The sequence below is a fragment of the Falco biarmicus genome, chromosome 6 (assembly GCF_023638135.1).
Source record: "Falco biarmicus isolate bFalBia1 chromosome 6, bFalBia1.pri, whole genome shotgun sequence".
Classification (NCBI taxonomy): domain Eukaryota; kingdom Metazoa; phylum Chordata; class Aves; order Falconiformes; family Falconidae; genus Falco; species Falco biarmicus.
This window is the reverse complement of record NC_079293.1, coordinates 45,180,614-45,289,255: the sequence shown is the minus strand read 5'-3', so window position 1 is coordinate 45,289,255 and position 108,642 is coordinate 45,180,614. Positions and strand designations below refer to the sequence as shown.

The window sequence follows — 108,642 nt, the reverse complement described above, 5'->3', positions numbered from 1 at the left end:
AAGCGGCCTCTCGGAGATGGCTGGTTTTCTGCAAGGCACCGCCGGGCCTTAGTGTTTTCAGCACCTCCGTGTCCTCGCGTGGCACCGGCAGCGGTCCGTCACACGCACCGAAACGTGCCTGTGCCAGCAGGCCAACTGCGACACAGCGCAGGGGCTGCTGAGGGCCCCGGGACCGTCCCCGTTAGCAAACAGGTTTGCCGGTGACGAGGGGCAGAGGCCAACCTCCTGCACGCGCAGACCTGGCACTGGAAGCGCCTGGTGTCCCAAAGCTCGGGCTCGGCTGTGGGGACCGTCCTCTAACACACTGCTCTGGGGGGGGGATGCCTTAAGTCAGCCGGGGGCGGGGGGGCATGGATGGCCAGCCCTGGTTAGCCGGGCACATCTGCTGCGGTCAGGTCCTTGCTGCTGTTTGCCACGGCAGCGGTGGCATCCCAGCCTCGTCCGCTACCTGCGTTGGACCTACCGCTGAACACAGAGGCTGGCAGGAGGCTTCTGAGCCTCATCAAGCTATTTAGGTAAAACTCAGCTTGTGCCCCCGAAGAGATCATAATCTAATATAATCGAGATAAAATCTTATTGTTGGCCTTAAATGCTATGATAGCTTTTAGATTTTCATCTTAAAAAGTGCCAGTTCTTCAAAGCAAAGCATATAAGGTTAAGCTCCTCATCAGCGTGTAGCGACCACATGACTCTCAGAGATCCTGAGCAACTGCATGTAGCATCAGTGTCGATCACAGTTGAAGTCTGGGCTGCAGGCAGGGCTTGAGAGAAAGTCACATCCCACAAGTCTGAGTTTATGCGAGGAGCCTGTGCTACCCACCGGGCAGCCTTCCCTGCCATCAACCCAGCAAATCCTGACTTCCAGCTGCAGCTGGGTAGTGCTGCCCGCCTGGCTTTTATAAATCCGGCCTTGTGTAAACACAGTAGGAAAACACCATCATACCATTGTCAACAACTTGTTCTTAGAGAAACCAAAAAGATGCAGAGGAGTTTTTGAAAGAGGGGAGCCACTCTCTTTTGAACTCATGTGTTTGGCGTGGCCTATAATTTGGGTCCTCAGCTCCACACGTCATGTTGGAAGTCTGGTGCTGACGTTCTTAACCACAAAACCTGAAACTTTCCTGTTTAGGGCAGGAACATTCTCATCTTTATAGGCTGGTTTTGTTTTCAGCGGCTGAGAAAAAAATGGATTAATGCAAAAGGTGGTAAATATTGCACGAGAGGCTTTTTAAAGCCATACTAAGCATCATACTTGCTGTTCCATGCGATATAAACCAGGAATACCCAAACTGTCACCATAACAGCATATTTTCTGGAGCCAAAAGAATGCTGAGTTGTTCCACGCTGCACCTAAGCTGGCTGGAAAATATTGAGATTTTTGTTCCCTGATGAGGTAAATATCAGGTGTACAGATGGCTAAAATATTCTCACTGACTTCGAGTGTGAGAACCCAAAAAGTCTCAGCTGAATGACTTTTTCAATAGTATTATTAATAGGATATTATAACCACTGCAGGCATTTAAAGCTGGCACCCGCTATTCAAATAGCAATTCCGCAACACTCTTGAAGTAGCAAATGAGGTGCTGGTGATTAAAAAGCATGTCCTCAGAGGTTATCATTTCAAAGTTACAACTCTAACATAATGCATAGTGGTTGGTAAACGTGGGTGGATGAGGAACTGCCAGCATTGTCATAAGGCAGTTTTGTATGCCACTGGGTTTTCATTCAGTTTTTAAAGCAAGTGCATTCCTCAGGAAGCCAGGGCAAAAAGTGCTGCCAAGAATCTTTCCTGCAATGATTTTGCTTCATTTGAAAGAAAGGTCTAGTTGTTTAAAAGTCAAAGTTGAGCAAAAACGTTTAGATCTGCTAACATCCTGAGAATGAGCAATGCAGCCCTGTGTGGGCACAATCTCTACTTTACTCCTACACGACTGGAGGCGTATGAGAGCATTTCTTGGAGTGAGAAGTTTCTCCACAAATACTTCTCCGTACCACAACAGAACCATTAATGGTTACACCCGTAACAAAGACAAGAGTTAAGGTGGCAGCAGAAGGAACAATCCTTCCCAACCCTTCAGCCCCAGTTTCAAACCTGCCTTGAGGAAGGAATTCAGGGAATAAGAGATCAGCCTTCATGGGCAAGGGTCTTCCAGCAGCTAAGTCAAAATTACAGTGCTGCATTTCATCTAAAGCTTAATGGTTGGTGAATAAAACCAAAGGGGAAATAAAATAGACCACCACTGAAATATTGTGCTCTCTCAGCATGATCACATCCAGGTCCCTCTCACACGAACATTGCATCGGGTGACAGGGTGAGTAAACAACAGACAAAGGCAGAGGAACACTTGGATCACCTGCACTTCCCTACATTTCTTGCTCAAACAGTGGATCTGGGAATCTCTTGTGAATGTGAGTGACAGGAAACTGTATCCACTTCCCATGCATGTATTGCATGGTCCTAACCTGTTTTTCAGTCAAAGAAAATATTAAAGGGCATCTGGACCAACTTTTCAGGAGGCTTTCACAGTCACCCTTGAGGGTTCAAGGCCCTGAGCATTAATCGCCTGTTCACCTTTGGTAAGCCCGTTTGCAGCAGTTATGTTCTCCTCTTAAACAGCTGACACTTCCATCAAGCTGGCCACAAATGTCAGTGTTGACTCATTTCTGTGGCTGAAAGGTTCTTCACTAGGCAAGCTTGCTATTTAGGAAACAAAGTTTAGGTGTGTCATCTTCAGTGATAGTCTAAATCCCCATTTTCCTATGCTGTCAAATACGACACTGGCCAAAACCAAGACCCCTTTTTATGCTGCTCTCCACAAGTTTTCCTTCCTTGGAGGCTGCTTGAAGGAAGGACCCCTTCAGCTTGCCTCTTCTCCATGGCTTTCCACTGTTTCATAGCAGCTTCTCCTAGAGGTTTCCATGCTCTTTTCTAAACAACTTTGGAAGTAAGAAGCTGCTGGACTCTGAAATGTGTCATGAAATTTCATTCAGTTTAGTATCTGTTATTTTCCCAAGGCATTTGCTGTTTAAAGGATTCACATGTATGTAATTTTGCTGGTTTCTTCTTCACATGACAATGTGTTCAGGAAGAAATCAGAGTCAAGTGAAAGACTCATAGCTGCAGATTTTCAGCAACCCAGAATTGTTTAAAACTGGAAAGTACACACCAGTTGGTGATTTAATTTCCTTGTTGAAACGCACGTTAGCCTTTACATGTTCACAGAATCATAGGAGTCGTTTCATGCTTGTATTCCTTGGCTTGCTAACAAAACACTTGAGTTAGGAGTTGCCAGGGAATCTTCTGCATGTATAATGATAGGCTCCATTATTTTTGCAATGCTAGACAGTCTTTGTCTACAGGCTACCCCGCCATTTAGGAGCTCCGCGTGGCATCTTGGTGGTGAGCTGTGAGACTTCACTCCGGGCACACTAGCGAAATTCACTGTCACAGGGCTTCTCTTTTGCACAATTATTGGAAACTTCCATCAACCAGATAGTCTGTCTTGTGCCTGGTGACTGCATCTGAGGAGTCTAAAGACACTGTCCTGAGTTATTTAATGTTGGTTTTGTGTGAGAAAAGTGTTTCATTGATGAAGAGCCTTGACATCCCATTCAGCTCCGAGGAGGTTTCACCCCTGTGGTGTGGGCACTGGGGTCACGCTTGTGCATTGCCTTGTCTGGATCAGTGTTGCCGTCCTCCCCATCAATAAGCAAAAGCAGGGGAATACTGCCATAGCTCATAAACCACTGCAGAACTAAGCTTTGCTTTCATCACAGCGGTAGCCTGTGTGTGTCAGACAGTGTGTAAGCTCCATTTGTGTGCCTCCTATTTGAATTTAGCTTGGGGCTATGAGCTGTTAATGGATTCTGTGTCTCTAAGTGATTTTCTACTTTGCATGTCCTAATTAATGCCCCTCCCTCTGACTGGTAACTTCCTTGTCTCCCCAGACGTATTACGAATTTGTTTTCATTTTCAATTGCTTTTCATCTGTTTGTGATATTGATGTTCCATACTCCAAAGACACTGTGTTTGCATCTATCTATCATTCTCAGCACTGCTGACTTTTTCTTCTTCCAGACATCCTTTTGATGCTCCAAACCCCTACCTTTTTTAGTTTGTTTTGCCTTTACTAAAAAGCTCCTCAGAGCCTGGCTCTTACACATGTTTGTTACCGAGGGCTGCCCTTTCCTTTTTGTCCTTTCTTGTAAAGGAGACGCTACTGGCTCGTTGCTCAACCCCCTGCTGCAATACCTGTGGTCAAAGCAGTAATTCTAATACTAGTTGTGCAAAACAATGACACAAAGCAATTATTTGTTACATTGGAGTGTTTTCTCTGGCCCCTCTTGCTTATGATATAGTCCATTTATAGCTTGAGATTCTCTAATAATGAAACTTTGGAAGGCTTGCATTTCAAGAGATCATTGGGTATTTGTGAGTTACACAGGCCAAGGTACATTCAAGTAGAAGGTAAACACTAGGTGAGAGGGAGGAAAAATGGAAGGAAAAATGAATTTGTATGCATAGATGTATTATTTCCTACAAAGTAAGTGTGCACAATGACAACCTTTTCCCATCTCAGAGCAGAGATCTAAACATGGGGTGTGACTGTAGGCTCGTTTCTCCCCTGCGCCAGTAGTGCCTGGAGACTGCGATGACCTGAAGTCTGCCAGCGGTGACCATTCCTCTGCAGTGGAATTCCTCCAGACTCTCACCTTACACACAGAGTGTATGACCCACGCAGTGCATATGTGTAGCCTCTCCCAGACAAGAAGGCTAATTTGGACCCCTGTATGCTAGTTGCCCATAGGAACCTCCTCTCCTTACCCCAGTCCTGCCTATGGCTACCCAGCTGGTGTCCTCAGGGAGAAATCTGCCCTTCGGGGTCCTCCTGAGTGGACGTCTTGGCAGTGTGCATGGGACCCAGGTGCCGTTTGTCTCAGGCTCTCCCAGCTGCTCTTGCAGCAGCGGTGGTGTGAAAGGATGACAGGTCCACTAGAGCACAAGATCTCTCTGGAAGAGCTTCAGTTTGCAAAAGTGGGCAGTCTGGGTGTCCACTACCAGATCTCAGAAAGGAGCCAGAAATTCTCAGGGCTCCCAAGTATCAAGTACAACATCTCTGATCATCCCTGGTGCATGCTGTTAGGATATACAGGCTGTGCTGTCATGGTACTTTGTGTTGAGGGCAGGTAGCAACTAAAGAAGAAGTAGGTAACCTCTGTTTGCTTGCACTTACCCTCAATAACATCAGCAATTCCTGGTACAAATAACCTATGATTGTTCATCTGAGCACCACCACCGAAGCTGTCACTTTTATTTAGAAAGACGTGGGCAGCCTTCCTTTTTTTCTGGAAGGGATTAGCAGGGAGGTAGAGAATCAATAAAGGAAAAGATTTGGAAAAAAAAAAAACAACAGCAAAACAAACCATGAAGCAGAGATGGACAATTAACATCCCACAGCCTCTAGTAATATTGATTGTTGTTTTGCCCTTGAATCCCACTCTGCTTAGATGGAAGTATTAACCCTTTGATAAAATACAAAGTGAGAAAATGAGTGAACAGATACGGTATTTGTATTAGTCCATAAAAAGAGACAAACAAAAGCATTAAAAGAAAGTGGGGATTAGAGATTAAGGCACTCATAATATGTAGATTAATAATATCCTGGATCACTCATCTCCCAGACCGGTACCTGTCACCTCTGCTACACACTCCATTTCACTTGCACTCAAGAAACAATGAAGAATGGTAATAAGTTAGTCTGCATAGCTTGGCCAGCCCGTAGAGGAGGGACGTAATTGGTTTTGCCCATTTTGCTTGGCAATTAGCGGTGAGTGATGGCACTCAGGTGCTTGAATCTGGAAAAAAGAAAAAAAAACTGAAAAAACTGAAAGCTAGACAGAAAGCACTTGTTTAGCAATTCGGGTGCCAGCAGTCCTGCTTTGCCTCACATCCTCTCATCCCTGCACCCATCTGAAAACTGTCATGGATGTGCAGCTAAAACCTAGCGCTGTTCTTGGTTGTTGTACAAGAAAGATATGCTAAACTTCCCAAGTCCGTAGTTACCTCCTTGGGAAAGCAGGAACGATACTGGGCTGTTTAGCATGGAAAGAGCCTGTGGTCTCTCTGGCTTTAACAAAAGAGCACAGAACTGTTAAAAGCATGATGCCATCCCAGTGCACGTTCTTTCAAGCTAAAAGCTATTTTGGTGGAGTAAGCATAAACAATCAAGAGGGCTAGCTAGTGAAAGCTATCAGCTATGGTTTGAACAGAGAACGAAATGAGGAGCAAAAGCAGAACAAACTCTACTGCTCAGGTGCCTTTCTGGAAGAGTTTTACTAGAGTGCTGAACACACATTTAAAACCTTAAGGATATTCCAAGCTGCCACTCAAAATCTAGTAAATTAAAAACATGGAGAATGCAGGCATTGAAGAAAGGAGATCAGCAAAATGTAGAGCAGCAACAGAACAAGTTCATCAGTTTTGTATGTTTATCACAGGATGCAATTCAATAAAAGAAATGCAAACTCTCCATATTCACCTGGAGTAGTCAGCTGCACAAATACATGGCTGGAGAACGTGAATTTCCCAGCAGTTCTACCAACAAGGACCAAGAGGATCTGAATCACAGACTAAGCATGAGTCAGAAACATGCTGTGGTGAAAAAAGCTACATCGCAGTGGGATGTATAAAGAAGGTCGTGCATATGAGACATGAAGTAACTTTACTGGGCGAGATTCTGTGGGTGAGGCCTCTGTTAAGAGTGTGAGACTTCAGAAGAGATTGGACCAATTTGGCAGAAATGAGAGAATCAACTGGTATGATTGGATGTCTAAAAGACATGCCCTTTCTCTAATAACCTACAGGGAAAGACTAAAGGAGCCAGAAATATTTCTTTTATAAAACACAGAAGTGTCGATAAAGCTGAGGGAAATAATGTGCTCTTGATCTCATGTGGTGAGCACAGGGAATAATGAGCTTAAACTGAAGCAAAGGAGATTTTGATTAAACGTGATGAAAAAAATTCTAACAGCAGGGATATAGAAGTGGCAAAATACACTGCCTAGGGAGGCTGTGGAATCCATATCTTCAGAGTGTTTTCAGAAGGGAAAAGGCCAATATTTGTTGTTTATTTATTCCTCTACAGGGAGAGTTTATCCAGCCCAAAGACAAGGAGATGAACCAGGAGCCTCTCAGGCTGCAACTATCCCCTAAACACTCCAGGGCCAGGAGCAGGCTCAAGCACTGCTACCCAACTACTCCCTAAGCTACCAGTGGCATCCCCATTGGAGTTCAGCCCTGCACTGGCCATTGTCCTGGGGACCTATTCTCCAGAAACTGTCCCCAGCAGCCACTCTGGACAAGGCTATCACATTCAGGAGGAAAAGCATTCAACTGCACCATGCTATTTGCCCTCAGGGTGAAAGAAGAGGTCATGGCCCTGTTTCTTGTAAAGGCATAGCCTAAAAGTGCCCTCCAGTCCTAACTTCTGTGGGTGTTTCTGTACCAAGCTATTTTTAACAAGAAGAATCCAAAAGCCCTCTCTAAATACGTGCAATTTAAATGAATAAGCTTCTATGTGTGCAACAACCATCCAGCTCTGGGGCATTCAGGCAATTTTGCTGCACTTAGCAGCTTTGTATAAATAACATAAAAAAAAATTCCATGTGCAAGCATAAGATGTTCATAAATACAAAATAGTTATAGTAATTCATTGTAATATTACAAAGATGAAAGTCCCATTATCCTAAGTACTTTTATGTATCTGTAGCAAGAGACACACTCCCTGTCCCAAACTTTGCATGGTATGGTTTTGAGACAGCACAGCAGAGGTTAAAGACACACGGTCATGTAAGGCATTTGGTTACATAAAGGATTTTATTATTTTTTTAAGTGAAAAAATAAGATTGCCCATAGTAATTTTTAGTATAAGGCACAATTTGGCATTTCATTCCCCCCTCGGGCTTAAGTCTTTTTCCAGGAGCTCAGTAAGGCTTATACAATGACCGCTTCAAAATTTAATTTTCTTGTACAAATATACATACTGGTTAATCTGTTAAATGTCTGTCTAGATTGCCTCCATTTAACAAGCTTCAAAGAAGTGGGCAGTACAGGGATGAATTCAGGAGCTTTTATCTACAGGTATTGTCCTATATTTAACTTTCTAATTATAATGGGAGGAGAGTGAAACACTGTCAGGTTCAATAAACACAAGTTACTCTTTTTAACTGTAGTCAACTTTAAAGCTATTCTGTCATTCTGGCCTTGCATGTTTCTAAGCACTACTGAGAGTCTGGGTATCAGCACTTCATAAAACTGCTTCCTAAAGTGAAATTCAGATAAATGTTGCAATAATGGGCCCATATATTTCTTGCAGGAGTGAAAATATCAACATCAGGTTATTTTCTTTTCCCTTCAAACCACCATAAGAAAAATACCGTAGGCATCAGCTAGTTAGTAACCTCTTAGTGCACTGACCTGTTTGATGTTCACAGGAGGGTTAGTCAATATATCAGCCTTAGATAGGGTACCATTAGTAATTTATGCATTAATTTTGTTACATAGCTCAATCTTCATCTGCCCCACAGCCAGCAAATGCCCCTCCACTACACACTACATAAAATGTGAGTTATGAAAAAATAGAGTTATTTATTCTATTTATATTTTGGTCCTATGCAATGTGAAAGGCATGCTATTGAGGTATACTTGCAATATTTTGTGCTTAAAAAGTGGTAGTATGTTACTACTTTAAATATGGCATCTTAGCTAATGTTAAATTAATCATTAATTATTTAGGGCCTTTCTAATGATTTTATTCCTAAGCCCCTCTGTACTGGTTTTCAAAAATTTACTAGGTTGACCTCAAAAAGAACCCTTGGCATTTGAAGAAATCACATGTAGATATATGCTAGCTTCTGTGGGTTAGTACATTAGTAATTCATCTCTAAAGAACAGACAATAAAATGTCCCTGGTATGTTGTAAATAGGAAAAGATTGCAATCTGCCATGGATCATCCTGAGAATGGGAGAAGCAGCTTGGTGAATCAAAGAAAAACCAGGCAGAAATTGAATTTGATAAGATACACCTGTTAAATTATGTGCTTTCTGATGATGAGGTTGGCTCTAAAGCAGCTGCTCTAGAAAATGTAAGGTGGCTAAAAAACTAGAGAGGCAGAGCATATGAAAAAGATTGAACTGATGTTTGGTGCTATGTGAAATGATCCTTCAGCTCAGGCATGCTGTTGTTGAATTATCTATCTATGCCTATTTTTTGATATATAAGTGCACTTCACACTCATATTTTTTTCTAGCAACAGTGCATTTATATTCATCCATCCAAATTATTCCTGGAACGATACTTAGTACAGCTCTGTAGCACTAGGAAATGAGGCAATTATAGGTAGAGTTAATAAATCCACTTTGACTGCCCTCCCCTTTCAGAGCTGAATCCCAAGCCCGTGGTTAGGTAGCTACAGTGCAGGAGGCACCTCAGAAGAGCAATCCAAACCACCTCCTGCTTTTGCAGAAGATGCCCAAATTGAGTCCGAAGTGGTGTGCCTCGTTCAGAATTCCCTTGGCCAATTCTGAACAAGAGCCAGCAGCAGCACAGCAGTATCATTGCAGCTTTTTATTTGGGTTTATATACCCCGCTTCTCACAGCGTGCCTTCAGCGGAGGCTGTGGGGGCTGCACTGGCGCTGGGGTGGCTCGGGCAGTCCATTGGTTGCTATTTAGATAGTGGGAAACAAACATTTACTCACTACATCTCCCTAGCAGCCGGTACCCACCATCACACCCTACTATATTTCTGCCACCCGTTGTCTTGAAAATGCTGTTTAAAAGCCTTTCTACAGATTTTTAAGTGAATAGAAGTATTGCAGTCTTTCCTGGCTGGAGCCAGTGTCTCCTGTTAGACTTTCTCAGTTTTCCTCACTAGGATTTTGGGCCATAGGATTTTGGCTGATGTTAGAGAAAAATAAAAGACCCTTACATGAAAAGACACATGCCTGGCTTCACCTCTAGTGTGATGTACCTGCTAGCAGAAGTACATCCCTGCATGACTGAAAAGAAGGCAACACAGTGCTTGTCTGAGTTATGTTTTTAGGAATGTCTTTTTAAAAAGATAAAAAGAAAAAACAGATGTTCCAGATTGGCTGAGGAGTGGTGGAGAAATTAATTCTGAATTTACTCTGAATTGATAGTACTCTATATTGTGCTATACCCGGATGAATATAATAGACTGTGCTGTATTATCATTATAAGAGATATGATATTAATGGCAGTAATAATTTTACCATTAAGTAATTCAGCAATAACCAGCTGTTTGCTTAACAGCATTTTTACCTGGCTGATCTTCGTCTTTCCTATATTAGCTATGGGATTTGTGAATCCTCCAGATTAATAAATTAACATGGCGTGACATGTTTCTTTTTATGTCAAAACGTTTGCAGTATATTTCTCAAAATTAATAGAAGGTTTTAAATAGGACCCTCTCCTCATAAACATGGCTAGGTTGTTTATTCCTGATTTTCTTATGAGTACTGTCATTAAATTTTGTTCTTCATAGCAGAGTCCTCTGTATTTTCAGTAAAGGCAGATGAAGTGTTCTCCTTTAGTGTTCGCATTAGCTACAACAAATCTCTTGCTGCCTGTGCATGCTCTGACTGCCATTTCAACACTGACTCATGACTGAGAAGAGATTAAGACTTTGACTCGACAGGTTGTAACCCTCTGCCTGCAACAGGAATGTCTGCTGCCTACTGAGCGAAGCAGTGCTCTGCTGTCTTACAACTGCCAGTCAGTGCCTAAGGAGGCATGATGGCCCCGTCTGATGTAATTCAGCTTGTCCTTATTAGATAGCAGGGGAAAAAATACACACATATCTAATTGAAGCATGAAATTTATTTTATTGGATTACTAATGCATTTGGAAAATCTATGATAACATTTATTAAGCATTTGTTCGTATGTGTACCCTGGCTCACTTCATTACACAGGATGAAGATTGGAAAGTGCATCCTGTGAAGTGCTTGGACCTATTCTTGATTGCTGAACAGGCAGCATTTTTCATGTTCTTTCCAAATCATCCTTATGATTCACAATGATCTTCTCTATCTTTTTGGGGCTTTTTATTATTGCACAAATGCTAAGAATGGGACCTGTTCTACAGAGCATTGCCAGCATTTTAAAATGTATTCCAGCATATTGCATGTATTAAAAAAAATTACCTTAAATAAAATGTAGCAATATTGTTGCACAAAACACACCTCATGTATTTTCTTATGTGCTTAGTTTCCTACCATCTGCTTTGTGTATAATACTCATGCTTGTGGAGCAGCTTCCAGGATTTTGGCATTTCTGTTGCAGATGCTTGCTTCTTCCCTGTTACAACGCCAAGCTTTTCTTTTGAAAAACAACATTCACAGGTTATACAGTAGCTGACAAAGCTGAAACAGTGTAATTGAAGAATAACGATTTCCGCAGCAAACAGCTTAAAAAGCCTGCTAGGCTACATCATATCAAGGTGGCAGATACTAATTCTCAATTTATATTTAACTGTCATTAATTGTGAAGTCACATACCTATCTAATTTAGAAAAATGCCAGGAACGTCCTGAGGATCATTATGAAAGCACAGTTTTCATTAACACACTTCAGAGTGTGGAACTGTACATTGTGTTTTGCTTCACAGAGGGCACAGCAGGGGGGAAGACAAAAGCAGATTTATGGCACTGATGCAATGGGGGGACCCTGCTGGCATCAGGGCACTCCCTGAAGCCACTCCATGACCCAGGCCACACTGGGTACAGGGCATAGGCCACGTCATCTCTCAGCACATCTACAGAGCTGCATCTCTGGTCCATGTTTGGGTCATTTCAGTAAATACAGCGAAGTATTATTACCATTATTACTATTGTTATTATTTCTAATATTACCTTCTCAGTGGGAAAAATACTGGTTTCATTATTTCCGTTATTATTCCTAGGACTTTTTCTCCCACGCTCCATTCCCCACACAGAGTTTTGTTTGTCTGTTTCTGAGCTTTTTACAGTGATAAGTTGCTTCAGAGAACTACAGAGCTATCTTTATTTAGCAGAGGACTTTGAATTAGGCAATTAAATTGGGCTGTTGTTTGCTTTGCAGACTGCCCATTTTCTCTTGCTTTTTTTTTTTTTTTTTTTTTTTTTTTTGGCAAGCTTCATGTTGATTTTGTGGCTGAAGTTCTGCAGTGTTCATCCATGTCTGTGCTTGTCACCTGCCTTTGCATCTAACAGTACAATTCTGTGTCCTGTGAAGTTTTTCCCTAGTCTTCCCCTCAGCCGAGGGGACCTTACACACAGAGGGGAACGGCTGCATCATCGCATGTTTGACCTGGAGGTTGCTCCAAGCTGGGCTTGGGGAGAACTGGGAGAAAAGTTGAGCTAAGAATAGGTGAAAGGAGAAAAAACCACAACCCAAAACTAGAAACAGGCCCTGAAATTTGGGAAATAATCCCAGGGCAGCTCTATTTATAACTCATTCCTGACTTGTTCCTGCACACACCCAGAAGGTCCTGCTCTCCCAGCGCAGATATGGGAAGGCTCACAGCAAAGCCATGCTGGGGCGCTGTTTAGGGCAGGTCATGTTGGTGCCATCTGCAGACACACGTGGCAGCTTCAGATGTGCAAAGCACTGCTGTTTCCCCACAATATTACACCTATGCCCAGTGCATGCTGGCATGCCTGGAGGCTGCAGGGATGGGCAAGCCACAGCATAGCTGGCAGAAGTCTTCCCACACTACCTGTTCTTCAGAGGTCCATCCTAACCTCACTCCTCTTCTCCATGCCTGGTGTAAAGCCTCAGGATGAAATCCAGCCCCATCGAAGCCCAAAGCAAAACTCTGCTTGAGCAAATGCAGTTCAGCCAGTGCCGGGAGCCACACAGTGGGTCTCCTCGTTCTTAAAGCAATGTCCCAGCCTTACCATCTGTGGAAAAAAGGCTGAGTAAATATGCAACTTTTGAGCAGTGTGAAGGCTTTGAAACAGAAGAAAACCACTTTTCCTTTTGATGTGATGCGTCTTAGGAGGAGGGGAAGCTGGCTTGCAATGTCCAGATACCTGGGCAGTACTTAAGGGCCACTTTCACAATAGGCTGGCAGTAATCCAAGTCCATGCCTCCACACCCGTGGCTGCATAGTCTTACTGCTGCTGGTGCCAACGTGAGCACTCCTGCAGCTGCAGAGTCATCCAGACCAGGGACCTGATCCACCAGAACACATCCCTGCCCTGGGTCAGGTAGGGAAGAAGGAAAGATTTGACCCCAGTGCAGATGATCTGGCATGAATACCCGGGTGGTAGCAAGCAGAGATATTTGGGCAGGGGCAGGACCAGGTGAGATAGACCATTTTGGAAGTATCTAGTGCTTCAGTCAACATAAAATGATGGTAAAATCATGTATTCAGGTAGCAAAATGTGTGCACCTGTCATGTTTTTAGAGCATAATGCTGGATCTCACCAAAATGAGGTTATAGAGCATACTGTAATGTATCATCAGTCAGCACAATATCAATTCCAGTACTCCTATACAAGATTCACTATGGAATTCATAAGGGTAATGAGTCACTCAAATTGATTGCTCTAAGGAAGCATCTCCCTTTGTGGCTATTTAAGAACAGGACAAACATGGATGAGGTGCCACCCTGCTTCCCAGATACCCTTTTCTGTGATTCCACAAAAACAAAAAAACAAACAAACAAAACAAAACAAAAAAACCCCAAAACCACCATCATCAAGGTATTCTAAAACAATTTCAACACCCGAATGCCTTCAAATATATCAACATTTGTCTCAGCCAAAAAAAAAGCATCAAAGCCATCAATATATTCTTCAATAGCTACAGCTTTGTCCCCATTCTTCACTGGGGACATCCTGCGTGTTCAAGGCCTGGCCAGCAGTAAGCACCACATAAAGTCAAAGCAGCTACCTGGTCCAAGCACCAGTAAAATCCTTGAAGTCATTTTTCTTCCTCTCCTAAACACTTAACATTTACTGAAATCTATACCTGAGACTGGAGTTCAAGGACAGCTTTGCAGTAAGTTCATCACAACTACTCCATTTGTGGCAGTATGGTCCCTCAGCGAGTCGATCACTCATGTCTTCCCTTGCACACCATGACCATGGGAAACAGATGTTTGGATTTCCATACCACTTGTTCACTTCCCAGGTCCACTTCATTTGCTCTCGCTAACAATGGAACAGGTTTGATTTGGAGCAAATTTAGCCTTTATAGCCAGCTAGATCAAGGAGGTATCAGGTCTTTATTGATTGTCCTTTTGAGGTTTTTTTCCCCATTTATTTAGCCGGGAACCATTTCACATATACAGGGCTTTTCTTACATTTAGTGGGCACTGGAAATCAATCAGAGTGCAGGAAACAAAAATCTTGATGGTTCATCAATATTTCAGGCCACATCAACAATGCATTCAATTTTATTCAGAAAGGGATTGGAAATTTTGCTCAGTTTGTGGCTTTGAGGCAGAGCCAGTCTGGTTCAGCGAAACCAAAGCCTTGAGTAGGTGACAGTGCCAGATGCTCCTGCTGCCCCTCACTGCCATCCAGCCCAGCAGCTCCATGTACAATGCCACCCCTGTGACCAGAGGGCTGTAGAGCAACAAGGGGTTTACATTATTTATTTCCTCCTCCTGCACTTAATGTAGCAAAGGGCACAGACAGTGTGGCAGGATGGAGGGAGCCGGCAATTTCAGCCTCTCTCAGAGACTTTGGGCCAAAGCTCTTGCCCTTCTGCCCTCACCCTGCTTACAGATGGCATTGACCACTGGGAAAGCAAAAATTTAGAGCCTTTACTGGGAAACTCTTACTCCTCTGAGCTGGATTTTATGTAGCTGATTTATTTTTTACCTCAAAGACAACAAAACACTATCCAGAAGAGCCTTCATCTTCAGAAAAGACAAAGGCAGCAGTAGGTCAGGCGTAACAGACTCAAAGGTGTTTAGAAAGATATGAAAACATTTCTTTGCAAGACTGCTACAGCTTTCAGTTCATTTTTTTTCTTTTTTTTCTTTTTTTTTTTTTTCTTCTTTGCAAGATTAATGCAGTTTTATCTTTGATGAATAAATGGTGCCATTTCTGTGTCTTGGTCTACAGTAGCATTTTGAGGGCCTCTAAGGCAGATCAACAGGATCATATCTTGTCTCATATTTTCTTCTCTGCAAACTTTAATTTTTTAAAACTAATCTCCCTGGTTTCTCTCTGTATTTTCTGTGTTAGTTTCATTTAATGCTCAACAGTCTTCAACCTGTTGAAAGGGCACCAGATTGACTAATGGAACAAGCATCATGATTCTGGAAAAGTATTTCCAAAGCATGTATATTCTTGTTAGGCTCACGGTGTTTCTCTCAGTGGGAGAGTTACTATGCTTAGACGAACATGTTATGTACGAGTTAGTCAGGTACCCTGCTGACTACACGTAGCTTTTTAAAGGAACATCACACCTTTTTGTGCAGTTTTGACTTGCTTTTATGTATTTTTTTAGTAGCTTGCTCCTTTTCCTTTCTGCCCCCCCCTCCCCCCAAACTGCACCATTGTTTTCAAAAGTCTTAGAAAATTAGATACGAATGTTTTGATTTTATTCTTCCCATTCAATAATTATGTACTTCCCTTTCTATTTTTGCTTTCCTCCCATTCCAATGTGATTAATGTACAGCAACACAAAAATAAATCTTGCAATTACTGAAAACGCAGTTCAGGGCTATATTTTACAGAGATCAAAAAAAGAATAACCCACAAAGAAATGGACACTTGATTTTTACTTTCTGGCAGGCAAGGCAACAATGCAGAATCAAACGTATACTTAGGATCTAGCTAAGATGGTAAGCCACAGCCTTCAAGAAGAGGCTGCGTGGAATTGTTCTTCCCTGCAACAGCCCAGGGAGGGATGCTTCTTGAGGCAACCGCAGGGAAACCCTGGACAGTGCTGTGCTGTTAAAGGCAGGACACAACACTTGTTTTTCCCACCATGGACATTTTACATGGTTGGACAGGGGTGCTCCCTCACTGGCTACACACCTGGTGTGATTTTCTCTGCCTGCAGCTGTACTGGGGACCCGCTCTGTCAGCTGTGGGAGGTGGGTTTGTCAGTGACCCTGTGCCATGGCTCCTACTGCCCTCCTTGGGATAAACAGGGATCCTGAACTGTGGGCAGGTTGCCCAGAGAGGCAGGCAGATTTGGGAAGAGAGACTAGGGCTTAGTCTTTAACCTTTCCCAAGAAAAAAAGGCTTTTCCTTTATTTGGAGGAAATAATGGGCATGTAATAAATTTGCAGGAGAGACTGGGCATGGCAGTTTTACTGCAAACAATACTCAGTGAGGTAAAGCACTGAACTCTGCCTCTCCCTCTTGTCTCTAAACACCCTTTCAGGTTAAACTCCTTTATTCTGTACTGAAGCTGCAGGATCTTATCCACACATTTTTTGGTGGATTTGGAAAGTCAACATTTGGGAAGAACTAGCAGTTAACCAGGAATATCACAGGACAGAGTAGCAGGAAGATGCTGAAGATGCTTCTCTGGGGCCAGAGAAAAGCCTGGGGCTGTGGAGAGGGCCTAAGCTTCTCCATTTGCAACAGCACTGTGGAGATCACTGGTGGATCAAGCCAATTTATAGGTGAGGACAAAGAGAAAGACTCACCAGGGAACACTGAATGTATTTACATGACATATATTATGGGATACATGCAGGTAGTTACACAGACTTTTAAGAGTTAACTCCACACCCTGAAATTCCCTTATAATAACAGTAAGTATCACACACAGATAAAATCTGCTGTGCCACATCATTCTTTCCATCCCCCTCGGGAAGAGAGCATGAAAGCTGTCAGGGCTGGCATCCATGCAGTCCAAAGGCTGGTTCCCTCTTCCGCATCCCCAGGCTCATTGTGCACACACCTTCCTAATAGACTAGAATTGGCTTAATTTGATCTTGACAAAATAAAATTAAGTAGGCACAAAACCACTGAAGTTATTAAAAAGAATGTCTTTCTGAATCATATTTATCTTCATGCCGTGCCAGGAGATAATCTCCAGCTAAATCCAGCCTCAACTGAAAAGAAACATGGAACTAATCCAGCTGAGTATACTTCAGATCTCAGCAGCACAGTAACTGCAACCACTAACCACTCTTCTCAAACCTACTCCTTTCCCAGGCTGTTTTAGGAAGCTAATCTGGATAATCACCCTTGAAATTTATTTCAAATTCCAGGTGTAGTTGACTTGTTAAATTCAAAAAAATATCTTTTTCAGAGCTCTCTCATCTACCATAGGTTTTGATTGTCTAAACATGGCTATCCTGCCGTGTTTAGACTGCCTGTTCAACTGCCTGTTCCACTGCTTTCCTAGTTTGTTCAAATCGATCATACAGAGATGGAAAACAGTTTTGTCTTTGTTGCAAGACAACGAGGTATAAGGGTATTCAACTGACAGCAGTTGTGATTAAATTGTGATTAAAATAAATTCACATTCAGATGTCACATCAAATCCTGAGTAAGTGTAAAATCATTATAATCCTGTTGAATTCATTGAATTTCTGCCCATTTTCATCAGCTGAGGCTCTGACTAGAGCTGGATTCTTCTGAGTAATCTTCAGATCTCTATTACTAACAAAACTAGTAATTTGCTTTTCCAAACATCTTGCAGTGTTTCTATCCATTCATTTAAGTAGAGTTCCTTTTCAATGTTTCTTGTAGCTTGAACATGAAGCAGGGATCCTGTACCAATTCTTGCTGAATCAGGGCTCAGTGCATATACTACCAATCACTTTTCCTACAAGGGTGCTTAAAATAGCAGCTTCAGCCCATCCTAGCTCACTGGGAAATCTGTCAGCAAATTTCATGCTTCTATTATTACAAGACCAATTTTAGAACCAGAAAAAAAAAAATCATAGCAGGGATAAAGCTTCAGAGGTTTTTAAAAGAGTCCAGGTGGAGATGGGTCAGCCCTGCAAATACTTTCACAACCAAGTGCTGAAATTTCAGGGTGAATTTACTTTCAACATGTTCATACCATCTTGAATTGGTTTTCCACAAACATTTGGGCAATTAAAATATTGATTGACAGCAGTGTTTACACTTCATTTCTTATGAAGCTGCTTATGCAAGTATTCATGGTTAATGAGCTTTGCATTATCATTAGCAATTACTCTTGACAGAAATGTTCTCTCATTTCTGAGTTTAGGAGAGCAGGTAGGTGTCCACCTAGGTCCATCCCTATTGTGGCAAGTATCAAAGTGTGTGCTTACATCCCAAAGACTTCCTCCAGGCACAGTTCTAAATGCATCTATTGACATGTGAGACCCCAGAATAGAAGCTGTAACGAGACTGGAGGAGGTGGATACCGGGTGCCATATGACTTACGGACTAGTAAGCTGAAATAGCTGACGCCTTGCTATTGTCCAGAAACTTGAAAAAAATATAAACACTAGTGGTTGAAAAATTACTAGTAATACATTTTGAGAGAAATCACAAGTGCTTGTACATGTCCTATAATTAAGGAGCATCCGTTATTTAGTCACTTCTGTCAAAAATCACTTTAAAATCAGACCAGTCTAGCACTTGGTGGGGTTTTTGTGTGATCAAGACCTTTAGGGTGAGTGTCAAGAGGATGGGGCCAGGCTCTTTTCAGTGGTGCCCAGTGACAGGACAGGGGGTAACAGGCACAAACTGCAACACAGGAAGTTCCATCTGAATCTGAGGGAAAAATCCTTTACTTTGAGGGTGACAGAGCACGTGAACAGGCTGCCCAGAGAGGTTGTTGGGTCTCCTCTGGAGACACTCAAAACCTGCCTGGACGTCATCCTGTGCAACCTGCTGTAGGTGACCCTGCTTTAGCAGGGGTTGGACTAGGTGATGTCCAGAGGTCCCTTCCAACCATGACCATTGTGTAATTCTGTGAAGCCTTTTTAGACCAGACTGCAGGCACACTGGTTAATAGCAGAAGATAAAGGAGTTCTGACACATTCCTAAAAGAGAAAAGTGGAGAAAATTCCTCAGCATCTATGAGCCCTATGTAGTAGTAAAATGTAAGGTAACTCCTAATGCCTTGGCTAGTTGTTGTGTGAAGGGAAAACCTGATTTAAATGTACACACCCACATCCCAGAATAGTTTTCTGGGCTCTGTAGTCCTATTTCAACCACAGTCTGAAGGGTGGTGTCTTAAAGTCCCTCCCAGTGCAGCACAACACTGAGATGGTCACAGCACTGCTGCTGAACTGACTCACTCTTGAGACCGCAGCGGGAAACCAGCCAATACTTGAAGAAATTTTAAATAATGTGGATAAGTGGATGATTTCAGTTGGAAACTGAAGTAAAAAACAGAATTAAATTCTAATAACTTGCCACACCTGTGAAACCTGAAGCTGAACCATGCATTGCAGATACGTCATTATGAAATATGACTTAATGGTTCTTCATGGATGTGGCCCTCAGGGACCAAACACAACTCTGCACAGATCGTTTCACATTTGGTTGACTTTGAGCAAACCTGTAAAATCTATTACTTTTACCACAGTCGGTGTGAGAAATACAGATCATGAAGAATGTATTTAAATATTAATTATTAGCTTTTTTTTTCCCAGGCTATTAAGGAGGAAGATGATAGAGAGCAGAGTGTTTTACATTTACAGGCAGATTTTTGGTGTAATTTTGTGTTCCAGTCCTAGGGATAGGCATCAGAACACAGATTTATGCATCAAAATTTTGAAGTACTACTAATAAACATGCATAAATTATTTTTTAAATGCAACAGTAATTAGGAACCTGAACAGTGCATGCTGTTATAAAACAAACAGCCTCTCCTAGGGCATAAAACCTTCCCTTACCCATATGCTTGTTCAAAGAAAATGGAATTTGTAGTCTCTAGGTATTGCTTTGCAAAACTGATGTCAATAGAGGAGCAAGACCTGAAGATAGAAGGAATTTACAAAGAAATGTTAAGAAAAAAACCAAAGCTAACAATTGTGGCTGGAATCTGAATGTTCTGCTAATAAGCAAAAGAATTGCTAACTGGTGCTGCTGACTTGTGCTGTTCCTGCTGCATCTGCCACCATATTATTATTATTATTTTGCCTCAAGCATTGATGTGGAGCTTACTTTAGCTAATGATCATGCAACTAACAGTCTGTCGGCCTTAGTATCTGTGGGAAACAAAATGGAGTTTGTCCCTACGCTATTAGCCATGCTTTCTAAACACACTTTCTTTGGCCATATGTATTGAACATTACATTTAATGGCTGCTTTACTATATGCCTACTGGATACGTGCAATAAAGACAAATATTATAGGGCAGTGGGTACAATGCTACATTAACTTCTTTGGGATAGCCTTGAAATACAAAACCACTTAGATCATTGCTCAGTTTTTGGAGTAAATGCAAGAAATGAGAAACAGTGGGTCAGTAGACCAGCAGCCAGAAACAATGCCAATTTATCATAAGACACAGTTTTTGCCTGAGGTCCTCTAATTACATGTATTGTAACCACAATGTGAAGTAACACAAGGACAATTAAAGCTTCCATTCTGAGGAGGTAAAAAAGTCTAAATCCAATGTGAATCAAAGGGGACTAGAGCTGCAGTAAAATCAGAAAGGGTTCCTGATCCATGAGACTTATAAAAACAGGGAGGGATTAACCTCTTTAGGGATAGCCACCCTAACCACCACTGCCCCTGAAGTGATGGGTACTGAGCTGTGTCAGGAGAAATGCTGGCTGCCCATTCATGCCTGGAGCCAGCTGGGAAGGCTCAGAAGCCCAAGTCCTCACTTTGTTCTGCTGCATTTGCTGCAGCGCTGCTGAGATGACCCATATGCTACGGTGCTGCTGAGATGACCCATTTCTTATGGCAGTGAACTAATTCGTGAACTGTCAGGAAAGCACAAGAGAAGAGAACTGGGGAAAGCAAGCAGTGGATTCCTTTCAGGCAAACTATTGCTGCGTCAGAGTCTGTCCCTCTAGACTGTTTCTCTGTTCCACAAATAGCTTTGCATTAAAGAAATCAGGAAAAGTGAAACGACTACATCTTGGGTTTACCACTGTTTCTCCCTTTCTGAATGCCATTAACATTTTCACTCTCTCTCCGGTCACTAGTTTAATTGCTCAAATTTCACCCCCTTGGCTAAGAAGAGGAGAAGTACTTGACATTTACTGGTTCTTTTCAAGTGTTCAGTGACAGAGACAGGAATCTGCCTGTTGACTTGGACTCAGGAAAGCTTGAGTTTAGGACCTCAACATACATCCAAATGAAGTGCAAGGAAGCATTTGAACGCATAGGGATCTCTAGTTATTCTAACCCATAAGGATCTCCAGTTATTCTAAAACATGGCTCAACGAGTAAACATAAGACAACGTAAGGCTTATTCTCTACACCTCGGCTCTACTATTTTCCAGCAATCAGGGTTGGGGTCCTGAGTACTTATTCCCATTTTGAAGAAAGTGAAAATACAGCCAATGCACTGATAGTTGTTTTAGTTAGGTTTAGGATAAGACTAAAGAATTTAATTTTTCATGCTGTAGGGTACAATCACCAGGAAAGCTCTGAAAGGACTGAGTACTAAACAGGTAGGCATATTAATTCTCCACGTCCTTTAATTAGCTTCATTTCCATTTTTACATCAGATTCTACTTCCTTACACCTGCCTCAGGGTCTGGTCTTACAAAATGCATTATAACTCTTCCCACATGCTGCCACATTTTTCTTTGTACCAGCTTTCTGCCAGAGCCAGTTTGTGCCTTTCACCTTTTCTATACCCATCATCCATTCCCATACATCTCACCAGTTACTGGCATTTTTGTTCAGCTGAAAGATTTCAGTTGTGCATCTACACTCCCTTAAAAAAATTACCTATAAAACCCCTACAAAGAAGATTCCTATGGAACCTTACTTTGCTGTCCTGTGTACATTTGGTTATGTATTCTATGTTATGCCATGTAGCTATGTATTTTACTGATGTAGCTTCAGAGATTAATATCTCAGGAATAAAGCAGTCTTGTGGAGGAAGAGGTGGTGTATGTAAGCACTCAACTGGAGTACTGTGTACAGCTGTGCATATCACATGCTTTAGGAAAGATGGAGATCACCTGGAGTAAGTCTAGGGAAGGCAACAGGAGGAGTTACGAGAAAAGTGGGAAAATGGGGTTTGTTAGTCTAGAAAATGGGCGATGTGAGAAGTCTTTCAATATTAAAAACGTTATTGCAAATTAACCTGAATGAATTAATTTCTGTGTGACCAAAGACAAGGGAAAAATGCAATGGGTTTACACTGCAGCATGAGAGATTTAAGATAACCTTTAGGAAAACCTTTCTAACCGTTAATGGTAGTTAAGCACTGGAGTATCCACTGGGGAGGGAGTGGAGTACTTAACTGAAGTAATAGGGGATAAATCCCCTGGTTTTACAGTGGTCTTGACATAAGATTATTATAAGTTTAAATGTGTTTCTCTAGAACATCCATCTCTTGCCACTCGGTAAGGCGATTGGCTGTAGATGGCAACTTCCTAGGGAGAAGCAGGAGCTATCTTCAGCACAGTGAAATATTGCTACTGTAGTCTGCTCTGCTGCAACATGCAGGGCTGTCTTTCTGTTTACTGGTTAATAAAAATTCTGTGGAACAAAACTATGGACCCTTCACTCTTTCTCTTAAGTGGAAAAAGTCATTCCAGTATTCAGGTAGCAAGTGACTTGTTCAGCTGGTTAGTAAACACTGCTAATTATGCTGTGGTTTTGAAGTCTTGAAACCATAAATTCGCACTACTATACTTGAGACACCACAACAGAGGCTTGAGGAAATTAAAACAAAAATGAAAAGCAAGTTTTTCCTTTATAAATCACATGCAAAATCATCAGAGTCTTCAGAAGTCCTTTTGGGTTTTCAGAGACGTTATCTCAAGGTAGATGTTTATCTTCAAGAGTTTCATAAAAATTGAAATAAGAAAAAAGTTTAATGTAATAAGCAGTCTAGCAGAGCACCCAGGAGTTATACCGCCTGAATGCTCTGCTTGGTCCCAAACCACCTATGTTAACCTCATGGAAGTCTGATACTATAGTCTTTTATTCATTGGAAAAGTCCCTTAGTTTAAGCAATGCATTAGGTTACAAGTGTCACCTGGAGGTAAAAATATTCAGCATCTCTACAGTAGAAATATCAGAATAGCAAAAGGCATAGGAGCCAATCATGCCACAGTTGAAACCAGGGTGGGGACATTTTGGTCCACGAATGAGGGTCCTGGAGAAAGTTTAATTGTGTACAAGCTTTATGAGACATGGAATGTATTCATTTTAAACAGTAAATGGCAAACTAAATGCAAGATTAAATATAGGGCCTCATAAATAACTACATTTGCAACTTTATATTTACATTATGAAAATAAAATTATTGCTAAATTGTGTCAATCTTTGTTACTATACAAATTTGAGTGAATAATTTAATATTCTCACTGGTGGTTAGGTTCTAAACACACACACTTTTATTGTAGCAAGAACTGCTGTTTTCATTTCCATTAATTGTTAGGATTATAAATGTTTGTACTTACTACATCCTTTTCTCTGGAAAATTCGTGGAAGTGGTAGACATACATTTTGACACTAAACAAAATCTGCTTAGGCTTAGCAAAGCATCTCCGTTGTACAGAAAAGAATATACATTTACACATTATGACAAAACTAATGCGGAAAAATCCATTTGCATTTTATAGGAATGGTGTGTACTGTTTAGGAAAAAGGGGAAATTTGAGTCTGCCCAGTACTTCTGTCTTTATAGTAACTCTGCTGTATGGGTACTTCTTCAAAACATAGAACAAATGGGGCTTACAGTGGAATAGGGCACTTAGAACATGAAAGAACACTAGAATCTTGATCTCTGTTTCAGTTTTTAAAAAATAAAGTTTACAAGCTCCTATTTGAAGTTCCAAATTTAAAGCAAAAAGCACTTACAAGTTAACTGTGGGTGCATATAGGAATATTGACTAATACTGTAAGTAAAATAATTAGTTTTTCCTCCTGCTCAGAAGTAGGTAGGTATATTCTTTCTGGCATTTTCTAACCATCTCACTGGTCCCTGCTATGCTCTGACTTACAATCAGTATAATTTACAGAGCAATCAATATCTCCATTTTTATAACAAAAGGACATCTTGTGTCCAAATGAAAGATCTCAAAGATCCGTATCAGCATGGCAGCAATCAAATTACTTCATTGCTCTGTATCACAAGTAGGGAACACATCACAGGAATAAGGAGGAGCAGTCACACACAGGTGTAATCTGCTAGTCAGGGAACAGCCATAGTAACAAGCCTATGTGAAATACACACTGCTCAGCTTTCTGCTTCCAAGGGCCCAGTTAGTTTCATACACTTCGATGCTCAACATCTCCACTTGTCAGTCAAGCTACCATCTGCTCCCACTTACTATAACCCCTTCCTATGTTGCCTACGTACTACCATGTATCTTCAAATCTCTTCTACTTCAAAGAGTTTGAGACAACCTCTGATCCTTTCCCTCCTGCTTTGAGCCTGTCCCAGCTCACATTATGCAGGTGGAGAAGTGCTGGCCTGTTACAAGGTTATGTCTACATCGTATTGTGAAGACAGATGCAAGTTTGCTTCAAGCTGGTAGGAAGCAAGCCAGTTTGGATGTAGAAGCCACGTGACTTCATTATCAGCACAATGCTGAGCTTGATGCAATAAGCCTGACAGAGAAACGGTATATATTAGCTGAGCTCTAGTCAGTGCAGAGCAAGGCAAAGCAAGCTTACATCTGTCTGCAATCTGTCAGGCAGTTCCATATTGTGCCTGATTCGCATAATTCCCCCTTCAGTCTTATTAGCCCACACACAAACTGAAGTAGGGACAGAAAGCTCTTCTGTTTGCTTTCTACAGATGAATTTGCGGATACGGGGCTTCTGTCAGAGACAGCACACCTGCGTGGTGGGGGTTCAGCTCTGCTCTGCTGTGCCGCCATTTCTATCACAGATACCAGGTCTACATTTGTCAGAAACCCTTTATACTCCACATCTACATTTACATTTTTTTCAGTTTACCAGCAAGAGATTATTTTCTGCACTGCTACCTGTTTCCACCCACTGAGAATCAGCTTACAGAGCCCTGAAACATTTATTACAAAAAAAAATTTGCAATTCTTTTTCCATTTTTGGTCTGTCCAAAAGCACAAGCGTGCTGATAATGTAAGACTTGCAAAAGCACTGCTTGCTTTCAGTGGTCTAGCATCACTTAGGATGAAACCCACAGCCATTTTGAAGCACATAAACATCGTTAGACAATAAAGAGACTTTACTAACCCTTAGAAACCATATACCCCTGGGAGATTTTACACACAAACTTTCCCAAGTCCCATTTTCAATGTTAGATCTATTATTATCTATTTATTACACATCTACATTAATTATACATCTATTATAAAGGCTGCACACACTTTTATGAGGCCAGCTGCCAGAAGCTCTGGCCATTGAGTTCCCTTCTTTTATAAAACCTTGAGGACCCCTGGTTTAGCGTTCTCTGTCCACAGGCATTTTCTCTTTTTTTTCCCCCAAAGAGTCCTTGATATATAAAAATGTCTTCCTCAAGGAGACACAATTCTGCTGCCTGCAGCATTGTGAATCGATCCCTGAAGTGGCCACTTAATGCTTAGGTTGCAGCACTGATTATAAGACAGCCTTGATCCCTTTTTACATGTTGTTCTCCAACATATCTGTAAATTCCTTTCTCAAATCACAGAATTCATGCTGGATCACCATCTGTGCTGCTTTATTCTATAGGAAGTGAGTGTGTTAGTCAATAAAAAGTGTCTAGCTTCTCAACAGGGCAACAGGGATTACTGTCTTAAGTGGCACCCAAATTCAACGAAAATAAGAAAATTAGAAGATGCCAATGGTTTTCCAAGAACAAGTACCCACTGCAAAATCTAGCATGCAGATTTGCCCCCCTCCCCATACTCCCAGAAAGATCCAGTGGCAGTTGGTCCAGGCTAGAGCAAACCATAGGACCAATTCCAGGCTAAAGGAGAGTGCAACGGTACCAGCATGTCCATGGCTTGGCATTATCCAGTTCTCTTTTGTGAATCCTGACCTCATTTATTCCTGCAACACAGGATTTATCACCTCTCTTGCAGGCATATGTATCTGGCTTGACTGAATTTCCACTGCATCAATCTGCTTCTCAAATTCTTTCAGCCAGTGAGGAACACTGGTGATACCTGAGCAGAAATAGACAAAGCTAACAAAAAATGCTCAGGACCATTTTGCAGTGGGAAGTTATTTCATACTGTTTTGCTCAGAAAGGTCTGAGAAAAAGTCTGCCCCTAGAAGCTTCTCTGCCTGCTGTCTTACACAGCTTGCTAGCTAACCAAAAGGGCACAAATACTTAAAGTGTGAAATAATTGCAAATATTTTTCTTCCAGAGATTTTATTCAACCTTATATGAAAGACTTAGATATCTGAACACCTATCTTTCTATTGAAAAAACAGTCTGTTCAGTCTAATATTTGGACTGGAGACAGACAGCTGTTAGTTTGCTCTTGAAGTATCATCCTGTGACTGTACTCTGGTGTCCTGCAGACAGCCCCTCAGGCTGGAGCACCGCTCCTGCACTGTTATCCCAGCTCCATAGGCTCCAGGAATGCTCTGTGGCCCTGTCTACACAACAAACAGATACCAGGGACGGCTGCTTGTCCTCGCAGCTCTTGGAGAGTGAGATGGAACCTCGTGTATCCCCATGACTCCCCACAGACACCTACCAGATTTCCCAAGCCTGGATTCATCAGCACTCACCAGACACAAGCCATGGTAGGGAAGGGATCAGGAAAGGTCCTCCTCAGGGGCAGCGGGAAGATGAGACACACAGGTGCGGCCATATGCATTAATGCTGGTAGGAATCCACCCAAGTTTGTTTCACCTAGCACAAAACTTCTATCTCCTGAGTAAGAAATGTGGTACAGGCAACATATCAGCATTGGTCGCAATGCCCAGGTGCTACAAAATCAGTTTCCCAGACCCAGCTGGAGCGTGCTGAGACAGTTGCTTGGCCAGAAGTGAATCCTGCTTCAGCAGAGCCCTGGCCAGGAGCTCTCCATGAGGGTCCATCAGGACAGGGCCTGGCAGCCAGGGCCCGTCCCAGCCCTGGCCAAGAGCAGGCAGATGGGGGCACTGGGACAGCCCCAGCCCGGGCATCGCCCTGGGGACGGGTTGAGGCCAGGCCAGGACGTGGGCCCGGCTCGGTGGGCGCCATGGCCGGGCAGAGCTGAGGGGAGCAGGAGACCGGCCCTGCTGCGGCGTCACTGGGGCAGGGGCTGAGGGCCCTGGGGCTGGCATGGGGCGCTGGGCTGAGGGGGAGCCCGGGAGGCCAGGCAGGGACAACCAAGGCTGGTGGTGCCCCAGGGGCCCTGGTATCAGGATTTTTGTATAAAATTGCTGTTCTCAGAGACCTTTCTCTCATTTGGACATGCTGATGGTCTTTTGTTGCATCTCCCTAAGCACTCCTTGACCAGGCTTGGTGGCACTTGCTCGCCAAGAATCACACTCGATCCCTAAAGCAGCCAGCCTCTCTGAGACACCCACATTGTGCTCCTTATTGCCCAGCCACGCAGCCCTGCCGTCGGCCGGAGGGATGGGTGCCGCAGTGCAGGGTGCGCCGCCTCACCCCCGCCTGCAGCTCCAGGGAGAGGAATTCCCCGCCTTTTCCCCCCCTCGGTTTCCAGCTTTCTTCTGACTACCTCCCCTGTCACTCGCAGACTCTCTGAATCAAAAAAAATTCCCATTGCCTGGGCTCAGAAGTAGTCACTGCTCTGCCTCCCTGGGCTGCACCTGAGGGACCATTTCTGTGTCTCCTCGTCCACCAGCCGCCATCTCGGCTACAGCTGCCCCTGCACTGCCATGCCCCAGCAGCATTTCACACCTGTACCGCAGCTCCCTGCCTCAGCACCGGCCGCGTCTCTGCTTTATAACCCATCTTTCAGCCATCGAGTTGTATCGGAAGCTTTCTGCTCCAGGTTACAACGGCTTCTTGCCAGACACCTACTCATTTACAAGCCATGGGTTAGCCTTCCCCTGCCTTACTCACTGTTAACCCTCTCTGACTCACACTCCAGTTCAGGGAGTTCAATCCTGTTGCGTTCTGGTGACATTTTATTTTAAATGCGTCAATATTTTGAGCGGAGTGACCTACTTTTAAGTTAGACAGAAAGAGAGGTGGAGCTAAGGTTCTTCCCAGCAAAAAGGCCAACCTTGATAAACCCAGGGAACTAGGAGATGAAGCCCATTCAGCTGAGGATCTCAAAGAACTGAATGCCCACAATACTCCACAGTTTTTAAAGTAAAAGATGAAAACTTATCTAGAGGTGGTTTTTTCTTAAGAAAAGGAAAAAAAGCCACTGGAAAGGGATGTGGTCTTCAGTGAATGAACAGGCATATCAGAAAGGATATTAGGACTAGGCAGGGAGACACAGGGTATGGATGGGAATGATCACTAGAGAAAGCTGTTTCACAACATCAGCAGCAGAGTTGAAAAGACAGACCGATAACCAGGCAAGCCAATTTAGCTTACACTAAACCTGAGTTCTGATGAAATGGTCATTTCAGTAATATTTTGTAACAACGAGTGCTATGTGACAGTTATGCATTTACCCTTTAGTTTCACGATTCAGTGTTTTTAAATATCTTTTGTTGCTCTTAGTTTGATCGCCCCTAACATTAAATCACCACTGCTCTGGCATTCAGTGCAGAACTGCCTTGTGACATGTCTCACTTGGTAATTGCCTCCACTGCCCTTTCTTCCCAAGGCCATCGTTACTCTTTTCCTCCCAGGTTTGTAAATCTGCCAGGGGCCCCCACAGTTGTCTCCCAACCGCACATTTCAGTGACCTCATCCCTGCAGGCCACAGTCTCCCTCATGCTTGACATCAATAAATCCACTCCCCAAAGCACAGCTAATTATATTCCTCTACTGCCAGGAAGCTCCAGCACATCACAGTGTATCCCAAATCAAACGTGGAGCAAACCTAGATCTTTGCAAACAGGTGGGCTCTGTAGGTGTCTGTGCATCTGCAGTTTGAATACAGACGTCCTTGGGGCGTGCTTGTGCAGCAGCAGTTTGTCTCAGGCATCCTTTCATGATTGTTGGGAGAGATGGCATTTTTTGAATTGTGACAAAAAAGAGTCAGTTTGGTCCTATATCCATAGTGTCACACTCAGTGGCTTTCAGATACAACCAATGTTCAAGTTCATCTCAAAGTCATTAAGCTGCATTTTCAGTGGGATAAAGCTAACCTGAAGCTAAAGGAGCTAAGCTGCAATGGGATAAAAAGAAAGTAGTCTCACAGAGAAATAAATGGTTAAAAGATAGGACACAAAGGATAAAAGTCCGTGGAGGAAGATTGCCAGTGGAGTCCCACAGGAATACACTGATTGATCTAGTCCTAAGTCACCTGGAAACTGGACTAGATGAAGTAATGGAGTTTGCTGACAACACTGAGTTATTCAAAGAAGCAAACTTAAAGCCAACTGCTAAGAGCTGCAGAGGGATGTCATAATACAGAATGACTTAGAAATAAAAAGGCAGCTGAATTCAATATTGATAAATATAAAGTAATGCACACGGGAGAAAAAAGCCCAACTATACATATGCAATGATAGGCTCCAAAATAGCTGTTACCACTGTGGAAAGCAATCTTGAGGTTATTATAGAGAGGTCTGTTAAAATGTCAGCTCAGTGCTCAGCAGCATTTGAAAAAGCAAATCAAATGTTAGGAAAGAAATGAAAACCAAACCAGAAAATATCATGAGGTCACTGTGCAGATTTACAGTGTGACTGCATTTAAATAGTGTGTGCTGTTCTGTCCCCATCCTCCCAGCTTAAAAAAGTGGGTGGGAAAAAACAAAGATGCTCCAAGGTCCGGAATGGTTTTGATGTGAGAAATCGTCAACAAGACCAGAAGCCTTTGTCTGGGAGAACAGAAAACCAGGCAGGGCACAAGATAAAACACTAAACAATCTTAAGTGGCTAGAAGGATGCAAATGGTGAATACTGTTTGCTGTCTTCCAATATAACATCAAATGAAATCAATAGTGATAGTTTCAAAGAAAGTAAAAGGAGGTAGTTCTTCAAACTACAGTTCAGCTGTGTGCCTCATTGCCACAGGAGGCTGCAAGCACAAAAATTCTCTGTGGGCTTAAGAGAGTTGTAGAAAGGGAATCCATTTGAGAGTTACTAGATACCAAGACTCAGTTTTTCCCAAAGATGCAGATCTTGGGAGTACAAGAGAGGGGTCTGGCAGCATGCCTGTGTCCTTGCTCTGTTTCTGCATCCTTTTTCTTGCTGGGCATCCATTATTGCCCAGTGCTGACAAGTTGTGATGGGAGCTGCTACAAAAGTTCTTGTGTTTTAAGGTTGTCCCCTTAGGGGATCAGAGTGAGCCCCAAAGCTCACCCTTTACTCCTCAGCAGTGAGGCAAACTTAGCTCTGATGTGTGTTTTATGCTGGAATAAAATATAGTTTGGTCTAAGTCAGAAGGGAGGTGTAAGCTGTGTGACTTGGATTAATTTGGCATTCAGTGGGTGTACAAATGATGACATACCCACCAATGGAACAGATGGTCTGGGCAGTAGAAAAAATAACTAGATAGCTATAAAATAAAGCAAGCTGCCTCCAAGCAAGTTCTGATCTGCATTTCACCAGATAAACCTGAAACAATTTCATTGAAGGGACAGAGCTGTTTAGCTTTTTCACTTGAGCTATATAGTAGGTCTTTGCCTAATTTGGCTCCTTGCTGGAATTTCATCTCTTTCCTCCAGGCTGAATTTGGGTCCTTATGTTATTAAGTGTCTTGTTGAATATTTTATACAGTGTCTGTGGAGCTATACCTCTCTTCAGCCCTGTGAATCCTGGGGGTGGCAGCTAGGGTGAAAAGGTCCTGAGGCCGACAGGGCAGGAGTCATACTTGTGTCTCTGCAGGCATTGCTCAGCACCATGGGCAAGCTAAAAACCCTGAAAGCTCTTTCACTTGATCTAAATCAATCTTGAAGCTGTTGAAAGCCAGCTAAGGTATCAGTCTTTAAATAAAATCACTACCCTAGACTGCAGTAAAAATATATCCCTAACAGATGCATGCACAGCCTCTCCTTTTCTTCTCTTGCCCTTTCAATGCACCTCACCATAGCTCTCGTGCTGTGGCTGCTTTTGTGTCAGAGGTGGTGACAGGGAATACACAGGTAGCACCCAGTATTGCACAAGGAATTTATCAGATGGGTCCCAATGCAAAGACACTTTTTATATGCCCTAAAGTGACAGCAAAATAAATAACAACAAGGTGATAAACAGAAGTATTCAAGTTTTAAACAAAATACTAAAATGGAGAGCTCAGTGACAGAGCTTTACCCTAGAATAATATTTTCCACACTGTAGAATGCTATTTTCTGGTTTCATGTAATCTGATAAACACAGTTTCTGTTATCATAAACATGAATGTTTGTCAATACCAACTTTAAATAATAACAGCTGATTTGGTTGCAGGAAAAGAAGAATGACTCATCCAGTTGCATGTAAAACGCTGCATTCTTGTAAATGTATCCTGTATATCTGTATACTTAAGCAAGCCTAAGATAAGATGATGCTATATTGTTTCCAAGTAGAAACAGTATCCAGATCTCTGTGTGGGTGGATATAATAAAAACCTCTATGATGTATTGTACATATCCCTCTGTTGTTTTCAAATATGGTTCTGAATTATTAATACCTAAAAATGGAATTGTCCAGTTCTGCCCTTGTGCATCATTGTTTACTTCAATAAACCTAAATTTAGTAGGAAATTCTGAATATTTAATTGTGCAGCATAAGCAAAGAAGATTCCCAACCATTCTGGAAAGTCCCTGTTTCAGAGATGGCAACAGTCTCGGAGTGAAGTGCCTAATTTTGGTTTTTATTGCTGTAATCTCCTGCTAAAGTCTTCTGATTCATGACTCAGCCACTTGATATGCTGTGATTAACCCCTCACTTTCACAAACCAGGGTGTAAAAAACAGAGGGGTCTCTGATCCAGAGCATCAGTTACCAAGCAGATGTGAAAAAATACCCATCAGACATCCAAATTTAATTTTGGCTTAAACTTTGGCTTACCTTTTCTTTTGGGACCCACTAGTGGGAGATGCTGAGTCTTCTGCTTATTGTTTCCTTGGTTGGTTTTTGCAAACCAGGCCTGGGTGCCTGCCCCATCCGTGTTTTTCTCTTTGGGTGCTTCCTGGAAGGAAAGCCATGTGCCTGTCCATGGGGGAGGCCCCGTGCATTTTTGCCTGGCACCCCAGACAGTGTGGGGACAGCTGCCTGTGCTGGGGAGGTACCCTCAGAGCCAGCCACGAAGTGCCTGAGGTCACTTGTAGACCAAGATCTGCCCAGCTTGTGAGAGCAGGTATTAGGAGGTGCGCTGACAGAGATGTTGATCTCCTTCAGGTTTTGTCTGTAATTCTTACGCAGGCTTTTTTCCCCTTTGTTTTAGCACTGGCACATGTCTCCGTCACTGCCTTTGATCTATACCTGAGTGTTCTGCAGTTATGAAAAGCGTGTGGTTAAGGCATAATTGGGCTCTTTCCTTACGCCAGATCTCCAGGAAGTCCATGGCCTCTTCAAAAATCCAAGTGGGATTCATAACACTAGATTACTCAAGAAAAACATACAAACGGGGTGCATCTTGTTGTGGGCCGCCATGCAAATGTACAGCTGTACACAGTAGGGCTGTGCTGGGGGCAATTAAATTTGTTAAAATCACAGAAGTATCCTGTAAGAGTTGCTAAGCACCTCCAGCAAGCTCTGCTCTCCCCTGCCCCATGGCAGCCCTGCCCATCCCTAATGCAAGGGTGTTCTGGATTAGTTGGAGGCTGCACAGCCCCTGTCTGTCCCCTAAAAACATCAGGATCCCCTGCCACAGGCTCATGCAGGAACCAGGGCTGTGCCTGCCCCTTGGGGGCCGCCTAACCCCCCCTCTGCAGCTCAGGGCCTCTCCCACTGCACACATACACATGCCTGGGGGGCACACGATCCCAGCCACCCATTTAAATAAAACGGAAAGCTGAAGTCAGCCTCAGATCCTAGTATGCCACTGCCCATCTGGAATACTAAATAAAATCTGCATTTTGGTGGTCTGGGTTGATTTATCCCTATATATGGAAGGGCTTCACCGCTCACCTGCTCCCTATTCTGTCTAAACCGTCATCTACCTCACTGACTTTATCCCTTCTTTACTCACCACCATACAGATTTTCTTCACTAGCTATGGATAGGTAGAACCAGAGAAAACTGCACATTTATTGCTTAAGAAATTTTAAAGAATTTTAAGAAATTTTCTTTTGAAGAGAAATTAAGAAATTTAAGAAAATTTCTCTTTAAGAAATTACCTATGTGCCACTGTATGAGTCAGCTGGCTGGCTGTAGATGCAACCTCCCCTTCCCAAAATCCATCAGCCACAGGGCAGCATGCAGCTTGGCAACACATTTGTGTTGGGATCATGAGCATGGCTTGGGTTGTCAGGGAGGTGATGTCAGGATAAGGATTCTACAGGATAGATAAGTAGATACAAGGGCACACTGACTGTTTCTTACACACCAGATCGTATCTTGAATCCTATCAAGATTGAGCATCTAAGCAATTGTGAAACTTCCCCAAGCTAGCAGAGCTTTCTGCATATCATTCTCTCCAGAACTTCAGAGATGTACAGATGCCACTTTTTGATTTTCATTCACTTGTCCAAAACACAGCATACAAAATGGCCTACCTAAAAGTAAAAGTATTTCTAAAACCTATTTCTTAAGCATAAAGGAAAAATCCCTATTGATTATTGCTCATTACACTCACACCCACTTTATATGTCCTTCCAGTGTAATGCAAATTATGAACCCTGTAATTTCACACTTCCATTTGTAGAAAATTATAAGCAATTTCAACATTATAGTTATAGATGCACACAGTCTGGGTCAGATCTGCAGCTTCATCTCCAGTAGAGATAAAAGTGTTACATGTGCATATTGTAGCACAGAATCATATGCATACTATATAACTTCCAGAGGGAGGGACTGAAAGCAGTGCTTAAGTCAGGAGTTATGAAAAGGTCTCCGAGTGTGATTGTAAAGCTAGAGATTGACAGAAAAAAAGATTGGAAATTAGTAGAGAACATTATTAATAGCAGAAGCTGCAGGGACTACTACATAATTTGGAAGGCACTTTCTAGGACCTGTTTAATCTTTGTCTATAAAAAGAAAGGGATCAAGAGCACCTGTTAACCTGGTAACAGGGCATATTACTGTGCTGAAGAGGTGTGAAGCAACAATAACTGAAATTTGTTTGAATTATTCTTTCAGAGCCCACTGAGGAATGAGCAGCCACAGAGGTAATACAGAGTATGGTAAAGGTAGTTTACAGCAGAATGTTGCAATTACAGGGCACACAATTATTGTTTAAAATGAAAGGCTTTAAAGTCTATACTTAGAGGTGCTGCACTACGTGCTGCATGACTGCTTGTAAAGTAGATAAGTTGCCTAGTCTACAAATAGCTTGGATGCTCTCCACTCATGTATAATACATAGTTCTGCCTTCATACAGGTTAATTACAATGTCTGAGGGCAGATAGGAAACACTTCTTCTGAAATACCACAGTCGTCTTTTCTCGCTGTCAGGTAGCTTACACCTCAAATACAAACCTGCCTTGTTTTTTAGGAACTCCTTCAGCCAATACTGAAGTCAAAAGTCAGCCTGCTGACAGAGCTGGCTGATAACTTTTTGACTACTGACAGCATCCCAGCTGATGATGGCTACCAAGGGCCTACACTTCTTAACAATAATTCCAGGGGTTTTGTTGTTCTTTAAAGGGACATGGGAGGGATAGCATAGTTTCTTGTGCATTTGTATCAGACTTAAAGACTGCAAGTTAACAGCTCCGATCCTGAGAAAGAGCGACAGTTTCCACTGTGAGGGTAAAGCCCACCTGTCAATATAATTTTCAGGACAGAGCCTGAGGCTAAAGAACGAACTCTTGCAGCCACCAAGAACCACCTGAAATATTACCATCCTCCACCCATCAAAATAACCCATTCTTCTTGAGCTTTGCCTTCTATGACAAAAAATATATACATATAAGTACATTTACATAGATTTATACATACAAGTATTCGTATTCTCCGTTTATATATATGTAAAACAAAAACAAGATCCTATTAAAGGAAAAACAACACCTTATTAAAACAAAGCATTACTCCAAATGTGCAATTTTCCCCAAGAGAGTGATAAGGCTGAGCTGTAGGAGGCAAATAGCAGATCCATCATTTCAGGCTTGTGCTTGAATATTACTGTGAAGAAAGTAAAACGAAAAGCCACCTCAAGCATAATGAAGCACTCACGCTCCACGTGCCAGAACCACCGACCGTGGAAAGAGGACACCCTCATAAGAATGAAAGGTTGGCACAGCTTTTAGCTAGACCTCCAGGCTGACTGCATGCTTCAGGTACCAATGTGCTGGGGTAAGGATTACGAGGTGCTTAACCCCATCCCAAACCTGCAGGTATTTTGCAGCTCCTGAACTGAGGACGAAGGGGACCACAAGATTTTACCCACCAATACAGAGTGCACTTGTTTCCCCATCTTCAGTGTACAGAAGGGCAGCTTCTCTGTGTCTGTAAGTAGGTCCTGTACCTGCTCTTCCCTCAGCAAGAACCTGATGGCTTTGTAAATGTCATGTTCACATCCAGCCTTCAAACCCAGCTTTGCTTCAACTCATGCCAACACAACTGCGCTGTGCAGGCAACTGTAATGCTGCCCCAGCTCTCGGAGTGTTTTGGCTGCCTGGCGGACAGGGTGGCTTTGTGTGGAAGTGGTGCTAGGTGGCATCTGGGGGACAACATGCAGGTTTACAGGTAAAAGTTCAGGGTGGGGCGGTGCACATTTGTAGGGGGTGGTTAGGTGCAGAACTGGGGCAACCTGTGTGGGGCAAATGGGTTGGTGCAAAAAAGTGAATTCAGGACACAAAGACTCAAGACCCTTCAAGGGGTCTTCAGCCGCTTTCTTTCAGCTTGACTGAGCTGAGGATGGTCAGGCTTAACTGAAGTCTTCTCAAGCACCTCAACGCACCATGGCAAGCCTGAGCCACATCCAGTTGAGGAGAAGGGATGCAGAAAGCTTTGGTCGCAATCTGTAATGTCTCCTAAACAGACTGGGAGTTCCTCTCTCTCTAGAGCAGACCAGGATAAAAGTGCTATGTTGTCCTTCCCCAAATGAATCACAAGATTTGTTTCAACAAAAGGTATGGCAGATTATCAAATGAAATTACTAAATCCTTATCCCGTTATTTTAATGTAATCAAAGTTCAGAAGGATGTAGGAACTTTGTCTTAGCTAAACAAGAAGTAGTACAACACCCCTGGAACCTTTGTGAGGAAGGAAGCAAAACACAGCTTTTTCATTACCTTGGTGAGTATGTTAATCTACTCCCTTACCTACCACTGCACTGTATATAACAACCCTGAAAGTCTCTCTCCTCTTTTTGCATAACCAGAATAAATCAAATAAGGTATTAAAAAAAAATCAGAATTAAACCCAGACCACATTTAGCTGGGAGAAAGATATGGGTTTGAAAAGGGGTGCAAAGGCGCACAAGCCTGGTGGTCTGGTTGCAAGAGCTGCTCCCAAAGCCCAGGGGAAGGCAGAGGAAAAGAGGCGCAAGGGTTCTGTCCTGTTTGAGAGAGGTGGCATGTGCTGTGGGAGGTGGTGGAAGGGAATGCAGGGTGAAAAGTGAATAAAATGGTGGTGTCCTGCTTGGGAGAGTTGAGGTGATACTGCCTGGGTTATGGAAGGAGACAACAGGCAGAAGGGTTTTGTCCTGTTTAAAAGGGACAGAGTGTGCAGCTAGGGAGTGGGGAAGAGCACAACAATTGTGCATTATGTGGATTTGGGGTGTGAGGAATGAAAATTTATTTCTAGTATAAATTACAGCTACATCTCGAAGTGCAGGGCCAGACTCTTTCAACTGATCAAGCTTACATAGTATCCTGATCTGGAACCGCGATATCCTGGGGGAATAATCGCAACAACTGCACTGAGGATTTCCTTCAAGATATGAAAGGTACCCAGGAATTCACTTAGAGGAAAAGTCATACCCTTAAACTGTTGAACATGGAAGTTGTTTAGGCAGATATTTTCTTCATGCTTATTGTCTAGTAAGTGCAATATCCTATAACTTGAGTAGGGGGGGGAGAAGAAAAAGATAAACAAAAACCCCAATGTGCTATTTCTTAAATTCTGAAGCTATAGGGTTGTGAGGTATGTTGTGTCTCTGGGTTTGGAAAGACAACCTGGATTAGCATGCCTGGATGGATGTCGAAAGGCCATGAGCTAGCTGGGGCACTGCAGGGTGACAGTTGGGCATCCATTGCAAGGATTTGGTGGGTTTGTTACAGAAGAAAATTATACTGGGTATTTATGCAGGCTACTGCTAAGCTGTTTAAAGCAATACACAGATTAATAAATAATTGAAATAGCTTAAAGGTATAGGAGGATAAATTTATTGTAATCCAGTAACAAATGATGCAAAATATGGCAGGATCCCAAATCCCATCAAGAAAAGGTGTGTGACTAAGTGGTATCTTAACCAAATGCATTGCCAGCCTATGGATAGGTGTGTTACATTCACTGAACAACCTACAGATGCTTAAGCAATACTTAAATGTATAATATGTCTGTCATTCCTTTCTGTGTCAGACCACTGAAGAGACAAAGGGCAAATATCCAGTCTCACAGGAGGCCACAGAAGACCCAGATATCATGGAGTAAAATACCAGATTTTAAAAAGTCTTTACCTTGAGAAGATATTCCATCTCAGGACATACTGAATAGTGAGAAACACTGGGGAAATGATCCTCAGACTTGAAATTTCAACAACAGCTCATGAAGAGTGAGCAAGCAAAGCTGAAATGCCCTATTAATAGCATAGCTGACAAAACAACAGTAAAGTCTTTCCCTCTGTGTCATGCACAGTGTAACTAAAACATGAACTGGCTAATGGCACCATTCTTGAAAAAATATTACATTAGTATTTTCCAGGAGGATGCTCACTTGTAAAAATGGTATTTCGATATTCAAACAAAGGAGAGTTTTTCTGCAGGAACTGAGAGAATTTTCTACAAAGTATAGCAATTACCTTAATATATGTCACCTATTTTCTTCCTGAAAATAGGAGCTGAGTAACGGTTGTAGAAATAAAATGTTATTATAATATAGTTAAAATACTAATTCATGTAAGCATTGTTACATGATTCTCCTCCCCCTCTTATTGGAAAAAGAGAGCATAAACACATTCTTGCCTCCTCTGGATTAAAAAAGTTGCTGGCAGAAATGAAAAAGCTAAGGAATGAGAGATTTTTTTTAACATCGTTAAACAAAGCACATAAGCTTTACTGAGAGCTGTTCAAAGATAGCAGAAAACCCTATAGCACATACCATTATCACTTTAATCTACCTCTCAAGTAAACTGTCAATCCCACACACTATCCAAACTTTCCATACCATCTGGCAGAAAGTTTATACAGAACCTGAGAAAATTCCTCTGATTCCAGTCCGGATGGACCTAACAGTGTGATTTGTGAGGTTGATCTAACTAAGCAATGCATTTGGATACTTGTCCCACACATAGCCCCATTTCTTGGCCCTTGGAGAATACATTCAGGTTTTATTGTGAGAATGGGGAATGGAAAACAAAAAGTATGCTTTCAGGAACCTGAACACTTGTAGACTGTATCAGCAGGGAGCGGGGAGCAAGAGGTTGACGTCTTGGCCCTGCTGGAAGAGATCCAGCAAGATCTCTTCTACAAGAATTACTTTGATTTGAAGAACAAATAAATTCAGTAGTTTTATCGAAATGAGCTATTGCACTGTATGCATACTTTATAATCCAGCAATAACAATAATAGTCTACAATCAAGCAGTTCTGCAATACCCTCAGTAACACTTCTGGATATCATCTGACTTCCAGTTAGGAGTATGAGTTACAAGCCACACAAATCTCACTCAGAGCTAATTTATTACACTGGTGATATGGTCTCAGGATTAGTCCTCTCCAGCTTTTCTGTAGCTGCTGGAGATGTAAAAATACGGGCAGGTTTTCACCTCCAACAGTGCCAAGCATATATGCACTACACAATAACCTGACTGTGCAGGGAAAGCCTTTTAAAATGGCTTCATGATACACATCAAATACACTCTTCTTGTGAATTGCACTGCTTCTAATCACAGTTTCCAAATTTCACATATAAATAACTTCTGTACAATATTAGCAACAAAAAACCCACCTGAGTGAAAAGTGTACTGCGTAATGCATAAAAACTGCATTCGTTCACAGCCCCTTATACCGACTGAAGCACTATCTGGTTCAGTAGAATACAGTATCTTGATCAAATGTATATACAAAAAGTCAGTATTGTTCAAGTCCAAGTATTTTCTTTTTCTCTCTCTAAAAGAAACACAAGAAAGGACAAACTGGTTTGGTCAAACCATGAATCTGTTGGAATCTTTACCTCCTGCCAGAACAGAGCTTCAGGGGGGTTGCTTCTGAGGGTCTGAAATAAACGTTTTTCCACTGCTAGTTTCCAGATTAGTCCAGATAAAAAGTGCAGAAACACAAAAAAAAATTAGTTATCACAATATTTCCAGGCCACATTTGAAGCAAGAAAAAAACCACCTCTCATTTAAGAAACATTTTTCAAGAATATTACCAGCCAGTTCTGGAAATTCATAATATGCAATAACTCAGATATGGGTTCAAGCTCTGGGGGCTAATTAAATTATAATGCAATCTGAAATGTTGGGGAAAACTGGAAACTTAGCTCCCTGAAAGAAAGTCTATGTCATATTTTGGACCTTTTTTCGTTAATGCAACCAGTATATCTTCATTGGATCGTTACCCTGGGTAATCTGTATCTGAGCATAACCAAAATCCAGACACTTTCCTATCACAATTTAAATACTATGATGGCATTTCTATTGAGGTGACCGAGACAAAATGACTAGGGTTTTTTTATGCTGATACTCTCTCTTATATTTGCTTAGCCAAGTTTGTCACCTGTGAGGAAACACATGCGTCCTCTGAGACACATATGGGAGAACACTGGGAATAACAGTGGAGGATTATCTGCATTCAAGTCATTTTGCGTTAAGCTTCACTACAAAATGTGTGATTTGCAGCCCAACTTAAAGAAAATCCCACTCTCTCATTTCTCTAAGTTAATTTAACAGCCCTCCTGCTTTGAAGTCTAGAAAGACTTTTTAAATAAGGATAGAAGTAAAATGCTTGGGATAAAATTCATAGAAGACCTAGAGTTAACAGGCCAGTTATGACACCCCACCATTAGCAAGCCAGGAACACTACTGAACCATACCACTGATTCCGGTTGAAGACACTGTGTGTGTGACCTACAATGCAACAGTGACAGCAGTTCTAACATGCCAGCAGCCAGAAATACAAGGGAACTGCTACAATTTACAGTCAGGGTGCTTCAAAAAACCCACACAAATGAAAAAATAGTAATCACAGGTAAACACAGTCCGCTTAACATGCAAAAGAGGAACTAGATTGTACTGTGAAAAAACCAGACAATAATATTTTTAATTGTATCCTTTAATTATTCAATGTAATGACCTCAGAGTGCTATTAACGTGAATTATTTTTTCTATTGCAGTTCTCCTTTTGTAAATATCTATTAGTATTTTCAATTTGCAAGTAAGAAATGCAGATTATGAATCTGACCCAAAGCCTACTAAAGCCAGAATAAGTCTTTTCTCAGAGCTGGTAGGGTAAGCTATGTGATCTGCTCTGCAAGACAGAGAGACAATCTACTGATCTTGTCTGTACAACTTCAGAATATGAAAAAATGTTGTGCTTCCAGCTATCATGGGTTCATTTTTTATGCCTGCAACAGAAAAATACATCAGGTCCTACTTCTGTGACAAAATAATAGCTAGGCAAACCATAAGCTATCACTTCTATTATTAAAAATTACATGAAGACCTAAGAACAATCTTCGGCTATTTTTGAACATCAAGGCATCAAGATTCCGAATTGCAACAATCCTTTACGTGAATTTTATTGTCTTTCCACCTGATCATGGCTGCATACACTTAAGACAGTAGAAGAATATGAAAGCAGCAATGCAGGCTGCTGACTGAACTGAACCAAACTGCACATTTTCCCCACATGAGCTGATTTATTACACTAGCCAATGCATTCTCAGCGTTAAGAGACAAAGCTTTATCCAAGAAACCGCTCTGGAAAAATCACGGGGAGATCTGTCAGTGTAACACAATGGGTTAAAATTATTCATAATGGTTGCTACTCTCATTTCTATTGTTTAACATCCCCAGGAAAAAATACAGAGAAGTGTCTGGGAAGCAAAAGGAAATAAATTTGAGTTTACAATGAGTTTCATATTTTGCAATGGAGGTTAAAAGGAAGCTTTAAAAAGAGTGGAATGAAGAAGTCTGATGTCTTCCACTGCAGATCAAGCTGTCCAGTCAGCTCATGATTTCTGCTGTTCCCAGTAAGTTAAACAGTATCATCATTATATTTCTGTTTTCCTGTAGAATCAGTAAAGATGCAAAGGGTCTGCTGCCCTTGTAAACATTCCCAAAGCCCTGCATTTTCTGAAGAGTTTGGAAACTGCCAGAAAGAAAGAAGTGCTGAGAAGTTTAGAACTGTTTATTTAAGAGCAACATACAAAATTCCAAGTGTCTAAATGAAGGATTCTGTAGAAAACTACTCCAAATGACCAACAAATTGGCTTCTCTTTACCCTTTCTGTGAAAACTCACAAGGGGTTGCTAACAGGAAAAGGAGTGTTGGTGGTCACGTCCACTTTATTCGCTAATTCAGCGACATCTGCAGAGCCTGCTATTATTTTGTAACCTGTTATAAAATCTTGAACATTATTGATCAACATCAAGGCTGCCACCAGCTTCCATTGGCTCACTGTTCATGAGCTTATTACCCAATTGATTTTTATCAACATACCATACAGCAGAAGAACACATGGCTGAGATAGCAATGAGTCATTTTTTCAGCTAGACGTTTTCCTTCTGGGAAGCAATGCTTTGTAGTTTTATGCATATCAAAGCTTCATGTATTTCAAAAAAAAACCAAGCAAAAAGGATTTAGGCTGTCAGTCATATACTTTCAGCCAGTACATGAAATAGTTTTCCACATTTTCAATATGCAGTAGGAAATTTTTTCATTGACTAGTGGACACAGATTATACAAATCTTTGCTTAGCTAACACCTTGGAGCACAAGTTGTTCTACTCCACTACAAATATAGGTAGAATCAGTGTCTTCAAAGGTTATAATATGCTGACTGTAAAAAAAAATGCATGGTATTGACGCATCTTCCTTCTCTCAACCATTCCCCTATTACTGGTGCTGTTTACAAGCAAAATTACTTTTTTCTACTCCTAGAAAACCTGGGCTCTGGCTGTTAAATTAGGTTTTTACTGTTTGTACATCAGTGGTAATTTACATCTACGGAACTGGCTGAAATTCCAGTTACGAATCTACTGCTCTCATATTGCCTTTCCCAGAGAAGTATTTTAATCTTCCTTTTTTTTTATAAAATCACAACTGTCCTTCACCTCTCAGACTGCAGTTTTACAGCCTTCATGCCCAAAGAAGCAGCTATTGCACTGACCAGAAGGATGCTGAAGGAGCATTTGGTGGATTCCAAGTCAAAAAGAAATGTGGATTTCCAAGATCCAGCTAAAAAATTGGTAACAGTGATACTACTCTGTCAGCAATACTAGGATTTCTTTGCTTAGCCTTATCCTACCTCTCTTTTTTCCGTGCTCAGATCCATGCATTATTTTGATTTTGATAAAAAATTCAGGTCACCCTAGTACTGCCTCTACCTTAGCATCAATGAGCATGATTATTGTGACCTCTCCTCTCACAATGAATTTCACCTTACACCAAGTAATAAACACAATTAATAAATCCACTTTACAGAAATGGCTCCCCCCTTCTAACCCCTACCTATCCTCATTCTTTACAAGGAGGGGTGGCTTTTAAAGATTTATTTCAGTACCAGAACCTTAGTGCTTTTTCCATCAGAGTATCTGTGCTCATACCATGTGGTGCCTGGCTAATGCTGTGCAGTCAATTATGCAGTATCTGGGCAGAGAAGCAATCACAGCACGTATGAATGTGATGTTAATCACCTGATGTCTCTTTCTTAGCCCAATCCTTACTACTGCTGGTAAGTCTCTACTACTGCTGGGAAATGGTCTCTAAAAAAACAATGTAATGCCTTTTTTTTGTTCTCTGTCTCCTTCCCTGTTTTAGGAATATACTTGTTTTGTCTTAGTCACAATTACAGTCAGGCATATTGAACGGAGGGGATTTTATTAATAATATTTCACTTCATCAGCTAGTAGAGCTCTCACTTTCTGTACGTTGATATTTAATAGAATAGTAGAAAGGCAAGCACAATTATACACACTCACACACATTGCGAAGACTGGGCTTGGCTATTTTTCTCTTCTTAAAGAGGGCAAGGAAAACTGTTTACCATAATTCAACTAAAACCATCTCAAGCTGTAACTGGTCATACCTTTTTAACTTGCATCACTGTGAGATATACATATAGTCAATATGATATGAAACATTTTCATGATTACATTACATTCTTCATTTAGGAGTTTGAAAAATGATTCCTCCTGTTGTTTTCATAACACTGGCACCATAGCATTACACAATTTTGCTTGGGAGGGATGGTAAATATTAAAAAATGGCAAAACACAAAAGCTCAGTTATATACCTGTAATTCCTTTGCTCCTGCTGCTAACATTTACCATCCTACCCTCTGCAATTTCTGCTGAACATCTTGGCTCTCAGTCTCATGGTCAGAAACCTGAATTTTCAAGCTGCAAAGAAAAGGTTATCACTTCAGCTCAGTTGTGGGCAAATTGCTCCAACTCAGCTGTCAATCAACGGTCCACTCCACCGTCCGAGCTGATTTGTATCTATCATAGGTGTTTACTTGACAGATACTCACAAGCAAGCTAGACGAGAGAAAATGTGTTTAATGACAGCATCATGCTGGTGACACGTTTTCTGCAGATAACATTTGCATTATGTGTTTACTGTTTGCAGAGCATCTGGAAGACATCAAACAAAAAGGAAGATATATTTCTTTCTCTGAGCACATATTCCAACAAAAAAGAAAACATGTGTCCGTAGCAAAGCACTTTAGATGGGGAAGCCTGGATGTAACTTTGCCTTTTCTTCCTGTTTCCTTTCTACTTTTTCCATTTCTTTCCATCCTACTCCATTACCTTTCTGTCCCCTGCTTTCTTTATTCCCATTCTTTTACTTTGGAAAAAAATATATCTAAAGGAAGAGAAAAACAGATGCACTTATATCTTACTCCCATAGTTGCCATGATTTATGAATTTTGAATATGAATAGAGATTGAAACTAATCAACAGATGGTTGGAAACATGAATATGCATGAATTTTGCATCCCTGTATTACTCCACCAGGTATTGTTTAGATGTAAAGAATATACATGTTGTCTAATCACCGCTTTTGGAACAGAAAGCTAGCAGCCTCTTTAACTGTCCTGTGTCTTATACATTTTGGACAACAAACTGTGGTAGATGTATATATCCTTTGAAAAGGGAAAAGGAACTAAAACCTGACAAATATCTTTATGAATCCCTAACGACCTTTGCTTGAAAATCAAACCATCACAAAATTTCTCTTCAATGATAGGCAGGAATAAAATATGTTAAGTATTACTAGAAAGTAATAATTTCTATTTGCAGCTCCACAACCTAAAGAAAATCTAAGGCACTCACAACAATAAATCAGTAAATAAATGAGAAAATAAGTAGAAGTATAAAGGCAGACCTTAACATCTAGCAGCAGTCTATTTTATATGAGTAATAAGATGCTGCCACCTTCTGAAAAAAGCTCAGCATGACTAGAAATGTTACCTTTCCCACAAGGCCAAAGTAACGTGAGATCCACATTCTGACCCAAGAAAATAAGGCAACAAAACAAGTTCTGCTCCAGCATTAATAAATTAAAAAAATAATCAGCTGTACTTACATGTTCTTGCTCAAGAAGCTAATCTGAGGGTGGCCTCAACAATTCCAAGCACAAATGCAAGCATCTCATCTTTATCCCAGCTGAGGAAAATGCTTTGACATCTACTAACCACCAAACAGGCAAAACTGCCACTGAAGCAAGCCACCAGGACAGTCACCTCTCTTTAGCCATACCCTTCTTCACCTCTTAAATGCCCATCTGTTTGAGGAAGAGTCTACTCTCCTTGAGGACAGATTCCAACCACAGCTTCCTTGCTATAAAGTGACAGTCAACATTTCTTTCAGTGGTTTCTTTGAGAACAATCTGCCCCTCCAGAGGTGCAGTCACCATCGCTGACAACCCGGGGCCACCTATCTGGTAGAAATGGATACACCAAGGGTGGTGGAATGAGCCACCCTCCATGCCCTGTAAACAGGCCCCTGTTATCAACACTGGCCTTGTGCTGATACAGAACTGGGAGCTTCTGCTCAAGCAGAGGATTCCAAATCTTGGGTAACTCTCAAGAAGCAATGATCTGACACGTTAGCTCCCTCTGCCAACTTTAACCTTTACAATGGTAGCATGAGCTTTATTTATGATTTATGGGTCCAGCCGCAAAACGGTAGCAAATCAGTGTCACTACTAGCAAATCAGTGCTTCACAGTCAGTACCTCTGTTGTGAATAGATTGATCACCTTCTCAAATTTTTTCCTGAAAAAATAAAGTTGTGGCATTTTACCCTGATTTTCAAAGCAAATGAGGATTGTATCATCTTACTGTCTAGCTGCTCCATCCTATAACTTTTGAATGCATTGACCAGTTTCAACTAAAATTAATAGGAAACCGAAAGTCTTAAAAATACTATTTCCAAAAGTTTAGAGAACCCCCAGGGGACATAGCCAGAGGAAAGCGATCTCCAACAGCTGCACTGTTAACAGGCCAACCTGCTTCAAAGAATCACTGAACTAGAGCCTCGTGATTTGGGGGAGGAGGAGAAAAAATCATAATCCAAACTAGAAGACACATGTGAATTTCCTGGGCAATACCTAAGGGCCCACAATGGCAGAATATTAAAGTAGATTTGTTTTGGAGGCAATTCTGAGTTCTGCTGGGAACACGGCCTAAAACAAGCAAGAAATATGAAGGAATCAAAAGATGTCTTGAAGTCATATCTAATACACTTTTTTTTCCCACCTATTCAAAACACCCTGCCATAACAATAATTTTTTGATGCAGCTATTAAGACGTTTCCAGTAATTCAAGAAACGTAATTCAAGAGTCTATGCTTCAGGATGCTTGCAGGCATAAAGCAAACAGATAGGGAAACACAGAGCTCCCTCTTGACCTCTTACGACACCCTTTGCAGGCAGTGCAGAGCCCATCACCCCTCTATACATTTACTGGCACGTCCATGTTTCCCGATGCTAGTGGGGAGCTCTGAACACGCCACTCCAGTGCTTTGAGGCTCCATCCATCTGCCAAAAAAATGACGAGGCAGCTGTTTTGGGGGTTGCTGGGGGGCAGCTGGGAGGTCGTACTGTTGTTGTGTCACAGAATCAACCTTGATTTCATGATAAACTTACAACAAAAGTTGTGACAGGTGTAAAGCTGATGAGTTTTCATTGGAAGCATTTCCCCAAAACTCATTCAGCCTTTACTTCCAAGCCTTGCACAAGGAGTTCACCGCCATCTCGGGTGGCCAGGATCCCATCTGGGACTTTTTGCTGAAAACTAAGGAAGTCACAGCTTTGCTCGCTCCAGTTTTGACTGTCGGGCCTTTTTCCTTAATTTCCGAGCAGAGCGCTAGGCTTGGCATGGAGCCCTCCACCACGCCGATTTTGTCCGTCGCCGTGTGCTCACACAGCCACCACCTCCCCCGGTTACCTGCCGGCGTTCCCCCGCCGCGCTTCCCAACAGCCATGCCCGGCGGCTCGCGCGAGCGGCGCGTGCAGGGGGTCCTCCGGCGCCTTTGCCGGGGCGACCCGCTCCGGGCACGTCTCTGGAGAGCCCGCGGGGCTACGGAACTGGAGAGCCCGCCGTGCTACGGAACCTGGAGAGCCCGCCGGGCTACGGAACCTGGAGAGCCCGCCGGGCTACGGAACCTGGAGAGCCCGCCGGGCTACGGAACTGGAGAGCCCGCGGGGCTACGGAACTGGAGAGCCCGCCGGGCTACGGAACTGGAGAGCCCGCCGGGCTACGGAACCTGGAGAGCCCGCCGGGCTACGGAACTGGAGAGCCCGCGGGGCTACGGAACTGGAGAGCCCGCCGGGCTACGGAACTGGAGAGCCCGCCGGGCTACGGAACCTGGAGAGCCCGCCGGGCTACGGAACCTGGAGAGCCCGCCGGGCTACGGAACTGGAGAGCCCGCCGGGCTACGGAACTGGAGAGCCCGCGGGGCTACGGAACCTGGAAGGGCCCGGGCGGAGGGGCCGAGGCGCGCCGGGGCCGGGCGGGGCGGGGCCGAGGGCGGGGCCGAGGGCGGGGTCGAGGGCGGCCCCGCCCGGCGGAGCTGTTCAGGGCAGAGGGTGCTGAGCGCCGCCGCGCCGCCTCGCGCAGCCGGGCGGGGCCGGCGCCTCCCCGCGCCGCGCTCGCGGGTGCCGGCGGGGGGAGCCGGTCCCGCCGCTCCCGCCGCCGCCGCGCCCGCCTGCGCGCCGCCGCCGCCTGGGGCTATGGCGGCGCTGGTGCTGGTGCTGCTGGCGGCGCTGGGCGGGCGGGCCGTGCTGCCGGGCGGGCGGTGCGCGGCGCCGCTGGCCGACCTGCGGTCGCAGATCTCGGGCGTGGAGTCGCTGCTGGAGGAGTTTCGCCGGCAGCTGCAGCAGGAGGAGCCGGGACCGCCGGCGGCGGCGGCGGGCGGCGACGGCGGGGAGCAGTGCGGCGGCGGCAGCAGCTTCTCCTCCAGGCCCGACTCCATCATCCGCACCAAGGACTCCATCGCGGCCGGCGCCACCTTCCTGCGGGCCCCCGCCGCCGTGGCGGGCTGGCGGCAGTGCCTGGACGCCTGCTGCGCCGAGCCGCGCTGCACGCTGGCCGTGGTGCAGGGGCCCGGCCGGCCGCGGGGCGCGGCGGCGGCGGAGCTGGGCTGCTACCTCTTCAACTGCACGCACCGCGGCCGCCCCGTCTGCCGCTTCGCCCCGCACCGCGGCTACAGCAGCTATAGCCGCCGGCCCGCCGGCTTCGCCCCGCCGCCGCCCGCCGCGCCGCCGGGTAAGGGCCGCCGCGGGCGTCGGGGCGCGGGGCCTGGCCCACGGCGGCTTCGCGCGGGACGGGCCGCGCCGCGCTCGGGGAGCGGCCGGACGGCGGGGGGGAAATGGCGGCAGCCGGCCCCGGGCGCGGGGGCGGGACGGGGACGGGGACGGGGCCGCTCTCCGCGACGCCGCCGCCGCTTGGCGGGGCCGCCAGCGAGGGGGGAACCTGCGCGCGGCTTCCCCGGCGCCGGGAACGGGCGCCCGGGTCAGGAGGCCTCGGCCGCGGCGGGGAGGGCGGGAGCGGACGGGGCGGCCCGTCCGTGCGGGGGGTACGCGGGGAGCGCCCCTTCGGGGCGGCCCGGCCCTCACCCCTCGGCCTGTGCGCAGCCTCGGGAGCCGGCGGGGCTGCCCTGGGCGGCGGGAGCGCGTCCGGGGGGGCAGGCGGGTCCCGGCCGCGGGCCAGGCTGCCCGGGGCGCCGCGGTGCTGGGCAGCCCGCACAGCCCGGACCGCTGCCGCCGGCGCTGCCAGCGCCGGGAGCGGTAGCTGGGGACAAGCACGTACCCTTCCGGGGCTGCTGTCCGGAACGGATCAGCGAGGCAGGGTTCCCGGCCGCTGAACGCGGAATTTTTCCCTCCTATGAAAGTTAGAGTGTGGCTGAAGAAGACCGGGATAGCTCACCGGCAGCCCGGAGACTCCGTACCCGCCGCCGGAGCCTGGGCCGTATCAGAAGCCGCAGTTTGTTCCAGCCTGAAACATATTTAAGAACAACATAATCCAGAGCCAGCAGCTGTAGATAAAAAAATGTCTGGGTTTCTCAATTTGGAGTCTGTTTCCTAGCAGCTGACCCAAAGAACTTGCTCGCACTCCCCCACCGCCTGTTGTTAAACCTCTTCCATCTTAACTAATGCTGTTAATTTCAGTACCTTCTGTTGACAATACTTACCTAAATTATCTTCAGCGATATTTCTCAACTGTAGTAAATTAGTCATGAAGAAAACCTAGCGGCGGTGTTAATGAAAACTGTGTGTGCAGGTGCCACCTGCTATTACTGCTCCCTTGGCAGGGGAGACCTCAGGCTTCAGGTCCACCCAGTCCTGCCTGTTTTACGAGAATGCCAACGCGAATTCCCTGGAAACAAGAGAGAGCAGCGGCTCAATTTTTGGAGAAGTTATGGTGCCTAAATATTGTTTTCCAAGTGCATGGGCAGGTAAACTAGACAGCTATAGGGAGGAATTTATGGCAGTAAAGATGAGACAAGCTCATCTTTACTAGGAGTCCCAGAAAAACCCAAGGAGTATTTTTGACATTTTCAATGGGAAAAGTATTAGTTCCACAGTATTATTTATGTAGCAACTTCTGGGTAATTGTAGTTTATAACCCTGTATGCACTTGCAAGATAGAAGGCTTAAAGCTTGATTTTAGGTCAAAGTCACAAACAATTAGGCTTCTTTGGAAACCTTTGAAAATATCCTTCATGAAAATGTCCTTCATCACTTTGAACTGCCTTAATTACATTAAAACCTGGCCCTAACTTAGAGTGCAGTTAATAATGGCACAATATAAATAATACTATTGCTCAAATGATACTCTACCTATTAGAAATCCTGAATTTCTTAAGTTCTTGAATTCTGGCATGCCTTGTCTTTTTGGAAGCTTTCATGGCTATCAGCACTGGGCTTGCAAGGCAATTTCAGTTTCTAATCTGCAAATTGCTCTGTGTCCTATTGGGTTTATTTAAAAGTCCGCCTTGTGGGTGATGGTGCTATCAGAAACAGGGGATTATGACTTAATGCAATTACACCAGAGCTGAAGCAGAGCCACGAAGGAGAATGAACTTTTATTCAAACATCTGTCAGCTGTGACATAGACCAGGAGAGATAAAATTAAGATTGAATTATTTTGCCATCTGATGGTATGTTACTACTCAATTCTTGAATTACATTGAAAAATTGATCTGGACAACTGTGCGTCATCACAGGACAATGAAAACACATCTCTTTTCCCTTATGTCACCCCATAACTGAATTTAGGAAATTTAGAAAAGAGCTTTTCATATCAAGATGTTCTTTCACCAGGGGATCACGTTTTACCTGTTCTTCCCCCACACACACCTCCAAGCACTGTGGTGTTGAGTCTTCTGCTGTTCTCTTTTTGATAAAACCAAACCAACATCTGTTCATAAACATTGTGTCCTCGTAATTCAAAATTTTTTCTGGGCATTAGTATACAGTGATCTCTAGGATGTTGTGGTTTCATTTATGTCAAGGATCATCAGTAAACCAAAACAAATTGCTTATTTAATTCTGGAAGCAACTGATGACAGATAGGTATCTCTCAGATCAGGCATATCTCTGTGTACTTCCAGAATGGTCAGCGGTGGGATGAGTTTTTGAGATTGAACATTTCAGTGTAAATCCAAGTCCTTCACTTTAAACCCCATTTGTGCTGGTTTGACTGTGGATTTACTTTGCACTTCCGGACAGTTTGTGCTGTGTTACCAATTGCCTGTACGGAAAGAAGTCATGGTTTTGCCTTTGTTAGGCAAATTTTTAAATTTTTGACATAGAAAGAAAGAGGACTTGAATGCCTCACCACAAATGCCTGACTTTCCTTCTGTGCTAGTCACTAGGGATGAGCAATGGGAGGATTCAGCATTAAGGTAAACTAATATCAAAGCCATTCAGGAATCGGCAGTGAAATAACCTTTCATAACAAAGCTTTCATTCAGACAACTAGCTGGCAGCTTCATTATTGCCAGGGTTTTGTTAGTCTAACCTGAAAAACTTGTGGTCTGATTGGCAAAAGTACTTAGTACTCACAATTTTAATCGGTAAGAACTGTACTTTGAATATAGTAAAATGCTACAAATCCTGAAGAGTCTGAAAATCAGGCTTTGAATGTCTTAAATTAGGCACTTAAAATTGGTGGTAATTTCTGATGATTTTTAATCATTATGTGCACTGCTTCACTAGGATGCCAGCTTATGTTAAATAAGTCTTTCACTCATATAATGATGCATTATAAAAGGAAACTAAAAGCTTGTTAGGTTATACAGAGTACTATAAAAGGTGTGCAGTACCTGCCATCTGAATATTTATGTAATTCATATTTAAATCCATTTTCCTTAGTTCAGATTAAAAAAACTACACTGATTATAACAATGCTGTTTGCTGTATTAGTGAGACATCCCTGTACGTAGAGAGGTGTTCTATGCCATGTGCTTTTAATGTCACAGTTATTTCCTGAAGACATCACTGAATATGGAAAAGTTAGCTAAAATTTAAGTAGATAATACCTTGCTTAATGAAATGTGTGCTAACGAACCTGTCCTGTCTTTCAGGAAGTTGCACAGTGTTAAATAAATACCTTAACCAAGATAAAATATGTTTTACATAAATAATCACTCAGCTTCCCCTCATAAATAACTGAGCTTCTGTTTTTTTATTGAAGGAGAATACGATGAGCCTCCACAGTGCAAGGCAGGACAAGATATTGTGCTGCAGTCACCTGTCGACTGGGTGCTTTTGGATGGCCGAGAAAGTTTAGATGACCATGGGATTGTGCAGTATGAGTGGACGCTGCTGCAAGGCGACTCATCGGTTGAAATGAAGGTACCCGTGCAATCTCGCGCATGGCCAGTTACTTGCAGATTGTTGTGTTCATACAGTTTTAAATGTTAAGTGTATTCAAATGGATATGGCTACCAGGCACCAAAACTAGGATGACCGTACAACTTGAGCGTTTATTTCATAGAAATACAGAGCAACCCAGTTTTGAAAGGACCTCAAAAGATCATCTGGTCCAACCTTTCATGAGATGAGGAACCTAGATGAGATTATTTCATCTGTCCAATCATATTTTGAAAACCTCCAATGATGGGGACTATACCATGTCCCTGGGAAGTTTACTCCAGTGATTATTTCTAGCGGTTTATACAGTTCACCTCTATCCAGGATGGCACAAGATGGCCAGCAGCAAACAAGTAGATGCTAATACTCTATTGTATTTCAGCTCTGCTGTCTTTCACCATTGTTTGTGCTCACTGCACTTGGTTTTCTGCCTCTGTGATCCAGGTTACATACACCTCAGTAATTGAGTTACTAAAAATAATAAGGTATTTAATAAGATCAACAGTCTTCTGTCGATGTTTATGGAGAAACTGCAAAGAAATGTGTGATGTAGACCTTGTGAGGTATCTTGGGATCCTATTTTATTACATCCATACAATTTCTGCTGCAGTTTGTTTTCAACTTAACCATCAAGAGATGGGTTCTCCATCCTACCATTCTTTGTGAATGCTCTAGGAGCAGCAGAAAAGGAAAGGAAAAATGTCTCAAACCTATAGACTCTACTCAGTCTGTTCACAGCCCACAATATTCAGGGTGCACCAGGAACTCCACCTATAGCAGGAGTGACTTGTAAAGGGGAGAGCGTGTAGACCATAGAACTTACTGTTGCTGAGATGCTGCCAATGGATAGGAAGAGTTTAAACATCAGCAAGATCAGCAAGAGGAACAGTCCAAAACCCGAGAGGCCACGTGTGCCAGTGCCACCACAATGAGCAGTACTTGACAGTTGCTGCTTATGTCTGTCCAGCTCAGTAATATGAAAGACAAATTACCAGTATCAACGAAGTTAACTCCAGATGTGTAATGATGGAACAAACCAGAGTTTCACCTAACACAAAGAGAAAGCTGAATGCATTGAAATCTAAAATTGTCACCCATGGAAAAACCCAACAGAGCAACTGGTTATTCCTTAGCCTCCTGGAGGACAGTGTATGTAATGTACATACCTACAGTATGTAGGTAATTGAAGATCACCATGTCACAGTTAAGTTATATGCTGCTGGCTGAACCCAAAGAAGACTATTGGGTTTCTCTGGTGAATAGTTACTAAAATTTATGCATAAGAAACTTTGTAAATGTACCCTCACAGAAAACACATCAGGGTTATTCAAAAGTGTTACTAAAGCCAGTTCTGCGTGCTTTTAAAAGTTCTGTCTTCTACTGCAAGATCCACATCTTTGGAAGGGTGACTGCAGTCAGCCAGTTCTGAATGACCTGAGGTTGTATTGCAATTTGAAACTGTCATTTCAAAGACCACCGGGATCTTGTCTATCTTCATTTATTATTTTATTGGCTTGAAAATTAAAAGGTTAAAAGGCTTTGATAAGGAGTGTGAACAGCATGATACATAGAAAAGACTTGCATGAAGCTTTAAGAATAGTTGCTAGATATCATTAATATTTTATTATCAAGAGTTGTTAATCTGACCCTCTGCAGCATTGTTTTATTTAAATAATAATTAAATACTCTTTAAATTAATCTTTTGTGTAGTAATGTATCTAGAGTAAGACAAAAAAAGTTAATTAAAAAATGTAAAGTTCGTGTTTTTACTTTTACTCCAAGTCATTTCATAAAATAGAGACAAGTCTTACATCCATTTTAACTTGCAAAATTCTCATTAATCTTGATGATTTCTTTATATTTGGTAATGGAAAAAAAATTGACACACATTCATGCTTGAATATATACTTTCCCATTGTGTTCAAATGAGCAGGGATTTCTCCAACAGATAAGTACCCTGATGATTATGCATGGTAATTAAATTTTTAGAGTTGAAAGAATAATAGTGATTTTTTTCATACAATCCTCAGTTGCTGTCTCTCTAGTACTTCAGTTGCTGTCCTGAAATTACTGGATTTCATGTCATTTATTCTCAGAAAACAATATATGAATCCATAGCTACAAGGGAGAATGGGACTGTGTTTAAATAAGATGCAGCTGTTGCATTGCATTTGTGTACCAAAGAATAAATAGAAGGCAGAGGAGGCAGGACTGCTATAAAGAGATCTTAGCATATTGTAGGAGGAATTTTTTTTTTCTATTGTGACTGATTATTGCTTCTTAGATAATTAGCTTCTCAGATTGCTACCACATACTGTAACTGTGCAGCTCCATGACACTTAGGGGCAATTATGGGTTGTTTTTTAAAAAATCCTGACTATCTGGAATGGTACTGTCAAGTTTGAGCCAAATTCTGTAAGAAAGCAGGTACAGTCACGCATTCTTCAGGGCAGGGTGGAGATAAAAAGGAAAGCACAGAGGTTTCCAGGAGGAGTGGCAGCATATTCAGAAGTCAGTGGCATTTCTTTGGCTTTGCACTGAGAACAGTTGGACTCCATGGCTCATGAGTTTTAAATACCATATTTTCTCTCCCAGCAGTCATGGTGAACAGCAGCAGGTGTTTTTAGAGCATATTTATTTCTGTAATACACTAAAGAATAAAATCTAAGGGGTCATATACTCCATCAGGAGGTAATCAACAGCATGATCAGATAACTGAGTGCATTTGTGTAAATAGAAAAAGAAAGACATTTCAGTTAGGAGATTCACTTACCAAAAGAGAAAAATGCATTTATCAATACACCCTACTATAAAGATAGGTCTAGGGCTCTATTATGATATTTATAAAAAAATCCCATTCTCTTTTAGGCATGAAAAGCAACTTTAAATAAGCAAACCAAAGAATTTCGGTTGTAATATTAACGATAATCACAGAGGATTTAATGTACCTTTCAGTTATTTATAAAAATATCCCTGTGTGCTTCATTTGTAAAAAACCGATACATATCCAATAAACATGGAGTGCTTTTTTGTAGTTACTGAAATATGTGTTACTGAATTCTCAGACAGCTGGAGTTACTCGTGACTGGTAATTGTCACAAGGTTAGAAAACATTCAACATTTTCAAGTATCACATTCATTTAATACAAACTTACTTCTAAATGGCTGTGGTACTAGTAATGCCAGTTTGTTACCGGTTTTAAATTAAAATTTTAAAATTTAAATTAATTTTTTTAAACATTAGATTTTAATTGAAGTACTTTCTGGATTTGTATCACATGACTTTCTGAAACCTATTGTTTAGGTCACTCACTATAGATGAACTTAGTTCTGGTTCAGAGCAAGGCATGGAAATGCAGTGTGTGGCATGGAAAAATCCAGTCCAGCAATTGTAAAAGTTGTACGTGACTACATCAATGTCATGCTGGACAGAAGTAGGCAATCTTATTAATAAAACAATGCTATCAGTTACCTTATCATAAATAAATATATAACAAAAGTAACTTCTGTGGATACATGTGTACTGTCCACTAACTCGATAGAGGGCAAAATACTCCAATATTTCACTGCCTGCCCTCTAAAATCACATTTCTAAGTACCAAAGAACTAGTCAAATGTACGTTTCCATTTATTCTCCAGTGCTAAGATCCACAGCTCCAGGTACCATGAAAAACAGTACAGTTAACAAAAGTTAAGTGTGTTTATTTTAACAAGAGGATGCAGAAAAAAGATCAAGCCGTTACATGTTGATGCATATGTTGGAGTGGGCTGGCTAGACTTAAAAGAAATATTTAATCTGTGTGAAAAGCATTGTACAGAAGTGAGCGCCCTATTCCTTGAAGTTTATGGACAGATCCTTTATACCAATATGGATTTTTTCGTTGTGTGTCTTTAATCAGGTACCGCAACCAGGAACACTGAAACTGTCTCACATTCAGGAAGGCGGGTATATTTTCCAGCTAACTGTGACAGACACTGCAGGTCAGCGGAGCTCTGACAACGTCTCTGTGACCATCCTGCCCATGGTTCATTCTGCAGTAGGTGAGAAAATGACTGGAGCTGTTGCCTGTGTGACACCCAGGGTATGGTATTCAGAGCAAGGGTCTTGATGGAGGCAGAAACCTTATTCTCCATATCTAGTGCTTTATTTTGCCCTTATTTATCACATAATGACACCTCTTTCAGCTTTGAATTGCTGTTTCAAAGTGAGAAAGTGAGCAAGTGTCACTTGTATGTTAGAGCAATATTTTCAAGCATTTCAGTGTTCATCCTTGTATTGCTAATAAGCGTGCAGGGTTGGAAAAATTAACATAACAACAAAAAGTATCATAACAATGACTATACATTTCATTGTATAGTCAGACGGTGTGTGTGACATGACAGGGCTTGTGCTATAGGGAAGACCCAGTTAAAATCAGTTAATAGTATGTGTGAGACACAAACTAGTAATAGTATTGACCTGCATCTGTAGTCCAATCATTTCTGATAGCTTTTTCTGGTTTTCACGCACGTAAGCTTTTCTGTGTAATGGTTGTTATCAAAGCTTTATGTTACTGGGGAAACAGACCCATCATTTTTAAACTCTGAGCTCAGGAAACATGTAAAAAGCATAAAAGGTACAAAACAAGTTAGATTTCAGTGGCTGTCAATTCTGAACTCTTTAATGTCATAACTTCTAATTACATTGTCATTGCCAAGTTGCTAATACGATCTGCTGCCCAGGCACAAAGTAAAAGTTAAATTGCATCATCACTATGTTCAGCTGAACCAGTGAAAATTTTGCTCTTCAAAGAGAGTATTCCCTCTGGTAATAAATTGGTATTACAAAAATCCAGTTATGAGTCTGCTTAATAATGCCTGTATTCCAGATAATGGATGACAAAGTTATTTTCATTAATGTTTAATTCAGCTAAAGCAGCCAGAGATGTTTGCTGGCTAATTTATTTACTGCTGTGGTATCTGTGGTATCTTTTGGATGGAGCACATAGAGGATTTGCTGCCTTTTTTCTTTTTCTAATTCCCTGAGTAGGTTTGCAATTCAAGTGCTACTGCTGTAGTTAAACCAGTGCCTGGTGCCTTAATGCATGCAAGACCTACGCTATTTTTAGTGCTGAGTTTAGGAGATGCATTTTCTAAGTATGATTTTAGGGGTTTTAAATAGGCGCCTGTGTTTCTGCCATACTTCCTTAGCGTTGTGCACCTTTTTGTACATAGCAGGGTAACATCCAAAGGCTTCCTTACGCAAATTGATTTGCTGTTACAACATTAACCAAACACTGAATTTGATAGCACTTTACAAAGCAATGAACTATGCTGCTGCTGGTAGGACAAAAGCATAGATGTAAACACTTGATAATTACAGGGTCAGAACAGGTTTCAGGAAAGCTTTGAGTATGCAAAATGAAACGTCCAGAGACAATCTCAATTTCCAGGGGAATCTAAATATTAAAGCAGGCAGCAATCAATTCATTCTGGTGAAGGTCACTTGTGAGACCTTGTACTTAGTCCTGCTTTGGCATGTGCTATATTGGAGTCAATGGATTGCTGGTGTAAATAAATTATGAGCATTCTTTTCGTCTTTAATTAGGTTGCAGAAAACGTGCCATAAAAGATCTCATATAGTCCATATGCATGTATGTAAAATAACATATTGTCAGAAATACAGAATGGGTATGTAGTAGAAGTTATGTGTTGGGGAGATGCAGTTACAGACATAGAGATTTCATTCATCTATTTTTAGGACTGTCCTGGGTCTTTTAAGCCTGGGAAGATCTCCTTTCAGCTTAGGCCAGCAGAGTAAAGTGCTGTAGGAGTGCTGCACAAGGTGTAAGGTGCAACAGCCTCCAGGTTGAGTATTCCTGTAGTAAAGAGATTGCCAGAATAGTGATGAGGGTGCCTGGAACAGCTATTAGCTATATTAGCTTTTGTGTCAATATAGCATCATATAGCTGAGCCTGGCCTTTCTTCAGCTTCCTGCCTTGTTCACAGTCCTTCTTGGCATAGCATGGCTTTGCTTTTTCCTTGATGCTGCAGATTTTAGTCACTGAATCAGTATTTACTGCTGGGATATCTCTTTTGGTAATTTGGGAATTGTTTCTTAACAGCCTGTGTTGGGGTCTGCTCTCGCTACCAGTTTATCTGCGATGATGGCTGCTGCATTGACATCACATTTGCTTGTGATGGTGTGAGGCAGTGCCCTGATGGATCGGATGAAACCTTCTGCCAGAACTGTAAGTGCGCCAGGCCACAGCGTAGATTGTGAAAGTAACCACAGCCTGAACGACCCAAGGGGAATGATGCCCCTTCTGTGGCCTCTTTCCCTGTGGGCCAGCAGCTTGCTCCGACCATAGAGCCTTTCATTGGAAATAGCACATGGGAAGGTTTAATGTCCACATACAGCAGATGCTCAGAAATTAACTCCCATTTTTTCAAAGCATATCAAAACTGTCCCCAAATGACAGATTTTGTGTTGAGTTCTTGACATTTAAAAGATCAATTCTATACTTGCATGGTGATTCTGGAAACAGAGACCCTGTTCCTGATCTGAAAAGGTGTCTCAGATGTACACTTCAGAGTGCACTTACACACCTTGCAAGAATCTAAACCCTGGAAATATGGGAACCAGTGGATTCACCATCTCTTTGTTTGCTTCCATTACTCATCTTCAATATAAGCCCATGCCCAGCCAAGTGAACAAAAATCATCAGAGGGTGAATTGGCACAACAGCTAACCACCTCTTCATTGATATTTCAGTTGCTGGATTTCACTGTAGAGTTCATGAGTATACTCTTGTTTAACAGCTGGCAGTGGGCAATTGGTAACTTGCTTTGTATCTGGAACTCACATTTTGTCGTATGTCTGAAACTGAGAAGTGGTTTAGCCTGCTTCAAGGCCCATATCAGAGGGCCTTCCATCAGAACACTGTCATTCCCTTCAATTCTGTACAAAAATGATTTTTGTTTCTGTTAACAGTCAGTCCAGGTCGGAAGACGGTAACACATGCAGCTCTTGGCACTACCCAGCAAAGGACTGTTGGACTGACCGAAAACACTGATGAAAACTCTGCAGAAAAGACCCTGAAAGCCACCGCCAGAAATCAATCACTTCTCTCCGTGGATGCAGACATGTCTAACCAGTCGCTTTCTCAGGGACCAAAGAAACAAACCAGTGGATTTGTGCCAGGTGAGAACTGAAACGAATCTGTTTCAATAAATCATTCTCTTTAAGGAAAGAAAATGTCATGCACCTTAAACTTACTTGAATTGTCTTTTGGTGCCTGGCTAACAGTAAAAATTTGCAAATGTGAAAAATACAAAAGAAGCTTGTAATAATGAAGTTACAAGTAGGTATTGCTTTATAATTGTCAAGTCTGGTTCTTACCAGGTGCAGGAAGTTAGTTAAAGTGTAGGAATGCTAGGAAAATAATACAGTCTAAGGAACAAAACCTGTGGTGAGCTAAACACAAATTCTGCCACAGGTTCAGCTGTATAAGCTGATATATAAGGCTCTTTAAATCTGTGGGGGAGTACCTTCAGGAGAACGTAACAAAGTACTGTTCAGCTTGGGTGACAGTAATTGCTTTTCTCCTGATGCCAACTGATTACCTTTTTTTCCCCCCAAAGTAATATCTTGATTATTATGGGCGCTTTTTTCTGAAGCGTGTCTCGAAGGCAGGAGAAATCTTTCATCACTGTAGAGAAGGCTCAGTCTGGTATCAAGCAACACCAGGTCCCCAGTAATATTCTCCATAGAGGCTGCAAGCCTGTTGTGAGTCAGCGTCTAGTGATGTTACAGGCAGAGTCCCCAACACTTGCCTTGGTAAAGCTCCAGAAGCTTCAATGAAATTGGTGTGTCTTTTAAGGTTCCTGCTGGTGAATTAAAATGATCTGAAATGGCGATTGAATGAAAGCAAAACTGTGTGCACAAAGCCTAAAATGGGTATGAGACCTCTCACTTTTATTTCTTCATGGTTTAGTCTGACTCTTGCCCCCAAGGTGCAACTGTTTATAAACAGCTTTATTTTCTTGTTACAACAAAGCAATGCTCAGTGCCCTCTGCTGCTGACTCTTGTAAAGGGCATTTCCCTGGTTGACACCAGTTTTCTTCAGGTGCTTGTACTCCATCTGTGGAGACTGCAAAGGGAGAGAAAACAACATTCTTCAAGAATTTACCTGTCTTAGTGAACAACAGCAAAATATGCTCTCAAATATTTCCCTCTTTTCTGGCAGTGTAGATGACCTCAGTGCTCCTTATTGGAATACAGTTCTGAAGACTGCCCCAAACCCTTCTCGCCCACATAGTCCCGAGTGACAGCTGATATGGGGCCACCCAAACTAACCATCAAATTGCCAAAGGGCATTGCAGGCTTCAGTGGAAAGTCAGCTGCTAAGTAGGTCACAAAAACCGTTGGGTTTGTGAATCCAGAAGTGAAACCAGAACTGAGGTCACCAACTTTGGCAACCTGTAATCAGAGGTTATTATTGGAAGTGCATGTAAACGCATGGCACTTTTGCATAGTCATTTTCTGTGTGTACCCGTTGCACAATGACTTACTTGCACCACTTTTGCTCTCAAGGTAGCCTTTTGCACAGCAGTAGACAGTAAAAGAAAAAATTTAGTATAAAACTAAAAAAATGTGATGGGGCTTCAGTGTACTACTAGAAGCTGTTATAATCTCTTTAATTTTAAGCAGGCAAGATTTCCAGCTGACTGTGTCTGGTTTTAATTCTTGAGATTTTAATATTGATCTTTTGACAAGACTCGGTCAGAATTTAATGTCAGTTAAATGATACTTAAGGATTTCCTTGCAGAATAGAAGGACCCAATCCTTACTGACCCAGGAGTCCAATGCTTTTAACCAAAAAAGCAGAAAACAGCTCAGTGAGTTTTTAAATCACCTATGGATCAGTTCCAAGCATGTGGTGGGACATAAAGAGGTGCTAGTTACCTGCCTCCAAAGGGAAACTGCCAAAATCTGTTCTGAGTTGCTGTCTGCCCGTGCAGATATTTAAACTCCATAGGAATTACATGCTGTATGTTAATGATTCCCAGAGGTCCAGAGAGGTTCAAGTCCTGACCCAGTGGCAAGCACCACAGTCTTCCAGGAGTTGAGGAGACAGGCATCTAACCTATTCCTAAAAATCCCTCCAGAAGCATTAATGAGATTTCTCTCATCACTGCCATCTCAGGGAGGTTACAGACCAAATCTAATAATTAAGTGCTACAAAAATGAGAGACACAGAAGCACTGGAGCAGCTCCATGAGGCCCATCTGGACAAGTGTTCAGGAGGGCAATAACTGCTAGATGCATTTTTCAGGAGAGGTAAGCAGCACTGAACAGAAATCATACCAGAAGCCTCAAAAGTTTAGCAATTTCACTGGCAGAAATCCTGTTCTGGGATGGACTTTCTGCTGAGACAGTACCAGGTTTGCTGCTGCTGCCAAGGCAGAACCTGTGCCTCCAAGTCACAGTGTAAAGGTAAAGACCTTGTTGGACCAAGGCAATAATGTTACTTGTTGGCCTAGAGTGGACTTTGCAAGCATCCAGGCTCCTGGTATACCATTATAAATAAATTTCAAAAATAAGCTTTAATGATTTCAGTGTCAACATGGTGAAAAGCTGCCTGCTTAAGATATATATTAAGGGGTATGGCTTTACAGCGGCAGGACAGGTTCCAGCTTTTCACTTGAGAGCACTCCATTCAGGGCTACATTTGTCTTGCTTCTTAGCGTTTGCAAATCATGATGGAAATACAAGCCAGGAAAGAAAACATGATGCTCTTGGATCCAGTGACTGCAAGGCAGAGCAAGAGGAGGTGTTAATATTAAGGGTAATGTCTACCACAGACAACACATGGCACGTTCTAGGTGGCTGCTAGACATGATTCTTGATACAGAAGCTCTCAGCTGACTTAACAGAAGTTTTTCACAAGAAGTTGCAGGACTGGGGAGTTGTTTTGTTTTCTTTTTAACATTTGTTTTTATTACAGTGATGGTTACAGTACCAATAAAGACAGGTCCCTTCTGCTACTTACCTCCCCATTAGCAGCTTTCACATCTGAGAATCCAATAAAGATGTTAAATAAAGGGACCTCCTTGTCAAGGACTACCATATTTATCTCTTCTCTATTTTGAAAGGAGCTGGGCTAAGCTGTAGTGTTTTGGACTGTGAGATAGTTCCTCGCAGCAGGAATATGAGCTTTCTGCCTATGAGGGTAATACTAGGGGAAATTTGTCCCAGCATGCATTTTCTCCTTACAGTTTCTCTGTTCCCAGTTCCCCTTAACCTGCTGTCTTTACTCCAGTAGCCCCTCATTTTTGTCTCTGACTTGATACGAGCTTTTTAAGGATGTACACTTAGGTATGAAAAGGCGAAAATACGCAAGTCCGAGGTAAGGACTGTTTAAAACTTCTACCTGACTTAGCAAGGGATCTATTCACAGTAAAAAGAAAAAAGAAAAAAAAAAAAAAGCAACAAAACCCAAAACCTAAAACAAAACCCAAAAGCCTTTCATTGTTGACAGCGAGTGAATATTATTCTGCACTCCTGCCTTTCCACTGTGTTTCCTCTGCAGTAGGGTGACTCCAGGGGAACACCGAGTCCAACTCAAGAGAGAACCTCATCAGGCACTCAGGGCATGGGGTCTTCTGCAAGAGGTTCATGGTTTACTTTTGCTCAAGTTGGCAGGCCAAACATTTTCTTCCATAGTTGGGAGTGGATGCAGGAAGAGGCCTCTGATGTCGATAAAGGAGTCTTTTCCTTTTGCAGACACACCTCCATAGTGAAGTAACCCAGACTGCATCTCCAGCGCAGCATTTCTGCATGGCTGCCTCCAAAGTGCCCCGGTCTCCTTCTCCAGGGAAGTTTTCAAGCCCAGCTGCATATTCTGGCACTGCTGCGCTTGCAAATGAATGTACCAAAAATACAGTTGCAGCAAAGCACACTGAAGTGAGCCATGCGCTGGTTTCTAAACAGCAATAGCCAGTCTAGCAGACGGATTGAATTCACAAGCAGCCTGAAGATCTGCACGCCGCAGCATAGCCAACTCAAGTGTATAAATCACCATAACAGCTTTGCATTCCCCTGGCACAGGGTCTCTGCCTCTCCCCAGGCTGCCTGCGCCAGCTGTTGTGCAGTACTGCTCAGGGCTGGGATTACAATGTTTGACTGAGTGCCCAAGCCTTGGTCATGTTTTTGCTGCGGAGGCATTGACAGCAGTAGCCATAACTGAGAACTCTAATTTAGGGTGACTGGAAAGGGCTACAAATTGCCGTGCCCTAGGCACGGACTAGAAAATGGAAGACAAAGTGAAAACAAAACAAAACCCACATAACATACTTTATGTCAGGCTTCTAAACTTGTTTAGGGAAATCTTTCTTTGTTGTAAGATATTGAGCAGTATTGACTCTGATAACCCCTCCAATCCTGTAAGAAGTCTTAACAAAACCCTACAAGCTTTATTGAAAGGATTCTGTGATTCTTCTACCCTCCCAAAGTTTTCCCACTAAATTTCTCTCCATATTCAGGTATAGCTGCCAAATGCCTTTACAAACAGTTGACTTAAATATTCCCTTTATTCAAATGACAGGAAAACAAATTTATGAAACGGGCATTCAGATTTATTTTATATATATATATATATATATATATATATATATAACCTTGTCATACAGGCTAGAGCAGCTCTAAGAAGAGCCGATGTCTTTTGGGTATTTCCAAAATAAAGACAAATACTCATTTCATTTACAGAAGACAGAAGCAGAAAAGAGCTGCTGGTTTTGGTCCCAATTACATTCAGGTTATTTTTCACAGCTCCAGTATCATACAGGTACCTTAAAGCCGGTACAGTTTACACTTAGAATTTCCTTAAGTCCTCTTTCCATGCCAGAGCAACTTGAAGAGCCTGAATGAAAACGAGGACTGCAGCTTCTTTCTAAGGCATTTCCTAGCAGGTGAAGATAGCATTTAAGCCCTCCTACCCATAACGGCATGGCAATAAAGCCAGAGCCTGGGAGGCTGTGCTGTGCCTTGGCTTGGGGACGTTAGCACTAACCTTATACCAGTATTGATGAGTCATAGAATCATAGAGTGGTTTGGGTTGAAAGAGACCTTAAAAATCATCTAATTTCAACCCCCCTGCCATGGGCTGTTCCAGTGTCTCACCACCCTCACAGTAAAGAATTTTTTCCTAATCAAAATCTACCCTCTTTTAGTTTAAAAGCATTACCCCTTGCCCAATTGCTACAGGCTCTGCTGAAAACTGTCCCCATCCTTCTTATAAGCCCCCTTTAGGTACTGAAAAGTTCCTATAGGTCTTGGAGCCTTCTCTCCTCCAGGCTGGACCCCAGCTCTCCCAGCCTGTCTTCGTAGGAGAGGTGCTCCAGCCCTCTGATCACCTTCGTGCCCCTCCTCTGGGCTCGCTCCAGTGGGTCCGTGTCCTTCTTATGCTGGGGACCCCAGAGCTGGATGCAGCGCTGCAGGTGGGGTCTCACAAGGAGGGAGTAGAGGGGGACAATCGCCTCCCTCACGCAGCTGGCCACGCTTCTTTTGATGCAGCCCAGGACACAGCTGGTTTCCTGGGCTGAGGGTGCACATCGCCAGGTCACACCGAGCTTTGCAGCCGCCAGCTCCCCCGAGCCCCACTCCCCAGGGCTGCTCCCGATCCATTCTCTGCCCAGCCTGTACTGATGCTGGAGTTGCCCCGACCCAGGTGCGGCACCTCGCACTTGGCCTTGTTGAACTTCATGAAACAATTTAAGCTTTAATGAACGGTTGTGGGTATTTGCTGCTGCCACTGACAGGGACGTGTTCTGCCACTCTCCCGAGCCGCTGGTGGTGGGTGGGAGTTACACGTGATGCATGTTCCGAGCTAATTGACTTAAACACTTCCTTAACACCCACCACTATAGGCAGTTCCAGCTACAATGTTTCACATTCATATTTTACAGATCTTGTAGCATAGTATGTTTCCACTGGCACTGGCACAGTTCTGAGGGCTGCCAGCAAATGTATCACAGTACGAAGTGCCCTTCAATATTTATGTTATCCATAAAAACCAAACATAGTCGTTACATTTAAAAACATAGGTGGATTTCTGATTTTTGTGAGGGTGTTGGTGGATTAAGCTGTCACTCTTGCACCAAGTGTCACCATAGCTACTGCTGTAGGAGTTCAGTGGGAGGGCTGGAGGGAGTCCCAGCCGAGATGCAGCAGAACTGCAGCCGCCTGCACTCCCAGGGTGAACACTTCTTAGCAGCAAAGAACACCTTGTCTCTTCTGGTGTAGTTACAATGCTCTGTAATAACTTCCATACCACACAAAGCTGAAGTGACTCCAAGTCATCCTCTTTGAAATGTTTTCTGCATGTGTTTTTATGTCTTCCAAGCGCGTAAGCTCTGCATCCGTGTGTCAGGTACCAGGCAAAACCAAGGTGATTTGTGCCGCCAGCCTCTGCATTTCCTGCTTTACAGGTTCCAAGGGTGAAGAGCAACACAACTTGAAATGGCCTCATTTTCAACTACATATAACTGTTTTAGTGATGTTTTAGCTCAGTTTGGTCTATACCCCATTAGAGATGTTTGTAAAAGATAGTTTGTATCCATCTTTTTTTTTTTCAATGTAAAATGACCCCACTTGGATTTGGTTGAGATGCATTGTGGTTTGCAGTGCAAAACTGAATTTACATTTTAGCTTTAGTTTCACATTATTTCAAAAATTCAAGTTACACAACTGGAGTCAGAAGTTCTTAATTATTTTTTTTCCTTCCTAAATCTAAGTGCTTTCACATTATTTAATTCTATTCTCCTGTGGATAAGACTTCTTGAGTCACTGAACTGCAATACTCATTTATCTTGCTTGACTTCATGCAGATAACAGTTCCTCAGGGAAAAGAACAGGTGATCAAAACGGGGATGGCATAATGGTGCCAAAGAGAGGTCAGCTTGGAGGTGGTCGTCCAGTCCCAGAAACAGGTAAGACCAACCACGTGAATTCATTTTTAATTAGGTTAGTTTTCCGGTGAGATGCTATAGATCCAGATACTATAGTCAAGAACTGAATAATGTACTTCCATTTTCTGAACTGTTCCTAACATGTATGATCATACAGTTTAATTTCACAGCATGAGTTGCTCCAGATATTAGCGCCCAAGTGACAGACTAGGTGTATTTTTAAAGAAAAGTTTAAAGGTTTTCCCTACTGATTTCTCAATATATTGAATAAAGTGTCATTTGTCTTAACCTTGTTGTAGGTGCTGTGTTACCCTTAGCCTTAGGCTTGGCCATCACTGCTTTACTGCTGCTTATGGTTGCTTGCAGACTGCGTTTAGTGAGACAGAAGCTTAAAAAAGCTCGACCCATTACATCCGAAGAGTCCGATTATCTCATCAATGGGATGTATCTATAAAAGCTGGATTTAGGTCAGTTGTTTTCTCCCCTTTCTCCTGTGTCCATGAACCTCTGCCTCTATAAAAAGACCAAAACCTTTAGTTAAGTGTCAAGTGTAGAAGAAGCCTACAAGATGAGGAACATGTTCTTCCCCTTCAGTGATAAACAAGCGGGTAGATGCCCGTGCTCAGAAAAATAGATGTGTTCACACTCCAGAGAGTAGCTCCAGTCGGCTATTGCACAGAAGACACTGCAAGATGGGGAAACCCCAACCTGGCTGTGGGGTGCCCTTGTCCTCCCCACAGCAGTCAGGGCCCCAGCCGCAGCAGAGTGCGCCCCAGGGCCAGGCACTAAAGCAGCCAAGGCCCAGCAGCCCCGGCTGGCCGTGCTGGCCAAGGCGCAGAGGGAAGCCTGTGCCACCCTGCTCTTAGTGCTGCCACCGCTGTGCTCCACTCTGGGGACCAGGACGCTCCAGACCAATGCGTTACTTCACTGTCCAGCAGAGACTGATTTGTGTACTTTCCACCTGATGCACTGGGAGTATTTCCATTAAAGAATTTGTCTTGCTTTGTTAATTAAAAGCGATTGCTATCTAAGCACCAGCTTTTGTAATGAAATTTGGGATTTAAGGGACAAAGCATCTTTTTTTTTTCATTCGTAGTTTAAACCTCTGTGCAGCTAACACAGAGTCATGCTTACTAAATGCTAAAATGAAAAAATACAAGCCCTCAGCAGACAAGTTTGGACATACCAGTGTTTGACAGCAGTCATGTGCGATCCCAGAGCTATGTCTCTCCCTGGAGCTCAGGGCTTGTTCAGCCTTTTCCACCCCAGCTCAACATGCTGCATGGTGTGAGAGAGCAGCACGCAGTGGCTTTTACCTGAGATGCCGGAGTGCAGGATTCCTGCTGGTTATCCCTTAGCTCCCTGCAAAGCTTGAAAGCTTCGGCGACCTGCCCTCACCCCAGCAAAATTCTCATAGAATTAAAGCAAGTAATTTATATGTGTGAGTGAACTTCAGATGTGTTAATAGTAAAATGTGTACAGTACCTGTTATATGTACATATATATACACACCCCGTGCTGTCTATCTTGTTTGACTGTCCAAGGGCATCACGTTCATCACAGGTCCCAATAAAAACAGTCAAATGAGGCATGCATCTTTTTGTATGTCGTCTTTTGTACTTCAGTAACATCAACTTCAGCAAGAATATTGCTGTGGTATACAAATAGTTTTTCAAGTTGCTCAGTCTTCATTACTGTATGTAAAAATAGCTCTAATAAACCTATTTTATTCTTATATTTCTTGCATTGCCTTTATTCCCAGCTACCAGCTAAATTCTGTGCTATGGACCACAGCATGAGAACAGACAGAAGTACGTTTCTCCTTTCTGTGAAACAACCTTAAAAGAAGCTGGAACGTTTGCACTGGAGGGCGTTGAGATATTTTGGGTTAGGTGAGACTGAGAAAAACAGGGCGTCCACCTCCATAACCTGTCTCTTGAGCAGACCCTGGGCTGAGCAGGAAGCAGCCGCAGAGCTGGCTGTGCCAGCCGCTCAGGGGACCCAGCTGCCAGCGCTCCCTGCTCATAGCCCTCCTGCCACATTAGGCAAGGTCTGGTTGGTTGTAGGCCAGTGTTACATTGGGTCTGGGAGACCTTCTGCTGGTGCTGCCCATTTCTAACCTGGGAGCGTGGCCCTTCTTGCATCCTAGCCTACAGCAGGCACAGCAAATAGTGCAAAACTCAAAAGATCACATTTTAAATACAGCCTTCTAGGAAAGCCACGCTGCCCCTCTGGTTGGGGTGTTATTTCCCATCATGGAAATCTGTTTCGGGTTTTAATTTAATATCTAATTCTCCTTCACCATCTCACCGCAGCAGCAAGAAAAGTAGCCTTGTCTCACTGCGTCTATAGTGCTCCTATTACCAAAACCCATCACTCTGGCACGCAGCTGGCAGGAGAACAAAAGGTTTGTTCTTGTTCTTCCGGGCAGGACAACAGTGAGATCCTGCATGGAGCACAAGCCAGGCAGTACAGCCGTGGTGCAAGAAGCCGCTCAGCTTCCCAGTCACTTCACCCAACAGCAGGTTTTGTTGCTGTGCTGCTGCGAGTGGAATCAGCCTTCATGGATTTTACATATGACAGCCAAGAATCAACACCTCCAGGCAGAGCTCAAGCGAGAGTGGCAGGCAGCAAGCTAGCACAGGAGTCTGGCTATGGCTGTGCTACAGCTGCCACAGTCTTCCTAGGGACTCTTCTTTCTAGGAGGGGAGATGGTGACAGTTGTTGCTGTGCAGACCACCAGCCTGAGGCCTCTTACTTCCTATGTAATTGCAAACTCCACAGCCAGAGACTGAAATAAATAGATAAATAAGTTTGCCCACCTCACCAGAAAGCCTGGGCATCATCAGCTATATGAAGAATAAGACAAAGTTAGCAAAGTAACAGATTGGGTTGGCAGCTCCTGTAATTAGTACACACTCATTTCAGTAACACGTGCCTTCACTTAATAGCTTTCATGCTATTTGACTTCAAAGAAGAAGATACTCAACCACTGAGCCAGAGCACATCTGAGCACTAGCAGAAAAAGCCGTGGCAAGACACCCCTGTCAGCACACTGGGGGTGCTGCCTCCTCCTCCCCAGGCTGCCTCCAGCCCTCACCTCCCACTGGCACCGCTCCTGTCTCCCCTGCCCAGCTGCTCCCGAGGCTGGGGATCGCTCTCTCCTGTCGCAGAGGAGTGTCAGAGCAGATGCTGCTTCTACCCCATCTTCACGGTTGCATTGCTCGCTGCTGCTGTCATGGACCTTCCTGCAAACCCCAGGAGCTGGGGAGTTCTCTACAGTCTTTACAGTGCAGCAGCAGTCAGATATTCCGTGTGACAATCATCATTCTCTGAGATCTGCCAGATGTGGTTTCCCTGTCCTAAACCCTGACCTGTGTCTATCCACACATCTGGGTATATGCTCACACCACCTATTTTTACTACCAGCGTGCTTTCATGGATTGCTCTGATAGCCTATACCTGTGGATATTACACCTCTGTGTATTAAGAGAGGTCATTACAATGTTTTTTTATTAGTGTATTTTAATGTTGATCAAGATACATATTTTGGTTAGATGGCTTTTGTATTTTCAATTGTTTTGCCCTTCAGGCCAACTTCCATACACTTAAAGGTACAAATTATTTCAAAGTAACAAGCAATACTTACCCGAGTTTTGTCTATGATTAGAAGCCAGCTTTTTCTGTGATGTGGGTTGCTTGCTGCCCACTTTTGCAGCAGATCCAAGCCTGAACATCCCTACCGTAGTCTTTCCATAGCACTGCAGGATTATACCAGGGGCAGTTCCAAAAGCACATTTGCAAAACAAAAAGGCTGAAATAGGTCAGTGTGATGCTCCATTTGCTTTTTAAATCCTAGATAAAGCATAAGAGTTTCAATCCCAAACTCTGCAGAGGGAGCCAGAGGCACGAACCAATAGCAACACAAACACGCCACCCCAAAACAAAGGGTGAGCCTTTCTAGTAAGCCCCACAGTCATGCATCGCTGAGGTCTGTGCTTGCTGTTTTCATAAGCATCGGGAATTGGGGTTTTTTTTTATTTCTAACGGCAAAAGCTAAGGGTAAAAGCAAAGGAAAAAGCTAGAAAAGATTCAGAGCACACTGATGGATGTAAAGACCAGGCAGAGGCAATAAACGTGTAGTAATTAGTCCGAAAGAAAAGATCCCGTGAAACAATCAGCTTGACCAGAGGGGTAACATGCTGTGAACAGGGAATATTTAGAGGAGAAATAAATGCGTAGAAATAACTTATATTTTTCAACCAATAGTTACTTCAGTCAGAAATGCTTGAATCTGTTCTATACCACCACATTGAAACTCTAATTTACATTTCCTGATTACGTGTAAAGTCTGGGCATTCCAAAATGCAGAACAGTTTCAGACCTCCTCTGCTGTATCTCCCTGCACACATGCTGCCTTTTGGTGGGTATTTTTTTGTTTTGTTTGGTGGGTTTTGCCGTGTTCTGCACAATGTGCTTGTGTGACATCATCATCTGTCATTCTTCTGAGCCAGGACAGCCCCTCATTCACTTCAGCAGAATACCTCTCCCACATCGTTTGAGCAAAGAACGAGGGTTCCACAAAGGTCATTATGGATCTAACAGCATTATAGTATGCCCAAAACCAGCTAAATGGAACCAGAGATATAAATCACTAGCTTAGTTTGCGTCACTCGTTCTTCACATCATGTCAAAATCAAGAAGGAATTGCAATCATATCCTCTCCAAACAGCACTTAAATCAAATGCAGCATGCCCTAGGGCAAATTAACAAGTAAAAGGAAGAAATGGCAGCTGTTGCAAGTACAGGTTATCACCCTTCTTCCCGGCAGAACAACAGTATTAGTTCAGTCTCCCCCTGGGCCTTTTAGTTTACCTCTTTGTGCTGACTGTTAATTCCACCGTCCATCCACACTCAAAAACCCTGGAGCCTGTCACCCTGTCACAAAAACACTGCACACGCAGAGAGAACTGCTGCCAGCTGGATGCTCCAGAGCTTACCACATAAAGCCCCCCCAGCCCAAGCATTAATACCCGTTTCAAACTCACCAACTACAAAACATTCCAGGAATCATCCAGGTGGCCTCAACGAGCAGTGTTAGTGCCCACCCTCTGCATGCTAGTTCCCCTCCAAAATTAAAAATAACAATCATGTAATGGCCCCTGTGCCCTCAAGTTAGCTGGCCAGTTTAAATAGAAATAGTAAACAAACGAGTAAATCCTGCTACGTGAACAGAAGGCGCCCATACAGCACACCGAACTGCTCTGTGGAGCACCCACAACTGTTTGTGGGTTTTCAAGATAGAGGTATGGGCTCCTGGTTCCTCTGCTCAAACTCTGGAAGCCTTCTACTGTCTGACCCCTGGAAAGCACCAGACGAGTAACTCGCTCTTCAGTCAATCTGTTCTCCCAAGTTGTTCTGGCTTGGAGGTGATCCTAACAATCCAGTAAAACATCACTCAGGTAAACTTTAATCCTTGCAAGTGGCAGATCACGCACCCCTAGTTAGCTGGATTCAACCACAGATAGCAGGCAGAATTCATGCACTGCATGCACAGACTGTTCCCCAAAACACTGAGATGTGAACTAAAATTCCAAACAGCCAAGTAAAACTCCAGTTATATTCCGTATGGTATTACCAGGGTTGCTAACTGCTGCAATACATTAACTGAAAACCGACACGCAGCTGTTTAGTAAAACAGTATTTTTATACGTGCTTTTTCTACATGTGGAGTACTGTGAAGGTTAAAAAAAACAAACACCGAAAACCAATCACAAAACTAGACAGACATCTAGATACAGCTTCCTCTCAATTTGTTTTATTTGGCAAAGTAGCAATTCAGACAGTTCACACAGCATTTATTCAAGCTCTTCAAATCTTCTGCCTTTCAACTTGTCCTCTTCTCCAAGTTTTTACTTCAGAACCATTGCTCCATCACAGAGGGGTTTTCATTTTCCAATTCCTAAATGCTACTCCTGGATACTCCTTTCTGGCCAAGTACCTTGACTATCACCAACCCACTCAGTGGAATGGGTGCACTAATCCCAGCAGCCTTGGTCCCTGAAGTCATAACACCTCCTGAAGTGGTTCTCCCCAAAAAAGTTGTCGCCGGGTCTCAGCTTTGTCACCTCTTCCAAGTTAGGCTAGCTTATTACACTGTCCAGAGACAAGAATTTGGATACAGTTGAGCTCATACCTTTCATTTAACTGTTTAGATTAGTGAGAAGATGTAAAAAAAGCTGAACTCAAATTGAATGATACAGTGACCAAAAGGTTGAAACATCAGCATGCATCGTTTAAGATATTTCACTTCAACACCAAGGACTAGATTCACAGTTGATTGTGGGTTAGTACAAATTTGTCAGATGCAAGTGGGTTTTTCTGAATTGTATTTTCTAGAATACATGCTATATTAATTCCTTTAAAAGATTAATCTTGTGTATGTGCTCCCAGGCTGCAGTCAGATCAGGAGGTGGTACGTTAACTTCCAAATATCTAAATAAAGTGATACATATCTTTTACATAGGAATAGGATGAGGCTGACCTTCAAAAGAAAAGTTATTTAAAATGTTTCTCTTCCATATTCAGGGGCCTTTGAATTCTAAACTTCAGCTTTCAGGGATTAATCTTATCACAAAATTATTGTTCCACCGTAAAAAGTCAAATACCTTTTTTGCAGTGATCACTATGGGTTGGTTTTATGCAAATTTTATTCTAGAATCCTTTCTACCATAAAAAAAAGAAAATAATGATAACATGCTGTTTAATTCCTGGTTGCTCAAATCTGAGCGAGATGACTCAAGACACATTTCCCCCCCTTTCCGAGAGCAGCCCGCCTTACTGTACTGCATCGCAGTTTGCTGTTGACATTTTACAGTACCAAAACAGAAAACCTGAGGCAGAAAAAAACCAGGGTTTACAGCCTGCCAACTACTCTATATGAAAACTGAACAACTGCATCTCTAGCTGTACCTAGGAGTCCAGGATTCATTATTCCTTATGCATGTATCATGTTTTCCTCATGTTGCAATTAAGAATTCACTTTCTAAAAAGCCAGAATTTTTCCTGGGCGCCCACAGTTAAAATGAGAACATTAATGCAGCGAATGGCTTTGCCAAAAGCAACTTTCTTTTAGAACCAAACTGTTTTGTTTTGGTTTTGGTTTTTTTGTTTTTTAATAAAGAACCTAGCAATCCATATCTCAGTAGTCTACTACATACTGATCCTAATCTTCCACACAAGCACACGCACACCCCCCGTTTGCTTTTAACTTTAATTTGGCAAAGCAGCATTGCATAAACCATTCAGTGATTGGGACATCATATTTATGGAGTTAAATCCTTGTGTATCACATCAGTAGTGAGCTATAAACCAAAACAGAATTTCAAGACTCCATTAATTAATTTTAGAAGGGAAACCACGTCTGTTATGTCCAATTCTAACAGCAATGTCTGATAAGAGCAGCCACCCACCTCTGATGTCTTGAAGTTTAATATATACAAATGCCTGGTTTTAAGGTAATAAAGCAGCTGATTGTATCTACTACATGCTAGTCTATGACACCATGTCAAAAGCTTAAAAAGGAAGTTCATCTCCTTTTAGTAGCATCTAGCAGACATCAGAACACAGAAAACCTGGTATTACCTACGTAGTGTCATAAGGTGCACAGAAGCAGTTTTACCAAGGGACACAGGAGCTGAGAGAAGTGAGTGTTCAAGTACTCCCATCAAAATTAGAGTTCACAAGCTACAGGTCTTTATCTGCAGTTTTGCAGAAATTCACTTTGAACAGATGAGAGTGAGATAAAGGCATGTTAAATAAAACAGTGCCCACATAAAACTTTCCACCATTTCTTTATCAGATTTGCCTTGAGCATCTAAAAAAATAAAACAAACACCACGCTTTTCCATGCTGATAACAACAGTATAACGAAGTCCAAAACAAGCTGCAATGCTGTTGGTTTTCAAAAAGCTTTTAGAACTGGAGATGAGCAGTCCACTGTAACACTATGTTGGGTCAAGATGATGTAGCTTTTACAATTCATCCCTGTAGAAAGAAAACACACACAGTTATATTTCTCCTCTCCCCTTGCAAGTCATATTTGAAAAGTTTTGATATTGCATCAGATTACATTTAAGTGTTCATGCATATCAGCAAAACTTCCGAAGTCTCTTCAAGCATTTAAGAAAACAAAAACAACTAACAAAGGAAAGGCAACAATAATCCCATATCATCTTGTACCATCATGTGACATACTGTGAAATATGGGTCCCTCTATTTTACACTTAATGGATCATTTGCTTTAACGAACATCCCTCACACCACACAGCTAGTTACACAGCTACCTGTCATCCAAATTCCATTGGCTACATCCTGGCAAGAAACAGAGCCAACTTACTAGACAGAGTGTTGGCAAAAACCATTCTCTGTAGCTGCCAAAAGCGCAAGTTTAGCTTCCGCTGCAGCCTCTCAAGAAAGCTAGGAACACAATCTCACATCAACATCATATGTTTTTGTATCGTGTATTTTATTTATTTCATAGAGGAGCTCAATTAGCTCCTGAAGGAACTATTGCTAAATCAGGATGAGCTTATGGAAGGTATGGAGGCAGGGTAGGGAGTCTGTGTGTGTTAAAAGGAGATTCAGGTAGGAGAAAGGATGCATCGGGAAGCCTCTCTAAATTGCTATGAGGAATCTAGGAAATGCAGACTTTTGTTCCTGCAGGACATTTAAAACACATTGAAGCAGGAAACCCACAGAACCCATATTCCAACAGTGAAATTATCATATATTAGTGATTTGTTTAAATATTAATGGAGCATTAACTTTAATGCAAAATGTCCATCAAATCTGAAAGCTGTGCAATGTGCCATTATGAATGATGGAAAATTCAAACAGAAGCATTTGCTTCCCTGACCCGCCCCCCCAGCCCCAAAAAGCACAAGCTATCTATAAACGCACAATGAGTTTGCTGCAATTTTCTTTTAGCAGGTGCATCACCCTCATTAGATAAAGCAAACTGTCTGAATGAAGAAAAATGTCACTAATGTGATTGCTGGCTCAATACACAATAGTATTTCCAGCTATCATGCAAACTAACCCACAAAAAATGTTGTGCTACATGCACACAAGCAAAAGCTTTCAAGTTACAATGACATTATATCCTTCAGGAATCATATAGCATGGAATGACAGCAGGCAAAACATTTTAAAAGCAATTGAAAAGGCTGCTGCAAGTAGTGCTTAAATGACTAGTTTTCTATCTAATGCAGCTGGGATCTAAAACTTGTGATTTGTCAGTGAAATATTTGCATTCTTTGCACTTTGCACTGCCTTGTAATAATGCTGAGGTACTACGTACTAATCGTACAGCTTCAGAGTATTGCAGTAATTACAGAAAGCAGAAAAAAACAGAAAGGGGAAGAACACATCTTGGCAGGGGTAAAGAAAAACCTGTTTATACCCAAAGGTTTGGAAGTTCTTCATATTTGCCTATTTCACAGAATGGGTATTTGCTCACTTTGAACATATAAAAGTAAATGAACATCTGATACCCAGTTTAAAATGCAGTCCTAAATTCACTGGCACAAGTACTTCATTCAACCTTAATGCTTCCAGGAGCTGCATCATCAGTTAATATTTACAACTTCAAAAAGCATATGTAAGCAATGACTACTGCTACTGCTGGTTTAGTCTCATATGCCTAATTGCTGATGTGATTTTCATCCTCATTCCTACCATATACTCTCACAGCTTTTAAAAACCTAGCCTGTCAATGGGACAAATAATTCTTATTCCTCTAAACCCAACGTAGATCCTCAAGAAATTGCAAGCCTAAGAAAAAATCCCTAGTTACTCCAAAACTATTAAACATCATCATTTAACCCAGCCACAGGTGCTGACAAGGTTTTCGCACAATGGTGCTAATGCACTTAATGTATTTGAAGGGGGTGGGGGTTGTTTTACAAAATTGTATTTGTACTTGGAATTGAAATAAGTGACACTAACATGCCAATGTTTTCATTGTTGATGTGTCGCATTGCTTTAAGCTATTCCTGATGGCATAATAATGTTCCTGTAAGTTAAGTATATCCTAAATGTCACTTTCAAAATAAAGATTTTCATATTCTGTTTATTAGAACAATCACTGTATTAAGGAAATCTGCTCCCCTCAAGAGATTTTTCACTTGTCCTTCACTACTCAACCTAACAACAGCATCCAGCCCAAAACAATCCATGATATGTGTTAAAATTATGCAGCATTTGTTTTCTACCGTTACAAGAAGCTGAGTTTATATGTGCACTATTATATATAATAGAAAGTTACAGAAAAAAAATTAGATCATCAGGTAGGTAACACTTCCCAGCTTTCCACCCAACATGAACAGCTTGCAGACTTAAATACATATTGTAAAACAGCATCAGTTGATCTGAACTTCAGTTGTATGGATCAGAAGCTGCCAAGCTATGAAATCTACGAGGTTTCAACTCCTGGTAAAAGCCAGGACACTTGCCTATCCTCCCAGCAGTAAGAAATCTATCCTGCTACAAAGCTTAAAAGGAGATGCAAAAGCTAACTGCAAAAAATATCCTGTTGTCCTCTAGAACCATAGGAAAGATTATGAATTAATTACTTTTCTCCCTTTTTCTGGCCATGATTATTTGCTGTGATTCTTACACAACTCATGTAATTTCCCTCCACCTTCTTACAGGCGCACCTTCTAATCTGCTTACTAGTTCCTGCTTAGTAAGCAATATATATATTTAGGTTTTAAGTCACCACCATAGCCCTCCTCAAGCCCTTGGAATTCTAACAGGAGAATCACTCATCTAATATTGTCAATCGAGGCATCAGAGCAACTTTGTAAGCTCAAGTTAAAGCAAGTTTCAGAAGCCTCAAAATTACTATTCTAAAAATAAATTTAAGAAAGTTCAAAAAAATTTTGGCTTACTAGTAGGGAAAACATATACAGGAATATTCCACGCTTCCCATTGGGAGTATGCAACAAACTAGGAAACATTCTCAGAAAAGTCTAATAGGTAGCATTTCAGGTAAATGTCAGAGTTCATTATGAAAAAAATTTAAAAAATGTTCACAAATCTTATCAACAGTAAGAAATAACAAAAGTTTGCAGTACAGGTAGGTCATGAAGTCTTGCAATCTGTCTCCATCTCTTTGGTAGAAGGCACTCCAGTTAAATATTTGAACAAACATCTATAAATTTTTTTATCTGAAACTTGTAACTTTTTGATCCACTTCAATTTTCTTGTCATTAGGCAGCATTTGATTTTCCCTTTTTGATACATCATTTATCTATGAGAAATATGCTGTCATTACTGATACTATATTTCTAATTCATATTAGGCTACACACTGAATTTCAGTATCTACTAGTGTTTCAGCAGCCAATTCTCATTTGTAACTTTGAAGGTAACTAAACACAATACTTAGACTTGTAGCATTTTAATCTGGAAAGATGATGTTATAAAGTATTTGTTACTTGCTAGGATCATCAATTTGAGAGAGTAAGTTGAAATAACAAAGAAAAGGTAACTGGTATAATTGGTTGCAGAAAAAATACATCACATGCATTTTTGCAAAATACTTAAATTTTTCCCTAAAAAAAATTGTGCAGAGATTCTTTTTGGCAAAGTAAAATAAAAACTTTAATCATAATCCTAACTCTGCATAACCTAAGGAATTCTGGGCAAACAAATCCTGCTAATTTCAATTGAAATTAGACAGCTAGCTTGTCAGGGCATTTGAAACATTTATTAAAAAATAATTTAATATATTTCTGCCTAGAAACTGTTATTCAATGTTTTCCAAAAGGGTGCTTAATCACATATTATGTACAGATATGTAGGATACAGTAACAGCCCCAGTCTAGTCACTGCAGTTTTTGCTGAAAGATATTATACTGTCATTATGATTTTGTATTTTATCAGCAAATATGAATTTAGCTTGACATCTATAAGTAATCTCTCCTAATGCAATATTTCAAGTTTAAGAAAGTAGTTTAACTTTTTAAAAGTGCTGCCAGTTTGGAAATAAAATCCAAGATAGCAACAGAGACTCATTGCTAAGCATTCCTTATACCGTTATTCTCTTACTGGTCTTCGTATCAGAAATAGCGTGGCCAGAACTGGGGAAGTGATCTTTCCCCTGTACTCAGGACCGGTGAGGCTGCAACTTGAATCCTGTGTTTGGTTTTGGGCCCCTCATTACTAAAAAGACGCTGACATGCAGGAGCACACCCAAGGAAGAGCAATGGAGCTGGGGAAGGGTCTGGAGCACAAGTCTGATGGGGAGCGGCTGAGGGAGCTGGGGGTGTTTAGTCTGGACAAGAGGAGGCTCAGGGGGACCTTATTGCTCTCTATGACTACCTGACAGAAGGTTGTAGTGAGGTGGGTGTCGGTCTCTTCTCCTGAGTAACAGGTGATAGGACAAGAAAAAATGTCCTCAAGTTGCACTAGGGGAGGTTTAGACTTGGTATTAGGAAAAATTTCTTCACCGAAAGGGTGGTCAAGCATTGGAACAGGCTGCCCGGGGAAGTAAGTGGTTGAGCCACCATCCCTGGAGGCATTTAAAAGAGATATAGATGTGGCACTTAGGGACATGGTTGGTAGATATAGGATTTCTGTGTTAATGGCTGAACTCAACCTTAAAGATTTTGTCCAACCTAAACAATTCTATGATTCTTTATATATTGTCTCTCCGTATAAGCAGTAAGTGAACTCTCAGAGAGAAGTAAAACCAGAAAGAACCTAATTTACACAACAAGTGCCAATAAGATAGCTAATAAACTGTGCTCTCAACTGGTGTGGCACAAGAGGTCCTCTCTCTCTCCTCCCTACTTACCAGGAAGGAAAAAAAAACAATTAATAATTGAGAAGCTTCATGTGAAAGGATAAACATCCTTACGAGCATAATCACATAAATGGACACCTACTGCTGGATCTCTGGCACACTAATGCATTTCATTTTGTACTGGAGACCAAATTCCTGTGTATAGTCTACTTCCAAATGTCCCATGGAGTCACATATGAGAAAATTCCCAACTAGTATTTGGAGTTTAAAACAAACACTACTGTGTGTAGCTGAAGCCAAACTAGAAAATTATGGACTAAATTTAAAGAAATCCAGTAATACTCACAAAATCAGATTTATTGAAATCCAAGGAGCCTTTTCCTTCCAGCTAGTCCAGATTTTCTTCTGCTAGAAGTTCCGGTTTTACATAGTGAAGAATGATGCAAACCAGCTGAAGCTAAGTTTGACCTCAAACACCACCCAGAGATCAAGTCACTGTTGTGCTGCTCTGTGAAAAGCATCTTGCAGCCTTAGCAAGGAACCGTACACTGATTTCTCTGACATGTGAATAGCTAAGCAAAAACTCAAGTGGCTTCTTTCTTGTCAACTGGAAGGTCTGCTAGCCTAGGAACATGCTGCTGGCCTACTGATTGTACTTTGTGATGGGACACCAATTTTTAATGTGACAACAGTTACTTGCATTAGGAACAGAATTACTATTACTGTGCTAAATGCTATCGCTAATTAGGAATGAAACAACATAAACTAAGAGAATGACAAGCTAAGCACACAGGATTCTTAGGCTACTCTAAAAAGATGATTGTTCAATGAATTTTAGATTTACAAGAACCAGAGTCTCTCACACACGAGAGCTCTTTATCACAGAAAGACTTAAAAGATGCTCTTTCAGAGGAGTCTCAACTGATCTCTGCTCACAGGTCTTCAACAATGTAGGAAAGATAAATTGAAATCTAAGTACTGCAGAAAAAACACCTCTTTCATCTTTGATGCTAGCACAAATAACAAATGCTGATTTATAATTAGGAGTTTCTTAGCAGCAGCTGGCTGACCGTAAACTTTGGACTCATTGATAAGGAAAAACAACAAAAGACAGATGTGACCTCATCAGGTCAGCAGTACACTGGCAGCTATCCTTAACAAGGGAGCGGGAATTTTCTTCAGATCAGGAAAAGGACAATTTAAGAAAAAAAAAAAAACTTCTGGACTTCTGAGACTTCCTTTACTAGAGATTTCCAAGTCTGAACCAAATTTAAACATACGTAGCAAGAAACAGCCTCTATGCCACCGTAGTGATCAAGGTAACCCTTCAGGCTAACCATTTACCTCTTCTAGTAACACCAAGGTACATTCTTAATACTTTAAAAAAAAAAATAAATCAAGAAGCATTTCAGAAAAGAACAAAACCTGGTTAGAATCTGGGGAGAAGAACCCCACAATGCTCATGACCAAAGAAGGCCCAAAGACAATCTATTACTTCTTCCTGAGCTAGCAGAGAAAACAGAGCACAAAACTGCACAGAAGAGATGCAAAGACCGTAGAATTCTAGTCCTTAATACACTTCACCATCTTCACTATCAGCAAAGGATAACCACTGTCATTCTAGAAATCCTTCTTATATATAATATTTATTGAACACAAATGGCTGCTACAAAAAAAAAAGCTACTATAATCACATCAGATGGAAATGCAGAACAATCCATAAAACCTCCCTGGAAAAAGGAAGGCTTAAGAAGAATACTTCTGTTTTCCAGACTAAGCAGAGCATGGACTGCAAACCTGAATAAAATCTGCCACATTTGCCAAAGGAGGAAAATGACCACAAAGCAAGACTTCCAAAGCCTCACAAGAGGCAGGAAACAGCTGAGTACCCCACTGAGGGAATACTGACAGTACTCACTGACGAAGTATTAATTTGCATAGCAAATACAAGCCATCTGAATAATGAGAATGCTTCAAAAGCTTTGAGCTAGGCAGTAACTCATTAAAGTTGTTCTAGGAGTAATCTGTACATGGTGGCTATACAATAATCCAAGAAACACTGAAATGAGGTTTCAGTAAGCAGCAGTAATGCAAACTGCTTTATTTGTACTTTTTATGGACATTTTGATAGCTTCAACTCTAGGTATTCATGTATCCAAATCACAAGCTATACTCCAGAATATCAAGGGAAAAAAGCCAAAAATCTGAATTTAGGAGTTATAAAGCTCAAGAATTGTTCTCAAAACTCAATACACATCTATGCATTTCATTAGCACAAATAATACGTCCACGAGCATTTTCTGCCAGGAAGCAAAACAGGACTGCTGCTTTGTTCATTCGCATACTAATGCCTAGCATGGTTTAAGCTGACAGCTGTGTTATGTCTATGTTGCTGGCCATTCAATTCAGCAAACTGGAAGTTTACTACCTCTAGAAAAGCCTTTAGAGTTTGCTGTGCTGGCAAACACAAATATGCCCCCATCAGAGAAAGATGATAGACGTTTTATAACATCTGAGAAAAGTTTCTAAACACTACTCAACTACATTTACACTTCAGGGAAGAAGGGATTACCTTCTCCACTTTCCGCTACTTCGGGGGCTGAGGAAAAAGTGCTTGCAAGATTGTCTGTATTTCCCCACAAGAGATTTTACGAAGATTTTTCTTCATTTGTGACATTTCAGAAAAATAAAAAAAGAACACCCAATTACCACTAACTCAGAGGACAAAACAATATTTATTCTTAAGTAGTATTTTACACTTTTACCCTAATTACTGGGCAAGCTAGTTATAAAAAGTTCATTAGAAGGGAAGTTTAAATTTAGAAAATATTATCTTCCAAACAACAAATAAACTTCAACACACCAAAGACTAAAAGAGACAAAGTGCAACCCATGCAATATTTTTCTTCTGCTTTTAAATTAAGTCAAATTTAGCACAACCTCCTTTTGGTGATGTAGTAATGCAGACAGTCACTTTTCACAGTATGGAGGAGCAGAAAGCAACAACAGCAGCAAAGGCAGGCCTTGCAGTCTATCTGCTTAAAATTCACACCCTTTCACCTTGCATGTGTGTGGAAGAAGTGGAACAAAATCACTTCCACCTGGACCACTGCTTCTCTTTATCTGTTAAAGGCACATATATCACTCCCATCAGAGGCTTCATTTTGACACTGCCATCTTCTAGTTTGTCATATTGTTCGAGCATCTGGTTTCCCCCTGCAGGACCAACTGGTAATATCAATCTTCCGCCAGGTTTTAACTGATCTATAAGCTAGAACACAACACAGAAATTAGAATGTAACCAGCCACTTCAGAGACATGCTGGATCCAAAGTTTGTTACATTACATTAATAGCTTTTCTATAATTATCTATCTACTATTATGCAGTAGATAACTCCTTTAATTAGGAAAAATAAAAAGTGCACTGAAAATGAGAGTATCACAATATGGTACAACTGTTGTTACATTAACAATAATTCCATATAACTCAAAAAGAACGTAAAAAATTGAATTAACTAGGTTGGTTGCAGTTTTAAGTTTCTACATAACAGAGGAAAGACATGTAAATCACAAATTATTTTTACAGTAGATTCAATCTTTTTAAAATGCCAGTTTTAACAGTTTGATAGTTTGGGGTATTAGTACAGGCCCAATGTCTAACATTATTGGGGTAACCCATCGCCCCTTAAGCCCTCAGAATAAGATTTAAGATTTGTGATTTTAAATTATTCCAGGAAGATAAATAAAAAAGTTGTCTACAATACACTCACTATCCAACAGCTCTTCTTTCATTCTGTGAATGGAGCAGCATTTTGTGAAACTAGTCTAAAATTCTAAAATATTTGAATGGATAAGATAAGTGACAAGTAACAGAGTATGAGAGAGAAATGCTTGGATATTTTTTTTGCTTTCATAATTAAAGAAGGAGGCTAATAACAGTAGTTTCAAGAAAATTTCAGTACTTCCCAGACAATGAAAAAAAATCTTACTCCTTGTTTACTCACAGAAGTTATAATTAAGAACTGTTTCATTCAGTAATAAGCTTTAAGTTACCTTCTTAATTGTCATATGTCATCACTTTGCTGGGAACATCCCACACACCTCCCTCCCAAAATAAAATAAAATAAAAAAACAAAACAACAGCCAATGCCTGGAAACGTCTAACTTGTCTATATCACCTCAAACCTCTAGTCCTTCACCGTCCCTCATTAAAATCAATTTTAAAAAAAAACATAACTGGTATCTAGCATATCAAATCATGCTAAATTATTCCCATTCACCTGAGGAAAAGAGGAGGGAAAAAAATCCCAACCTTATCTGCAAGAATGAAATTCATGCATGCATACTCTAAGGTCCCTAGTTATTCTCAAGCTTCTCTAGTAAATACTACCCTGTATCCACTCTGAAAGCTACAAACACATGGTATTATCTGTAGTTCCAGCCGAGCATATTACTGTTCCAACAGGCTCAACGTCTCGGAGCCTGAGCAACAAATACTTAAAATTTCATAATTCAGTGTTTGACAAAACCAAATTAGCTTATGAAAAAATGCTCCAGTTGATTGTTGTAATAGAGATTTGTCCACAAGTAATTTTAAGTTATGTTTATTTAGAGGAGGGTTATTAGAACAAATAGTTTTTGCAAACCACCAGGAAGCCCAGTTACAACAGAAACAAAAAAAGCACATCATACAGTAATACCACACTGCCCATTGATACTCCCAGCAGTGCAAGTCTACCAAGTATTTTACATATATATGTACGTAAAGTGTTCTTTACAGCTAAGAGATTACCGAATCACACATATAAAATATAAAGGCTTACTGCTTGGGGCACAACTGGTGCTGCAGCTCCTACATGAATCGCATCATAGGGAGCTTCTTCTGCATATCCCATTCTTCCATCTCCCACTGCAAGAAAACACTTTTTTTTAAAAAAAAGTTTTCAAAAGGAATAGAAAAAACAGCTGATCTCCCATATCTACAGGTAGATAAAAAGCTATGCTCAGATTTATACTATTTTTACTGAGCAGTAATAACGTGAAGTCAATTTAAAAATATTAACACAATTGAAAAATAGATGTAACAAAATGCCCTCACACGTACATACACATACTTCTAAAAGATATGAAATGCTACTGAAGCACCTGAAATTAGAAAGCATGGATTTGTAATAGAAGTTCTTGGAGACACATGTCCACTCAGAAAGGATACTTGAGTATTTATGTGCCCTACCACTCCAACTGCAGGTGACTTCTCCCCTTGTTTACCTTCTTAGAACATACACTTTGCTTTGCCTTGCCTTCACACATACCATTCCTAAATATAATGCAAATCATAAGTCTAAAGTATTAAATCTTAGAAGCACATATCAGAAGACTCCAAAGGTGAGGAAAAGACAAAGCAAGTACTCACATGGACTATACATCTGTAACTGCACTACTGGTTGGACTCAAAGACCTCACACACACTCATAGGTTAGTGCAGTACACTAATCCCCACACATCCCCTTTCGCCAGCAGATGGGTCTCGCTATCCTTCCTGCAGACAACTGCTGGACTGACATGGATAGCCAGGTCAGACATCAGACATGTGGCTAAAGCTCCAGGTGGCTGCTTGGAAGATGTTAGGAGTAACTAAGTTATTCAGAGGGCTACCGATGCAGCGTCAGCTTTGGTGGAGAACTTAGGGAGAAGCACCTTATCCTAGATGTCTCATACCACCCCAGTTATACTGGATGCAAGGGGAACGGACTGGGGTTTTTAAGCCATTGAAATATAGCAAACTAAACCAGATCCTGGGTAAAGTTTTGAAAGAAGATGATGCAAATGTGGCATGCACAGTATTTACAAGAAACCAACAGGAGATTCAGAGTAAGTTAGGCAAACTGTCTCTGGAGTTATTTAGGAACATAAGTAATAAAGGAGGCTAAACCATCCACAAATTCATACTCAGACAATGCAGAAGTCCCAGTAATCAGTCAAGAAGAAAAGTAAGAAGGCTAATGAACATAGTCCTCTGCTCAACACAAGTAGTTGCTTGGGGTTTTCTGTCTTCAAACATAGCTTCAACTTCTCTGCAATCACTATTATCACAGGTTAATTAAAAGGCTGAATGAGTCAAAAGAACTTTTAAGCCCCTACCAGAGGGTGAAAATTTGTCAACTTTTTGCCTTCCAACAACTCACAAGGCAGGAAAAATACATGGTGGCCATCACAGGTTTCATTTTGACCTCAGTGACAGGGTCATCTACCTGGACAGTAACAACACCCATAAGTATCCAAGAGTGTACAGGAAGATCTGGACAGGTCCTCGAAACCATTAAAACTGGGGAGTGAGTCATCCTTCATACTAGGTGCTGAAACAAGACCCTGCAATAACTTTCTACACCCAAAGCTGTAAGAGAGCACATTTCCTCAGCAGAAGTCCTTTAAAGCTCAGGGACATATTTCCTCATATCGTCAATTCTGCCCACCACAAGCTCTAACCAAGGGCTGCAAGCAGAAGCCATCGAGCAAGAACTACCAGTGCTTCAAGAGAACTCATGCCTATTGATCACCAGTTCCACCAAGGCAGCCTTCATTACTGTTGCCAGTAATGAAAGTTCTAGTATTTCCAGGGCTTTAATCTCTCTGATTCTGCCAAAGTGGGTTGTACTGGAACAACCACTTCAATGCAGTAAAGTATACAATTTATATTTGTTTATACCATAGTAGCACTGTACACCTCTAAAGAGGAAGTAGTGATGTGTTAACTGTATCGAGTTGCTGTTCCGTAAGAGAAGGCAATGGAGAAAGACTTCTTCAGCTCAAGAATACAGATACTGTTTGAATGGTGTTAGTTACACAGGAAAACAGACCCTCATTCCTTAAGATGCAACAGCAGGCGTTAGGTGCAGTGATTTCCAGTACTGCTGGCAAAAGAAGAAGAGATTGCTAAACTGAAAAAAACAGTGTGAAAGAAACTGCAAAGTTGTCTTCTGAAGAACACATGTATTCTGAGACTTAAATGCATCTTGAGCACTGTCCAGAGAAGTCCGAACATGACTTCTGCACATCTTATCACTTCACCGATGGCGGTAAAAAGGAACCAAAACATCTAAACCCTTTGCTCTTAGAATCAATAGTCCAAACCAAAGCCACTATCTTCAGAATCGGCACACCCCCACACACAAAAAAAAAATCATGCTCCTTTATACGCATAAGCACAGCATGGCTCTTCCCTTTTAACACCCACAAAAATTCTCCTGGCTACAGCAGTCAGGTACATATCTACCCACAATGGGAACACAGATAAGAAAAAGTTCAGTTGGCATTCATATATTCAATGTGATACAAATTATTGTATTATTCAATGTCCAAGAGCAAACAGCAGCCCAAATTTTGAGCTTGTGCTTATATCCTGAGTAACATCACCTGTCCTTCTCAGATCTCCAGTTCCATGCAGCCTGTTAATGAAGTAATCATAGTGGTGGGTGGCAGGTGGTGATGGGCAGGGGAAGCAGTACCAGGACTTTCTGATGTAAAAAGGTTGCGTGGCTTGTGTTTGAACCTTAGACCTGATCTTCTGATCTGACAGTCTTCAGTGTCTCTATGCTGACTTGTTTCACACAGTCATAGCAAGAGCAGAGAAACAGAAGAAAACTACTTCTCTGTGGTCAGAATACCCTCATCCCCTCTGGCTATGTCTGCATCAGCAAATAGTGCAGTACAATAGAAGCAGATCGGTACAGCAAAAGAGTTTTTGCCGAGAACCTGATGGCCATACAATATGCGCATTTCTGAATGATCACCCTGGTCTAGTTCTGTCTTATTGGCTTAATATCCATTAACATATCAAACATATTTGCTTGCTTCTGAAAGTACATAATCCAGTCTAGTTTCATCCAAAAGGAATCAAAGTCTGTGCCGTCCAGGAGTACTCTCATGTGAGCCAGTGTGGTAAGTAGAAGCAGGAGAGAGACTGACCTCAAAAGGTACCCTTCTGATTTTAAGAAAAAAACAAAACACAAAAGAAACCATATCAAAAAAGGCAAAACCACCAGAAACTAATACAGACATACCCTAAGTACACCTATTCCTAAGTTCCCAGTGCAGTTCTATTGCTGAGACACCCCAAAATAATGTTGATGCTTCTGAAATGCAGTTATGGCGTATGTGAGGTGTGACAAAGCAATGGAGAATGGTTGAAGCATACTTGCAAGAAGCCAGCAACTGACATACCTAGACTTAATTCATGCACCTTCCACCATCGATCAACCTTGGGTATTCAGGGGTTTTTTGTTTGTGTGTTGGGGAGGAGAGGGTGTTTGGGTTGGGTGTTTTTTAGTTGTTTTAAAAAACAGTTGTCTGGATTCTAGCTCCTCACCAAAGAGTCCCTAGGAATCCAGCACAGTCAAAACATTCTTCTCCACATAATCCACTGAACTGCTACTCATACATCTGTACTTTTCTTAAATGCACCTCACAACAAAACTATTCAGAAGTCTCTTAGTTATCCTGCTACAAAGTCAAACATAAATACAGACGATTATGTTTACCTAGAATTCTAGACTCCAAAGGGCATCAAAGTTTGTTTCAGATGTATCAAGAAGCGTAAGTCCAAATTGCTCTTGTACAGCAACAATAGAAATTATCCCCCATTCCCCTTCTCCAGCCCCAACCGTCTCAGCATAACTTCTTTCCCAATTAAGTTTAACACAGAAGTGTTCTCCGTCAGGGACTTTGCATTTTATACACATGTACAAGTACATGTGTTGATTGGTTTATTTTAAAAAGATTTTTTAAAGTCCCTCATTTTGAAAAAAAAAAAAAAAACAAGAATCAAACTGGTATTAAGAGCCAAACATCACATAATAATCATTTTTCCAAGCACTCTTCTTAGAAGCCTCAAAATAATCCAGACCTTCAAGTTCTTTTTTAAACTTAATGAACAGAAAGATAACGAAGGGAATGCTTTCTTCCTGCCAGCTTTGCATCTTATTTAAAAAAGGCATCTTTCTTTCTAGTAAAAAAAAAAGTATTTAAAACAATTCACTGTCCTTGTATATATTTAGCATTATTCCCTCTCCAGAACGTGTCGATTAATCACTTCCCTAACATACAAATACTGTTAATTTTAAAAACAAGTGAAATTAAATTCAGTGATGCATACTGCCAGCCAGTCTAGTACTTTTTCCACTAAACCCTTTGTGTGCAGCTTTCTCAATTACTGTATCAGAAATACAAAGGCTTTGTTAAAATGCTCATTTAGATGACAGTACTTTTATCAAGAAAAGTTGTGAATTCAAACCCAATTTTAAACAGGAAATTTAACATGAAACACCTCCAGCATGTAAAAATATTTTCACCAGAAAACACCTCCCTGTTAAGCTTCTCTCATAGCATGATTACATATTATTTAAGATTACCAGAAGTCAATCTTCAAACTGTGTGAAGATATTTTCAAAGGTCTGAAGATGAGTTGGATTTTAAAATTTTCATTTGGCTCTTCTTTCTTTGGTTTAACTTCTTATATTAGAATTTTTAATCATATCCAATTCCAGTCATTTTCAACCAGCTGCTAGAAAGAATATCAGTTTAATTAGTAAGTATATCAGTCTGATGCTCACCAATCAGTTTCACTCTTCCTGAAGACAGCAATGTGGGATCATCTTTTTTGACATTATTTATTGAGTCATCTACTAGTTCTTTGATATGATCAATTCCTACAACTTGTCCTTTGGGACCAACCTGGAATAAAAATATAGAGTTGAATAATTTCTGCTAGTTTTGATTCATGTACAGAACGAGTATTTCTATCTCCTGAGCCCATTTCTCTAACAAAAACAAAACCGGTGAAGTGGTAGTATATTTTCCCAATGTTATGAAAACTACTGCTTGGAATCATACACCCTGACTGCTAGAAGCAACTGGTAATTAAAGTTTGTCAGTATGGTCTTATAAATGTTTGTTATTGTAATCTTATTGAGATGTTAAGTTATACTATTAGTGGAGATTTCTTCTCTGAATTTTTGGAAGTTAGATCTGGTCATGAGTGTTTGAATTACCTGCAATAGAAAGTAATAACTTCAAGGACACAGACTAGAAATTATCTCCTTTCATGTTGAATAAACTTACTCAAAGATTAAGGTTTTTCTAGAGAAGACCTTCCTTCAAGGAAAACAGCAAGTCATGCACTTTATTCTAAGTTATCTGAAGAGTCTCATTCTTCCAGAAGCAAATGCAGCAATTCATAGTCAGTGACAAACTACCTACTCTTGCATTCATAAATCTACTTTCAGATTTACAGCTCTCTTCCACAGGAAGAGTGGAACTTTCAAGAGCTCATAACTCACAAAAGGCCACAGAAGATCTGTGTATTCTGAGGGAAATAAGGCTTACTAACAAAATCTTCTCCATTTATTCCTGGAATAAAGACACAATTTCAGAAGGTTAGTCAGATTTTAAGGTTTGAATCCTTTTTCTCCTCTCTCCAAAACTGGAATATTTTTAACAGGATCTAGCTCAAAGAACAGAATGGCAAAGTATATCCTAGCAGCCCATGTTGTCATACAACTTTGTCTTTGGACGTACTTGAATGCATTAGTTATGTTTCTGTATCTTGCATTTTAACGTCACTAAGACTTGGAAAATTAGTAACTAGTTATCAATATCATGGTGGGGTTTTTTTCTGTTTTATTATGGACAAGTCCTATGTTAAAACATCAAGAGAGCAGTGTTACCTCTTCTTTTTCAAGTGGAAGACCACCAGCCTAGCCTTTGAAAGAGAGCAAGGCACATGGCAAGTTTTCACTAGGACAACCACCAGTTGCTATGGAGGAATGCCTGGCAGTCAGTTGTACCAGAAGCTGGCAAAAGATCCACTGTACTCCAACAAAGGGTAAAGTCACAGAAATTAAAATTTAGCAAAATGGTCTTAACATGAAATAGCCTTGATAGAAAGTAAGAAAATCTACTGCTGCATGTCACAGTCCATTATGCTATTGATGAGCCCTCATCAATTACCCTGAAACTCTGAGGTGTGTGCAATTGAGACAATAGCAGAATGGCACAATTTTGGGGATCTTCATGATCTGTTTGGAATAAAAATATACCATACTTTTTTTATAATGCCAGTACTTCCAAGACAAAAGCTACAATTAATTTAATTTGCTGACAACTTTTAAAAGTGAATAAACTTAAGTTTATCACAGCAGTTTAACATGAAAACCCAAACAAAAAGATCTTTAAGATGTTTTACTAGTGTAAGTAAACATAGAGCTTTCCCAGAAGTACCACAAATGAGATTACCATCACAGGAGTAAAGCTGTCGCAACATCAGTGTTCACTCAGGTACCTGTACCACAAATGCAAGCAACTCATTCTACATCTCCAGTAGACTGAGAAGCAACATCCACATGACCCAGTAAGCACATCCCCAACTGACTTTTGATAGCGAAACGCTTTACCATCACTCCCCATAATATACTTCTTTCAAGCTTTTGTTACTGTTAGAAAGAATGTTACAGTGAAAGTCCAAGCAGTACATACTGTCTTATCTACGTTCATTCAAGTGGATGAAGCAAGACCTGTATTGCAGAGTAATGCTATCAAACAGAAGAGAAGCATTTATGCAATGTTTCACAAAACACATCTGTAAGGCATTCCATAGCATACCACCAAGAGGGGGATTCAGAAGAGGACCATGATATTCATATGGCAATAAAAAGACAGCATGATTAACCTCAGCAAAATTGGAAAGAGATCTCCTTTTTGTGGCAATTCTGGTTTCTCTACAGACATTTTCAGCTTTTCTTACATAGCTGTTTTAAAAGCAAAAGGTCCCCAACCACAACTTGCATATCTTATAAAAAATGACTATTCTTCTATGCATTTGTAACTTCAGCGAGAAATACGCATTAATGTTTGCAGGACTGAAGTTCCCATGTATGCTACTAGCATTTGATTATTTACTACAAAGACCAAAAATAATAGGCAGAAAGTTCAATAACTGACAGTAATATTCCCTCTAAACTGCAGTTTGGTTAACTTACTTCAACTACTTTTTTATTTATTTATTTTTCAGCTAGCACTTAAAAATCCTAAATACTTTTGATAGTACATTGCCCAGTCCTAAACATTCTTATCTGATTCTTAACACAGGAAACCAGAAGTGATCACAGACTCAACAGATCAGTGCTTGAAAACAGAAAACTAAGAAGCTAAAAAAACCCATATGAGACGTTATCATATGCATCACCATATTCCAAAATAACTTTTCAGAAAGAAAAAAAATAAATATCTAAGTTGGCAATTTAATGAAGGCCTCTGCTAGTTATAAAGCAATGATGAAGTCCTGGAATGGAGAAGGAAGGGCAGATTATATTCCACTACATAATTTAGTCTAACAGTACTGTAGTTACAGCCAGCATGAAACAATTTTTTTCATTTTTTTTTCCTGATGTAAGATAGGGTAGCATCACAGAATTCCTTACATACAGGTTGAACAACCCAGAAACTTAGTTACTTGGAGAATACATAAAAAGAATATAAATTACTATCTAACTTAGGAAAGATTAAATGAATATTTATAGTGATGCTCACACAATACGGTAACAAGAAAAAAAAAAAAGAAGTTAAATTTGAAGACAATTTATATACATACAATGTATTTTCCTGTGGGAACAGGATTATTTCAGGCCTCAGTAAGCTCTCACCACAGCAGGAAGACATGACAATTTATCACAATGAGAACATTCATAGCCACACAAGATAACATAAAAATTGGGCTGGACAAAGCAAACACCTCCTTCCTTCAAGCTATAAAGCAACCACTAAAGCACAATCAAGAAAAACACCAAAACTTCTCCTCTAGACAGTTTCTTCACCATCACACAATTGACTGGACCCTTTAACTCAACCATATAGTATCAGCTAGGGTAACAAATGGGTACTAATCACACCCAGGAGAGTAAATTATTTTCTGTATAATATACCTAAATCCACTGTAGAAAGAATGCTTTTTTTCTCCCCTTTAACTCGGAGTTATGCTTCAGTTCAAGCAGTTCTGATGGTCAAGTGATTAAACTAAATATCTCACCATTCGTGAAAAGCATGCTGTAAGGATTCCACTTCCAGATCCCACATCAAGTGCTTTGGCTCCTTCATGTAACTGATCAGACAGAAGTTCAAGAGCATATGCATGCTAAGAGAAGACAGAAAATTTCAAAATATTTTAAAGTGTCTATCTTGCCCAATATATATATATCCATTTCTTCAGTGATTTTGAGCAATGCACTGAGGATTTGTGTAAGAAATTTCTGTGTTATTTTCTATTACCAAAAAGGTGTGTGTGGGCGTGGTAGCTACAGGATATAATCATTGTTACTTATATTGACTTCAACGAAGTGTGTGTGTATATTTATTTATTTATTATTTTAGTATATACAAATATAAACTCAACTGACCATTCAAGTTTCTAGCACAAACTCAGTGTATATATAGTTACTGGGAGAGACACCGTAAATCAATTTAATTCTCTTCAGCTCTGGTGGCTCTTACTGTTCTGGCAGTATATGGCCTTTAAGGAATTTAACTTATCATTAGGCTATATACATTGGAGTAAGATGGGACAGAGGCTAGCTAGGAAGAAGGCACCTCTGGAGCATCAAGGAAAATGGCTATTAGAACTACTGCTTGTATTACCTCCACACTTGCTGATTCAAGGAGTATGAAAAAGAAGTTGTCTTTTACAAAGTCAGATAGCCAGGCTCATATATGAAATGCAGTAATCTACAGACACTTCATGAGTTTTACTTTCCCACATGGCAGACCAGTACACAAGCCAAGCTTAGGTCACAAACTAAAAAACACAGTTTGTTCTTTAATGTTTCAGAGACAGCCATTACCACACCCTTACGGCTTAATCCATTACACTCAGAAAACAGAAATTAACTAGAACAATAAATGTTAACATTTGCTTAGAGGATATACTTCCTTTTTGCTCATATTCTACTAGTACTAAACACAGGATAATGCAAATAATGACTTCAGTGAGTTAAAATTTTGAAAACTTAATTCTTATTTTCTCCCTTAGTCACAGTACTACTCTCGCTGCCTTTCCTTGAATAAAATCATTGACATTTCTATACAAAATTCCTGGGTTTTTTAATATTGGTAACTAAGTAAATTCTAACTCAGCTAGGCAGTTTTTAGTCAACAGGACCAGACCTTTATTATGTTTTGACACTTTCCAAACATTGCAAGGACAAAATATATGCTTCTATTCATCCTTCATCTCAAATAAAGGAGCATACAAAAATTATGTCTGTCCTAGATCTATGTACTGAAATCCCTTCTCATGCCTTAGTCATAAATGTCCTGGTCTCAAACCACTTGGCAAAAAAACCTGCTTCTCAGTACAATGTTTGTTGGGGGTGGGGTGGGTGGGGGGTGTTCCTGTCCAAAGAATTAGAGGCATTACAGCAATACCAACCATATAAATCACTGTTATCCATTTCCAAATTCTTTTATTTTCATAAATTACAGAGTCAGAAAATTTAGGTTGGAAAGGACCTCTGGAAATCCCGCGGTCCAAACCTCTTTCAACATGGGCAATTTAAGTTAGAGCCCTGTCCAGTCAGCTTCTTTGTATATCAAAGAACAGAATTTCCACAATCTGCAAATCTGTGCCAATGCTTAACTACCCTCAACAGGATTATTTTTCACCCTAGAAACTAATCAATTTCCCATGTTGCACTTTTTTTGTCCACTACCCATCATCCTATTGCAGTGCATCTCTAGGAAAAGTCTGGCTCAATCTCCTCTGTGCCCTCCCACTAGGCAGTTCACAACAGCATCACTGCAATCAACTGTTCATTAAATTTGCTAGGATAAAATATTTTATTTCAGAAGCATCTGGATGTTTATAAAATCACCAATACTTATAAGTTTAAAGCTTACCATATGTGGAGCACTGATTGTTGCTTGGAAACCTGTAAAACGAGAATGGAAGAACGCATTGATCATTGTTCAGGCAGCAACCTTATGATCTTTATGACCTTGACTGTAAAACGTAATACCTTAGTTGTTGCCCTCATTCAGGGCACTACACACACACCCCAACAGTCAGTGCTCTGCTTCAGAAGTGAGTTAAGGTACATCATCTGAGAGCTATACCATGCCAACTCTGGACAGTAAAGAAAAAAGGTTCCGTCCTTGATCTCAGTTTCAGTCTCCATTTTGTTACTACATTGCCTCAGCTTGATCAAGTATGTTGAATTCAGAACAGTAATGTCTCATAGAATAACAATGCCTTTTTCACTCACTCCCTATGTAAAAACCTGACTTAGTTTGGTGTGGCAGGGACCATTGAACTTCTGGAGACAATAACCTCACCTATTTTGCAAACTGTGAGAAAACATGGAGGAACACTCACCTATATATGTTTCTGTGAAGATATGCAAGTTTTTGAGTGTGTATGTATCCTGACAGATTTGGTTTTGGGTTTTTTTAGTTTTCCTATACAACTAATAAAATTCTAATAAAATTCATAGTTCTCACGACCCACTATTAGGGGAGGGCTGGAGGAGGGAAATAAATACAAAATTACTACATTCATGTAATTCACTCTCCTGCCTTGGAAAGGTAAAACTGGGATCAGGATGGGAAATAACCGTCGTAAACAATGGTCCTATTGTTACCAAAATCTCGGAATAAAGAACTTATCAACACCAATGTGATGCAGATAAGCAGACACTTCTTTATTAACGGCCGGGTGCATGAGTGAGTCCTCTCACGATCAGCGCACACCAAGTTTCAAAATCATACACCTTATATAGGACTTACTTAATATTAATTAAGTATTCACACATAAACATAGTATTTCCTGAAAATCATTAACATACTCTCCTCCCATATCCAATTCTGTGCAGTAAAGTTAGAAAGGTCTGGAAATGGGTCTGGGGTATTATTCGGGGAGGTGGTACATGAGTCGGTGGTCGCGATGCCCCCTGCCGGAATTACCTTTTACCTACATTCACTGTTTCTTGGCAGGTAGCTTAAGAGTTGCTTCATTCGACTCTCCCCCAGTTCCCATCAATTCTACATTCTGACATCTCAATACATTCTCCTAGGCTACACGTAAACACTGTATCCAATCATGCATTGAAACACGAAACTGTTATCTAAGTTCTAAGCATTCCTACTAAGTGATTCTGACCAATTCCTTTGGCCTTGGTATGGGGCTGTACAGAGGATTTCATAGTAGCTGTCGGTTGCTATGCAAACGCAAATTCCACTAGAATATTTCTTATAACTCTATATTCCTATTAAAATCAAAAGTGGTTAATTCTAACTAATAGCAGATATGTAACACTATCAGAGCAGGTCTTCCATTGAAAACCTATTTTCCTATTTAAAAAAATAAATCTCATTTAAGGGTTTAAGCAACTCGACAGAAATGATTCAGTTGAGATCAATGCAAAGAGAGACACTGTTTCTGATATAAATGGGATACAAATGATTTAAGTATTTAAACATCAGCTGCACCACCACAAATTGCTGTGGTTTAAAAACTAAATACATATATATACACATATTAATATTGACAAAGAACATCTATCTACTTGACGTATCCAATTATGCCAATTGCATTCTATAACAAATTGAAACTTAGTTAAAAGATACTGAATAAATAATGAACTAAAGCTTCAAAATTTTCTAAAAATGTTCACATTCTTAATATTTGACAAAGGCAGTCACAGTTATGCAAATTAGAACAATCTCAATAAATTTTACAAGATGCTCTTACCTATAGACTGTGGAGAATCCATATAAGGGTTGTATTTTGCATAGTGGCAACGGTCTGTAGCCAGCATTACTTCAAATACCTTGTCTGATTTGATGATTCCATTTTCTATAAATAAGCAAATAAATACATAAAATTTCAGGCATTTTTTCTCTTCTGCAATGCAAGAGCATGTGAAATACATGAATATATTCCTAATATTGTGAGAAATCATGCCACCTTACCCTCTAACACTCTAACCCTTATCATACAAGAATTAAGCTGTGGTCCACAGATCAAACAATGCTTAAGCCAGTGAACTTTGAACAAGACTTTCCCAGCAGTTACAGATGCTTTTCTGAAACAGTAGAGACCATTTGCAAAGATCTATCTCCTTGAAAAACCTCAGCTTCACACACACCTTTGATATTCCTGAAAACATTCAGCAAGAAACTGATATTACTCTACACAGCAAACAAGACACACTTCATATTTCTAAAAGGCTATGTAACTATTGAAAAATATACAAAAACAGGTGAAGCTGCAGCATCCTTGCTCAGTATTTTATTTTCAAGATTGTTCCTTTTTTGTGTTGGCAAAAGAAAAACACTTTTGTAAAGAAACTCCTACAGAAATGGGGCACACTGAGGCCAAAAAGCTTTTATATCCAAATGCTTTGAATCTTTGTTCACTTTTCAAAATAAAGTGTCAGAAGCACTGTGCAGCGCAGCCATTTTTCCTTGCAATTTTATTGAAGTTTTAACATTGATAATTCTTTTTTTAGAGTTCTGAAGAGACATCTATGATTAACAGAAAACTTTAGAAAAACAAGATGTTAATTAGTCACTTGTATTAAAGGACACAGTATAAGCTACAAAGAACTGAATTTTCAACAATGGATTGCTTCATTGAACTACTTTAAACAAGGAAGATTTATTTGGAAAATTATACTTGGGAAAAAAAAAGATAATTTCAGGTCCTTTAAAATCTAATCCAAAATGCAGTATCACAAAAATCAGATTAAGGAGCTCTTGTAAGATAGTCCTAAGTGAAGTTGTACCAGTGTTTTTTTTTAAATTAATACCAACACTAACACATGTGCCCAGGCCTGAGCTAACTCCTGTAGAGGCTTCCCTGACTGTTTACAGTACCAATCATAGGATTTTCTTTTGGTTTTTTCTTGTCTGCTACCTGTATCCAGGATTTAATTATCCTATATAACTAGGCTTGAGTTCAGAGAGCAAAATAACCCCCCAAGTCATTTCGCTTTTTGGTCTGAAGACAAAGTATGAAATAGAACTGCAATAGGAATTTTACTACCAAATTATTAAGGAAAAGAACAATTCTTTAAAAAAATTAATAATTTTTTTTTAGAATTATTTCCATAACTTCTAAGTCCCAGAAAAAGCTCCCCTCACAGACTATACACATTACATATATCCTGCGCTTTGACTCTTAGAAATGTATACTACAGTTCCAGTTAGAGGAAACTCCTCATTTCAATGCAAGTTTTTTAATCTGAGACAGCAGACTTTCACAGGAGTTTCTAAATTTACTCATTGAGCAAAATTTTATCCCAAAAGAAAAGCAAACAAACAAATCAATCCACTAATACACTGGCACTGACAATATAAGATAGTAAGGAAAACAAAACTAATTTTCCCCTGACTACTTGGCATAGAAACAAAACAAATAAAAAATATCAAAATTTTACTGTTAGATTCTTACTAGGTATCACCAAGAAGTTAGTATCTCTAAAAGAAATGTACTTTAAGAAAAAAAAAAAAGAATAAGCGAAGTTAATTATAACAGGAGTGAAGAGGTAAAGGTTCTGGGGGGCTGAAGAGAGGTCAAAAAGCAGCAGCTGAGAAGCACTCAGGAAAGATCTAAAATAGCAATTTATTCCTTGAGATTCTGTATTGTGCAGATAGATGCATACCTTCTAGAAGCTATAGGTAGCCATCCACCCTTTCCTTTTATGCCTTGGGGGAAAAAAACACGCGGTGAATGCAAAGGTCAAGCTTCCAGCTTGAAAGAGCAACTGCAGGGCCCTGTGGTAAGGCAGAGAACATCCTCGGTACTGCTGTAACCACAAGCTTCTTCCAAACCTCTGGGCTACACATAATCCATTTCCCCTTTTTAGAGAACTCCATGCCTGCCACCTCTCTCATCTACTCCTGTCATCAAAACAGTATTAAGCAAATTTACCTCTGAACATCTACAAATCTTATTCTGCCTCCATTCTATTATTTTACTTACAGATTTTACCCTTCTTCCCCCAACTTTTTTAATCACAGTATAAGAACTCTATGGCAGAGATCATCTGTGGAAGTCTGTGCAAAACTAAACACAAAAACTGTGTTCCACGCAAAGCATGTATAACCAACTGTAATGCTTACACTGACGGGCAAGTGACCAACAAAAATTGAAAACAGTAGCTACTAACGTTCTACAAATTCTGAGCATTCAGGACGCTCTCATTCAGCAAACACTCATGAGTTTTGCCGACTATTGGATCGTCTTTGATTAGTATCATCTTTTTCACCAGTAAATAGAAGTTAATCAAGTTACCCATACTCAAGAGTCCCCAGCAGAAACAGTGGTAAAAGCTACATCTCATGTCTGAGCCATGTACTTCAATTACTGAGTAATGCTCCCTCTTCATAAAAAAATCCCCCTCTCAGCTATGAATGTGGAATTACAGAGCATCACATTACCCCCCATAGATTAAGTCTGCTTTACAAATATGCTTATTATACAATGGAGACAACTGCAAATTTTAGGTGGGAATTCACAAAAGCAATTAAGCCCTAAACAGTAAAGTCGATATTGACTTTGTAGTAATTTTTGCTGTGCTGGTAACAAAGAATTTTTTTTAGTCTCATGGTTGAATATAGAGAAACACAGCAACTGCAAGGTACTGAACTCCAATGGAAGTCTTTTCCTTCCTGCAGCAGTCCGTCCCAAGATGACCAGCATCCAGGACCTTAATTCTGTCTGAAACAAATCTCTATCAAATTCTGAATTAAGTTCAAAAAACAAGTATATCCCCTAAAAAAGCCAATAAGAGTTTATATTGCAAAGACGACATTCTAATTTCATGCCATCTCTAAGTGCCAAAAAACCAAGACAATCAACAGTAATTAATAAAATGTCAGTGCAAAACATTTTCTATATCTTAAAAGGAAGCTATATATTGCAGTAAAATATTTCACAATTATATATAGGTTGATTATCCTTCTCAATGGTAACATGATTAGAAGACTCTCCTTGAACAGACCGCAGAGTTTCAAGACTGATAATACTGCAAACAAATCAGATACCAAATTATAAAGTGTTTACATGCAAAGGCTCATATACAAACACACTAGCTAACAGCTTAAAATAAAAATTAAGCTCTTTAATAAGAGTTATATGTGCACAACTCCTAAGCTTCAAAGGGCTGAAGGCAAAAAGTAACCACTTAAGAGTGGAGCACAGCCTGCAGAGTTCAAGAGTTACTCTGTGGAGAGACTGCGCCAATGACAACTTGACATAATTGGAGCATGTTTTGAAAACTCACTCTGGTCTGCCTCTTTTCCACAAATAACACCAGGAAAACAGGAAAAGAGCTCACAGAGCAGTCCTTGGATTTGAAGGTAGAAATATACCGCTGTTGAGTGTAACCTGGGAAACTGGACAACTGGCTGTCAGAAGAAGGAAAAAAAAAGAGCAGAGGTATGTAGAATTGCAACAAATAAACCACCTATCTTTTTATTTAGCAACAAATGCATTCCTGAAGGGCTTATCTTTTGTTGATCAAACACGTTTCTAACCAAACCATAAAATACTAGCAGTCAACATCTACATCAGCACTAGCTTCCAGATCAGAAAAAGGATGTCTCATTGTCACATGATAAAAACCAGTACACAAGCTTACTTTATAAACAGCTACTCAAACACCTCCTGTTGCTGGCTTTACATAAACAAAACACTCACGCACATCCCAAAACCATTTACTGTGGGGCTATATCAGCATCCACATAGTTTAGTTTCTGCTCGGATTACTTTCTCCATAACCACTTCACTTATGAAAATGACCTTTCAGCAAAACTAATATTTTTAAATCATACAGAGGTCTTAAAGCATGATGCAAAACGCATACAGCTCTATACTATAAAAGATGAAATCAAGTAGATTAGTATTACTCAAGTGACAAAAAACAGTTTCCAGATGACTCCACCCGACCCACACAAACCAGACAGCAACATTCAAGAGGAAAGGGGGCTGTAACAGAAACACATCTTTATTTTTCAAGCAATGTGAAGTTAGTTGGTGATATTTTTAAGGTTGGGGTTTTTTTATGTGGGGAAAGGAAGAAAAAAAGATGGGAAAGCAATTCAGTTAATAGAATTTTCTTTAAGTAACAAGCATAGGAAGATTTCAGTGTAAACCATGAACACAAAGAAAGCACTTTGAACAAGAAGTGATGGATCAGCATCCCAACATCCAACAAAGGACGCTGACCCCAAAACACACAAAGCTCTTTGTGCTAAAGAAACTGAAAGTAGGTGTTTGCAAACAAGTGTTTTTTAAGTCGCTCACACATACAAACCTCTAACTCTTAAATTATCAGCAAAGTGCATCTGCCTCAAACACTCAGCTGCATGTCTGTTACCACTATGATTTGGGTTCATAGTAATACATTATTCAAAGGGAATGTTGCATACAGCTAACTGGAAGGAATCAGTTGAGATTCTGTTGTTCAGAGACACAACAACAGAAAGGCTGTGGGAAGTAAGCATCCATAAGAACTAACCTTAGAGTCCAGAAATTAAACACAATGCTCAAATCCCACAAAAATCCCAAAGAGGCAGAAATTAAAAATAGAATAAAAATTCAAAAAAATAATTAGCATCCAAATGCTACTCAGAACACGCCAAGGTAAAACCACATGGGAACCAAGAGCTAGGTTCAACACAACAAACTAGTATACAGCCTCAGGATTCAGTTAAATACAAATTTACCCTCTAAAATTTCACTTCTACTTTATGGGAGTACGCCTTCCCTATTTAGTAACTATCACCTTCAAAAACAACCTGTCCATTTTGGTATAATGGATAAGAGCTCTCTACTAATTTTCATGGATCTGAAAGTCTGCAGATAACCGATTTAGACATATTTAGTCACAGTTGTATTGCTCCCTCATACTGTAGGCCAATGTTGCAAAGTTGGTATCAACCATTTTCTTCTCCGGGGGTGGAGAAAGGCATGCTAGCTCTTTGCTCATAGTCCTACAGCACATATCTTCATCACAAAAGCTGTCCATAATGTACTCACATTTATCAAAATGGTTACGTTGATTTCATCTAAATCTGTATCAGCAGCTGAATGAAGAAACTTTTGGGAGTACATGAAAGAAGAAAGTGACTTTAAGGTTGGATTCAGCATCCAAGAACCCAGAACTGCACTTTCCAATAAACTTCAAAGCCTGCATGCAGATGAGGGGGACTTGACCTCTGAGCACACCTTAATCCCTCTACATTTGAGAGGGCTCAGCTTCGCTTACCAATCACATGGAATGCCAAAAGTGAAGAGTTCAAAACAAAGTGGCAAGAGCCATCAGTAATAACTAAAAATAACCAAAAACTGTTGCAGAGGTTAAGGCAAACTTAGCTGGATAGGACAGACACATAAGGAACTCTCTTCACAGTAAGGCCTGAGGCAAAACTACTTCTACAGCTTTAGCAGGTCTTTAGAGAAGGGCACCTTACTGAGCAGGTAACATGCAACTGCTTTGCTATGTTTTCAGAAAAACCAATGCTGTCAAGACCAGCAGCCAGACCACATGGACACACTGTTATTATGAAAGCAATTTCATTAAAACAAGCACTAGTACTATACAAAAGCTAAGGAAGATGAGAGGACCAGCAAAACATGACCCCAACTCTTAGGACAAAATGACAGAAAGCTGTCATACCAGCAGAAAATAAGGAAGAATTTCTAAAGTTATATTTGTCTGACCATCTCTTTTGATATTTTGACAGTGACAGCATTTAAAACTATTTTGTGCTCAAGTCCAATGTTGCAGTAGTCAGGTTCTGAAGTCTTGAAATAAACTCATAAGTCAACTAGTCCAGGAGAGATGTCATTCCAAAAAATGTACTGGTCTCAAACTGTGAGTTTCCTCTGTTTTTGACAGAATTTGGAAATGTCAAACAAAATTTAAAACATTAATAAAATTAACCTCACCTTGTAACCTTTTTATGATAATACTTTTTAAAGTAAAAAATTTTCTGAAGACCAACAAACGACTCTCAGGTGTTAGATCCACAGAAATAATCATTCGAAACACAAACATGCATTTCTTTCCAACCTTACTAATAGCTCTTAGTGAGCCCTTGATACTGCATCAGGATGAAAGAAACAGTATCATTAAAAGAAAAACTTAAGAGTTATATTGAAACCAAAACACATGAGATTCCCCCTTTTTAACATGCCCACAAGCAATGGTAATCACCTTATAAGGGACAGATTTGCAAAATTACTGCCATTTTATTATGGATTGCTACCAGGAAAAAAAAAAAAATAGGTAGCATTATTCCATTAAAACGGGGGGGAGGGGGGGAGAGTATCTTCAATCAGTCAAAAGAACTAAACATTTTTAAATTAAAATGACTGATTATAAAGTGGTGTGATACAAATAAACAGCCAAAACCATGCTCTCTTCTTCCTGGATGACTGAGGATTTGGACTTTGCTGCACTGAATTTTGGGGTTATTGGGGAAAAGAATGGGTATGCTTAACACTACACTGACACCTTGGTCTAACATTAAGGGGGGGGGGGGGGGGGGGGGGAAGCCAACAACATATTTCTTGAAGAACCACCAGTTAAGAACACAATTATAATTTAGACACAGATAAAACGTGATGAAAGTTTTTGAAATTATTTTTCCTTTCTGATAGTATTTCTTATTTTCTGGGATGTTGTCTTGACTTAAAGGCCTGCCTCTTAGAAAGTCAAGGGTGTAGAAATTCCTTCAAAACATTTCACTGCATTGGGAAATCAGTATAAAATACTTAAATCACTAAAACTCTTTTAGGCAATTATTCTAATTACTTGCTAACAAAAAATTCTCTATGCTCCAATAAAACAGAATCACAGTTTTCAACTCTATGCCACCTGAGATATTATCTAAAATTTCTTAAATTTAGTTATTCTTAAACTAACATATCATGGATATGTTAATTTTGAATTTAAAAAAATAGTTCCATTTTCAACTGTTTCATTACCTGGCTCATTGCTCATTGTTACAGTGGTTAGTCACTGAAGCCTGAATACAACATTGAAAGAAAGTATGTTCATTGAACACACACAACAGGCAGTGTACCTGCTTGTATAGTGGAGGTATTACATTTGGGTTAAGTGGTTTGTATTGGTCTAATTTTCCATTGCTATTTCCCTTCTTCATGTTCATCCAAGTTACATTACTCCTCCTTGAGAAAAATTAGACAGATGTAGAAGAGATTTGGATAAGACAAAGGAAATGACATGGTGGGGGTGGGGTGGAAAACACCCAAAACCAAATGTTTAGCTCTTGCTCAACCTAGCTTAGGCTTAGCAATGCCATATTCAGTGCCTTCACATCCATGGCAGTTCCCAAAGAGACTGGTCCTCAGCAATGAGAAACCTGCAACAAAGGTGCAGATTCATTGTAGATAAGCCTTCACCATGATGAAACGTCATTTTTAACCATTTAACTTCTAAATAATAAAACACTTGGAGAAATATCTTCAGTATTTCTAGTAAGAGAATTTGCAAAGCCTGACAACATTTGAGTATATATTGATTTGAAACACCATTCACACTGAAAAATTAGGAAACTGGTCTCAAGGGAGGCATGAAGTTCTATGGAATTTGTGGTATCTCATAAATTACAGTTGCTAACTTTTGTGATACAAGTTTATTAGATGAGGAAAAGAAAAAGAATGTAGCAGGAAACAAGCCCACAAATGGTTAACAACGTCATGCAGCACTTAGCCACAGTCAAGTTAATTCACCTTCCCTTTCACCTGGAATTGTGGATTCAAAAGCCTGTATAGGTAGTTACAACACCATTGGCACAACAAGATCAGACAAATAAGCAAAGAAAGATCATCATACGGCAGCACACCATATTGGCTGAAGGTGAGAAAGAGAGGTGTGATAAGGAAACAATTTTAATTAACTGATAGATTGTGAATTGAACCCAATTTTTCAGTTCTGCAGGTGGGGAAGAAAAGCTGAAAGATGTCAGCGTGTAAAGTAACAGGACTTGGCAAGAGCCCAAGTATGAAAGAGAGAAGGAGATCAAAATGACCCAATAGCAAGGTGAGAGAATAGTGGATAACTGAAGATACAGAGAAGTAAAAAAAAAATTAAAAAAAAATGCAGATTTAGAATCCAAATATCTTTCATCACACAAGATAACAGCAAACAAGTCACCAATTACTCATTTTTTTCTTGCTTTCTAAGCATCCCTGTACAGTAGGTTCACAACAAAATGAAACTCCAGTAAGAGTTTTGTATTTAGACACAGTCAATTATTTGTTTAGCATGATTTCTAACCCTACAGTAACCTGCATTTAGACAGGTTCCTAGAAGTGTCAGCTGCTAAAAGACCTTAATTTAAATATTTTTAAGAGGAAAATTTGCTCAGGTTTGAAGGCACATGTTCAATTCTTTTCAGTGAGGAAGAAGCAGAGATTGAAATAACTACTCTGTAAAGGTGAAAAAACATTTTTTTAAACAGCTCACTGGAAGAATCGAACATTCAGAGAAAAAGATGGCTTTTTTTAAATGAGAAGTAGTTTCAAGAATCACTGGAAAACAAAGCAGCTGAACACCTCACAGAAACAGCACATTCAAGGACAGTGTTTTTGTTATGAAGAGTGCATTTTAAGCAAGTTTATCTTGTGTATGCCACAAATTGTGCATCTATGATGCTTCAAATTAACAGTGCAAGAACATGTTTACAATGTAACAAGAAGTTAAAAATCAAAACAAGTAGAAGTCACACAAGGTTCTGTAATCACTTGTCTCTAAGTACGCACTAAAAAAATACTCTGAGTTCCTGGCCCTTCTTCATTAGTTTGTCCCTTTTAAGCAAATATAAGGCTTGTAAAGAATACTTGCCTAAATCTGCATGCAAATACATGAGAGCACTGGAGCATCGTTACCATTAAAGAAAAGTTAATTCTATAGTTAAGGCAACAGTGAAATGAGCAATAAGCATATGTTAATATAGTTTCATGAAATTGGAGCACTTCATTGCCACAAAATAGAAGCATTAGTAACTGTCAATACCAACTTATAATGAAGAATATTCTTTACAGCTGTTTTAAAGGAAAAAAATAAGCAGCCTACAGAGTCTTCCATTAATGTTTTTATTTGGAAACAAAACCAGTTTAAGAAGTTCCCATTCCCCCCAGCCCACTTATACCCATAACGAAGTTCACTGCTTCTCTAACCATAATAGTACAAGAGCTTACAGCTATGGAGGAGTTTAAATTTTAGTGTTTCACAAGGGGAGTAATGAGAAAGCTACCCAGTCTGACACCACAGCCTACACCACAAGCAGTTCTATAAGCACAATGAAGAGAAGACTTCTGGCGTAAAGGCAGGAGCAAGAACCTCTCAGCCAGGCTTTGCTGCTGAAGAAAATGTACTGTCTCACTACAACCTGTATTTTTTTCCTTTATTTGAAGTCTAAATTACACACTCAGTAGCTAAGTAACACACAAGAGAAACACTCGGACAACATCAAATTAACCTCATCTACCTTGTGTTCCTAATTCTAGCATAAAAATGCTAGAAATGTTATGCTGCTTAGCTAGTTATAGAGGGGAAAAAAGTTAAATATACCGAAGTATTTACTACCCAAAAGGAATTCCCTAGAACATTTTAGTCTTTCTGTAACCAACGTTTAAGTTTGTTTCTAAAGCTGGGATATATAATTCTCTCAGATATGTTTTTAACAAAGTATCATCGTACCCATAGAGCTTCTTACTTAAAAGTTACGGTCTTAATCCTGCAACTGCTCTGCACTGATAAACCCCCTACACCATCACTAGAGTCCCACAGAGGTCAACACCACAATCTTACTGCAAGATCAAAAGCCTCTGTGCATCCGCAACATTTTATTTCCAATCCACTATTTAACATCCCTTAAAATACTCTGGCATAAGCATACAAAACAGAGGAGAAAATTGCATAATTTTCCAGGTAATTATTATCGCTGCATATTTTGTCATTACAGTATTAAACTCTTCTGGTTTACCTTCCTCTTCCTGTACTACTGTTGTTGTGTACTAACTATAATGTTTTTTAGTTTTTTCATAATTATTAATATTTGAGAAGCCCTAAACAGTTCCCATGTGTTGAAAAAGACTGTCATTGTTTCCTTCAACAAAGAAATTAGTTTTGCCTTCAGGTTCTCAGAGGCATAGACAATTCTGGCAGTAATCACTTTCTGGATGTATTTTGGAGCTTGACGTTCATTTTTACATGTGAAAGTTTTTCCCTGCTGTGTAAGGGAACAGAATTTCCATAAAACAGTATTTCTAGATGTTACAGTTGCAAAACAAAAAAATGCACCGCAACTCTCATAACTGGAGGTTATTATCTATTTGTTAAACAGTTTTTACAATGAAACTGAAAGTCATTTTGGCATATATTGCTCTACTGGTTGGAAGAGTTCTCAAAAGAGCAACATAAGAAAATACTGGGAGACCACAGAAGCAGAGGATCTAACATAAGCAAACTAGAGAAAACAAGAAACATTATTCTCCTACATCTTCAAAATAACCAGGAGGCCAAACAGGTGAAGCTGCCCGCGGCCTTGCAGCATCACTAAAATAGGAGACAACTGCCGTAACACAGGCTCCAAACCGACAACCTTCTGTGTCTAGGACACGGACTTGAGGAGAGGAAGGGAAAAACCAGGAATACAGAAAAAAAGGACACTGAAAACGTATCTAACACGGGTTAATCCCCGGCTACTATGAAAAATGGAAGCTCCGAAAAGAGACGGTGTTACCTTATCACCCCGTTCGCTCAGCCTGGATCACATGCAAACGACCCCGCAGGCTTCAGGCTGTACCGAAGAGCACCAAGCGCGGAGCACCCGCCCAGCACCTTCCGCATTCAGCACGGGGACAGCACAAACCCTCGGTAAGGACAGGGGACGCCACGTCCCCGGCAGCCACGGCAAAGCTCGGCGGCAGCACGAACCCGTAACCGCGACAGCCGCGCTCCCCGCCCCGCGCCCCCACCGCTTCGGGGCCGACGCCGAGCGCCCCCCGGCCCCACGCGCGGGCTCCGCCACGCGCCCCTCCCGCCCGACAAGCGCGGCCCGGGCCGCTTCAGCGCGGTCCCCGCACCCGGGCAGCTCCCGCCGCCTGCAGCCGGGGCCCGAAAGCCCCGGGGACGGCCGCTGCGCGCCCGCCGGCACCGCTGTCCCCCCGCCAGCCCCGCGAGGGGTCCCGGGGCGCCGCTCCCCGCCGCCCGGCGGCCGCGCTGACCCGGCAGCGGCGGGCAGGCGAAGCCAGAGGGACGCCGAGCCCGGTGCGTGCGGAGGACACGGGCCCCGCGGAGCTGCCGCCGCGGCCCCGCTTCGGCTCGCACAAGAGCGTTACGGGCAGACAGGGACGCGGCGGCGGGAACGGGGCCGAGGGGGGTGGCGGCGGGCTGACAACAGCCACGGCCGCAGCACGGCGCTTCCCCTTCGGGACCGCCATCGGCGCCGCCCCTCCCGCCGCATCTCCTCCCGCAACAACAGCCCGGGCCCGCCCTGCGCCAGCGGCCGCCGCCCTCCGCCCGGCTGCGGGACGGCGGCGGCGCTCACCGCGCCCTCCCGGGAGGGACCCGGACGGACACCCAGACACACACCCCCCGGCCGGGCGCCGCCTTCGCCTCCTCCCCCCGCCGGCGCTGCTCCTTGACAGTTGGCGGCTGGGCGGGCGCCGCGGGAACGCGAAGTGCGTACGGCCGAGCGGCCGGTAACGGGCCCGCCGCGGCTGAGGCGAGAGGGGCCCCGCCCGCCCGCGCCCCCGCCCCGCACTCACTGCGGAGGTTGTGGATGAGCTCCGAGTGGCTGGCGCCTCCCGACTTCCAGGCCATGGCTAGACACACTCTGCGGAGCAGGTACAGAGCCGCCTTCAGCGCCGCGACTGCGCACAGCAGCTTCCCCAGGAAGGACACAACCTCCAGCGCCGACACAGGCGCCGCCTCCTCGCCGCCTCCTCCTCCCCCCGCCGCCGCCGCCGCTGCGGCTGCCGCGCGCCCGCCGAGGGGAGGGGCCACGCGCCCACCGTCCCGCGCGCCCGACATTCTCCGGCCGCCGCCGCCGCTCCGCCGGCCCGCGCTCGCCCCCGCGCATGCGCGCCCATTGCCCCCGGGCCGCGCGTGGGGACATCTCCGGGCGTGAGGGGGGGGCGGGCGTGGGTTGCTCCGCTGCCGCCCGTCAGGGGCCGGTCCCCTCCCGCCCCGCCGATGTGCGGAAGCTGCGGGCAGAGGGAGGCCGGGCCGCCCCTCTCCTGCTCCAGCAGTCCGCGCGGGGCCGCGGTACCACCGCGAGTGCCCGGTCACGCAGGGGCGTGCTTGCTGCCTGCCCCAAGCCCCGGTGCCGGTAGCACCCTCCCGCCCTGGACGGGGGCCTGAGCCCGCCCCTCCCCACGGCCGCAGCCCGCGGCGCCAGTCAGGCGGGCTCCGCCGCAGCGCCCCGTTCGCGGGTCTGATCGCACGGGCAGGGCGGCGGGACAGGCCGGGCCTGTGGGCGCGCGTTTGTGAGCTTAGGAGCTGCGTTAATGAATGAGCTAGCGAAACGGCACGTCGGTATTCCCCCGCCACGGCTTTGGCCGCTCCCGTACGATGTGCCGGCACACGCCGTGTACCCAGGCAGGGCGCCGGTGAGGACGGCGGTCGCCGGCCCAGGCCTGCCGCTTACGGCGGCGGCGCCGCCAGACCCTCGCAGCGGCCCAGCGCGCGCGCCCCGCCGCCCTTGCGACGGAGCCAATTACCGCCGTCCCGCGGCGCGGTGTTTTGCATGGGGCGCGCCTATTGGCGGCGCCCAGCCCGCGCGGGCCAGGCCTACGTGTTGGAGGCTGCCATTGGCCAGCTGGCGCGGGCGGCCCTCCGCCCCTT

General features: G+C 41.6%; 2 protein-coding genes across 3 annotated transcripts; one reads left to right on the top strand and one right to left on the bottom strand.

The window, feature by feature from the left end:
* The first annotated feature begins 47,719 nt into the window (after nucleotides 1-47,719).
* Nucleotides 47,720-67,641, top strand: LRP11 (LDL receptor related protein 11). The gene is made up of 7 exons (XM_056344582.1): nucleotides 47,720-48,344; nucleotides 51,777-51,937; nucleotides 55,855-55,996; nucleotides 58,060-58,185; nucleotides 58,929-59,138; nucleotides 65,826-65,927; nucleotides 66,206-67,641. The coding sequence occupies exons 1-7, from the start codon at nucleotides 47,810-47,812 to the stop codon at nucleotides 66,358-66,360; spliced, it is 1,431 nt and encodes a 476-aa protein (XP_056200557.1). The 5' UTR covers nucleotides 47,720-47,809; the 3' UTR covers nucleotides 66,361-67,641.
* A 4,061-nt stretch (nucleotides 67,642-71,702) lies between these two features.
* On the bottom strand, nucleotides 71,703-107,832 carry PCMT1 (protein-L-isoaspartate (D-aspartate) O-methyltransferase). 2 transcript variants are annotated; one of them, XM_056342441.1, is made up of 8 exons: nucleotides 107,565-107,832; nucleotides 95,505-95,609; nucleotides 93,656-93,687; nucleotides 91,794-91,898; nucleotides 88,324-88,444; nucleotides 83,539-83,624; nucleotides 81,817-81,986; nucleotides 71,703-73,952 (listed from the first exon to the last, which is right to left on the bottom strand). In XM_056342441.1, the coding sequence occupies exons 1-8, from the start codon at nucleotides 107,827-107,829 to the stop codon at nucleotides 73,940-73,942; spliced, it is 897 nt and encodes a 298-aa protein (XP_056198416.1). In that variant the 5' UTR covers nucleotides 107,830-107,832; the 3' UTR covers nucleotides 71,703-73,939. The 2 variants fall into 2 exon arrangements, with proteins under 2 accessions (XP_056198416.1, XP_056198418.1); XM_056342443.1 differs by having other exon boundaries at nucleotides 81,776-81,986; nucleotides 107,565-107,827.
* Nucleotides 107,833-108,642: the final 810 nt, after the last annotated feature.

Bases quoted from the DNA above. Each gene is read 5' to 3' on its own strand.
- PCMT1 (XM_056342441.1), bottom strand. From the start codon at position 107,829: ATGTCGGGCGCGCGGGACGGTGGGCGCGTGGCCCCTCCCCTCGGCGGG. The intron at 93,688-95,504 runs GTAAGAGCATCT...CTCGTTTTACAG, and splicing joins GGATTCTCCACAGTCTATAG to GTTTCCAAGCAACAATCAGT. The intron at 81,987-83,538 runs GTAAGCCTTTAT...GTTGTGTTCTAG, and splicing joins CACCAGTTGTGCCCCAAGCA to CTTATAGATCAGTTAAAACC.
- LRP11 (XM_056344582.1), top strand. From the start codon at position 47,810: ATGGCGGCGCTGGTGCTGGTGCTGCTGGCGGCGCTGGGCGGGCGGGCC. The intron at 51,938-55,854 runs GTACCCGTGCAA...GTCTTTAATCAG, and splicing joins ACTCATCGGTTGAAATGAAG to GTACCGCAACCAGGAACACT. The intron at 59,139-65,825 runs GTGAGAACTGAA...GACTTCATGCAG, and splicing joins AACCAGTGGATTTGTGCCAG to ATAACAGTTCCTCAGGGAAA.